The sequence below is a fragment of the Vicugna pacos genome, chromosome 35 (assembly GCF_048564905.1).
Source record: "Vicugna pacos chromosome 35, VicPac4, whole genome shotgun sequence".
Classification (NCBI taxonomy): Eukaryota; Metazoa; Chordata; class Mammalia; order Artiodactyla; family Camelidae; genus Vicugna; species Vicugna pacos.
This window is the reverse complement of record NC_133021.1, coordinates 19,648,682-19,792,860: the sequence shown is the minus strand read 5'-3', so window position 1 is coordinate 19,792,860 and position 144,179 is coordinate 19,648,682. Positions and strand designations below refer to the sequence as shown.

General features: G+C 37.8%; 1 protein-coding gene, 1 long non-coding RNA gene and 4 pseudogenes across 9 annotated transcripts; 4 read left to right on the top strand and 2 right to left on the bottom strand.

Moving 5' to 3' along the window:
• Nucleotides 1–2,345: 2,345 nt before the first annotated feature.
• LOC102527275 (josephin-1 pseudogene) lies at nucleotides 2,346–2,930 on the top strand (annotated as a pseudogene).
• An 8,118-nt stretch (nucleotides 2,931–11,048) lies between these two features.
• LOC140691384 (uncharacterized) lies at nucleotides 11,049–11,501 on the bottom strand. The gene is made up of 2 exons (XR_012067018.1): nucleotides 11,403–11,501; nucleotides 11,049–11,176 (listed from the first exon to the last, which is right to left on the bottom strand). It is a non-coding gene; the product is annotated as an uncharacterized lncRNA (long non-coding RNA).
• A 32,258-nt stretch (nucleotides 11,502–43,759) lies between these two features.
• On the top strand, nucleotides 43,760–126,310 carry MINDY3 (MINDY lysine 48 deubiquitinase 3). 7 transcript variants are annotated; one of them, XM_072954936.1, is made up of 15 exons: nucleotides 43,760–44,074; nucleotides 54,938–55,017; nucleotides 57,624–57,684; nucleotides 59,323–59,496; nucleotides 62,784–62,835; nucleotides 63,939–64,053; nucleotides 66,584–66,657; nucleotides 67,537–67,616; nucleotides 81,520–81,590; nucleotides 86,667–86,747; nucleotides 105,386–105,458; nucleotides 115,418–115,490; nucleotides 118,087–118,174; nucleotides 122,207–122,278; nucleotides 125,339–126,310. In XM_072954936.1, exons 1-15 carry the CDS (start codon nucleotides 43,981–43,983, stop codon nucleotides 125,486–125,488), a joined length of 1,338 nt encoding a protein of 445 aa, XP_072811037.1. In that variant the 5' UTR covers nucleotides 43,760–43,980; the 3' UTR covers nucleotides 125,489–126,310. The 7 variants fall into 7 exon arrangements, 6 of the variants coding, with proteins under 6 accessions (XP_072811037.1, XP_072811042.1, XP_072811040.1 ...); XM_072954938.1 differs by lacking the exon at nucleotides 43,760–44,074 and adding an exon at nucleotides 44,246–44,451; XM_072954937.1 differs by lacking the exon at nucleotides 43,760–44,074 and adding an exon at nucleotides 46,931–46,952.
• Nucleotides 75,035–77,309, top strand: LOC102526763 (guanine nucleotide-binding protein G(i) subunit alpha-2 pseudogene; annotated as a pseudogene). Its single transcript, XR_001460332.3, has one exon. The product of XR_001460332.3 is annotated as a guanine nucleotide-binding protein G(i) subunit alpha-2 pseudogene (transcript).
• On the bottom strand, nucleotides 100,243–103,194 carry LOC102531346 (ribonuclease P protein subunit p20-like; annotated as a pseudogene).
• A 4,119-nt stretch (nucleotides 126,311–130,429) lies between the features above and the next one.
• Nucleotides 130,430–136,950, top strand: LOC102531836 (endonuclease G, mitochondrial pseudogene; annotated as a pseudogene).
• Nucleotides 136,951–144,179: the final 7,229 nt, after the last annotated feature.

The window sequence follows — 144,179 nt, the reverse complement described above, 5'->3', positions numbered from 1 at the left end:
CCATCCAACTTATTCATTGATGTCAGTATAATTTTGATCAAAAGTGGGTAGGTTAAAAACACCACACACCTATGTAAAATATGCAAATGTATAAAGGCAAAATTAAGCAATAAACATATCAAGATAAAATAGAGTGTGCTCCAGAAATACAAAAAGACTTCAATATAATTTACTATATTAATATAATCACCTAAATGGATACCTCAAGTTTTTGAGATAATTCATCATCCATTCAGAATAGAAATAAATTTGCTTGACTTGATAAAGAGTATGAGAAGCCAAGAGTGAACTCCATGTTTCCAGTATAAAAACAGCACATGTCTTCTAGCTTTACTGTAAGGGCTGCCTGAGATCTTGCATAGGAGGCACTTATAACATTGCTTGATACATCACTTCCTTATCTTTTACATTTAAAATTATTAAAACCATTCTTAGATCAGGAGTCATAGCAAAACAATCCATCAACCAGATTCGGCCCATGGAGCCATCATTTACCAAGCTCTATTATACAACTACATAATCAGCAAAAAAATGTCCTTCAAAATTAAGAGGAAAAAGTGAAAATATATTCCAAAAAGCACAAATATTTGGGAAGTAAACAATAATTTCTAAATAACACATGGGTCACAAAACAAACTGTAAAAAAATTAGAAAATAATTCAAATCGAATGATAATCAACCCAGTAAAGGTTTTGAGATTCAATATGTTAGAAAAGAAGAAATATTTTAAATCAGTTATCTCAACTTCTATATTCTAGGGGGGAAAAGGAGCAAAATAGCAATAAAAATAATGATTAACTTCTCATCATGAAGAATAGAAGCAAGGAGACAATGGATTAGTATAATCAAAAAGCTAAAAGAAAGAAAACTATCAATCTAAAACAGAAATCAGCAAATAAAGCAGAAGTCAGGAAATACTTTAGGATTTGCAGGACAAGAGATAAAATTGAGCAGCTGTCTTCACCGAAAGGCTAAGATGAAAAGAAGAGCAAATTAAACATAAGAAAGAAGACGTAAGTGTAGGAATAAAGATCAACTGAGCAAGAAATAGACTAATAATAGAGAAAATCGACAAAGTGAAAATAAAGTTCTTTGAGAAGATTAATAAAATTAATAAACCTCCAGCATGTTTGATTAAGGAAAAAAGAGAAAGCATAAATTACCAACATCAGAAATTAAAAGGGAAAACATACCACAAATTATATAAATATTTAAAGGAATTTACAGATAAAGGGAAAAAAAACAGGAATGTTATTGGTTATGTTTTCTCAAATAACCTCAAAACTGACATGGAATAATGCCTTCCAAAATATGATGTATCAAAACTGACACAGAAGAATTCTAAAAATTAAACAGTCTATATCTGCGAAAAAAAGTTTATGTCATCATAAACTTTCTCAGACACAAAAAAAACCTCTAGCCCATGATGTCTTCAATGCTGAATTCTTTCATACATTTGAGGAAGAAATAATAAGAAGTCCTACATAGGAATTTTTCAGGAAATAGGAGAGGCAAAAAGCTCAGCTCATTTCACAAAGCCAGCATAATTTTAAAGACGCAAAAGAAAAATTAACAGAAACATTCAGAAAATGTAACTACAAATATCCCTTATAATCAAAGATACAAAAATCAACAAGATATATCAAACCAGCAGTATATCAAAAAGTAATGTATCATAGCTAACTGGATCAAACACAGTAATGTATATACTTTAAGAAGTACACCATGACTAAGTGAATTTCCCTTTCCCCAGGAAAGCAAGTTTGGTTTAACATTAAAAAAAAATCAATCAATGTAATTCAACATATTAACAAAATAGAAAGGAAAAATGTCAAATGATTATTTCAATAGATACAGTAAATTTGCATTTTATCCACCACCTAGGCCTTGTCTCCTGGGTCAGTGGCGTTGTGGTTCAAAAGAAATGGAAGAAAAAGAGCGATGTGACCGATTTCGTTCGGTCCTCCTGCTTTGAGGCCTGGTTGACATTTGCAGAGAGAAAAATACAGCAAGAAATTCATGGGGGGTTTTTTTGGAGGGGGTGGAAGAGGAGGGTGAAAAGGAAAACAAGGTCTTAGATTGTATACAATTTTTTAAAACTTCCGCACTTTGACAGTGGTGGCGAAATACACTAATCCAAAAGTTATCTTTCCATCGAGAAGAGAGAAAAGGGGGGATTATTTTTCCTTTTGATTCCAACCTTTTCTTCCCGTGACAAAGCATAAATCATGGACACCAGAAAATAATGTGGACCTCAGGAATTCTGAAAAGACTGAGAAGCATACATTCCTCTTCAGGAGGGAAGGGTGGGGTGTTTTTAGCCCTCTGGAATCTAAAACGAAAACATGAGTTGCGTGTCATGGAAAGGAGACAAGGCCAAATCTGAATCAGTGGAGCTGCCCCAGGCAGCACCCCCACATACCTACCATGAGAAACAGCACAGGGAGCTTTGTGCCCCACATGCCCTCAATAAGTCTTCCAGGACAACAATGACTTCATCCAGGATACGCTGCAAGAGTTTCTCCAGAGGTTGTCTCCAAACACCATGGTGACCCCCCACAAGAAGAGCATGCTGGGAAATGGGAACTACAATGTGAACGTCATTATGGCAGCACTTCAGACCAAAGGCTATGAAGCTGTTTGGTGGGGCAAGCGCAGGGATGTGGGTGCCGTTGCTCTCAGTAACGTTATGGGCTTCATCGTGAATCTGCCCTCCAGCCTGTGCTGGGGTCCACTGAAGCTGCCACTCAAAAGGCAGCACTGGATCTGTGTTCGAGAGGTGGGAGGGGCCTACTACACCTTGACCCCAAACTGAAGATGCCAGAATGGATTGGAGGCGAAAACATCATTTGCGAGGAAAGAACTGCGAACTCCTACTGGTGGTACCAGAAAAGGTGGAGGCCCATTAGAGTTGGAGGGCTGACGTGTAAGGCAGTTCTGCCCAACCTTCCCTCCTCACCTCCACCCTCTAAATCCTCTGTGACGTGCTGTGGCCTATACAGTGGCTCTGCCCTTGCCACTTCCCCAAACATCTCATCGGGGTTTTCCCCTCAGATTTGGCAGTGCAATAGGACAGACGTGTGGACTGTTTGTTATAAGAACCAGCCAGCGATCCTCATTTCTGGGAAAGGAAAGTAGGAGCTCTGCGTGCTCAGGGCAAGCTATGGAAGACCCTTGCCGTATTTAAGGGAGAAGAAAGAAAGGTGGGTCCTAGCTTATTTTCCCCATTTCTGTGAGGACTTGACAGAGGCTCTGCTGGAGTTTACTGCTGCTCTGACTCCTCTGGAGATGCTGCCTCCACTTCCCCTTTCCTGGCAACCAGTGGGTCTGTAGACACAGTACATGCAAAGCCCGTGTGGCTGGCCTGAAGGACCCAGAGCAAAAAGGCCTCTCAGGAAACCATCTCCAGAACCACAGCAGAAGTACAGCATGCTGTCTCCAACCCTTCCTGCCCCCCGACCCCATTTTTAAGGGTGGTTTATGGCCATCCTTGGAATTTTATAATGAAAAGTTCTCTAATATTCCACTCCAGGTGGTTAAAGCCTGCAGTTTTGTAGTGTGACAGGAGGTATCTAAAAGGTTGTGGCCAAAGCCAGGCTGGGGCAGGCACGGGCAGCCTGACTACCTCACTGGCTCCCTCCAGCATTGTCCCTGCCACTGCACCGCACTGGTTTAGGAGGCTCTGGGGGACAAGATAGGCAAAAGGGCAATATTCCCAGTTGACCCACTCTGGCAAAATCAGGGAAAATATGACTGCCTTTGACGTCAAATTCCACTAGTTTGAGATCGCTGAGCAAGGAAAGTATCATGAAGATAAGTCTTCAGAGATTGGGAGCAGCTAGAGTTGGCAGAAGTCCTAGGTATGGAGTCACTAGTGACAAGAAGCAGAGCCCTCAAGTTGGGTGGATATGTGCGTATGCTTAGGACTTGGGTTTGTCATCTCTGTAGTCTCCTTTACAGATCAACTGAGACTTGACCTGCTCCCGACCTCTTTAAATAGTTGTGGACCACTTTTCTCCCCATAACTTTGGAAAACAAAAGAGATGGGGAAGTAAGTGTCATACCACACTGCCTGTCACCAAAGTGGTTGTGGTTGCCTCAAGCCAGGTGGGCAGGCAGGGATGGCCTGTCCAGCCTTGAAGATCAAAGGTCTTGTCAGGTCTGAAAGCTGCCCCACTGGCCAGACTTCTCTCCAGCAGCAGAGCCAGCCTGGGGCTTGCATGTCAAACCTGAGCAAGCTTAACGGGATTAGGCTGAGGCTCTCTCCCCACTGTGACTGGAGTGCATGTTTACACCAGCACTTTTCTGCACATGTATCAATCCAACAAGGCCATTTTCATGCTGAGTAGCAGGCCACCAAGCGGCTACCGCATTACACCCTCTCAGCAACTGGACGCAGTCTCTTCTGCACCATTTTCTACACCAGACCTGCTTGGCACCACAGGGAGCTCTTTGCCCCTGCACAAGGACATTCCAACCACCACCAGCCAGAAGTTAAGGCCAACCTGGCTGATTGTCACAAGCAGGATCTTGGGTCCATTGGCACTGTCAGTGATGTAAGCCATTTCCTGGGAGGAGGAGGAAACTCCTCTCCACCAATCTGCTAGGGCCTGTGCAAATGGCACTTCAAAGGAGTCCCCATGCACTTGGAGTCCATGAGCCAATGGGATATGCAAAGATGCTTAAACATTTCAGGGCTGGTTTCTCTGTTCACATCCAATTCTGGTGCTTAGGAACAGGGACTCACGCTGATGCCCAAGGGCAAAAAGCCCCACTTCCTTCGAGGAAGAGGGGCAGGCCTGACCCTGATGCCCAGTAAGGGGCAACCCTAGGCTTTTCTGTGTTTCTTGCTTTTATTCCCCTTTTTTCACTGGTCTTGTGTTGAGTTTTGTTTACAAGGAAGGATTGTGATGTGGGGTTGCCCACTGCCCACACTCTGCTCTAGATGTATTTTGTTTAACCAAATATTAAAAATGTAAAATTCTGTACATGAAAAAAATATGAAATAAAACAAACTCAGTATGTGCAGGTGTATTGTACAGGAATATTGTAAATATACTTAATGCCACCATACACTTACAAATGGTTAAAATGACAAATATTGCATTCGGTATGTTTTACCACAATAACAAAAATACGTTAAACAGGAAATAGTCCTGAATTCATCCAACAGTGATACCAGTGGTCACAATGGAAAGTAATTTTGAAAGATAAGGGTACAGGAAACTTCACCTTTAACCTGTAAGTGCCACCGTTTACCTGTAAACATCCAATTTTCTCATTTGTAGAATTTTCTTTACCAGGAGAAAAGTACAAAAACAATTACAACTTAGTGAGCAACTCTTAATCTCCTCATCTTTCAAACTCCTCTCTTTATCTAGTAGTAGTAAAAATATCCCAACAGTAAAGAAGACTAAATCTGAGCAAAAATATTTCCCAACTTCCATCCTTTCTCATTCTCTTCCTTCCTTTCTTCCCATCCCCTTCACACCAGCTCACTTTACTGCGTCACAGTGTCTACAAAGGAATCTCTAATTAACTCATTATATAGTCATCTGAAAGTTGGAAAAATGCTTTTTGTACAATTTGGCCAGTGAGTTAGCTGGAGTTTTTGGGTTTGTTTTTTTTTTAGTGTTCCTTAATAGGAACACTTCAAGATAAATCCAAAGACCTGGGGGTGGGGGAGGGTATAGCTGAGTGGTAGAAAGCAAGTCGAGCATGCACAAGGTCCTGGGTTCAATCCCCAGGATTATTTATTTAATGGGTTCAATGCCCGGGACCTCCATTAAATAAACAAACAAATAAGCTTAATTACCCTCCTCCACTAAAAAGTAATAATATAAAATAAAAGGGACATAGATTTATTGGTCACTCAAGACCCCCTGCAATGTTGCCCTGACCCTGGAACTATCATTTTTCCAATGGTTAAGACTCCTTCAATGATAAAAACTTGCCTTGTAACATTTCTCTTTCCCTTTTCTTCTTTCCTTCCTCCACTCCTCCATTTTCTCTTCTCTTTCTCCTTCCTCCTCCTCTGTCTTCTTCCCTGTCTTCTTCCCTCCCTCCTGCTACTCCTCCTCCTTCTTCTTGGTTTTGAGGCCACTTCTCCACTAGAGGTAACACACTTATTCCAGTGGGAGTAGCCAAGAGGCTGAAAGGCTGAGAAACACTTTTGACCACCTAGTAGGACAAGGAGGAGGGAGACCGAGTATGGAATTGTCACATGGGGGAGGAGGGGCTTTCTTTAGGCTGAAACCCAAAGCCCTTGAAGTGGGGTGAACTAGAAGCTAATGTCCTCCCAGGAAATAGAATCCAGCTTCCAAGCATCACAGTCTGTGAAATTGGGCTGGGGTGATCCAGGATTGCTAGGGCTCATAAGGGACTGGCAAAAGCACACATAAGGCCCTCTCTGAAGGCTGATGAGGATAACATCACCCAAGAACTCAAGTTACTTCCATTAACATTTGTGCGATTGCAATATCTTGCATGAACTGAACAACTGCTAAGCACCAAAAGAGGCATGAACACATGAAGGAAAATGGGCAGAACTGTCGCACAATATAATCAGACCCAAGGGAGCTCCAGATATTAATGTTAGAAAACACGCATTTAAGTAATGAGTGAATCAATCAAACACATGGCAGTTCTGTTCATAAAAATCACCCTTTATAAACTGACTCAGGAAAAAGACCCTAAGAGAAATGAGAAGTGAGGCAAAAGTCCAGAGATGCTTTGCCTTCAAGTCCTGTTCCTTGGCACTAAAGATACCATCCTGACAGTGTCTTGGTGTGGGTCAGTCATGGGCGTAAAGGCTGCTAATAAGAATAGAGAAGGAAGGACTGGGATGTGGGGTTGCCCACTGCCCGCACTCTGCTCTAGGTGACGTGTCTAAGAGGGACCCCCATGTCTTGTGCTATTGTCTGGATACAATTCAGGATTATTGACCTCAGACTTCAAACCTTAAGAGATCTCCAGGACTTGAAGAATAAGACAGGACATTTTTTTTTAATTGAAATGTAGTTGATTCACAATGTTATGTTAGTTTCAGGTGTACAGTAAAGTGATTCAGTTATACACATATATACATACATTCTTTTTCAGATTCTTTTCCATTATAGGTTATAACAAGATATTGAATATAGCTCCCTGTGTGCTACAATAGGTCCTTGTTTATCTATTTTATACATAGTAGTGTATGTCCATTAATCCTAAACTCTTAATTTATCCTTCCCCCTTCCTCTCCTCTTTGGTATCCATAGTTTGTTTTCTATGTCTGTGAGTCTGTTTCTGTTTTGTAAATAAGTTCATTTGTATCATTTTTTAGATTCCACATATAAGTGATATGATATGATATTTAAGATAGGACATCCTTGACAATTTGGAGACATACAAGACTTACAAGACACTTTGGAGCTAGAACCATCCAGAAGATAGTAGCTGGGGCATCCCCCAACAATGGGACCCCACTGTAGCACCACCACGAGGTGACATGACAGCGTAAGAGCACAGCCTGCTTGACTCTGAACTTCCTGATACCTGGAAATAAGTCTTTCTTATGATGTATTTCCCAGTATTTGTCACAGGCCCAATATTGAGAGGAGACTCAATAAATGTTTGTTGCATAAATACATAGTCACAAAGATGTTAAGAATGAGAAGAGGCACTCATTCACATATTTTATGTTAATCACACTGCACTGTATTGAGATTAAGTAACCTGCACAGTAATTCAAGTCAGTGAATAAAATGGTATTCAATTCAAATCAATCATTAATAATAATTGCTAATACTTGCATAATAGTATGTAGTATACAATAAGCACTATTCCAGGAATTTTATACATATTAACTTTTAAGGCCCATTATGATGCTATTTAGCAGGAATTTATGATCCTCATTTTACAAATAAGAAAATTGAAGCACAGAAAGGCTAAGTAATTTTTCTGGGTTCACATGACTAGGAAAGGGATTGACCTAGGATTCAAACACAGGTGGCCAGTCCCCAGAGCCCAAGCTATTAACCACCACCTCTAATTACATGGAAAAATGTTAAGAATTTGATCCTAGATCTCCTCTTTCTAGATGAGTTCCGTTATACTATGCTGCCCCCTTTCTAAAATGCAATCAGATCAATTGACTCAGAACTCGTTCCCTTTGCAAAGGCTCCTCTTAAATATTAACTTGTATTCATAACTATTTAGTTAAAAGATTAAACATTGTATTTGCTTTTTAAAAACCTATAGAAATAGTGATGTGCTGAATCAAAAATACATTCTTACCTAGTTGAGATTGCTTTTAGGTGAGAACTAGTCAGTTCCATCCTATCCAACTGTGACAAAACCAACCAAACTGACAATCCCTTCTTACTGTATGAGGTTTTATTTAACATGTGGTTAACTTCCAAAGGGCTTCAGACTTTTCCAACTTTAAATAGAATGCTTTTTGTAATTATGGGACATACTGTTTGCGATGACATACAAATTTGAGTCTACCAGTTTTGCAAATGGCCTAGTGCCTTTAGACCACTGGTTTCAGTCCAAAGTCCACTGCCTAAATTGAGTGCTTTTCCTGTTTGAGGACCATTGGCATATTTGTCAGAATACTATACTGTGTTTTCTCTTCTATGCTTACGTAACTTTAAAGACATTTATTTGCTATGTCAGCATGCTAACTTCAGAGAAGTATCACATATATGCTTTATACCTGTGATTTGTTGAAATCAGCATGTATAAAATGCTCTGTTCTCAAAGTTAGACATCAATATTCTTTTTAGCCAGGTATGTGGAAATTGTTACAGACTTAAGTCCAATACAGAGCACAAAAAGAATTGTCACAGAACTAAAGCATTGCTCACATTTAAACTGAAGGAGGTAGACTAAGATAGTACAGTATTTGAAAGAATTTTTATGTTGCATGCAATACACAGTGAACCCAGTTGGAGAAATCTCTGCATTATTAAGACCAAGGCAGGAGGAAAGCATTTTAGTGTTTTGAGAAGTGTATTCCCTTATGGGATAAAATATCCCATTAGTGCAAATGTGGCCCTGAACTCTATATGAAGGCAGACTTGAGGTCAAAAGCAATGCAATCTCCTGTACTCAATTCACCCAATTCCGGCTGATATTGTACAATGGGAGGTTTTCATGGGCTCATCATTTCTTGTCACCCAGTGCAGTCCCTGAAGCTCAGGATTATTTTAATTGCACTTAAATAAAAACAGATACAAAGCAAGCACTGTATAGTGGGCATTTGTTGATTTTATGGCTTTCTTTAAACAGTGTGGTTATTCCACAGAGCAAGTATCTTCATTATAATAAGCAGGATTACCACAACTTTTGTCTTCCATTCACCCTCCAAATCCACTCTCCATCCTTCTCCAAAGATGCCATGAGAGGTCAGCCTGTAAGTACCACAGCACTGTGGTTTCTTGCTTCCTGGCTGGCTGTTGGAGATCAAAACAACAGAGGAGAGTGCAGCTGGGTTGCCTCAGGAAGGCCATGTCCCTAAAGAAAAGGTCACAGTTTTCCTCAAAGCACATAATTTTCTCCTTCCAACTTCCAATACTCCTATCTCCACTCTTCCCTTTGGTCCTAGGGGTGGCCACACCCCTGCTATATTAGCCCCAAAGTACTGCACTATCTCTTAGAATTTCTCTACATGCTGACCACCCCCTTTCTACAATCCCTTTACAAAGCATCCTCCTCTGCCCCATGAATTATCCCAATTTGAATGTGTCATCAGGTTTTCATTGGGGCCCTATTTTATAAAATTAACAACATAAGAAAAAATATTTCATGTACTACTATAGCATTTAGAAGTTGTGTTTAAATTCTTCTGTAATTCAGAAATGTATAACCTCCCTTTTGCTTATAAAATAGTTTTAAACATTTTTAACTAAGACAAAGATCTTACTAAATCCTTCCTTTATCCTTCACTGGACAGTATACATGACTTTATATAAACCTCTGACTTAAAGGACTATCCTTCATTCTTTATTGAACATCTATTATATACCAGGCACTCTGCTAATCTGTAGAGACACAAAAATTGGTAAGAAGCAGTCCCTGACTCTAAGGAGCTCAGATGTGTAAACAAATAATTACAACACAGTGTGGCAAATATGATGATGAGTAAGAGAGCCTAACAAAAACTCAGCATAGGAATACAAGTAACGTTTTCTGCAGGAAGAGGGATTTTTTTTTTTTAATATGAAAGAAATTGAACTACTTTATGGCCTGGAAGAAAGGAGCAACATTCTTGGAGAAGATGTTAGAGTATTAAATTAAGAGTAAGAAAACAATTAAGAAGTCCTAAGTTAATTACACATCTTTTTTTTTTTAAGAAATACTTAAGCAAAAGATACCTTTTGTTTACTTGGATGATGCAGAGTAGAGTATTTTAAATTATTAAAATCAGTTCAAGTGTTGCAATCCAGAAGGACTGTATCTCAGCCTGAGGATTTATTATCACTCAGCCATCTGCAACCAATAGTCCCTACAGAATTGTTCCCAAGTTTATTCTCCAAAGTTAAATCTATGATAGAAAAAAAAAAAACTGGCACCCTTTCGGTAGGTGAACATCTGGATTCATTTTGAACAGGTAAGAACCAGATACCTGATACCTTAAAATTTTAATAACCATAAGAAATAAAGCAGAAATATATTACTCTATTGGAATACAGTAAGAAAGTTAATTAAATATATCGGAAGAAGGCTGAAAGTGGATGGAATACCAAAAGTTCTACAAAATTGCCAAATACAATTTGGAAGATTCATTTGTAAAACAGCAGGGTGTCAGAAAAAAAAATTGTTCACTTTAGAATTCATTGTCCCCAATTTTGTTTAAGTTGAAAGATTAGTAATTTTAAAGTTTTTGTGAAAATATATTTCAAATTTGAACATCTGTAAGAGACAGTATGCATAAGACATGCTTGGTGAGGGATGGAGTGGAGCTTATTCTCAGAGAAAACTATAATTATAGGAAAATCTTCGATTATAGCCTCCCTCCAACCAAGGATCTAGGAGTGTAAGAGCTGTCAGAAGCATCAGGCTGAATCTACTTCCAGCTTTATTTCTTTTCCACAGGCTCTTTGTGCTTCCTTCCAGTCCACTGAAGGGGGCAGTACAGATGGACATGTAGTTCCTAATCTTGAAATCTCCAATCTTTCTCAGTTGTCACCTGGAAACAGGATGAAGGAAATGTCTCTGTCCAGGCCACAAGAGTGGAAGCAAAGCAGGTCTCTAGGCTCCTCCCTCCCCAGTGCACTAGAGACTGAATGTTGCCCCACAAAAGTCATAAGTTGAAACCTAATCCCCAGTGTGATGGCATTTGGAGGTGGGGCCTGTGGGAGGTGATTAGGTCATAAAGGTGGAACCCACAAAGAGATACCAGAGAGCCCCCTCACCTCGTTCACCATTTGAGGATCCAGTGAGAAGATCCTGTCGCTGATGAAGAAGAGGGACCCCACCAGACACAGAATCTGCAGGATCCCTGATCTCAGGCTCACAGCCTCCAAAGCAAAGAAATAAATGTCTGTTGTTTATAAGACATCCAGTTGATGGTATCTTATTATAGCAGCTTCAACTTGTACAGACTGTTATGAACCCCATGAGGTCATCCACACAAGAGGACTGAGGGTTAAAATGTAGGGTGGGGATGGGAGTAGATCAACAGTGAGCAGTACCTTTTTAATTGTAGCTAATAGGTGAAGAATTGTATCATATTGTTACTACAAATTGTATTTCTTTATTACTAATGAGATTAAAATTATTTCACCTTTGTGTCATTTGTGTGTGTGTGCGAGTGTGTGTGCATGTGAATCAGTTGTCTTAGACTAGTACACTTTTAAATTGGCTACAACAGTATAATTTCATCTTTCCACATACTCATGTGATCCCACACTGAGTAGAACGGAACTTATAAGGTTGCCCAACATAACTTTCAACCATTTGAAGGACACTTTAAAAACTGTAAAGTATTTACATTTTGATAGAGAAAAATTATAAATGTTTGCTCTATCTTTTCTAGGTTAGTGAGTCAAAAGGTAAAAACAAATCATAGAAAACTACCCTAGGTTTGGTTTAAGGTAACCGGTCCTGTAGGTAATTAGTACACACAGTTTGTCTATTCAAACAGGAAAGTACCTATCCAACACTTTTCCTGTCCTTTTCAAAGGCAAAGTATAGGGATAAACTCATTGTTCTAAACAATGAATAGTATGGATACCATCTTTGTATAACTTACATCTTGATTCCACAAAATGCATCTTTTAAAATAATGCATTCTTTTCCTTGTAAGGGATCCATAATCACTCTGCAAGAGAATTTTCTTAACGACATAATGTCTCTTAATAACTCGAAGAGTTATTTTAAGACACTTAAAGATCTTTCAAATGTTTCCTCCAATTTTTATTTTTAAATCCTTAAGTTTCTAATTAGCACAAAGTTCTCTCTTACAACTATTTTCTTTTTTAGAATGAGTAAAAAAAATCACTGTCAACACATTAGTGCAAGACTGATGTAGGTTAATTTCAAAACCATTTTTGGGCTCAAAGATAGTAATCCTTTATATTATAATAATTTAACCCCGCATTACATTTTGACTGTTTCAGTTGTTGAACAGCCACTCTGAGTTGACACTGTGTTCTATGGTTATGAATATGAATCAGAAAAAAATCTTTGCAATCTAAGTACTTATGTTTGGGGTTGTGAGATGCCATGATATACAAGTTGAGAGGTGGGAGATCAGAGAAGGATTCATTAAAAGATTGTTTCTGAATTAGATCTCAAGCAAGCAAGTCAAATTAGGCAAACGATAACCTTTTGTTCCAGAAAAAGGAAAAAGCCTGCATGAATGCGGGTGGGAAAGAAAGGGCCAAAAGTATCCTGGTAAAGTAGTCCATTTCCATTGGCAAGGGAGCTCGTACTGGGAGGCAAGGCAAAAACAGTACCATAAACTATGTGTGTACAAGACCCGAGTTATAAATTATGACGGAAATACCACATTTCATTTCCAGGATATTATTTATCAAGTCTGGGATATAAGATTTCAATAATATACTATAGGTTGGTGGAGTTTTTTCTGCCTGGAGAAAAAGACTGCTATTTATATCAAGAGTTACAGCTCTCTCTGCTGGTTGAAAGTAGAACTATTCTCGGCTGATTGCAGAAATAAGTGTAATACTGAGAACAAAGACTGGACGTTTCATTAACTATCTAGTAACACTGGCAATATCTCATAGTATCTTCTTTTAAGCTGAACAGATGCTTTCCTTTTTGTTCTATATACCACAATTCAGAAACTTGTTAGTGAGAGAAAAGACTCAAAAAGTTGGGGATTCATTTATAGCCATTAATTAGAAAATGTTAAATTGTTTAAATGAAGCTCATCAAAGGTCTCTCTTACCACCTTGTCTTTACTGCCTAATCCTACTGAAAGTCAGAGCAAACACTAAATCTGTTATTAAATAGGTTTTCTAACTACTAGAAGAGAGTTATGCACAAATGACTCACTCTGTGAGCTTTTAAAAATACTGTTTTTACCCCAGATCTACTAAAACACCAGTGCCAGAAACAGGGCTTGCCAACCTGCACTTTTAACACGTGCCCCCAAGGGATTCTTCTCAGACCAGTTGGGGAAACACTTCTCTGATGCAAATCTTCTTTAATAAACTAAAACTCTTCAGCTACTAACTTGTTGCGGAACAGCTGACTCCTGATTATCCTCAATTAATTAGCACCACCTGCTTAACAAAAGCGAATGGCTCCCTATTGTCTATTAGATCAACTCTAAAACCTCTCTCTGGCAGGAATTCAGGCTCTCCACCAGCTGGTCTTGTCTCATTTGCTCACATCCTTATCCAAAGCCCCAGTGCCAGCTGGGCTTCTCTTTCATTGATTCCCCACTCTGCCACGCATCTCCCCGCAGAACAATTACCCCTGCAGGAAAATGTAACTTCTCCACTTCTCTTGATGTCTACCTCAGTCTCAACATCTCCTGTACTAATTTTTATGGCCTATCATGGTCTTAACTCTCTGAATCCTAAATGTTCTTCATGTTTTAGAATTGCTCCTAAATGCTGTAGAGTATTTACTGTTTTCGTAACAATTTACGGGCCAGTGCATGTGTGCGCACCCCCTAGCAGGCCAACAATTTGGCAGCCTTCTAGTTCATATCAATTCAATATTAGTTCAGCCATTTCATAAAGGAGCGGCTGACGTGGTACAGGGAAGAACACAAGAGGACCACAGAGCTCAGCCACTGTCCTACTTGTCCCAAAACTTCCCTACCCCACTCCCCAAAACACAAACCTCGCTTATGGCATGTCCTCTACAGATTTCACCACTGTCCTCATCAACAAAAAGCTACTAAAAATACTTATTCCAACCACAAATAATGCATATTCTTAAAAAAAAAAAACCTTTGTAATATGATCTTCCCGGTCCTAATTTTCTTTTGATGCTGAGCACACCCTAAAGATGTGGAAGTATAGTATTGGAGGCCAGCCTACCTCAGCGCTATGTGTATTAGAAGGAGGTCTTGGCTACCTATGTGAAATGTCCAGATATTTTATTTTAACTTTATGTGTCCACCACGGGACCTGCCATGCTTCAGTGTACTCTAAATCTCTATAATAAATACTAGAAGGGTTTACCACAATCATGAGCGACCATCATCTGTTGCCTACTATCTCTAGTTCCATGAGATTAAAGAGACTATAAATTCAGCATTTTGATAATATTATGTTAATGTTTTCAGGCCGCTAGAGTACTATACATATATATACATGGCTTCAAGAAAAGCATGCCTTACTTAACATGAAGTCACTTCACCAAGTCCAAACCTTAATGCTTTCATTCCTAGCCATACAACTGACTAGTTACCTGGAAAATACCAATACTAAAGCATTACAAATGCTATATAAAAATTAGCAAATATTCTTTTGGATACATCAAAGACAAAACATTTTTGCATAACCTCCATATACCCATCACCCAGCCCAGCAACCATCAACCCACAGCCAACCCATGACCGCATCCAAACTCCCATCCACTTTCCTCCATCCAGTATGACTTGAAAGCAAATCCTTTATATCATTCATATGCATTTATGTATGAATCTCTAAAAGGAATGACTTTTTTTAAAAAAATGCAATATTGTATCTAAAGCATTCCTTAATATTATTAAATATCCAGTGTTCAAATTTCCAATTGTCTAATTGCCATAAGTGGAAGTTTTTTTTAAAGCATTAAAAGCATTTAGGATCCATTTCTTAAAAATAAGAGAAGACATTATCCAAAAAAATTTTTAATGTCTAAATGCCAGGCATATATGACACAGAACCAAACAGAACTTCAGTAATTAGAGAATAAATATACTCACTACAACAGAAACCCCCTGAATATCCAGACTTGAGGCTACTGTGTTGACTTCTTTGACATAAAATATTTGTCTGCAATTATGTCTCTGATGTCATGAGCTAGAACATCAAGGTATTCTGACTATGTGTATCGTGTCCACGACTGAATTTCAGCCAGAAGCCCACCCAGTGCATGAAATGTGGAGTGTACCCAACACTAATTTGTTATTTTATTTGAAATGACCGCACTGTCTTGCACTAAGCATTCTTGCCTCGTTAACAAGCATCAGTCTGATGTGGAGATGCCTATTTTCCATTAAATAAATAAATAAACCAAAACCGAGTAGAACATTTGTTTCCAGTTTGTCTGGTGACGTTGCTCACGGGCTGTACTAGTCCTGTTGCTGCAAAGCAAATTACGAAAAACATACTGGGTTTTGTCAACACCCATTTGTTATCTCCCCTTGGGCGGGTTAGAAGTCTGGGATGACGTGACGGGGTTCTCTGCTTAGAGTCTCACAAGGCTGAAATCAAGATGTCAGGAGACAGGTCCATTATCTGAAGGGTTTAGAAGAATCCACTTCCAAATTCATCCAGGTTGTTGGCAGAATCCAATTCCTTTGCAGTTGTAGGACTGAGAGTCCCATTTCCTTGTTCACCATCATCTGGGAAACACGGTTAGCTCCTGGAGGTCACCAGCATTCTTCAAAACTAGCAATGATGCATCAGATGTCCTCAAGCTTGGAATCTCTCATTTCCTTTTTCCCACCAGCCAGGTAAAACTCTGCTTCTAAAAAGCATGTGAGATTAGATAATGCCTCCCCAGATCATCTCCCTTTTGCCATACAACATAATATAATTATGGGAGTGGTATCTCAGAAGTGGGGGAATTACACAAAAGTGAGGGCCTTTGGGATCATTATTAGAATCTGCCTATCACATATGTCAAGTGTATGACTTAGTAGCTATGCTTTATTTTTTTAAAAAAAAGGATTGAGCATGAATTTATTAATTCAACAAACATTTGTGACACTGCAACAATATACTGGGTACCGTTGTTACAAAAATGATCATGGCCCCTTCCCTCAAGGAGATTAACTTCTGAATAAATCTGTACTGTGATGAGTGCAGTAACAGAGACTCCAAAAGGGGCGGTGGTGGCAAAAAGGAGGAAGAGGTGGATCTGAATAGTGATGTAGGATCGAGGTGGGGAGAACAAGATAAGATCTATGCAAAATACGAGATCCCAGAGGGCTTTGCATGTCATGCTTAGGGATTTTTACTTTATTCGGTAGTTGAAAAGCAGTCATTGGTAGTTATTAAGCAACAGAATAATGTGAGATTCCTCCCCCAATATTTGACACTCAGCTTATGAAATTATCACTAGCAATAAATAGTATAATACCAGCTACATCATATGCAAACTGACTCACTATTATCATTGCTGCACTTGGGATAAGTGAATTCTAATGACCTAGTGGCCAAAAATGTTAGGGCAATTTTCAAAGGAGCCTAATTTATAACCAGATTGGTGCCTAAACATGGAGAAAATCAGACTCAGCCTGGCATCTCCTCCATCAGTGTTCTGTGACAAATGTCTAGTTTGCCATAATCCACTGCGTCATACTTCCAAAACTCCATGACTTTCCCTCCCACCCTCTGCCAGGCTTTCAACTACTTACAAAAAAGTTTTCTTTTATAGACTGGAATTAAAGCTTTGCACACATTAAAAAAAACTGCACATTTTATACCTGCTGTTGCTTCCTGAGAAAAGGTTACAGGAACCTCAAGTAAATTTTAATGAGTTAGATTCTTAGGTCTCAGAAGTGATTTATGTGGGGGAGCATTTGAGAGTTTGTAGTAAGTGCATGGTTGACATGAATTACCAAGTACGTGTACGTCTCGTCACAATATCGTCCTTTTATTTTAAAGAGTAACCAAGTTACAGGAACAGAATAATTTTTAAATGTCACTGTTGAATCTCTGATAACAATAATGAACTAAATATTTAGAAATCAAATTTCTGCTTCCTCAAATTGACTCATCATTAAATTTCTTCTAGCTGGTGACATACATTGTTCAAAAAAATAGAAGTGGGGAAGGGACTATTTCCTGATTACAATGAGGAGAAGAAAATTAAGCAACTCCCTTCCCATTATCTTCTGTACTTGCACATCTCTCCTTGTCTCCCTCATGTTACCAGACGTGTGTATGACTCATGAGATTCTATTTGAAGTTTCAGCTCAACTATTCGTTCCCCAGGATGGAGTTTTCTGTCAATATCCATGGCAGAGAAAGAAAGGAACCTGAGCACTCAAGCTTCCTGACTTACAAGAAGACAGGTGGATATTTTTAAGTAGGAAAGATCAAAAATCAAAGTATTAGTAAAAATTCAAAGAAGCATAATGTTATCTTTCTTGTAGATATTATTTCAGAAATTCAGATAGCTAGAAGGTAATAAGAAATACTAGGGTTTCTAAAAATTAATTTCTGAAATCTGAATTCCTCAAAACCATTTTATTTTATTCAACCAAAAACTATTTTCTGAGCACTTATGTGCCAGTATTATACTAGGCATGGGAAATACAACAGAGAATGAGCCACTTTGTCAGATTCTACTTTAGAAGAGAGTGTTAGGAGTCCTTTCCAACCTTCAAATACCAAATTACCATGTGAAGGTTTTTTTGCATTTTTAAATTTTTCTTCATTTTGTTTCAGTTTTATTGAGATATAACTGACATACCGTATTGTGAGAGTATAAGGTGTATAATGTGTTGATCTGATACACTTACATATTGCAAAATGTTTACCACCATAGCATTAGTTAATACCTTTATTGTATCACATAAGTGTTGTTTCTTCTTTTGTGGTGAGAACACTTAAGATTTACTGTCTTAACATTCACACATATAATACAGTGCTATTAACTATAACCACCAGGCTGTACTTTAGACCCCCAGAATTTATTCATCTTCTAGCTCGAGGTTTGTATCCTTTCACGAGCATCTCCCATTTCTCCCACCCCCAACCCATGGTAACCACCATTCTACTCTCTCTGTGATTTCAGCTTTTTTAGATTTCACATATAAGTGAGATCGTACAGTATTTGTCTTTCTAACATATTTCATTCAACATAATACCCTCAAGTTTCATCCATGTAGTAGAAAAAGGCAAGATTTCCTTCTTTATCATGGCAAAATATTTTTCCATTGTGTAAGTATGTATACCACATCTTCTTTCTCCATTCATCTGTTGGATGGATCATCATCTTGGCTCTTGTGAATAAAATGATATTCCCAACCACATGCTGTATCTTCCTCCTCTGAGGACTCAGATTTATTTTTCCCTTCCTTAGAGCTCTTAACCCATTCTTCTTTGTACTCAAATTGTTTATGCAATTGTCCTTTCAATCACCAACACAGTTCACTATACTCTTCTATGTCCCAACATATCTTTGTATGAGCTGTAAATCTCCTGAACCAAGGACTCCATTTTTCTTACTTCTGCAGTCCTCCGCACAAAGTTTCTGGAGTCTTGGAAAATCAGCAAATAATAATTTTCAAGAATAAAATTCAGTTCATTTAATCAACCAACAAAGTCCAAATTCAGAAAGTTTAGCGCAAACTAGAACACTAGCTTTTCGCTGGAGGCCCGCTGACTGACAAATAATTTTTCCTCTTGCTGCCAAGAGCTATGGAAGGTGAATTATCAGTGATTTTCCTGGAGTTAGCTACCTAATCTCACACTTTACATGTGATATAGACATATTGAAAATAACGATATAATTCTCATTCTGAACGAATTCTACTATTCCCACACCCATTCCTTGAAATCATAGAATCTTTGTTGCATCAGCAAATGTTTTAAGAATGTATCCTCTTAACTTAATTCCCCTAATATGAATCATTATTCCAGTATCATATTACTTCAATTACTTTAGCATTTTAAAATCAGGAAATGTGATTCCTCCAGCTCTGTTCTTCTTTCTCAAGATTGCTTTGGTTATTCAGTGTCTTTTGTGGTTCCATGTCAATTTTAGAATTTTTTTCTGTTTCTGTAAAAAATGCCATTGAGATTTTGATAGGGATTGCATTGAATCTGTAGATCTCTCTAGGTAATATGGACATTTTGATGATATTAAGTGTTCCAATCCATACCATGGGATGTCTTTCCATTTATTTGCCTGTCATAGAAAGCAAACACTGCATGATTCCACTGATATGGAGTATCTAAAATAGTCAAACTCAGTAACAAAGAGTAGAATTGTGGTTGCCAGGGTCTGAGGGGAGAGGAAAATGAAGAGGTGCTATTTCATGGATATAAAGTCCCAGTTATACAAGATGAATAGCTTCTATGGATCTGCTGTTCAACACTGTGCCTATAGATAACAATAGCATGTTGTGCACTTCAAAATCTGTTGAGAGTAGATCTCATGTTATATTCTTACTACATTTTTTGTAAAAAGGAAGCAAGATTGACTTGAACGACTTACATAGGAAAGGGCATTGAAAGAATAAAATAGATCTGGAATATGGAGGGAAAAGAGAGAAGAAGATGGTTGTGAGAGGCGGTTTAGGTAATCTGGAACAAGGAAGGATAAAGTTTTTAGTATCAGATGTGGCATACATGTATGTGTTGGGGGAAGGGAAATTTTTAAAAATGTGTGCTACGTATGCCACTATAAACATTAAAATGTATTTTCAAATTTTTGGAGAATTTTATACTTTCATTTATTTGAATGAAAACCAATAGGCGATTCAGTTTTATATGAATAATGTGTTTACATAATTCTTGACACCTGTGGGATTTCTGCCCAGCCATAATCATTCCCCTCTTTTTCCAGGCCTATGGAGGATTAGAACCTGTTCACATTCCCATGACACAAAGAACAGTATATATTACAAGCTCTCCCAGGAGGTCTGTGTCTCCTATTTTCTGTTATAATATAGTCTGGGGTGGGGAGGGTGTAGCTCAGCGGTAGAGTGCATGCTTAATATGCACGGGGTCCTGAGTTTGATCCCCAGCACCTCTGTTAAATAAAACGTAATAAATAAATAAACCTAATTACCTCCCCCACAAAACAAAACAAACAAACCAAAACAAAATATAGCCTGAAAAATAGCATCCCACAGAACATCACATTGACCCACTGTATTGAATGATATCAGGCAAACATTCCAGGTAGCAAGAGATGGCTGGCATGCTGGAGACTTCGTAAGACACGTATACTCCAGAAAGTGAGGTATAAACCCTGCACATCTCAGGGACCTGCCACATCAGCAAAATATTTAGGGGTTCAGTGGCCTGGAGCCTGCCGGAATAGCACATCCACAATAAAGTATGATTTATTACATCTTGTAATTCTCACCAAGAAGAAGGAAGCACAAAGCCTAGTAGGCATCTTTGGAGCCTAGAAACAGCATATTCTGCAGCTGGTATATTTTTCAACCTACATACTGGGAGACAAAAGGCTTGGTGTAAGACAGGGCTCTATAAAAGATCCAGGCTTAGCGCCAACACCTCTGTAGCATGGGCTTGGAATCCCATTGGACCCTGCAGTACAAAAAAAAATCAATATTAGTAAAAAGTTGCCGAGTGGTTTTTGAGACAAGCCCCAATGAGAGAATCACAATGCAGAGCCGCACAGTTTTAGAGAAAGGCCATTCCATCTTCAAATACTGGGACCTGGTAAAGATACTGTGTCTGACAAAAGGTTATGAGAGATCATATGTCCACAACTGCAAATCTTCAGGAGTTGCTTTTAGGTGGAAAAAGTCCCAATGTGAGTCATACCCAGTAACAATCCAATACAATAGCAGTGGTATGTCTGGAGTCAAACCAGCATAAGACAAGAAGCATGAGCAAGCTCCATGAGCAGACAGCCCAGACCTCCATCTCATCACCACTGTGGTACTAGTATCTGTCTCTTAGCTCACACTGAGGGATGGATTCCTTATGACCAGGTAACAGGGGAGGAAAACCTCAAGCTTGATTCACGGATTGTCATCCAGGAATATGGGTGCAAGTTGAAAATGGATGACTCCTCTCAATATAATTCCACTCAAATATTGCCTTGGAAAACAGTGGAGAGGAAAACATCCTCCTGGGGGCAGAGCTTTAGGAAATGTATCTGTTTGTTCATTTTATGTACAGAGATTAGTGACTTGGGGTTAGAATATATACAGATAGACTCATGAGCAGTGCAAATAACTTGATTGACTGTTCAGGGACCTGGAAAAGGAAGATTGGAAGATTGGATACAAGGAGGTCTGGCATAGAGGCATGAGGATGGTAGGCAAAAATAGACATGAAGTGTGAAGACATTCATTTTAATGTCCATCAGAGAACATCCACCATGGATGAGGCACTAAACAATCAAGTAGAAAAAATTACTCAACCAGATGGCATCAGCCAACTCTGACATCAGCTATCCCACTGCTGGCACAGTGGACACATGGCCATAGTACCAGGGATGGAGGATATTCATGGAGTAGACATGGACTCCACTTACAAAACATAATCTAGCTTCTGTTGCTACCAAATGTCTGACCTTCTAGCAAGAAACTAACTTTGAGCCCCTGATATGGCACCATCTCTTGACCACTTCCTGCCATGATGATCGCAATATATTCCTTCAACCCTGGAAAGGACTAGAATCTATTCTGGTAGAAACAGGCACAGCCAGCACCAAGGGCTTATGAATTCTTGATCTACCAGCACACGATCCCATGTAACATGTCAAACCACTGGTCCCACCTTACAGCAAAATAGATATGATAGTAAGTTCATGACTACAGGATCCACTCAACATATATTGCATCTTTCAGAAGCTACTGTCCTGATAAAGCCTTGGAATGACTTATTAAAGGCACAACTGAATTGCCAGATCAGAGGTAACAGTTTACAAAGACAGGGTGCCATTTAAAAGGATACAGCATAAATATTAAATCAAAGACCTTTGTAGAGTCCTATGACCCCAACTGGAAGAATTCATGGGTTGAGTGACCAAGGTGAGGATGCTGGAGTGGCCCCATTTACCATCATTCTCAGTAGAAGATTCATTTAGAGAATTTGTGTTCCCATCCTTGCAAATTTAAATTCTGCAGGTGTAGTGATCCTGATTCTCAAAGAGGGACAAGTTACCCCCAAATTACAGTCCTATTAATATCTGAGCCGAGAATGATATTTGGCACTTTGGTCTTCTTGTGTCAAGAGACCATCAAGAAAGAAGAGAAATCACTATCCTGACAAGGGTAATTGAGCCTCACTTGAGAATATAGGGCTGTTTTTACATCATGGGGGCTGGAAAGAATATATTTCATGCCCAGGCGATTCATCTGGCCACTTGGTACTCCCATCCTAAATTTTGATGATACACAAAAAGTGTAGCACGGCTAACCTGAGATGGGCATGATGACCAGAGGGAGTTAGAGCCCTCGAGGATAAGAGCCTGAGTCATGCCACTAGGTAAGACCCTGATACCAACAGAGGGATTAGCTGAGGGTAAGGAAAATCTGCAATGCAGAGTGGAGGATGGAGAGGACGAGTGTCAGTTTGCAGTTTGGAGGCCAGATACTGGAGTGGCATGACTTTTCAGGCACCTCTACTTCGTTTAATGTAAGTCGTTAGTTTTTCCAAGCATCATACTAGTAGCATGTGAGAATTATCTTCCAAATAAGCTGCCAGAGCGTTAAATGTTGTTTGACAAGATCCCTTATTTAGCTCTGTCTCCCTTCCCATGTGATCTAACACCCTCAAGACCTAACGCCATGTTCATATTCTGATTCCCACCCTTACGTGTTGTCCGGGTTCTGCAGCTTCTTTGCTGAATGAATCCCTCTCTTTCCCTAAGCAAGCCCCAAAATTCCTCAGTTGGGTTATATAAAAGCCATCATGAAGAGGCACCCACTGGCCAAACTGGAGGCATTGTGAGCATCCAAATAATGATATTAACAGAACATATTGAATAAAGTAATTCTATGATGTAAATAAATACGAAAATAAATAAAAGACTGCATAGCAAACAATAAAAAATTCATTCACTCATTCATGAGAAATGGGATATTTACACAGTTCCCCACTACAAAATACTCATTAATGACAAAAAGGAAAATAGCAACTCGACAGTATAGAAGCCTGGAAGTCACTACTTTGATGAATCTGTTGACCAAAGTGAACATCGTTAGTAATGGGATAAACTGAAATCACATGCCACCTGACAGGATGCAATGAAAAGAACGCAACACCGCTACCAAAGACGTGTGATCTGAATCTCACCATGAAGAGATATGAAACAAACTCAAATTAGTGGTATTGTACAATATAACTGTCCTGTAATTCCGAAAGTCTCATGGCCATTGTTATCGACTGAATTGCATCCACTCAAAATCCATGTGAATTTTGGGTGGAAGCCCTAACCTGTAGTGTGACTGTATTTGGAGACAGGCTTTTAAGGAGGTAAATAAGGCTAACTGATATCTTAAGGATGGGACCCTAATCTCACAGGTCTGGTGCCCTGGTAAGAAGAGGTATTTCCCTCACTTTGTCTCTTCATGTGTGTGCACAGAGGAACGGCCACGAGAGGACACAACAAGAAGTTAGCCATCCACAAGTCAGGGAGAGGGGTCTCACCAGAAGCCAACTCTGACATCACCCTGATCCTGGACCTCTAGGCTCCAGAGCTCTGAGAAAATACATTTATTTTGTTTAAGCTACCCAGTCGGTGGTATTTTGTATGGCAGCCCCAGGAGACCAAGACAGCATGAAAGCCAGGAAGATTAAAAAACTGGCATTGCCTTTCTAATATGTATACATGAATCTTCAGCAAAATAATTTTTTAATTATATCTGCTATATTATTTGCCTCAAGTGTCTTCTTTATAAATTTTGTAAGGAACATGTGGTTAACTCCTCAAAATCCAGTTTCATCCTTCCACCATTATGCAGCAGCAAAATGGCTGAGTAAATTAGCCTGAGCTCCAGGAATGGTTTCTGGGTAGTAAAATGCAATCATTGCAATCACATCACTCTTTTTATGGACTGGTTTCTAACTTTCAGCTTAAACTACTCACAGCTTGGCAATCCCCTGGCACCAGAGTTGTATTTATTAACTAAATTGGCCAAAGTAAGGAAAACACTTGATCAAAGGTTGAGGGAATATCTCTTAATTCCACTGTACATGAATGAGGAAGTAGCCGTCATCCCAAAACTCCAAGTGGGACCAGCCTTAAAATGAAGCATATACTGTGTATACTAGAGCAGAGGAGTTGTAGGAACATAGGTCCTTGACGACGTTGTTGAACCACTGAATTAACCAATTAACATTTATCCTAGTTTCCTAGTGATGTGAACTATTTTCACTAACGGTCTAAGTCTCTTTGAATTTTCTATAGCATACAGATGAAAGCATTTTAATTGATGCAGTAACCAATTAATTATTTTTCAGCAATTACATAATGAATACCTACAATGACCCAGACACTCTACTACACACAGTGAACAAAGCAGAAAAAAGTCTTCCCCTAATAGAGCTTATTCTTTGTTTTGTTTCTCCATCCTCTGTCTACCTTATCTATTATTACTTTATGTGTTGCTTTAATCTTTCACATGCATTCTGGAAGATTTCACAAGTCTGTCCACTTCAGTGCCAAACTGATTTTCTACACAACTAATTATGTTCTTTATTGGCTCCATTACAGATCTTCCTTTATCTTCTAGGCTTTTACTTTCTCACAATCTTCTCCCCATGTGTATCCATTTTGTAACATCCATTTCTATTTCTTCCTTACCTATCAACAATGTATCTCATATTTTCCATCCTTAGTTTTTCCAGATGAAGAGAATTTCATCTTTATGCTACTAAGGATGTAGACAATGTCCTGAAATTTACTTTCTAAAGCATTTTCCACTGGAAGCATATTGTCATCCTTGTAACTTCAACGGTTTTCTATGATTTTTAACAACAAAAAAATTAAATTCTTAATTTCTTTCAATTTTTTAAGTTATATAAACTTCAATTGTTACATATAATACATGTTATACATAATATATAATCACTTTGCATACATTTCTGTGTAAAACAATTATAAGCAACAAATTTTTCAATGAATAAAAGCATACTTTCTACTATTAAGGAAAACAAAGTCTCAAAGAAAATAAGCCCACCCTTGTTTAAAAAATCATTATTCACTTTCCTGATATAAAGAAAAAAGGGCAAATGTAAAAACTTATGATTTCTCAGAGAATAGATTAGGACCTACAATAAAATTTTGAAAGAACATAATGACAGATGGGAACTGAATATTAACAGAGTATGTCTGAGATATGCTGTCATTCTCTTTTGTGCCTGGAAAAATTATATTCCCCACTCCTCACTTACCACCAGAAGAAGTGCCAGATCTGAAAACCAAAGAGATCGTCCCCGATCATTTTAAACCCTAATAAAGACAGAATCACAATATGGTAGGATAATTCATGGAGAGGATCAGCTACATATCATCTATTATCACAATTCAATACATGTAACATTTGTACTATTATTCTATTCTATGCTCTGCCTTTGTCCTCTAAACTTCTTCACTTACTATACTACAGAGCAACTATAGTTGTTAAAATGTAATCATTTCACTCCCCATAGTGTAATAAAAAAGAACATATAAGTTAGAGGGATCTGGCCTACTCTGGGTCCCAATACTTATTTTAGTATAACTTTCGAAAATTTGTCTTAATTATGAAATAAGGAGTGTTACAGAGTTGTATATTAAGAATCAATAGAAGTAAATCTGAAAATAAATTTGAAGATATGACTTTGAACCATAGAAATACACTAATAAGTGAGTATTACATATTAAAATTTACAGTGAAGGAGAATTACTTTAAGAACTTATCTTGCTTTATTAATAAAATAAGATGAAATGTGTCCAGCATATTGATAATTGCATCATTTCACAAAGAGTCCCTAACTTGGATTTCTGCTCCCAAATAAATTGTACTTTGTCCATGCTGAACTGAATTTTCCATCTGCTGACCTGCTCATCTAATTGATACAAATGATTTTAAATACGTTTGTTTCATTCCTTGATATTTGTGTTGTCTACATTTTTAGTATTGGTAAAGAACTGTATCATTTTCCATTACTTGCTCTCAGATCATTTCATATCAAAAAGGCAGGACTAATTAGCTTAGAAGAGCTAGCTGTCCCTGAAACCACTGAGCAGAATCAGAAGAAGCCTCAGAGAAATTTCCCTGTCAGTGAGTTCCAACTTCTTATTACTATCTTTTGTGATCATGCTGTGACTTTGACAACCATCCTTGAGAAAACAGCTTTGCCAGTTTACATAAAGAACCAAAAGCAGAACTAGGAAATGGAAGAAGCCCGGTGTGATCTGCTTTTCATTCTCTTTATACCAGTGAATGAGCAGTCACCCATTCCATTCCAAGCTGACCCTGTGTGACTTGCTGCAACATGAAGGGATCTCCACAGTGCTGTTATTTCTGGGAGCACTTAACTACAAAGAGCTCTCTTGACAGAGCTATGAAAAATTATAAAATTATTTGTGGCCTTGTCATATATGACCTTTATTATGTTGAGATATGCCCCTTCTATGCTAATGTGTTAAGAATTTTTATCATAAATGAATGTTGAATTTTCTCATATGCTTTTCCTCCATCTATTGATGTGATCAGATGATTCTCTTTTTATTCTATTAATGTGATGGATCACATTGATTGATTTGTATATGTCAAACCATCCTTGCACCCCAGGGATAAATCTCACTTGCTCATAGTGAATGATTCTTCTAATGTGCTTCAGAATTCTGTTGGCTAGTATTTTAATGAGCATTCTTGCATCTGTATTCATCAGGGATATTGGCCTCTAGTTTTTTTTATAAAAGGAGAACTTGTGATAATCTATAATTATAATGCATACATAGGTCCTACATATATCAGAATACATAGCTAACTATTACATTTGGTTAATTGCTCTGTAAACAAAATAGCACACATATGTTCTGTAATTTCTCTAAGTATGTTACATATTAGAAGAATCCAGTCAAGTTTATTCCACAACATAATTTTAACAATATAAAAAAACTTTTTAAGAAATCATAAAATAAGGGAAATATACACAAAATGTTATGATAACTCACAGAGAAAAAAATGTGACAATGAGTGTGTATATGTCCATGAATGACAGAAAAATTGTGCTGAACACTGGAATTTGACACAACATTGTAAAATGATTATAAATCAATAAAAAATGTTAAAAAAAAAAAAAAGAAACCATAAAATAGAAAGTTTCTTAGGGTATAATAGCAATGACAGAATTCTCTAGAAAAGGGAAGATGCTACTACGTGCAACTATTCTAAAATGCTTTGTTTTGTTTTCCACAAAATTCAAACTATAATACAATGGCACCATCTGTTGATGAAATAGCAGAATTGAAATCCTAAAATTACAAACAACATTATATCCAATATTTCTTGGAATTATAAATCAAGGTATAAAACATACAGGATTTATCACTGATTAGATGACATCTATAAGTGAGATGGTTAAGTGGTAACTGATTTGCTTACATAAATTGCTTCTTTGACTCGGGCATTCCATGGAATGGCACAGTATTTTCTTCAAGGGCTAATCATTGTTTGAACAAAAGAAGACCCAAAAGAAGAACAATACGCCAGTGAGTTGGATAGTCCCCAAGTGTCCTGGAGGAAGGTGTATGTGTGTTGGGGGTTGGGATTTGCTTTCAAAATTCTTGAGTTTTAAGGCATCAAATAGAAAGAGGATAACTTGAACTTGTGTGATGTCACTAGTTGAAACGGAGACTTTCAAATGGCTATCCCTTTAGTGAAAGTGTAGAATAAAAAGAAAATATGCCCACCACTCAAAACAAACAAACAAACAAACAAACAAAATGACAAGGAAGCTTGATTGTCTTGACACAGGATCTAGATGGATCGATAAAAAGTCAGATTTGAGAATTTGTGATGATGGGTTTTCCTCACCCAGGCTGAAGTTCTTATTTCTGCTATCTCTGTGGTCCAGGAATGTTTCAGCTCAAAAAGCAACATAAAATTGGTCTATGGTTGCACAATACCCCAAATTCAAAATCTCCTTGACGGACAAATACTCAATCTAGATAATACAGCCATACAAGATTCCCACAAATAAAACTTAACTGAAAATAAGTCCATAATCCAAAATCACATAACTAACAAGGAAATAATTCATCATGAGACAGAAAAGAAATTATTACAAAAGTTCTGGAAAATTGGCAAAACAATCAAAGATTTGGGTTTGTATAAATATAAATAAAATAACAGATTTAAAATTCAATGTTACCTAAAAGCACAAAAGATAGAGGTTAAGCAGAGAATTAATAAACAGAGGACTTTATTTCACATATCATATATAATACTGTAGCAAAAGATAAAGAAATGGAAAACATGAAAGTCAAGTAGAGACACAGAAGACAGAATGACTAAACTCAACTAACGTCTGTTCAGTTTTCCAGAGACAGATAATAACTGAAAAGACTGAGAGAAAATATTAAAAATTAAATGGCTGAAATATTTCCCAAATAGCTGAAAGATACGAATTTCCAATTTGCAAATGTACAACACATACCAACTAGGACAAACAGAAATAAGCCATACCTAATAACACAATAAAACAGCAGAAAACCAAAGATAAAGATGTGTTCTCAAATGCACAGACAGGACAGATTTCCTAAAAGTAAGTGATAATTAGATAAACTAACGACTTTTCAAAAGTAACAATAAACAATAAACAACCATTTACATGGCACTTACTACGAGCCAGCACTGTTTAGGCCCTTACAAAAGTTAACCTATTTAACTGACAAAATTTAAGCCTCATAATCTCATAATGTAGGTACAATTTTAAATTTTTATTTCTCTGATAAGAATATTGAGGAACATTGAGGTAAAGCAATATTCTCAAAGGCACATGGCAAAGAACTTAAACTTGCATTACATACTTAATTAAGTTATCCCTTAAGGATAAGACATTTTTACAAACAAATATTTAGTAGACTCAAAAAGCTTCTTATTAGAAGAATTAAAAATATATATACTTTTGGAAGTAAGAAGTTAAATCTAAAAAGAAGGAATGGTAAACAAAGAAAGTGGTAACCATTTAAGTAAATCTCAACAAAGCTTAAGTATAAAAAAAAAATAAAATTTAGAAATTACCTAAACAAGGAAAAACTAAACTTTGGACACTACCATTATTTATTCTAATTCAGTTCATTACTTACAGATAAAGGGATGATTTTCTAGATATATAACAATTCCAAATGTGTAGACACCTAATATGTAATATAGAAATGTGTAAAGCAATGCTTGGCACAAGACACATATCAACAAATTCATCTTAACTATGAGATATTTAGCATTTTCCTCTCTAAATCACTGGTGAACTAGATTTATTTTTAGTTTTTAACTTTGTGGATGAATAAAACAATGAATTAACCTTCTTATTTACTAGTAATACATGGAACCTTGTACCAAAAAATTAGAGTAAATATTCTTCTCAATCACGCACAAAACTTTTTAAAAAATTGACTATGACCTAAGCCTAAATGCAAGTCTCACCAAATATCAAAGTTCAGGATCACAAAATGTTTCTGTTGAACAAAATATAATTAAACTAGAAATTAATGATATATTCCTCTAAGAAATATTTGAAGACTTAAAATTTATTTGTGCATAACTAATGAGTGAAGGAAGAAAAACTCATGGGAATCATAAAATATTTGAACTGAGTGATAATTACAAAAATATCGTCTAGCAAAACTTGTGTAGTTCGCAGATAGTGATTTTGTAGCACTAAATGCTACATTAAAAAGCATTAAAAAGGATTGAAAAATAATGAACTAACCATTCATTCAACTCAAGAAGTTAGGGAAAAGAACAACAAATAACCAGAACATGATCATTTTGTGGCTCTGAATCAATGAACTGACTCCTACAAAGATTTTCAATGGATGATAAACCATTAGATAAAAAGTTGACAGAAAACGGAATTGACACAAAGGTAAAATAAATTCCACAGATTATCTGCTGGTGACACTTTCCATCGGTGATCAATGTTAACGCTATTCATCATTAGACACCCAGGCCTTTGATGTGATGCAATGAGAAACACAGAGCATTGTTCTTAAAGTTTTCTTGCAAAGAAGTGTTTTGGCATCTAATTAATTTATTCAAAATTAATCAAATACAATTTTTACACCTAGACTTCCAATTTAGAGGAAATGCCAAAATGGACAGTAAGGAACAAGTCAAACAATCCCCACAAGGAAATAATTATGCTCACTAAAAAAAAAATTAGATGTTCTAAAGGAAAATTGATCCTGTCTCTTCAAAAAATTAATATCATAAAAAAAAAGAGAGGGGGAGGAATGTTCTACATTAAAATATTCTTTAGAGAAATGCCATATATTGTCACTGATTGGATCATGGTCTGTAGAAACTAGTTTTAAAAAGCATTGTCTCAACTAACTGGAAACATCTAGATAATATGAAATAATATCATTTTAGGGAACTATTATTTATTCTGTTAGATGTGATAATGCTATTTGTGGTTATGTAGAAAAGTCTTTTAATTTTAGAGACACATTCTAAAATAATTACAGGTATCTTGTTATGTTAACTGTAATTTATATTTAAAAATTTATCAAAAATAGATGAAACAAGTTATTTAATTGTTAAATCTAGGAGGGAAGCATTTATAATTTTCTTCTTTTTTTGTATGTTTAAATTATTTTATAATAATATTTCAAAGATAAAAACCAAAGGAAATAGAAGCAGTCTTATGGCTCTACTATTGTGTGCTTTAGAAGATGCTAACAGACCTCTGCCTGTGTTTGCCCCAGTCTCACCTAAGGATGCTTCCTAATGTTGCAAAATGTATGGCACCAAACGACTCAGGAGCAGAAGTCATTCATCCTTCAGCAAGTGTGACATTCTGCCTAAACAGAAGTCCTGCTAGCGATCTTGACACTAATTGAACCAGGAAGTTGATGGTCATGCACCTCTTCCTCCTCTGGTTTTAAATACAGCATTCCAACATCAACTTTGAGTCAAGCAAACCTGGACAGCTCCTACTGAAGATAACCGAGAAAGCCAGGGAGACAGTCTGGGATAAAATTAAAAGCAATTTCAACTCATGAAAGCAATTTTCCTACCCAGTGTTATCAGTGCTGACTTAGTTTAAAAATGGCAGAATGTTCTTTTCCGTCTGTCCCGTTCCATCCAGTTTCTGAATTTTACCCCAAAGAAATTGCCATTCCTCTTCCAGAATACAGAAGAATTGGATACTAGATTAGCAAAACTTAAGCAGCTCAATTCCATGTTCATTTATTAGAGTCTCATCCTACTCAAAGGGGATTCAATAAATGTTGTGGGGAATCATAAACAGGCAAGCTCTACAAGAAAGCATAAGTAACAGTGAGAGAGGAATACCTTGAGCACTAAAGGCAAACTGTGCTATGGAAATTCAGGGAAAAGTTGCTATCTAAAGACGAAAACATGAGGGAAGCTATGAGTAATGGTAGTTTTGTTTCCACCTTATTAATCCTTTCATTTCTTTCTCTTGCTAGGATCTGACTAGGATCTCCTTTTTCTGTTGAATAGACATGATGGTTGTGGGCATCCATAAGTTGTTGCCAATCTAAAAGGGAAAATTTCCTAGTTTCTCCATTAAGTATGATGTCGCCAAAGCCTTTTTAAATTCTTGGTGCCTGTAATTGATGCTATTAGTCTCCACCCAGGTTCTTCCCATTGAACCAGTCAGTGTAGCCATCCCTCAGCTACTGGAAATTATTGACAAAGTTTACAGCTGCCCCTTTCTACAAAGAATGACCTTTAACCAAACTGGAGCCACTGGGCAGCCCATGTCTAATCAATGATAGACATAGACTTACAAAAACTGACCACTTTGTTAATAGCAATGAGGCATTGAAGAAAATGGCAAGTTCATAGTCATTAACCAGCAATCTAAGACACAGTGTAAGAGTCAAAAAGTCTCCCAGGCAGCATTTAAAAAAAACAAACAAACACTCATTTCCTGCAGTGAGGGAACAAACAAATCTGAAGGCCAGATACAGAATTTGTGAGAGTACTGGAACTTCAGAGAAGGCCAAATTCTCCTTCCCTGGGCCAGGGCCCTGATAATGAAGAAGTGGGATTTGGAGATTTGGGATGGGGGTACCTAACCTCAGTTTCTCAATACATGTGCCTGTCTGCAGACAGCTTTGGTGTCCTCACATAATGGCAGCTGGCTTCCCACAAAGTGAAAGCTCTAAGAGATTACATGGATATGCAATACTTTTCATAACTGAGTTTTGAAAACCACATACCATTAATTCCACAATATTGTGTTGGTCACAGATTTCAACTCCATTCAGTGTGGATGGGGACTACTCAATGCCAGGGGTCACTGGTTGCCGTCTTGGAGGCTGGCTCCCACAGACCACCCTTTGGCCTCAAATAATCCAAGTCTTTCCTACCTGTAACATCTATTTATTCCCTGCCTACAGGCCTTGAGCATCTCATATTATTACAGCATCAGTTTGAACTCCATAAACCTTATCATCTAAATTAAGTACAAGTGTGTATGAGCTTCCTTGAGTGTAGTTTCTGAAGACTTGTGAACTGAGACAAGCTGTCTGGTCCACACACCCATCACAATAGTAAGGGAGGGATAGAATAATCACAATAATCTCATCCAAAACTGGTAAAAGAGGAGGTATACAGGAGCTTTGGGCCCCTAGCATTTCTGAAACCTAGAAGGACACATGGGACATATGTTGATAGTTTCTTGATTAGGACTTGAGTCCCAGGGATGATTCACCGTAGTTCTGGGTCTGCCCTCTGAGCTCTGGACTCTTTTAGTCATCCTTCCTTTTATTATGACAAGTATTGCTAGGACTTCCAAGATTATGTTGAATAGGAGTGCTGATGGTGGGCAGCCTTGTCTTGTCCCAGATTTCAGTGGGAAGCTTTTGAGTTTTTCACCACTGAGTACTATGCTGGCTGTAGGTTTGTCATATATAGCTTTTATTATGTTGAGGTATGTTCCCTCTATCCTCTGGTGAGAGGTTTTTATCATAAATGTGTGTTGAATTTTATCAAATGCTTTTTCTGCATCTGTTGAGATGATCATGTGGTTTTTGTCCTTTCTCTTGTTGGTATAATGTATTACATTGATTGATTTGTGTGCATTGAAACATCCTTGTGTCCCTGGGATGAACCCCACTTGATCATGGTGTATAATCTTTTTTATGTGCTGTTGGATTCTGTTTGCTAACATTTTGTTGAGGATTTTTGCATTTATGTTCATTAGTGATATTGGTCTGTAATTTTCTGTTTTGGTAGTGTCTTTGTCTGGTTTTGGTATCAGGGTGATGGTGGCTTCATAGAATGAGTTTGGGGGTATTTCCTCCTTTTCAGTCTCCTGGAAGAGTTTGAGAAGGACTGGTATGAGTTCTTCTTTGTATGTTTGGTAGAATTCCCCAGTGAAGCCATCCAGTCCTAAACTTTTATTTGTAGGGAGGTTTTTTATTGCTAATTTGATTTCATTTCTAGTGATCGGTTTCTTCAAGTGGTCAGTTTCTTCTTGATTCAGTCTTGGTGGACTGTGTGTTTCCAGAAATTTGTCCATTTCTTCTAGGTTATACATTTTGTTTGCATATAGTTGTTCATAGTATTCTCATATGATGTTCAGTATTTCAGTGGTATTTGTTGTTATTTCTCCATTTTCCTTTCTTACTTTGTTTACACGTGCTCTCTCTTTTCTCTGCTTCGTGAGATAAGTGCCTATCAGCAGATGAATGAATAAAGAAGATGTGGTGTATATACAATGGCATACTACTCAGCCACAAAGAAAGAATAAAATTCTGCCCTTTGTAGCAACATGGATGGACCTGGAGAATATTATGCTTAGTGAAATAAGTCAGAGTAAGACAAATACTGTATGGTACCACTTATACGTGGAATCTAAAAAACACTACAGATAAACACATAAAGCAAAACAGAAACAGACCCACAGATGTAGAAAACAAACTAGTGGTTACCAATGGTGGGGAGGGGCAAGATAGAGGTGGAGGATTAAGAGACACAAACTACTACATACAAAAATTAATAAGCAACAAGGATATATTGCACAGCACAGGGAATTATAGCCATTATTTTGTAGTAACTTTAAATGGAGAAAAATCTATAAAAATACTGAGTCACTATGTCATACACCTGAAACTAATATAATATATTGTAAATCAACTAAAATTCAATAAAAAATGGAAATTAAAAAAAAAGTGTCTCATGTTTACAGCTGGGTAGTTTTCTCAGCTTTCTTCCTATATAAATCTAAGAATTCAAACTCCAATTTTTGTTTTTATTGTCTCTGATCCTTGCAGTCCTAATTGGTGCTGTTTCCACAAATACAACTATTTTTAAAACTTTGTGGGTCTCCTGTGATCTTATCAGAGTTTAATATATTAGAACATAGCCACACCATGGGTGTCTGTGGATAAGTATTTTTCTAATTGGACTTCCCAACGAAGCTGCTGAAGTATAATACACTTTAGACTTTTAGAAGCCCTTCTGTTTAAAGTAGAAGTTCTATGAGACATATTCTTTAATCCTTTAGAGGGTGTTTTGCCTGATTGATTTCTCTCAGGATTTTACAGTCATAGTCTTCTTTTCACCTTTAGACCATTTCTTTCCTGACCTTTCCTTGTATTTAATATTTGCCTGGAAGCCATTTCTTAACTTTTACATCATTTGTCCTATGGAAAGCCCAGGAATTCTCCAAACCAGAAAATCTTGGATCTTATATGCTTAGCAATTATTTCTGGAGCATCTCTCTCTCCTCTTTCATTTTACTCCAGGCGACAAGCAGCAGCCAGCTGGCACATTCAACACTGTGCCTGGAAATTTTCTCAGCTAGCTCACCACATCACTCAGGGAAATGTCTACTTTCCACATTACTGCAGGAGACAGCATCCCACCCAGGGATCCCTTTCTGTGTAGTTTCCAGTATTTTTCTCACTTTCCTTTTCTCACTTTCCCTTCTCACTTTCTTTTTTTTCATTTTCCTCACTGTTCGTCTCCTTGGAACCATCAGGATTCCAATAAGAGTCTCTTTGCTGCCATTTAGGCTCTCACTAACATTCCTTTGACAGGCCTACTTTTTACACATTGCTTAGTCTGAAGGCAATTCCTACATTTTTTAGATTTTTGTTAGAGTAGCACCACACTCCTGGTACCAAAATCTATAAGAATTATCTATCACTACATAACTTCACCTTCAAACTTAGTGATTAGAATACAAATAATCATGTATTACCTCTTTGATTTTCAGGCAAGAATTTGGGTGCAGCTTGGCTGGGCAGTTCTGGCTGAGGGTTTCTCTTGAGGTTCAGTCAGATGTCAGCTGGGACTCCAGTGATCTGGAGGCAGGAATTGGACTGAGGCATCCACTCCAGGATGGATTGCTCACATGGCTACAAGTCAATGCTGGCAGTTGGAGGAAGGTTTCATTTCTTCTCTAGGGGGCCTCTCCACTGGACTACCACCCTGCTCAGGGCATATTAGCTGACTTCTCCCTGAGGGAGTGATCCTAAAGAACCAAAGCAGAAACTGAAATACCTTTTATGACTTAACTTCAGAAATCACACATTGTTGCCTCTGCAGTATCTTACTGGTCACACAGCTTAGCCCTATTCATGGTTGGAAGGGATCACATAGGGTCATGGGCAGGCATCTTTGAGGCTGGCCACCACAGACACACTTCACATTCATCAGACTTTCCATACTTAGATTTTTATTTACTGAATAAGACTAGGAAGTAGGAACAGTCAAGTGGAAGCATCTGAGACAGCCCCCTCCAGCTGAGACAAAACGTCAAATATAATATTACATCCTAGGGGAAATGTCAAAGAGTAGTTCCACACTAAAAGACATAAAGGATGCTGGGGTAATGATTCCCAGCATACTCCTGATTTAATTCACCAGTCTGGTCCTTCCTTCCCCAAGCTGGATGGGTAAAGGTAGATGTCAGGAGATTACTGCAAACTTAGCTAACGTGCAGCCCTCGCTGCAGCTCTGTGCAGGCGGTGGCATCTTCGCTGCAGCTGACTAATATAACTTTGGGTATGTGGAATATGGCTATGACGTCATACATGTGTCTCTTCAATGCTCATCTGGAAGTAGGATCAGAGATAGTGCACATTCACATAGGATGGATGTCTGGCCCCCAAAACTGTATTCATTTTGCTGCTCTCTGTTGCTACACAGCCTCAAGAGATTGGGACTATTCCACAGAAGAAATGCCACAGACGATCACATGGGTACAGTATGTTGACAATGTATGATCTATCGCCACATAACAAAGGACGCCCAAACATAGTGACTTAAAGTAACAATTTTATTATCTCACATAGTTTCTCTTGGTCAGGAATTTGGGAGCAACTTGGCTCAGAAGTTTTAGCTCAAGGTCCCTGATGAGTTTATAGTCAAGGTGTTGGTCAGGACGGCAGTCCTCCGATGTCTTGACTGGTGGTAGAGGCCCTACTTTCACATAGGTTCGCACACATGACTGGTGAGCAGGTGCTGGCTCTAGAGAGAACACCTCAGTTCCTCATTACGTGGATCCTCTCTTTAGGGCTACTTAGGTATCTTCATAACAGAGCAGCTGGCAACCCCTAAGACAGCAAGGAAGATGCTTTCATGGCCTTCCCTTGGGAATGATAGCTCTACAGATTGTGAAAGGAAATACACAAATGCAGGAGACACAGGAGGAGAGAATCATTGGTGACATTCCTGCAGGCTGACTACTACACATGACATCATGTTAACCAGACCCGGTAAGTAAGAAGTGGCAAGTCCTCAGGATGTCTAAAGAGGATAAGAGATCAACTCCACAAAGATTCAGGGACCTACCAAATCAGGGATATTTTAAGGGGTTCCATTGCCTGGGTGATTCAGGACATCCCTTCAAAATAAAGGACAAGTTATTGTACCTTGTACCGCCTGCCACTAAGAAAGTAGAACAATGCTAAGTAGCCTGCTTTATGCTTCAGAGGCAGTACGTTCCATACTTGAGCACAATGTTCAATTTCATACATCATGTAAGACAGACGTTTTGAGTGGAGCCTAGAGCAAGAAGATTACTTGTTGCAAGGTCAGGCTATAGTAAAAGCAACCCTGCCCCTTCCTCCATCTAATCTTACAGACCTTGTAGTTCCCAAGATACCTGTGGGAAAGAAAAAAGCTGGGTGAGCCCCTAACAAGCCCCAGTGGGAAAACTGCAGCGCAGAACAAAGGCCACTTCCTCACTTGTCCCCAGCCTCAGAGTTCTCCTTGTAGCTTTGCCAACTGTCAATGTGTCTTCATACTTGCTATTTCCTCTGCCTGAAATGCTCTTTCATCACATATCTTGGCTCACTGTTCCGTGTCTCTGCTTACATACCACTCTATCGTGAGTCAAGGGTGAACTCCATTTAATACTGCAATCCCCCATTCCTCACCCAGCACTCTATCTTTCTTTCCCTGCTTTATTTTTCTCTAGAGGATTTAATGTAACAAACTATATACTTCATGTATCTGGTTTTTTTTGTATGTGATTCACAGTAGAATGTAAATTCGATCAGGGTAAGGTTATTTGTCAAATGTTTTAAGCTGCTGGATCCCCAATATGTATAGAACAGTTTCAGCACAGAACCGACACTCGATAAGTATTTATTGGATGAATGACTCCAAATTTTCATTGCCTAATGAACATCTTCATCTCAACACTTCCAAGACACTGATCATTCATTATCTCTCATCCCCTGTAGTAGGCAGAAGAATGCACTCCTCCAAAGGTGTCCATGTCCTAATCCCTGCAGTCTGTGAATACAACCTGTGTAGATTAGGGAACTGGGCTGCAGACAAAACTAAGATTGATAATTAGCTGACCTTAAGATAAGGAAATTATCCCACAGTAGCTGGATGGGCTCAATGGAATCACAAGAATCCTTTGAAGTGGAAGAGGAACAAGAGGAGGAGCTCAGAGTGATGTGATGTTAGAAGGACTCAACCGGGCTTTGCTAGCTCTAAAGATGGACGAATGCAGTGACAAACCATGCAATGCAGGCAGCCTCTGGAAGGTGGAGGAAGCAAGGAAATGAACCCTTTCCCAAACCTGCAGAAAGGAGAACAGTCCTGCTAATGCCTTGACTTTAGTCTGGTGAGAACCACATCAGACTTCTGACCTGCAGAACTAAGATAATGCGTGTGTGTTGTTTAAGCTACTGGATTTTGTGGTAAATTGTTACAACGGCAGAGGAAAACTAACACATCTCCTCCTTATTCTCTTCAGATCTTCCTTGGCTCCCATACCCTTTTTGTTACCAGGAACACAGTTTTATTTAGGGGTCATAGCTTCCTTTAAGGAGCAAGTTAGTCCCCTCCCTCAACTCCCATTTTCACATAGTGACTTCAGTAAACATCAGCCTTCAGAAGTCAAATTCCTACTCATCTTTTCCTATTTCCACACCTGGAACCAAACAAGCCCATAGCTTTAATCCCCTTTTGTGTTTCTGTTGTGTTCCTGGTCAACAGAAATGCTAATCTTGCATTCAAGCATGCTTACATTTTATTAATTTTTAAATATCACTTTCTTTTCTTACTAAGTCACCAGGTTTTACCCATTCTGCTTCTAAAATGTCCACAGAATTTGCCCATCAGTGAAATCACTGCTGCAAGTTTAGTTCAAGCGCTAGGCATCTCTTCATGGATGACTGCAGTAACGTCTGAACTGGTTTGGATATTTCCAGACTGTCTCATCTTAAATCATTGGCCTCACTGCATTCTTCCTGTGATTGTTATAAATTAGAAAGATGATGTTATCACTCCCCTGTTCAAAAATCTTACCTAGCTCCTGTTATATTCGGAGTAATGTTTGTAGTGTTAAGAACCAAGTAGCAGTAAGGCCATAGACTCTGGAATCAAATTGTCTCCATTCTGAACCTTGTGTCAGCAGAGATTCTGGGTCAGAAAAACCTAGGTTTGCGTATTAATTTTTCCATTTAATGCCTGACTCAGGGTAAAGTCCTCACCCGTCTAGGAGATCACTGTAGTTCACAGAGTCGTGAGAGTTCTATACTGTAGTACACCTAGGGAGCTTAGTACTGGCAGTATGTGATCAATCATTATTAGCTTCTATAATTACGTAAGCCCAGTATTCAACGTTCTTAAGATTTGCGCTCTCAGTGTTATTCTAGTCAGGCTGCCCTAGCAAACTACCAGAGATTGGGAGGTCCAAACACTGGAAATTAATTTTCTTGCAGTTCCGGAAGCTGCAAGTACAAGATCAAGGTGCCATTAGGGTTGGTTAATGGTAAAGCCTTCCTTCTTGGCTCATAGAACGCCAACTTCTCCCTGTGTCCCCACATGACATTTTATCTGTGTACAGGGAGAGGGAGAGGGGGAGAGAGAGAGAGAGATCTGGTGTCTCTTCCTCTTCTTATTAGGATGCCATTTCTATTGGAGTAGGGCCCCATTTTTATGGCCTCATTTAATCCAAATTACCTTTTAAAGGCACTATCTCCAAATACAGTCACATTGGAGTTCAGGCTTCCATGTATGGATTCAGAAGAGACACAATGCAGTCTACTGCACCTTCCTTAATTTGTCATTCTTTACTCCCCTCTCCCTAGTGACACAAATGGTAGGCTCTCTCACAATACGCACAACCTAAACACACACCTTCCCTTTCTTCTCTAATCAAAATTTGATCCCGTTCAGACTTCTCTGATGTTTCCTTCAGCTCAAATGCAGCAATAACTCATCTTCCACCTTTGCTCCTACAGTTATTTGTTCAAATCATTAATATTGCTAACATAAGAACAGTATTTTTCAATTTGCATATTTCTTTGACATACAATGTTCTCTGTTAAACCCCATAATCATTGCATGATGTGGTTATTATTAATAAGCTTGTTTTGTGTATGCGGAAGCTGAAGCTTAAAGAGGTTGCTTGTTTATCATACTGAAATTGAGAACATTAGAAAAGTGCTTGTTTATAGATAATGGTACCATTCACTGATTATGAACCCCATTGAAAAGGGGGCAGGTTTATGGGAAAAGATGTTTGATTTGGTACATATTGAGCTTGAAGTGCCTGTAACACACTCGAGTGTGTGAATATTATATACTCATTTAATATAGTTATTCTTGGATTAATATGCAAGTTTGGCTTTGACTTTATTTCATAATGTTAGCACAAGTAAGTGATAAGTGGCAAATTACTAACCTCTTTTATTAGTGAAGAATACTACTAAATTATTTGTTTACTCTTTATACTTGCTCAACATTTTCTTCTGACTCCTTCCATATATTTTAACTGCTAAACAGCCAATTTTTAAAATCATAGAATTAGGCAGGATCTGAAGTCGATGGATATTAGGGGATTATCTAAATTTAGTCCTCTCAGTTTACAGATGAAGAAAGCACAGTAGAGCAAGTTAAACGACTCATTCAAGGTCACAGTGCCCAAGTAAAAAAAAACATTCAGATTTTCTAATTCCAATCAAGTCTATTCCATTATACCAGTGATTCTGCAAACAGTATTCTGCAAAACATAAACTGTGTGAGAAGTTCAGTGAGTTAAATGATTCAAGTGTGACTTCCAACCCTGAATATAATCCTGTCTCTTTTAAAATTTTATTTAACTCAGCATTTAATGACAGAACCCCTTTTCCACCATGTATTAAAGCTTGTAGGAAATGCTTTGGGAAATGATACAGTATGCCATACATGAGTATGACAATGGTGGATTTAAAAGATATCTGGTATGCTTGGTAGGAAAATCATCCTGCTGTGATGAAGTTAGAATGATGCAAAAGAAAGAGTTCCATTTATCTGACAGATTTATACTGTTATTGGAAGGCACAGGGCATATAAATGAAATAGTTTTATTAATAAATGAGTAGGCACATTGTCTTAGCCATGTGCCTAGACCATATTAATCTTATTGTAAGGATGGGTTTTTGAGGATTGATTTCTCCTAAATAAGAGGTGATGCAAATACACTTACCTAGGAGTTGAGGACTAGAATTGTTGGAGAATTGTTCTTTTCATGGTATGCTAGTAATCTGGTAATGAGGCTCTTGTGCTTTTAGTTGACAGAGATATTCGGGGAAAGACAAGAAAATAAGCAGAGTTAGAGTTTGATAATGAATAATTAATTCTGCTTTTGTGAAGTAGTAAGGATGGCTAAAGAGAATTATTATGGAAATCTAAGCCCGGTTTTATTGAAGTGCCATGACGTGAATTTGAAAGAAATACTACAGGAACAGAAGTTTCTGATATTTTAAGACTCTCTTTTAGGACTAAAGAGAATTTATACAAGCTATGTGCATATTAATGCGATACATCAATTTATTCAGAACCATAGATGGTCTTAAGAAAAAAAATAATACTATGCTAAAATACGCAGCAAGATAAATACTTCAAAGAAAATTCACATAATTTTCAAGTCATTATAATAAAAGAGAAAGGCTTTATTGTCCTGTACCAGATACATATGCAACAAACTTGACTGTTTTCAATTCTTCTATATAATTAATGAATACGAAAAATTTAAATGAATATTAATTTGTATTTCTACTGTAGCTTAAGCAAGTTCACAACTTAAATGTTGTAAGTAATGAATAATTAAGCAACATAAATAATTTAACGTTAATTAAATATTCCTTGTTAAAAATACGTCCTGCTAATTAAAGAAGCTTAAAACATTGCAAATAAAGAATATAGCCTAAAGGCCGAAAGGACATACATATCAATGTCTACCCACAATTCTGCCAGCTTCACTGTAGCTAGAAAGTAATAAAAATCACAGATCAAGACATATTTCGTTTTTAAAAATACACTTTGAAGGTATGGCTTTTTCTTTCTATCTATAGACAGTTAATCAAATCTGTAACTACTACCTATATATTAATAGAAAGAAAACAAATGTGGCAAATACCTCTGAACTGAGTTCTGCCACTTACAGGATCCATGAACATTGACCCTTCTATGTCTTTCAGGAAGTAAAATAATTATGCAAATTGTAAATCACCATGCAAATATTAGGTATTTAGTTGGACCACTCAATAGTATTTTCCCTGGTCCCTCACTTACTGAAAGATAATGAAATCTTAAGTTCCAGTAAAGGCAAGTTACATTCTATCAACTAATACTTATTGAGATCCAGCAATATATATTTAAGGCTCCCTATTACATACTATGAATAAAACATGTCGTTGGCATCCATAGATGTATATTCCATGAGAAGAGTAAATAATCCTTTGCAAATACAAATGACAATAATTGTCATAAGCAAGTTGCAGATAAGGTACTAAGAAATTTCAGAGGCTAAAATTTTTCTTTTAGATTGTAATGACTGGAAAAAGCTTTATCACAAAGTGGCATTTATACCATGGGTATAATGAAGAATGAGTAAGTACTGGTTTGAAAAAAATAGGATAAAGAATATACCAAAGGGAATGACAATTTGGAGGAAGGCTATAATTACGGTTCGGGCACTTTGAACAATTCCTTTTAACTGCAGCAAAGGTTGCTTAAGTTAGAAATGAAGTATAAATTTGCAAACCATCTTATTTGCTGCCTAAAAGAAATCATCAGATTTCACCTTTTCGTTTTAAATTCAAAGGTCAGCCAGAATAAGTTCTTTTCTTTTCAGTGAATATAGAAGTTTTCACCCATTGCTTGTCAGCGATTAAAACTTGGTCTTTATTCCAGGTGTTGCCCATACACCCTATAGTCTCAAAAACTGTAGATGAAACGGCTCTACCATTTACAAACAGGCCGCTTTGAATCCGTTTTCCTATAAACAGCTCTGTAATTCTGCGTTACAGCTGGTGGAGACGTTTCTAACGCACAGTATGCCACATTCCTCGGTGATGTTAATCGTTGACTCGATTTTACATGATTGATCACGAGGCTCACAGCCTCCAATTTATCGGCAGCTCTCAACACAGACAGGGATGTTTCCTCACCGAGACTCAACCGTCGCCTTAAAGCTGTCCTTCAGCGTAACTAATACGACTAATTTTAAGGTATAGGCTAGGCCACGTTCTGGGCCCCCGGAGCCTCCAGCTAAGCCCAGAGCAGTGCGGAGAGGACGCAGGTATTCCAGGATGGGAGCGATGCTCCCGCCAACACCAACGCCGCCGCCGCTCCGAAGGGGCGAGGACTGGGCTCGGAAAGGCGGGGGGCGGCCCCAGCCGTCCGCGGCAGTTCCCGCCCCCCGGTTCCGCTGTCGGGGAGGCGGCTCCGCGCCCTCCGGCTGTGGGGGCGGCGGCGTAAGAGGAGCCGGAAGTGGCCGCAGTCCTTCCGGTAGGGGAAACTGCTCGCCGCCGCTCCGACCCGGCTTGACAGGCGCGGTCCCTGCAAGTAGGTCTCCTTCCTTTGGCCTTCCGCCCGTCCGCCCTCGCAGCTCGTCGGCCGCTGCCGCCCCGCCACGCCTGTCTCCGAGCCCGCCCTTCCCCCATGTGCCGGGGCAGGAGTCCTGAAAGCCGAGACCCGCTCGCCGGTACCCCATCATGTCCGAACTGACCAGAGAGCTGATGGAGCTGGTGTGGGGCACCAAAAGCAGCCCCGGTCTCTCCGACACCATCTTCTGCCGCTGGACGCAAGGTACCCTGGCAGGACTGCCCTTTCCTGCCGCCGCTTCCTTTGGCCCCGCGGGAAGGCGGCCCGTGACGCCGCGGGCGCGGACCCCCTCGCGCGCCCGGCACTCGGCCCCAGCCCCCTAGCTCAGCGCTGAAACCGGACTTCCTAGAAACGCCCTGCCGGCCTTGGGGGAGAGGCTGAGTGCCGAAGGGCTGCAGCTGTCCGCTGGAGAGCGGGAGCGCCTGTGCCGCTCCCTCCCTGGGCTGCCTCTCGGCGGGAGAGGCGAGGGGCGGCTGGCGGGCTGCAGGGTGTGACACCGCAGGTGTGCCCTGCGCCGCGGTGTCAGCTTCTCAAGAAGTGCTCTGGCCGCCGGAATCTTTATCCCCTAACAAGGCTTCGTGGTATGGGCGTTTGGTCTAATTTTGGAGCGAGCAAAGTCCACACGGAAGTGGCCGTGGCTAATTCCAGAAAGCGATTTTGTTGTGTTTTAATTAGCTGGTTAGGCGTGGTGGTTGGTTAGGCGTGGTGCTCGATGCATAAATCAGATGTTGCTGCTGCAAAGTGTTCTCTTGACCCAAAGTGTCCCCGGTTTTGAGGTGGTTTGCTGTCTGTTACAGTTAAAGGGAATATGGATCATAGAACTTTCTGTGCCGATCTAATTACCCAGACAGGATTTTGAGTTATATAAGAAGTTTTATTAATAATACGAATAATGAAGTGAAAAATACCATTTATGGAATCCCAGCGCCTCCTAGGCTCTGCCCTGGGCACTTTATGCTACTAGTCAACTCAAACTTAAGTTTTAATATTAAAACACAATAGACACATTACTTAAAATTAGTAACAAAAATTCAGGGTTTAAGTAATCCCTTCCTCCTTCTCAGATACTTCTCTTTTAAGAGCTGGTAAAATCAGAATCGTAATATATTACAGTTAGGTTATTTAGTCCATTACTCTTGTTTTGAGGATGAGCGAAATGAGTTCCGAAGGCTAAACAACCAGCCCAAAGTTGCACAGATTGATAAAAGTGGGAGTGAATTCCAGCTCTCCCACCTCCTAATACAGCTCTGTTTTTGTTATTTTCCTTTGTGTTTCTACATGTCTATGACATGTAATTAGTTTTGTTCTTTTTTCACATTTAATTATGTCGCTTAACTAATATTTTCTGAAATCTTGGACATCCACATTTGCATGTTTTATTTTAAAACTTGCTTGCCAGTTTGTCTCACTTATCCTAATAGTGAACAGCCCAAAAGTACACTAGACTGTGAGTGTTGAGATAAGTTTTACTTCCTGTTAATTAACTAATAATACAATACAGAATCAGGTGATATTCAGCTTCATTTATGTTAATACTGTGATGCAGATTCAAGAATTCAGAGAGGCAGTTCTAATAATGGTTAACAGCAGACTTTGGAATGGGCATACCTGAGTTCTAGGTTCATATTTTTTAACTTACTTAAGCCTCAGTTTCCATCTCTGTAAAGTGCAGATACTAGTAGTGCCAGTTTTATGGGGTTGTTGTGAGGGTTAAAGGCAAGTAAATACATCTAGGCACTTAGCACAATATCTGACATATAGTAGACACTTAGAAAATGGTAGCTTAATTTAAAATGTTTTATTTTAGACGAAGCCAGAGATCACTCTCTGGCCGTGCCCTGACAGTACAAGAAATTACTGTATCTTTGATGGCTAATCACTAAAGTAGAACTTCATAATGACATTAGAATGCTCTGCCACCTTTTATTTGTACAGAAGTTCCTTAACAAGATATGTTCAGTCAATACCATTTCAAAATAAAGGATTACTTATTGAGTCATTTCTGTTTTGCTCTTCAGAGTGTAGTTGTATGGTGGCTGTGTAATTCCTCAAGGTGTTACATTGATGACGATTTTAAGGCAACCAAATAGTATTAAGTTCCCATCTCTGAATCAGAGGGATGTTGTTACCGGTTTTGCTGTTAACTTTGTATTCATTTATTCGTTCTTAGAGGCAGAAAACACTGCTGAAGATTGCCGTGCAGTGACCTGGGATTGTGGGAACAGGCACAAGCTACTGCTTTTCTGCGCTTGCCTTACCGCAGTCCTAATGTGACATCAGCTTTGGCTTTATTTCATCATCTATAGCTGTGCTTTGAATTGACATCTGTAATCTCATTGCTCTTTTGGAAGCAAGGTGTAGGTGGATTGTGTTTGGGGTAAATATTTATAGAATTATGTCCAGGAATATGCTATTTATGAAACTTTATTGATTGGTCATGTTAAATTCCTTCGATATATTAAACCACTGTAGGAGTTGTTTTTTTGTTTCCCCCTGTGTTAACTGATTTGACAGTTTTAGATAATTCTCTTCTGCAAATACTTTTTCTTTGAAAAAGAAAGGAAAGTTTTGGTTTGGGCTGGTTTTTGTTGTTGTTTAGTTTAGTTTAGTTTTCTGGCTCATTTTTATTTTAAAGGCAATAAGTCACATAATTTAAAGATTTGAAATTGTTTTGTTTTTTAACTTGGAGATTTAACTCCCTACTCCGGCCTGCTTCCCTGCTGCTCAGTTGCCTATAATACTTTCTAAAGTGTGTATTTGAACCCCCTTATTTTTAAGCACAATTTATCCTTCCTTCCCTTCTTCCCACAGTGTTCCAGGCTTAGACTTGGTAAGATGCGAGGGAAGACAAATAATAAACACAGTATAAATTAAGTGTATATAATAGAAGGTAAAGAAATAAGGAGTTATAGGGTGAAGAAACACGGACAGGCCTCGTTTTAAGATGAGATTTGAGCAAACACTTGAAGTAACCAAGTTAGTCATGCAGATACGTGAAGAGTGTTCCAGGCAGAGAAGATGGCCGTTATGAAAGACTTAATACAGAATCTGTCTGGCTTTTTGTTCAAGGAACATGAAGGAGGTTAGTTTGGCTAGAGAGGGAATGAGGGAAGGGGGACAGTAATAAAGATGATGAAAGAAATAATGTGACCCAAATCATATAAAATTTTATAGGCCATTGTAAGGACTTTGGTTTTTTATTCTGAATAAGATGAGAGGTCACTGGAAGGTTTGGAGCAAAGGAGAGACACAACATGACAAATTTGTAAAGGGCTGATCTGACTGCAGTGTTTGAGGGTAAACTGTAGTGAACTAACTGAGAGATAACAAGACCAGATGAGAGAGAACTGCAGTCATTCAAGGGGTAAAAAGTAAGTGGTTAGACCAGGATAGTAGTAGTTGAGATGGTGGGAAGTGGCCACATTGACCTCATCCCAGCAGAACCAAAATAAGAGCCATCTAGGTTTAACTGAAGTGAGTATTAATCTTCAGATAAGTGAAAACATTTTGACTTATTGAGAATTTGTTTTCTTTTCAGTATTGATTGTCTAGCCAGTGTTTGGCAAACATTTCCTGCAAAGGGCCAGTGCCTTCATTGTCTCCTCTTGATACGAATCTCTGCCATTGCAGCAAAAGCAGCCCTGGATAATATGGGTGTGGCTGTGTTCCGAAACTGCGTTTATAAAACAGGCCAACTCCTGATCTAAATTATTAACTTTTTTTTTAAATCTAATTTTTAAAAATTTTCTTTTCCTTTTTTAGGAGCGGGGACGTAATTAGGTTTATTCATTTATATTTAGAGGAGGTACTGGGGATTGAATCCAGGACCTCATGCATGCTAAGCATGCACTGTACCGCTTGAGCTGTACCCTCCCCACTAAACTATAAACTCTTAAGAAATCATTTTATCCTTTTTTCTCTCCCCTTCCTTCAAGCTTTAAGTTACTTCATTGCTTCACCAAAGATTAGCCAGAAGAGGAACCCAATTTTGCTGTTTATAGAAGCAGTTCATTGTGCTTTGGGGTGGAGGTGGGGAGGGAGCTGTAATTGACTGAAATTAGAGTTTGAGGCTTTTAGTATAGGGCAATTTTTGTTATGTAATATATAAAAAAATGAGATTCCAAATAGCTTTGGAAAAGTGAGGGATCAGTTAAATTATAGAAAAGTATAAAATGTATTAAGGAGTTAAAACATTTGGGTAAAGGTCTAAAAGTATGATGTTTATTATAATGTGATTTATTTTTAACATTTTGCCAAAGGAGTAAAACGGTACACCAGTATCATTGATTTGTCTTCCAAAGTGAAGATAAGTTAATACTGTGGATCATAGCACCTCAAAGATTTTTGTTGTTGTTGAAAGGCTTTTATTTCAAATACAGATGATTTTCCTTTCTCCAACCTACCTAAATCATAATTCACCTAAAACCCAATTTTTTTAAACTCACAATTTGTAAGCTTATGTGACAAATTTAATTTTTTGGTACTTTCAGTATGTAATGAATTTTTTCAGTTCAGAGTATCTATCATAATACCTCACATCTGTATCATGCCTCACAGTTTTTGAAAATCTTACTTAATCCTTGCAACAACCCCAAGAGATAGCAAAGGATGAGTGTATTTATCCCCCCTTTTATAGATGAGGAAACTAAGGCTCAGTCCAGAGTCTACTCCACTAATACTATTTAACTTACAATGACGAGGTCTTTCTACGGCCTTTTGTTTATGGGCAGCTTGAACAGTAGGGGCAGTCATTGTCAGACTGATTCGAATCATGTAAGTCAGTCACCTGAAAATAAAAAGACTGGAAAATTGCAAAGAGGTTCATAGTTCAGTTATGAGCTTTAAAACTGAGAAAGACGTCTATGTCTTTAGTGCTGTGGAATGTGATACAAAATTGTATATTTAGGATCAGATGCTTTAGATAGCTAATTTCAGATCTAATCAGAAAAAAACCCACAGCCATTTTCTGGTAATTCCTCTTAAAACTAGGAAATAATAAAAAAAAAAAAAAATGAGAACACATGGCAAGAAAATTAACTCTGTGTCCTAAAAAATTTGAACTCAAGTGAAACCATATTATAGAAGATGGCTACTTAGCTTCGTCTTGTTTTAGGATGGAATAGTTTATTTCCATTTCTCTGACTTTACTTCATTTTAAGCTCTAATAGTCTTTGTTCACTATCAGTTAACACACTCAAACATGCATAGTGTAATGAAACAGAATTTGGCATAAAGCTGATGTGTTTAGAATTCTCTCCATGGGGTTTTTATCTCTAAAGTACAAAAGCAGCTCGCCATAATGCATTTCAAACTATAAGCCCCACCCGTGGGTCTGGAAAATTGAATTACATTAGTTATTTTAAGGAAGGCAATAATCCATTATTGATATATATTTATCACACACCCTGAAAGTTTGACAGAGCCTTATTTCTCCTCTGCACTTAGACCCAACACCAGCAACCGTTTTCTTCTTCCCAACAGGGAAAGAGATAGACAGAGTAGAGGACCCTTGGCTTCACCTCTTATTTCTAGGTTGGACCTCAGGTTTGGTTGTCTTGGTGTGATAACCAGTGCCCTGGGTTCTCATTTGTCCTTATTAAGTTCACTCCATCCACCATACCTGTTTCTTATCCTACGTTTAGCCTCTCTATTCTGTTTCTCCCAAGCTGTTGTGTATTGCTGGAGAAAATTGTGGTGGGCATCAGTACAAATGTAGTTGTTAAACCTTAGCTGAGTCCTCAGTGTTTCACTTAGTCCTTTATCCTGTCTGCTTTTCTGATGTTTTTCAGCATTAACATTCTCTCAGTTCTCTCCCCTCCTCATTCCTCTCACTCTCAATCAGTAATGTCTGTTCACTTCCTGTTTGCCAATATTTTTAACTTGGAAGCCTGCTAAGATTTCGTTCTCAGGTTTTTTAAACTCAGGGCCCCATTACTCTCTTAAAAATTATTAAGGACTTCAATATGAAAAATTTTTTAAAAATAATGAGACCTGTGGTGTTTTACATGTTTCTAAGTCCCTTTAACGTCTAGCTCGTTAGAAGACAGCTGGATTGTCACACTTGCTTCTCCACTCAGTCTGTTGTAATACGTTGTTTTGATTGAAGTGTATGCAGAAAATCCAGCTTCACAAAGCTATGGGGGATGGTGGGAAAGATATACTTAAATTTGTCAGGGAACATCTTTCTGAGGAGTTAATACCTAAACTAGGTGGTAAGAATGAGAAGGGTTCAGCTACATGAAGAGAGAAGGGAAAAGAGCATTTCATGCTGAGTGAACAGCAGGTATCAAGGCCCCAGTTAAAAAGACCTTGAGATGTTCTAAGGGCCTAAAATCATCATAGGTGATGAAGGTAAGAATGAACTGAGGGAAGGTGCGATTGATAAATCATACAGTGTCTTTTAGGGCATGAAAAGGGGGTGGAGTTTTATTGTAACTGCAGTGAGAAGCCACTGAAATGTTTTAAGCAGGCTGTGACAACTGATTTCCATTTCTAAAATATTTCTCTGATAACTCTGGTGAATTGATGAGGGTGGAGGTGAAATGTGGGTGGAATGGGGGGATCTGGTTGGAAATTCTTAATAATTTTCTAAGTCAAAGATGATGGTTGTTTGAGCCGGAATGTGGACTAGCATTGGGACAGAGATGGACAGATACAAGATAACGTTTTGGGGCTTTGAACCAAGAGGACCTTACCTTAAGGTGAAGACTGTAATATAAGTTGGAATTTTTCAAAGAAAGAATTAGCATGTGTTTCAAGGGAAGGGGACAATGACATGTTCATAACCTAAGAAACCAGAGAGGAAGTGGATATCTGAGAAAGTGAAAGAAGTTCAGCATGCCTGAAGTCTAAAGATGGAGTGTGGCCAAGGATGAGGTAGGAGATACAGGCAGAAGCTGGACCATACAGGACCTTGTTAAGAAATTTAAATTCTCTCTATATCTGGAGTTCTAATCTGGGCTCTATTGGGGAATTACCTGATTATAACCCATAAAAGAAGCCTTGGGAGCTGATGAGTTACTCAGAACATGTAGAATGAAAAAAAGATTCTAAAGCCAAGACATGAGGAACCTTAAGCATTTAGGAGTTGATCAACAACACTGAAAATAAAACGGAAAAGGGAAAGTTGGAACAAGATGGACGACTAAAGCCAAGGGCCAAAAGTTTTTCAGATGTCAGTGGTCTTTCTTTCAGATGATTCTCTGGGGGATTAAATAAGAAAAGACTTGAGAAATAGCCTGTCTGGTCATTGATGAATTTGATGATAATAAATTTGGAGCAGTCACAGGTTGAAAACCAGGTTATTGTGGGTTGAGTAAATTGGGAGGTAAGGAAATTGAGACAGTGCATATAGACAACTAGGTAGGCTTTGAGAGAGGTGTTTGGAGGTTTGGGTGGAATTTTTTTTTTAATGATCAAATGACTTTTTAAATTAAGACTTTACTTTTTAGAACAATTTTAGGTTCACAGCAAAATTGTGGGCAAGGTACAGATACTTCCTTTATACTTTCTGCTCCCACAGCATGCACAGCATCCCCCATTGTCAATACCTCCCACCAGAATGGTACATTTGTTACAACTTACGAACCTACATTGACCCATGATTATCACCCAAAGTCTATAGTTTTCCTTCTTGATATGGTATATCCTATGAATCTTAACATATAATGGAGCATATCCATCATTATAATATGATACAGTATTTTCACTGCCTAAAAATCCTCTGTGCTTTGTTTATTCATTTCTTCCCCTCCCCCTGCCCCCGGCAGACACTGATCTTTTTACTGTCTGCATAGTATTGCCTTTTCCAGAATGTCATATAGTTGGAATCATACAGAATATAGCCTTTTCAGATCGGTTTCTTTCTTTTTTTTTTTAACTTTTTTTTTTATTGAGTTATAGTCATTTTACAATGTTGTGTCAAATTCCAATATAGAGCACAATTTTTCAGTTATACATGAACATATATATATTCATTGTCACATTTTTTTTCACTGTGAGCTACCACAAGATCTTGTATATATGTCCCTGTGCTATACAGTATAATCTTGTTTATCTATTCTGCATATGCCTGTCAGTACGTACAAATTTTGAACTCCCAGTCTGTCCCTTCCCACCTCTCTCCCCCTTAGCAACCACAAGTTTGTATTATATGTGAGTCTGTTTCTGTTTTGTATTTATGTTTTGTTTGTTTGTTTTTTAGATTCCACATATGAGCGATTTCATATGGTATTTTTCTTTCTCTTTCTGGCTTACTTCACTTAGAATGACATTCTCCAGGAGCATCCATGTTGCTGCAAATGGCGTTATGTTGTCGGTTTTATGGCTGAATAGTATTCCATTGTATAAATATACCACATCTTCTTTATCCAGTCATCTGTTGATGGACATTTATGCTGTTTCCATGTCTTGGCTATTGTAAATAGTGCTGCTATGAACATTGGGGTGCAGGTTTCATTTTGAAGTAGGGTTCCTTCTGGATATATGCCCAGGAGTGGCATGACTGGGTCACATGGTAAGTGTATTTCTAGTCTTTTGAGGAATCTCCATACTGTTTTCCTCAGTGGCTGCACCAAACTGCATTCCCAACAGCAGTGTAGCAGGGTTCCCTTTTCTCCACAGCCTCTCCAGCATTTATTTGTTATTTGTGGACTTTTGAACAATGACCATTCTGACTGGTGTGAGGTGATACCTCATTGTAGTTTTGATTTGCATTTCTCTGATAATTAGTGCTATTGAGCATTTTTTCATGTGCATTTGTATTTCTTCCTTGGAGAATTGCTTGTTTAGGTCTTCTGCCTATTTTTGTATTGAGTTGTTTGTTTGTTTCTTATTAAGTCGTATGAGCTGCTTATATATCCTGGAGATCAAGCCTTTGTCAGTTTCATCGTTTGCAAAAATTTTCTCCCATTCTGTAGGTTGTCATTTTGTTTTACTTATGGTTTCCTTTGCTGTGCAGAAGCTTGCAAGTTTAATTAGGCCCCATTTGTTTATTCTTGCTCTTATTTCTATTGCTTGGGTAGACTGCCCTAGGAGAACATTTTTGAGACGTATGTGAGAGAATGTTTTGCCTGTATTTCTTCTAGGAGGTTTCTTGTATCTTGTCTTATGTTTAAGTCTCTGATCCATTTGAGTTTATTTTTGTGTATGGTGTAAGGGGGTGTTCTAGCTTCATTGATTTACATGCTGCTGTCCAGAAGATTGGTTTCTTTTCCTTCACAATATGCAGTTAAGGTTCCTCCATGTCTTTTCACGGTTTGCAGGGTAATTTTTAAATGCTGAATAATACTCCATTTTCTACATGTACTGTGTACTTACCCATTCACCTACTAAAGGATGTCTTGGCTGCTTCCAAGTTTTGGCAATTATGAATAAAGTTGCAGTAAACAATGTGTGCAGGTTTTCATGTGTGGATGTAGGTTTTCAACCCTTTTGGGTAAATACCAAGACCTCTTGGTAGAACCTTAAGAATTTTTGCTTGTTTGTTTTTAAATATGTGAGACACATGTTTAAATACCGTTTGAGAGGTTGGAAGGTAAAGAGAGAGGTGGAGGATGGAATGGGATCCTCCATACTATTCCTTATCTCCCCTGCTATCACCTAGTGTCTCAAGCTGGAAACCTCAGAGTCAGCTCTAATTTCTTTTGTACCAAAACTTTGACCCACTTGCACATACTCATCAAATCTTATCTTTTATTTCAGAAATACGGGTATGGTGTTTGAGTATAGTGTCTCCTCTCACAATAATGTTGCTTTTATTAGTTTTGCACATCTCAATAGGTCTCTTGAAAAAAAAAGAGGAAAAAATTGATTACTACTTTAATTACTTTAATTAGTACTTAAATTAGTAGTAATATTACCACTTTAATTAGTGCTTGTGATGGTGTGGCCCTTCCAGAGTCAACATCCTGTCAACTTTCCCTCCTCCTGTTTGCCATCCCACGCATCCCTCCCCCATACTGCCCTTCAGGTGCATTAAATTTCCCTCTGATCATAAACTTGTCCTGCTCTTACCAAACCTTTTTCCTCTAATAAAGGTGGTTTTCTTTACCTGAAAGTCTTTCTCCTACCCTTGCCTCTCTGGTAAACTTCTATTCTTGAATAGAAGCCTCAAAGTAACCTGTTATGACTTGACTCAGGCAAAGTCATTCCTTTCTGTATCCACAATACTTTCTTCATAATTCTGTTGTAACACTCATTTATTCCTTTATTTTAGTAATTATTTGTTCGTATGTCTGTCTTCACCTGGACTCTTGGCTTCTCCCAACCAGGGACTTTGTCACTCATGACATTTGTATATCCTAGATGCTTGATATAGTACTTTATGTTCATTAAATGTTTGTTGGATGAATGAATTATAACCGTTAGTGAAATTTGACATATTCCTCGCATGTTGAGATTGGAAGTGATCATTTTAAAGCTAAGTACACTGAGGCCTAGGGAGGTGGAATGATTGCCTGAAGGCTTACAGGTACTGACTCCCCTCTCCTGACTTCCGGCTCCAAGCCCCCTGCTGTATGCTGGTGCCTGGGGAAGCCTGCACCAGCTGCTCTCAGTCCGTGCTAGTTGGGTAATGTTTAAATTAAAATAGAGACAACATGAGCACATCCACTATGCATGATCCTTTTCAGTTTTTAGCTTATAGAATATGATTCAAAGATTGAAACTAAAAAAGATACTGTTTGAGAAGGGTCCTAAAAATTCTGTTTAAATTCAACAGATAGTCTGTCTAGTCTTCTTCCTTCAAATTAAATTATTTAAAAATCAGATTTAGTGTCCCTTTACTAAAACCACACTTCATCTCTCTAGTCCACTTAGAGGGGTCCCTGGGTGCAGAAGTGTGTGTGTGTGTGTGTGTACGTGCATTTGGCAGGGAGCCGAGGTTCCATGTCTTTTTTCAAAGGGTTCCTTGATCCCCCCCCCAAAAGATGAGAACCACTGTACTCACCTGACTTGATATTTTGCTGTTGTGATAAGCGAGCTTTCTCAAAGCAAAGTACATTAAAGATTCTTTTAGCTACTACTTGAATTACGTTTTTAATCTTTGCTACTTGCTTTCATTTTTAGGCTTTGTGTTTAGTGAATCAGAGGGATCTGCATTAGAACAGTTTGAAGGTGGCCCCTGTGCTGTTATTGCACCTGTTCAGGTAACACAGATTACTTTACCAACTCCTTAGAGGGACGTGTTCAAACGTTTCAGACTTTACTTTTTGTTTTCTATTATTTGTGCTGTATATAATGATGAGGCATGATGAGTTACCTCTTAACTTTTGTTCATGTAAATTGCTTTAAATATCCAAAATTAAAAATGAATTCAGAGCATGAGTAGGTTGCAAAGCAATAGCCTTTTGGCTGTCTTTATTTTCAGGAAAACAAAGTAAGTGTTCCTTTCTTTCAGAAAATTTGGAATTAATGACCATGGCATCTTATACAGTGATCCTGTTGAGTAATAACATTTTATGCCACAGATAGTTACATCATAGCAGTGGTACTATTTACATTAGTTCTGTCTATAAAAACAATTTTCTTACAAAGTTGAAGATGAGTTAATATTTTCATGGCCTAAAATTTTATACATTTTTAATATAAGTTGACAGTATGTACTGTTTTAGGCTCTAGCTTTGGTATTTAAAATAAAATTAGTAGCAACTGATTTCGAACAGAATTCCTGAAATTAAAAAAAAGATTTTTTTCTTTGCACAAAAGGTAGGGTTAATCTCAATATGTGTATCTGATTTTGAATCTTGATGTATATAGGCTGATTTGGTTTATACCATTACATTATTAAAATGGAGAATTAAATTTTCAGTTTACTGTAATATTTACAATGTCTAAACAGCAGTGTCACCTCAGAATTGTTATCAAAGAAGCTTGAATTTATTGTTTGTTTTAATCAGCACATTTTGAAAATACATATTTAATGCCAGTATTTATTATTCATTGGGCATAAAGAATGCATTGCTGAACTGTTAGCTGCAAAGTAAATTCATCTCAAATATGATGCTCCATACACTTACACTATTAAATCTAAAATGTATTCTCTGAAGGAGAGAAAAAATTCCCTTTATGGTTGATTCTAAGGTATATCTGTTATAGGTCATTATTTTATTTCTTTAGACAGTAAAGTTGATTTTTTTTTTAATTAGAATTATTTTAAAAATTTGAGTGAGCTTTGCCTACTAATTATGGAGTACAAAGAGTAAAATTTATACATTAGTGTTTCAGAGCTGGTATGTTGAGTACCAGGAAAGTTTTGGTTGCATAATAATAATGCAGATTCTTTGATGCAATAATTGTACTTCTGTGAATCCTTCCTAAATAAGTAATCATTACTATGGAGAAGGTTGTATTCAGAAGAAAAATTTTTTTTAGTGCAAGTCTGAATATATTTTATATTTATAGTAGTTAAAAAAACTTACAAGCAACCTAATGTACAATGCAGTTTAAACACAGAATAATATTTAAATTTTAATAGCTTGATAGACATTTAGAGATTAAGAGTTATGCATTGTGTGGGAAAACAAAATGTGGAAAAGTCACGTACCCATTATTCATGCTTCTCACTTAAAATTGTAAGCAGATACGAAAGAAAGACTGGAAGGAAGTGTATCACAATGCTAAAGATTGTGTAGTGGTGAAGAATGAGTGTCCCACCTCACCTGTCCAAAATTTTATAATATTATGTTACTCATTTTGATGGTTTTTGTTATTTGGGGGAAAAGCAGCAGCACCTCATTGTAGTTATTGTAGGTTTTATTTCTATGAGAATATCAGAACATCACTTAATTTTTTGCTCAAGTACTTTGAAATAATTACTTATTGGGTGCCAGGTACTGTGCCAAGTGTATTAATAGCTTATCTCATGTAATCCTTACTGCAGCCTTTTAAAGTTTGTGCTATTATTAATTTTAGTTAGTAAAGTAAGGAACCAGGATTCAAATCTAGGTGTGTCCGGCTGAAAGCAGTCCTCTTATCTGTGCACAGCTGTTTTCAGATACATCTGAGTAATAACCACCAGGAACCTCTTTTTCTTGAATCAGCCCCTGGAGGTTCATGTATAATAGGTGGAACATCAGAACCTTCCTTTTAAATAAACAAGTCAGGTGACCAGGATGCTGATAGCCTTTGAACTACACTTTGTGAAGGAAACATTCTACACTCAATTTCTGTCTGTCAAATCACCAATGTAACATAGTTGGCTCACATAAGGAAAGGTTAGAAATCAGTGTTTTTTTTCCTTTGGAATCTTAAAGCTTTTTGAGTTAAGCCTGGAAGTTAGGAGCTCCTCATAATAAAGTGATGACCCACATAGTGGTATTCTTGTATCACAAATCAGAGCTAATAGAGAAGAACCACTTTTGTATTTAGGTTTCTTTCCCCCGAAGGAATCAAAGAGAAATGTAGACTTTTTCCTGGTTGACAGAGCCTTCCCTCTGTGAATGGAGTAATAAATCTCTTTATTTTTTCAGTTATGTGGCTATTATTTTGAATCAAGTCTCTATTTGCCACAAAATACATGTTATAAAAGAAGAAGAATTGTGTGGATCTAGAGTCAAGGTAATAGTAGTGTATTCAGAATAAATAATTATGCTCAGTTACTGTGAAGGGAACCATTGGAAATTTTTATAGCGTTATTCAAAAGATCAGAAAGAAGGTACACGTTAGTTTTTTTTTCCATTTTAAAATAAAAGAATAATATAAGGTATGTTTATAATAATTGCATTCTAATAATTATTACTTTAATTGTATAAAGGCATTTCTTTTGAAGAAGCTCCTGTTTTCTTCTGAGAAGTCTTCCTGGAGGGATTGCCCAGGTATGACAGTATCTTTTATAAACTTTCACTCCATCTTCTGTTTTATAAATGATCATTGCAGGATTCATTGGCAGTAATTTAGGTGAAATTATCTATCTTTGAAAAGTAAACTTATTAGTGAGTTATTTTTCCCTGAGGTTTATTTGTTAAATGTTTCAGGCAGTGTCACAGACAGCAACTCCAAATTTTAAAAATGTGTGTTTCCAAATTTGGTTTTCCGAAGTAAGAATTTTAACACGGGATATTATAACTAAGCGAAAAATCATTTGGTGCATTTCCCTGAACTGTTAAATAATAACATGCCATGAGGAGTAGTCATTTATGTTTGTTTTGCCTTATTTAGCTTTGAGCAGAAACTCAGAATTATCTTTGTATTTCTGCATCTTTCAGTATTATGTCTTACACAATTCAAACAGTACTGCAAGTAATTCTGAATTCAATCACAAATGAAGCTGTCATGGCTTCTGAAATATGATTAAGTCAGAGAGCTGTATGTGCTACCTGATAATAACAAGCATTTGCATTCTGCGTGACAGTTTACAAAGATATTTCCTTCACTTACACAATTTTATGTGAACTTAATAACTGCTGGAGGAAGGTAGAATATATTATAATTGCAGTCTTTATATAAGGGCAGAGCAGCTTCCATTCCAGAGCATGCACATAGAATGTACTAGTGATTTTGAAGAGTTAAAGCGTCACTGTCAGGTATTTTTAATTAATTAATAGCTGAAATGCAAAATAGATTTTGGTAGAGAAGAAACTAATCAAATGATACTATTAGCATTTTATTAATAAAATTTATAATATTTCTGCACAGAAATGTATTCACATTGATAAAAAATTTATATAGTGTTGTTATAACTGCTGGGATGGCTATAAAGTGAATGGCACAGTTCCTATCTTTAAAGAACTTTTAATCTATTAGGGGAGAGAGAAACCTCCCTATAGCATAAAATTTTACAAAGCGTTGTTTGAAAGTTCAGAAAGTGGTACTACTTCTGGAGATTAATATTGCTTGAAAGAGGGAGGGTGGCTTAGGTTCAGGAAGAAACTGAACATTTGTGCTATTGTCTATAAATGTCTAGTGCTCAAATCTGCAGCACAGTGTCAGTGGTTTCTGTATTATGCAACATAACCACAGTGGCCTCTGCTAATATAATGGGATGTGTGGTTTTATATGTGCTGACAGTGTGTTATCTCATTATCCTTACCCACTGTGGGACAGGGAGATCAAAGACATCAGACGAATTCAGAACTGGGGAAAAACAGAGGTCTCAACAGGCCTTTACAGTAGGCCTGGTTCTAAAATGAAGGCAACCTCATGGCTTAAATATTCCATTTGCAGCCTAAGAAAGGGGCAGTCAGTATCAGATGATTCCACGTAGCGTATTCTTTCTTCTGGTGTTTAATTCTGCATTTTCCAGGATTCTTTTACACGTTAATGGAAATATTTAGTAGTCATGACATTGTAACCCTCAAACACATTGTTTTTCTACACTATAATTTAAGATGAGTTATTCATGAATTTTCCCCCAATAAAAATGTTTGATTTTCCTCATTAAATTAACATATTCTTAATATTGTTATTTATGACAGGTTTCCCCCTCTTATAACTTATACTTTGGTTATTTTTAGACGAAGAGCGGAAGGAACTCCTTTGTCATACCTTATGTGATATTTTAGAAAGTGCTTGTTGTGACAACTCTGGATCCTACTGCTTGGTTTTGTGGTTAAGAGGAAAGACATCTGAGGAAACTGCTGGCATTTCTGGGAGCCCTGCAGAGTCTAGTTGCCAAGTGGAACATTCTTGTAAGATATACTTTCATTTCCTGAAGTAATTTCTTGTACATTTGTTCTCATAAAACTATTAGAAACTGTTAAGAAAAAAAATTTTAATTTTTATAATGTCTCTTTTTTAGCCTAAGCTTAATTCATGAGTCTTAGTAGTATTTTTCGTTTCTCCTTTATTTTAATTACCAGAGAATATTATATTTATTTATTTTTTCTTTCATTTTTGGAAAACAAAAATGTGTCTCTTAAACTTAAAAAAAGTTCTAATTAACTTCTGCTTGATGACAATCTCTTTTGAGCTTTGGAACTCTTGTTTAGAAAGCTTAAAGAACATATTTCTGTATTCTTTAATTTCAGCTACCTTAGTGTTTTCTTTGGTATTGGGAAAAAAAAGAAATTTTTTCTTTTTAATTTTAGAAAATTCCTTAAATATCTCTAATTGCTTCCTTAAAGCAAAGATGGGGACATTTTTCTTCATTATATGTTGTTTCTTTTCCTCCTGAACTTTTTGGACAGTGTTACTGTCTATCAATTATTTTAAGGTAGTTTTAATTATGCGTTTTAATTTTGCCTTCATTTAAGTTTTTCCATACTTTGAATATTTCACTTGAAGATAAATTAAATAACAGCTATTCTTATTCACAAAAATTATATATTCTGTGGTCTTTGGTATTTGAAATTCTGAAGTAATTGACCTAAAAACTACCAGAATGAACTAGTAAAATGGAGACTTCTGGTGGTACAGAACCTAGATAGAGTTGCTTTTCTGGTTTCCTTTTCAGGAATTATCTTGCTAGTAGGTGGCTTTTGATAACTGGTCGTTCCAAATGCTTATATCGAATAAGTGACTTATTGTATTCTACCTGTAGTGCATTCCATTAACTATCATCTCTGCAGAAATTGTTTATAGAGAGATTAAACACTGAAGTTCTAGGAAGTAAATTTCAGTTGCTTGTGATACCCGTCTTACTGTCCATATAGGATTGTCTGTGAGGCACCTTGTCCCCTTAAGCTGAAATGTCTCTATGATGTCAGTGTCTTCTCTCTCTTACCTTTGCAGTTACAATGGCAGATTCTACTAGTAGTACATGTGCAAGGAATAATTTTTAAAATTTAAGTAGTTAAATGACATTTACTTTTCAAACCTTTTATACATAGCCTTTCAAAGAGAATTTAATATATTTTAGAGTTGATAATGACAGTTGAAGAAAACAAGTGAAAAATATTCACAAAGTTGATAGTCAAAAATGTCATTAAAATTGTTTTTAAAACATTTTCCAGGTTTTACTGGGATGCATATAAGCCTGTTTAGTAGTTTTATTTAGGGTGTTAAAATTTTAATAGGAACAGTTGAACTAGTTAGAAGTTATTTTAAAGAATATGTACTTAAAACCAGTGTACATATTAATATGTAAGAAAATAGAAAGATCTTTCCTGTAACTTTTTTTATTAGTATCTTAGTATACTGTGTGCTCCCTGTGGGATATGCTGTACACTTCTGTGGTGACAGGTTACACTGCTCTAGGTTAAATGGCCTCATGTGTTAACTTTGGTACTTCAGTAACTGATTTAGGTGGGCATATTATATTTAATTCCTCTTCAAAACACATATTTTAGTCATATTCCAATTTACTTTCCCTCATTTTAAAAATAGGCATGAAATAAAACTTTTAAATTTGTTTTTAATATTGTATAAATTTGAAAAGCTTTGGTAACTAAAAAGTTGCGAAGTTTCCTTACATGTTGACAGATGAAATGAACTTATCTTAAATTTTTTATTCCATATAACAATCTATTTTACCTGTTCTTTCCTTTATTCCCAGCTATGTTCTTTTTCTTGTGTTTTATATTTTTCCACCATCTTGCCTGCTAAGCTTTTTATTTTGCTTGCCTCTTTTCTCTAAATTACTATCTTTATGTCAGCTTTCATGGTGAATACCCAGTAAAAATTATTTAGTTAATCAGGCACTGCAGGGCAGTTAGTACAATTTGGAAAAGGTTAGGTAGAATTTTTATTTTATTCTGAAATTTTTAATGTGAAGTGTTTTTCCCCTTGTCAGTATTACATTCTGTACAAACATTAATTTCATTGGCTTGTGTGGTGTGTTTAGTTTTGGCTTTTGGTAACGCACACATGTTTGCAGTAGTGAATACTCAGGTTCAATTTCAGTTTGTTTCCCACACAAATCAAAAGATTATTTAAATTAATCCATTTGGACTTCTACAGAATTTTAAAAGTAATTTGAAACTTTTGAAAATTAAAACTGGACTTTGGAAATCATTAGAATCATGTGACATTTTAAATTATAAATCAGAATTTTAATTTTTAATTCATACTGAGTCAGTTTCTTCAACTCTAGTGAGAATTAATATTTGAAAGTACGAAGATTTACTTTATAAAATATATATGAGATTGTTCATTGTGACAAATTAGAGTAGGCATTTTGATTCGTGTTATGATATCTTTAAAGAGTTCATCTTTGCGGAGCCAAGACTAGCTGGGTTCAAATCTTAGCTCTGCTGTTTGTTGCTTTATGCTCTTGAGAGAATTCTTCTCTGTGCCTCAGATTCCTCTTCTATAAAATGGGATAATAGAGTTGTTTGAGGATTAAATGAGGTTAAGGCCTGTAGAGTGTTTAGAAGGGGCCCTGGCACTTAGAAAAGTGCTAAATAGACATTACCTTTGATTTGAATGCTTTCTTTGATTTCCTTTGATTTTTAAAAAAATTTATAATTGAACCATATTAATAAACAATCTAAATAAGTTACTGAAAACTTCTCAACAGTTACACGAATAAATGAGGAAACAAACTTAAAGCTGTCGTTGAACCTGTGTACTTTCAAAGTGCTCTGCCTTTTTATACACATTGGTTTAATGATGAAGCATCAGGCCTAAAGATTTTATAATACAAAGCAAGAAGATTAGCTATGAGGATTTTACTTGGCTCTGTGAATTGAAAGATTATTTAAAAGTGCAGGACACATTACAGTTATGTGTCAATCACTATGATTGTCAATAATTTCTCATATATTATAAACTATCCTAGCACAACTGAATTGAAAAGAAATGTTTATTGTTTAATTACCCTTCTACATTCTCAGTGTTAAATCCATTTTAGTTATAATCGTGGTAACTAAGATGTTCAAATATAAATTTATGTTAAAGGTGAAAGTAAAGTGAGAATTTTAAGGGAGTAAGGAAAGAGGGAAACTTTTGATTGCTCGAAAGTATTTACAGCCTGCTGTGTGTATCTTGTGTCATTTATTTGCCATGTGTAGTGCTGAAAAGTGTCTTTTATGTATAGCTGCCTTGGCTGTCGAAGAGCTTGGCTTTGAGCGATTTCATGCATTAATTCAGTAAGTAACATTGGAACATTTAAAATACTTACCTTGTGGAAACATTGCCATTTTAAGTCTGTTCATACTGTGGAGAGGTACTCAGATTTATATGCTTGAGGATTAATTTGTTTTCAGATTTAAAGAAAAAAAATAATTTATAAATGTGTACTTTAAATAATCTGATTCTGATAAACAATTTCCTACTGTATAACACAGAGAACTATATTCAATACCTTGTAATAGCCTATAATGAAAAAGAATATGAAAAGGAATATATATAGATGTATACATGAATCACTGTGCTGAACACCAGAAATTAACACAACATTTTTAAATTGACTATATTTCAGTTTAAAAAAAGGAATATTCTGATTCCTAAATTAACTATTGAAATACACTTTTTATAACAAAAGCTTTTTCATTATTATAATAGAAAAATCAGTTTAGGTTAATGTTTCTTTGTTCCAAGTGAATATAAAGATTTCTAGTAGTATAAATATGCATAAATGTTTGCATTATTATTTATTGTTTGCCGAAATATACTTTCTGTAATTCTCATGAAAAGTGCCATATTTTTATTAGGGTATTTAAATTTTTTGTTACAAAATAAAAGGTAAAGATAGCTATGTTGATAGAATTATAGGTTGTTTTGATTTGAATCAAATTTGATTTGAAATACATTAATTTGTTTTCAAAGAAGTCACTAATGTACACCTTATCTTTGGTGTTCAAATATTTGTTAAATAATTTTCAGGCTTTCAAAAGTCAAGTTTTCTTGGTTGCTAACTATATCTTAGAAGAGGGCCACTTCATTCCTTAAATAACTAACTGTATGATCATTGAAGAAGTTACTGATGCCAGACAGTTCACCTAGGAGATGAAGACATTCCTTAGCAAGTAGACATTTGATTTTAATGGTATCTATTATATACAGTGACAGTTGTCAGCAATAGCTTTTGCTTTTAATGGCTCAATTTGTATTTAAAAATTTGAGACACTTACAGAAATCTCCTGTTTGTATGTATGCATTTTAATGTAATAGACAGTTAAAATTTTTTCCCATTTATGAATGTAGTCAGTGTCATCATGGTGTTAATACTTAATTCCTTTTTTCCCCCCAGAAAGAGATCATTCAGAAGTTTATCAGAATTGAAAGATGCTGTCTTGGACCAGTATTCAATGTGGGGAAACAAATTTGGAGTATTGCTTTTTCTATATTCTGTGTTACTGACAAAGGTTTGTTGAAGGAGATCCTTCTTTTGGTTTTTATTAGTTTGAGTTTAGTATTTTCCTGCTGTGAAGAGAAATTTTATTCTTGATTTTGTTTCTTTTCTCAAAATAAATACCCCTTATGTTGATAATGAAGAATCAACTTCTTTCCTTACCACTTGCTTGTTACTTAACCACTTTGCAACTTTCACCCCTGATCTTCTTGACTGCAGAGATTACCAATAATGTTCTAATTATGAAGTACAGTAAGTTCTTCTGAATTTTATTTTCTTTGATCTTAGCAGTGTCTGGCATTGGCCCCTTAAACACTTCTGGAAGCTCCTTCTAACCCCCACTCCCTTTCTTAACCTATCTGATAAATCACTGTACTGGTTCTCTCTCTATAATGCCTCATAATTACTTTTTTGTTTATAACATCATTTCCATCTTTACTTGTTATTTGCCTCTTTTATTCTCTCAGCTTACCTTTATGTGGTTAATTCCAACATTGTACGCTTCCAGTCCTACCCTTTTCCTCAAGTGCTAATCTCATATTTCTGCTAAGGCTCAGTTTTCCTGCTAGATTCACCATGTCTGATCAGACTTCGTTCACTTGACAAATGTTTATTGACCATTAACTCTAGGCTAGGGACTAGATTTACAATGTGAGATACAATTTTTAAAAATCATTCTTCTTCAGTGTCCTAAACAAACCAAAAAAATGGACACATTAGTAGTTACTTCTGTTATGGCAGTGTTTTTTTCACATTTGTTACATGCACAAAGCATGGTGGGAAAATAGGAGAAGGTGTGCCTAAGTTTATTTGGTGGAATCAAGGGTAGACCTTATATAGGAGCAGTCATTTGATGGATAAGGACACATTTTCCAGACAGAATAGCTGTGGGAAGATGTTCCAAGCCATGGGAGTAGCAAGTACAAAGGCATAATCAATTGGAGATATAACACACATTTGGGAAGCTATAATTTACTATTATTACTGCAGCATTATATATCAGAAAGGCAGCTGTGAAGATGAGACTGGGCACTTATGTAGAAAAGGCTCAGAATATGAAGATCCTTAATGCACTGTGCCCAGAATACTTTAGATTTCACGTGGCCAAAACAGGAACAAAACCAAAATTGTGAACAATGGAGTAACAAGATCTTTTTGTCGATAAAAAAGTTTTTTAATTGGGTTAAGAGTTGTGCTAGAGGGAGCTGGTGTGGGGAGTATGACTAGAGTCAGGAAAACTGGAAAAGTAGTTACTGAAATAAGTGAGCCTAAGCTAGAGCAATGACCATGGGAATAGAAGAGAAAAAGAACGTATTTAGAAACATGTTTTGAACTTAGAAAAAAAAATGTTTTAATTTAGAATATTTAAGACTAAGAACCAAAAGTGCTTGGTGTTTGGCTGGCCGTGGGGAATGGCAGTGATGGAGGTTTCTAGGATGACTGGTTTCTTACGAGTTCATCTTGACTGTTCATTATTCTCCCAGTTTTTTGTGCTCAGAACTTTTGATACCTCCTCTGACTATTGTCCTTTACAGCCAGTAAAACCATCAGGTCTTGTAGTTCTCCTTTGAGTTGGTTATTCATCTTTGAGATGATGTCTCCTCTCTCCCCAGTAATTATGTCACTTGTTCATATTATTCATTATGGCTTAATCATAGTCTGCTTTGTATAGGTGTTGACAGAGAAGGCCAGTGCAAGGTCTCACACTTGTTTGTATTCTCCTACAATATTTATGCAATCATTAATATTTTGATTATTGATTATCATCTCTTTAGTTCTTAGAAATAGCCATAATCAGAACCAATGGTTAAAGTTAGGTGAATAGCGCAACGAATGGCAGTTTATCTTTTGTGATTTTGGAATTGATGGAGTTAAAAATGCCTAGGTCTTCTTGTACTTATCCAGTATCTAGACCTTAAGGGATTTGGGTGCTCTTCTAGGGGATTGAAAATACCAGAAAATTGCCTTTCAAGGAAATAAGAATCTTCCTGCCCTCCTAGCTTACATTTTATTTTGTCGGTGCACATTTGAATTACCAATAAACCTTCTATTTTCTTATGTACCAAATATACCTTTTGGGTATTTAAATTTATATTCTTATCAGCTCTCATGTGTGTATGTATTTAGTTCCAGTAAATTCTTCTAATGGCCCAAGAAAATGCATTTGACGCCTTAGCAGATATAATAGGTTCAGATTTAATTTCACCTGAAGTTAAATGAGTATTAACTTTCAGATGAAATAATTTCCTCTTCCTTCCTCTTGAAACTTAAACATTCTGTCTCTCTACTCCTTTACCCAACATGCTGACATTGGATCTGTTACCTATGTTCTTACATACAGCCCATGGAAAAAAATAAAAGATTCTTAGAGGAACTACTCACATTATCTTAGTTGCACCTCCATTTCAAATCTGGGTAATTCTTTGGGAGAAAAGTTACTTAAATAATTGTGTTTTATTAATTCATAGTATAAACTGGTTAGTTTGAAAACTACCATAAATTTTAGTTCTCAAAATAAACCAATGAATTCTTGGTTTCTTTAGGGCATTGAAAACATAAAAAATGAAATTGAAGATTCAAGCGAACCTTTGATAGATCCTGTCTATGGACATGGCAGGTAGTTAAAATCTATTATTTCTTTATGTGGACTTTTGTTTTTAGGAATTTGGCTTAAGATAAAACACCACTGAGTCAGATAATTTTGTTTGTCAGTGTTGACAGCATGAAGTCTTATCAATTTGAGCAGTCTTGTGCTTTATGCTTTGCTTGCTTCAGGTATGAAGTGTTAATTTCCACTTTAGGTTTATGCATGCATTGTATTTATTGTAGCAAGTATTTTGTTTTAAGATCGCAGTGGGGGCATTTTAACAAATTCTGCTTGATATTCCATTTATGAAATTTTTTAATAGATGAAATGTACTCATTTTGACTTAAAAATAAGTATACCCTTACCTATTTGTAAATGCTTTCCTGCTTGGGAGAAAAATTTTTTTCTTTATTCTTCTCTGAGACTACCTCCCCTCTCAAGCTTTTTATAGTGAATTCTGCTAAAATTGATAAGACAGTGATCGATTATTAACATGAGTCCTTCCCTTTAGATGTTTCTGCCTCAGAGGTTAAAATTCACATATCTTCCATCAAACACCAAATAATAACAATTATATATGTATTTTTAAGATGATTATAGATATTAAGTAAAAGTATCAGTCTAAAATAAGTTATTGCTTTTTTTATCCTTTTAAATTTGATATTTTGGATAAAGTTGTTAAATTTATATGAATATTTGGAACAATGGATACCATTGTGGTGATAAAATAAGTGATACATTTAGCAAGGTGCTTGTTTGGTGAAGTGTGAAATGAGAACTCTAAGGTTTTTCTAGTTTTTAAACAACATAGTTTAATGTAAAAAATCATCACTTTATGCCTTATAGGAATCATTTGATTTGAAAATGAGTATATTCATATTTTAATTGCTTTCTAATTTTTATTAATAGCCAAAGTTTAATTAACCTCCTACTGACGGGACATGCTGTTTCTAACGTCTGGGACGGTGACAGAGAGTGCTCGGGAATGAGTAAGTACATTCTTGGTTGGGTTTATCTCCTTTATAATTAATATTTCACTAGGATGCAGTTGTTATTCATCTGTTTAATGGCTCTGCAGTACTTAGGGGTTAAGATAAATGCTTTATCATAGAAGACTCCCTCACTCTTTATAATAGAAGACGATTCCCTCCCAGTTTTCAAGGGGCTGTAATGTGAGGAGCATAGACTTTGGAGGCAGACAAACTTGGGTCAAGTTACCTAACTTCTCAAGCCTTTAGTGTTTCCTAGTTTCCTATAAAATTAGGATTATAGGACTAACTTCTTTAGAAAAAGTAATAGATAGACCTCTTAATATATGTAATATACGTATTATCCAGTGGTATCTGTAAGTCTGGAGCACTATTGCATTTTGCTTAAAATTGAGGAGAATTACAAGTGTTGTGATTTGAAATATTTGCTTAAAAAATCTAGTGGGTTTTCCCTGGATTACTTTTCATGTTTATAATTTCCTTTAAAATGCTGGGCAAATGTCATATTGTCTGAGGATTTTAAACCATCATCAACTCCGTTTTTGGTCTCAGTTATTTCTTTCCTACAGCTTCATATGTTACCACGGATGTTGAAGTGAAATACCTTTGGCCAATTCATCTAGTTAAGGAGAGCTGATACATAGCTCCGGAAAAAAATTCCCTTTAACTTATTATTAGTGGATCAGTCTCAATTCATTTATTCACTCATTCAGCCTATATTGAATAACTACCAGGTACCTCCTCTTAAAGTATGTAGTGTAGGACAGGAAGTACCGTGGCTCCTACTGTTCACGGGGAAATTTATATTTTCTTATATAATTAGATAAAACTGTCACCAGATGACAAGCAAATATTGTGATTGAGGAAATAATAGTTACTGCTTTTTGCTCCCATTTAAATGAGTGGATCTTGTTCTTAAATTTGAAGTTTTCTCAAGTTTTAGAAATACGTATAGTTAATTAACAAAAGCATGAAAGGATACAAGATAAAGGGGAAAAAATCGTGATAGAATTTCAAAATTTAAAAGCACCTTAATACAATCCAACCCTGCATTTTACTGTTTAAGAAATTTAAGAGCTACCCTGCCTAACTACATTAGAAATAAATGCAAAATTATTCACTGAGTGATGAGGTTAGAATGAGAACCTAGTTTAGGTGATTTCTGATAAAGGTCAAAATATAAACAGTAAAATTCATGGACCAAAACACCCCTCAGGTTATCTTGCTCTTTTAAATTGGAGGTACCGGGGATTGAACCCAGGACCTCATGCATGCTAAGCATGCACTCTGCTACTGAGCTGTACTCACCTCGAGCCATCCCTGGTCTTGAGTCCTCATTCTGATTGATAGCTGAAAGTGTTTAACTCTGCCAGTTAAAAGTATGTCAGTCTCTCGGCTCTCCTCGGCTTTTCCCCATCCAGCCTCCCATAGGCTCTTTGTTGTGTTGTGCACTTCATTTATAGGATAGTAGTCAGTTATCCAAGCTTAGGCTTTTGACATGCGCAGATTCATCCTTTTCTGTTTCTTAAGAAATCAGCTTGCAAAGCTATTGCCTTGCCGGGGGTCTTTTTAAGTATAGTTTAAATATCAAAACTAAGTAGTGACTTTGAAATAATTGTCTTGGAAAAGAAAACAGGCAGGATACATTCCTTGCATTTTTCCTTAATCGTTAGGAATGTTGACTGAAGTTTGAATCTGTTTTCAGTCACCAAAGTTAAAAATTATACATCCATTCCGCATTTATTGGATATTTTTTTCTGTCTGATAACATGAGAGGAGGTTGTGATATGTGTAATATACAAAGGAAAAATATAATTAAAGAGTTACTAGTTTTACAAATCTTCAGGCAAGCCACTTTACTTCTCTTGGCTTCAGTTTCCTTATTTATGAAATATGGGGGTAATGCCTTCCTCAAAGGGATGTTGGATTGTAAGGGTTAAGATCAAATTTCTAAAATGTCTCAACTGGCCGATGGTAAGAACTTGGCTTTCCCTCAGAAGAGGGAGACAAGAACATGCATACAAATAACTACAATACAAACTGCAGTGAAGTATTTTGAAATAAATAAAGTATTATAGAAGTTCAGGGGATGGAGAAAACCTTTCCCACTGTGCTTGCCTTGGGGTAAGTGGATAGCCGTTAAGTAGGAGTTAGCATTTTAATTGGCCAGATAGGATGAGTGAGGGGGGAGGAATACAGGTTGTGTCTAGGGATGGGAGAAAGATCAGTCTCATTAGAGCCATATGTCTTAATCCCTGCTCTACATTAGCACTTATGGAATTTAAAAGTAAGTTAATGCTCAGGCCCCAGCTGAGAATAAATAAACAAATTAGAATTTCTAGGTAGTGGGGCCTGGATGTGGTAATTTTAAAATTACCCCTAGGTGAACATCTTTGCCATCATTACTTCAAACTCTTTCTCAGATAAATTGCCTATCTCCTCATCTCTTATTTCTTCTTCTGGGATTTTATCTTGTGTCTTCGCCTGGGAGATACTCCTCTGCCTCCTCATAGTGTCTGTCTTTCTATTTGTGTTTTTTAGGTAGGTTATGTTTATCGACCTTGGAGAAGTGGCCCTCTGTGGGAAACGTCCTATGTGTCCCAGCAGGACCCTCCTCTCTTGTCACCCAAGAGCCAGGGTCCATCTGGTCCCAATGTAGAGTCTGGCCTGTGTTTGTGGATTCCTTCCACAGGCTTTGGAATTGTTGTTTCTTATTTCTGGTATGTGCCCTGGTGGATGAGGTTGGACTAGAGGCTTATGTAGGTTTCCTGGCAGGAGAAGTCAGTGCCTGCCCACTGCCTGGGGAAACTTGGTCCTGGACCTCTGGTCAGTAGGGCTGTGTCTAAAGGCATCTGTGGCTCAGGAAGTCTGCTGATGGGTGGGGCTGTATTCCCACCCTGTCTGTTGTTTGGTCTGAGGCTTCCCTACAAGCTGTTGGGTGGAGCTGGGTCTTGGTGCCAATGATACAGTCAAGATGTCAGCCTCCAGGAAAGCTCATGTAGATGAACACTCCCGGAAAGTCCACCCCAGCTTTTTTGTCCCCTGGGTGAATTGCAGCCATCCTCTACATCCTCAGGAGACCTTCCAAAACCAGCAATCAGGCCTGGCCCAAGTTCCTAAGAAATCATTGTCTCAGCCCTTGGACCTGGCACACACGAAATTCTATGTATGCTTCCCAAGAGAGATAAAGCTCATTTGGAAATAGCAGAGCTGTGCTTTGATGAACCACAGTGGTCTGGTTCTGTACAACCAGAATACTTACTTAGTCATCATGACATACTGCCTCTTACACTCCACTTAAAGAGTCTTGAGTGTGGTAATAATAAGTGAGATGATGTGAAAGAAGTTTTTATTATTAAATTTCACAGTAGCCCTGAGAGGTAGTTCATTTACCTCTTTTATAGAGAGAAGCTGAGATTCAGAATTTAATCCAAAGATTCTTGTCTGTGATAGAGTTAGTGAATGAGCCATGTTGTATCTCTCATTCACTGAGAATGAAGGCTAAGAATAGGTAATGAAATTAGCACTTAGCAAGGTCTTTCCTTTAAAAGAGCAACTGAGATAGAAGCTGTATCATAGGGGGTAAATATTTTAATTAATGTAGGCAAGGAAATGTAGGAAAGAATTGAAAGAGAGGAGTTCATTGCCTGGTCATAATAAGGCCAAGGGATGGTACACATAGGTTTTATTTTAAGGAACAGAAGTCACCTGAATCATTAGGGAACCACTTTTAATAGAAGAGACAATAAAAGGAGTCAAGAACAAGAATGACCTTGCAAAGATGCACCATTCTTTTAAAACTAGGCGGGGGGGGAAAGGTGTTGAAAAAAGAAAAAGTCATTTTTCAGATGTGAAAGACTTAAATTGGGAGAACTCTTGGGATTTTGAAGTTGCTGAAAATAAAGGGACACAGATAAAGTTAGAGGCATATAAAGGATAGAAAGGGTTTGAATCAACTGCTTTAAGAAGGAATATAAAAATGAATTATGAGAGAAATTTTTAAATATGCAATCAGAATGAAGAGCTGAGATGAGGTTACATAGAATTATTTACAGTGGATCCAACCAGCAAAACTTACAGTCTGGTCTTTTTCTAGTGATAGTCATCAGTCTGGCAGTGGGAAAGAAAATGGGTATTGTGTGTTATGCAGGAAAGGCCAAGAAGGTTCAGTGAAAGATAAATGGGACAGTTTTCTCTTCTTTATATAAAGGACAGCAGTGCTTAATCTGTTATATATGTAATAAACATATTTTTCCCCAGTTTGTCTTTTGCTCTTAGTTTATTTTTGATGAACATTTAGATGGTTACCATTTTCGGACATTTAGATGGTTACCATTACAACCAATTCTACAGTGAACATTTTTTGTATATGTCTTTCTGTTCATAGTCAAGTTTTCCTGTAGGATAGATTCCTGAAAGTTAGCATGTGTGTTAAAAATGTAGGCTTCTGGTCTTTTTTTTTTTTTTAATAATAGCTTTTTTTTTTTTTGAGATATAATTCACATACCCTATGAATCTCCCATTTAAAATGTCCAAGTCAGTGGTTTTTAGTATATTCTTAAGAGTTGTGAAGCCATCACCACATCAATTTTAGGTAAGTTTTTTACCTCCAAGAGAACCCGTGTACCCACTAGTAGTCAGTCCCTTTCAGCCGTTAGCAACCATTAAGCTGCTTTCTGCCTCTATAGGTTTGCCCATTCTGGACATTTCTTATAAATAAAATCATGTAATATCTGATCTTCTGTACCGGCTTATTTCACTTAGCATAATGGTTCATCCATGTTTTAGCATGTACCCACATTTCACTCCATTTTACTGAACAATATTTGATTGTGTGGTTTATACCACATTTTCCTTATTCATTTGTCAGTTGATGGACATTTGGCTTGTTTCCACTTGGCCGTAATGAGTCATGTGGTTAGGAACATTTATGTGCAAATTTTTGTGAGGGTATATTTTTGTTTTTCTTTAGTATCTTCCTAGGAGTAAAAATCCTGGGTCATATGATAACTCTGTATTTATTTAACCTTCTGAGAAGCACCTGTTAAACTTTGACAAATAATGCCAAATTACTTTCTGAAATTTGCTTTACCAACTAGAAAGATATAAACTCACACTTCCAACATGTAAGAGAGTACCTGTTTTTCTGCATCCTGACCAACAGTCAGAACCATCCATCTTTAATATTTTGTCAGTCTGTTTATTGACAATTAATAGCCTAATTTAATTCACATTTTTCTGATTCCTGGTGAGCCTGCACTTAATCATTTTTCATACATTTGTCAACTTTTAACATTTTTTCTGGGAATTGTCTCTTTCTCTCTTTCGGCATTTTCAGCAGAGAGGTTATTTTCCTTTATTTACAGTTTCTAGGAGTGCTTTATAAATTTTTAGTTCTTTGTATGTTAAATCTGTGTTGTAAGTATTTTCTCTCAGCCTTTTCTATCTCCATTAACTTTGCCACTGGTATCTTTTACATACCAGAGCTTTTCATTTTTACAAAATTAATCCTCTGATCTTTTCTTTTATGACTTCTGTTTTGTTTTTAAATTTTTTTCTTGTATTTGTTTTATGTTTCTCTTGCCCCAGGGTTAAAACTAATATTCTCTAGTATTTTCTTCAGATGCTTTTGTAGGCTTTATTTTTTTTTATGTTTAGCTCTTTAACCCATCTGGGTTAATTTATTTATGAGTGGTGTGCGGTAGGGATCTACCTTTTTCCTTTTTTCCCAAAGAAGTACCTAATATCCTAATTCTAGTCAATTCTCCACCGATATGAAGCACATACTTCATCAAATGACACATTTTCCCACGCCTGAGTCATTTTTTGGAGTCTTCTTTTCCACTGATCTCTTTGTGAGTTCTTATGTCAAGACTATACTGTTACATAGTTACATAATATACTTCGATATTTATTAGCATGTTTCCTAACATTGTACATTTTCAGATTTATCATAGTCGTTTCCACACTCTCCGTTCCAATTGACCTTTATTTTCAGCTTTTAAGTTCTGTTTTTAAAAACATCTCTGAAGATTCTGATTGAAATTACAGTAATTACATTTGTGTATTATTTTAGAGAAGTGACATCTTTACAATATTAGGTCTTCCCATCTAGATTGTTTTTAATACTCCTAATTGAAAGTACATATTGTTAATCATATAGGTCATGTAATTTCTGAATTCATGTGCATTGCTCTACCCCAACTGTTAAACCTAGCTTTTGCTTCTGTAGTAGAATACAAATAAAACTGCAATAGAACTAGTCACCAAAATCATTCTTACCCACCCCATTGGTCCTTCCTAGTGAGTAGCATGGCATTTTAAAAACTAAATCAGATATTCTGTCACTTAAAATATTCTCTCACTTAAAATCATTTGATGGCTGGCTTCTGTATGCACTTAAAATAAAATCCGAACTTCTTAGCAGGGCTCTCAGATCCTTTTGTGATCTGGCCCCTGTTAACCTGCCAGGTGTCTTCATCCTTTACCATTGCCTATATTTTGAGCTGAGGTTTGCTTTGACTTTGTTTTCCTATAGTTCAGTCTTCCAGTGGCCTCCTTTCTGTCTTAAACAAGTCCTTCTCTATTTGTGTACCCTCTGTTTTTGTATGTATTGTACATATATTGCTTTTGTATGTTTATTTGATGATTATTTTTATTTTAATGTTTTCTTCTTTTCATGGGATTAAAATAGAGTCAGCTTTTATAAATCAGAAATCCACATTCTTCTTTGTTCTTTTTGATAGGAATCAGTATTGCAGTCTATCCAGGAGTAGTTAATTGAAAGTTGATAAACTCATGATACATAGACAATGAAAATCTAAACTCCACAAATGAAGAATTCATTTTGAAATTTTAGTATTTTTAAGTAATTGATATGAATTACGATTAAGTTGCTCAGTGCTGTACAAATATGGAAAGTATTTGGTTTATCAGCATAAATGTGAGGAAAGATCAGAAATGTTTATGTTCTCCGAATTTTATTACTTGTAAAAATACATTAAATTAGCTGGAACTAAGTTGTCAGATAAAATGCAGGACTCTTAGTTAACTTTTGAGTTTCAAATAAATAATCATTTCTAGTGTGTTTCATATAGTATTTGGAATATACTTATACTTAAAAGTTATGTTTTATATCTGAAATTTAAATTTAACTGGGCATCTTGTGTTTCTGTTTGCTACATCTGGCTAACCCAGCTATATGACAACTCTGTAGCATCCTGACTTCCTAGGAATGCAACAAACAACCACTAAGTGGGTTTTAAAAATAGATCCTCACTCGGTGGTGGGGGGAGGGTATAGCTCAGTAGTAGAGGACATGCTTAGCATGCACTTAAGTCCTAGGTTCAATCCCCAGCACCTCCATTTAAAAAAAAAAAAAACCCTAATTACCCCCCCCCAAAAGGCATAATCAATAAAGAAGAGAAAGGAAAGCCTTCTAATATTCAAAACACATGCAGGTTTCTAAATAGTAATAATATGAGACGCTTGGAACTGCCGACCCGAGAGCTACCCGTACAGGGCCGGCGGCGGGAGTGGAGTGGGTCGGCGGGGCCGAGCCGGGCTGGGGCCGTGTGGGAGCCGGGCAGCGGCCGGGCCGGCGGACGGCGGGACGGGCTGCACCGTGAGCGCCTAGGATAAGGCGGCGGCCGAGCACCCCAAGGTGATGGACAAGAACCTGCGGGAAGGCGGCGCGGGAGGTGAAGTTGCTGCTGCTGGGTGCTGGGGAGTCAGCGAAGAGCACCATTGTAAAGCGGATGAAGATCATCCATGAAGATGGCGATTCAGAGGAGGAATGCCGGTAGTACCGGGCAGTCGTCTACAGCAACACCATCCAGTCCATGATGGTCATCGTCAAAGCCACGGGCAATCTGCAGATTGACTTTGCTGACTCCTCCCAAGCGGATGACGCCAGGCAGCTGTCTGCACTGTCTTGCGTGGCTGAGGAGAAGGGCGTGCTCCCTGAGGACCTGTCCGGTGTCATCCGGAGGCTCTGGGCTGACTGTGGTGTGCAGGCCTGCTTTGGTACCAGTTCAATGACTGCTGCCTACTACCTGAATGACCTGGAGCGCACTGCACAAGGTGACTACATCCCCACGCGGCAGGATGTGCTGCGGACCCACGTGAAGACCACGGGCATCCTGGAGACACACTTCACCTTCAAAGACCTACACTTCAAGATGTTTGATGTGGGTGGTAAGCAGTCCGAGCGGAAGAAGTGGATTCGCCGCTTTAAGAGCCTCCGAGCCATCATCATCTGCGTAGCCTTGAGCGCCTATGACCTGGTGCTAGCTGAGGACGAGGAGATGAACCGCATGCACGAGAGCATGAAGCTGTTCGACAGTATCTGCAACAAGTGGTTCACGGACACGTCCATCATCCTCTTCCTCAACAAGAAGGACCTGTTCGAGGAGAAGATCACACACAGCCCCCTGACCGTCTGCCTTCCTGAGTATACGGGGGCCGACAAGTACGACGAGGCAGCCAGCTACATCCAGAGTAAGTTTGAGGACCTGCACAAGCGCAAGGACACCGAGGAGATCTACACGCACTTCACGTGAGCCACCGACACCAAGAACGTGCAGTTCGTGTTCGACGCTGTCACCGACGTCATCATCGAGAACAACCTGAAGGACTGCGGCCTCTTCTGAGGGGCAGCGGGGCCTGGCAGGACGGGCCACCACCGACTCTGCTCCCCCCCCCCAGCCCCTGAGGAAGATGGGGGCAAGAGGACCACGCTCCCCGCCTGTCCCCCTGGCCACTTTTCCTCCTCTTTCCACTCTATGTGCTTGGCTCCCCTGTCCCCTCCCTCGGCTCCAGAGACTGGGGGGAGGGGTTGCCACAGGCCTCCGTGTTTGAAGCCCGCCCTTGTCCCAGGTGCAGGGAAGGGCCATGGGTACCCTCTCCTGTCATCTCTTCTGGTTTTAACCATCATCTTGTTCTGTAATGGGGGAGGGGAGCACATACTGAGTTTCCCAAGGCCTGCGTTTGGAGGGGCACCCAGTTCTCCGGCCTGGGACCCCTAGCTTCACCCAACACCAGCCCCTGACCCAGCCCCAGTCCAGATGTTTACAGGGAGCCTCCCGCCTGACCCCCTACTCCAGGCCCCCCCCCAGCCACTCGGAGGCCCCAAAGGAAAAAGCTCAAGAAGCGTGAAATGCCACCATTCCTGGAGACCACAGTCTGCCTGCTAATTCTGATAGCTTTTTAAAAAACTGAAAGTCAAGAGAGAAAAAAACCCCTGCAAACCTAGAAAACTTTTTAGAGAAAAACTATTTAAAACTGTCCAGTCCTGACCAGCACCAACCCAACCCCTTTCCAGTGATTCTGTGCCTTGAGTGTGTCTGTGTGTTTACACCCATCCCTCTGCTGGTTGCCCCCTGTGTGGGCGGTGCCCTGCCCTCCACAGAATTGGGTTCCAAGGGCTGTTCCAGACAACTGCCAATGTCACTGAGGGCCTGCCCCCGCGGCCCTGGGCCCTGGCTCCATTAACCTAAATGTAGCTCCTTCGCGCTAACCTAGGAACTGCCGCTGCTTGCTGGCCCCTCATGCCCTCGCCCCAGGCCCGGGTCCTTCAGCGTTGAACACTTCCTTGCTTTTTTCACGTTTTATGAAATTGTTCACCTGGTTTGAAATAATAAAATGTAGAAAGAAAGAAGATAATAATATGAAAAAAAAAGTTCCTCACTTCAAAAACGGATTTCACAAGGTTCATGTCTCAGATTGTATGTACCTTTACCTCTAAGTGAGATAACCACATCTCTCTCTGTATTTTTTCTTTAATTTTAGATATTCTAACATTTGTGTAAAAAAGTTTTTTTCTTTAATTTTTTTAAACTATAGATTCTATACCTTACTGACTCAAGGGCCCTATATAATTTCATCCTAGCTTATTTTTTCAGCCATCATGAACCTATGCTGGAACAAAATTATGCTGCTTGCTTTCATTTCTTTGTTCATGCTACTCCTTGTGCCTGAAGACCTAGATCCTTCCCATCTGTATTTGTCCAGTCCCTCAACTCCCACCTCGTAGGCTCTCCCTTCCTGATTCTCACAGCTAAGGGAGACCAGCTTGCCCTCTGAGCATTTTGCCTTTGTAACGCTTACCACATTCTACTTTTATCATCTACTGGTTTGTTTCTCTTTTTTCTGGGTGGGGGGGTAAGTTTTTTTTAATTGTGGTAAGACCATTTAACATGAAATCTACCCTTATGATTAGTTTTTAAGTATGGTATTAACTATTAAAATGAAGTTTTACAGCAGATTTCTAGAACTTACTCATCTTACATAACTGAAACTTTTTATCTATTGAATAGCAGCCCCCTATTTCCTCCTCCTCCCAGCTCCTGGTAACCAACATTCTACTCTCTGCTTCTATGAGTTTGATGATTTTCAGATACCTCATGTGAGTGGAGTCATGCAGCTTTTCTCATTCTGTGACTGGCATATTTCACTTAGCATAAAGTCAGCAAGGTTCATACCTGTGCCACAGATCATACGACTTTTTTGTTTTTTAAACCTGAATAATACTCCATTGTATAGATGTACCATAATTTATCCATTCATTAGTTGCTAGACATTTAGGTTGTTTCAATTTCTTAGCTGTTGTGAACAGTGCTGCAATGATCCTTGGAGTGGAGATACCTCTTTGAGATCCTGATTTCATTCTTTTGGATTAAATACCCAAAAGTGAAACTGCTGGATCATATGGTGGTTCTATTTTTAGTTTTTTGAGGAACCACCAATCATGGTGGATTTCCATTTTCCATTCCCACCAACAATTTACAAGGATTCAAATTCTACACATCCTGGCCAACGCTTATCTTTTGTGTTTTTGATAATGGTTATCCTAACAGGTGTGAATGATACCTTGTAGTTTCAGTTTACCTCTTTGATTATCAGTGATGTTCAGCATCTTTTCATACACTGTTGCTATTCGTATGTGTTCTTTAAAGAAATGTCTAAGTCTCTAGCCCATATTTTTTTCTTTTGGGGTTTGGCTTTGTTTTGCAGGTTATTTGACTTTTTGCAGCTGAGTTATAGGAGTTCCTTATGCATTTTTGGTATTAACCCCGCATCAGATATGCAGAGAGGCTGTTTGCTTATTTGTCTTCATATTCCTGGTGATATTTGTATCTCTGCACTATGTTTAGCATGGTGCTTTTCAACACTTGGTACTCAAGGTATGTTTGTTAAATAAATGTAAGCAAGTTACCTCGTTTCCAAGGCAGCATCAAGTTTGAAAGGCCACAGAATTTCTGTAGACACCCTGAATGAAGTGAGAAGTGATAGTTGGGGGTGGAGGAGCAGGGTATAAAAAAGCAAACTTGAATATAAAACACTGCATTTAGAGACAGTCTCACTGACTGCACAGAGTTGCTAGGCACTGATCATGATTAGTCTTAAATGCTAGCCTAAGAAAACAAAGATATACAGAAAATTCTAAAATACGACATAATCATTAGAACTTTCTGCAAATGTGAATAGATATCTTTGAGACTTACTGAGAAAAGTCTTGTGTAACTAAATTCTGTAAATTTTAATATGTGAGAATAATATATTCTCACTATAATTACAACTTTGTACAATAGTAACTATTCTTAATGATGCACTTTAGCTGTCTAATGAAGATAAAAATAAATATTTATCCTATTTAAGATAATAAGAGTAATACATTTTTAAAATGTTACCATCTAAACAACATGCCTAAACGTGATTACTGACCTAGTCTGAATAATTTATTATCTAAGAATTATGAACAGCTAATTTGCTATATTTGGTAACATGATATTATTATAAATATACATTTGTTTAAAATTCTAAGGAAATAAATGATGTAGTATTAAGTCGTAACACTAGGTGGTGGTAACTGATTTTAGAAATTGAAGTGTGAAAATGTTTCCTAACATGTATTCTTTGAACTTGAAGACATTTAGTACTGCTTCTGTTTCAGAAGGAAGAGGATGGAAAAATTTGAAAGGCTATTTGGGCTGCTCACCCTCACTCCTTTTTCCTTTGAACAATGTTATCCGGTGATTCTCCAAGTTTTTTGATCTCATGCCCTTTATACGCTTAAAAAAAAATTATTGAGGATCCAAAAAAACTTTCACTTACTTGGTTTATAGGAAAATAATGATCACTGCCATTTTGTCAAAGATTAAGACTGAGAAATTTTTAAAGATGTATTAATTCATTTTAAAATAACAATAATACAACCATTACTTTGAATATAAATATTTTAATAAAAAAATAAGTATTTTCCAAAATGATAAAAAAAATTTAGTAAGAAGAGTGACATTGTTTTAAAATTTTGCAAATGCTTTTAATGTCTAGTTTATTAGTAGACAGCTGGATTCTCAGATCTGTTTATAGGTTCAGTCTGTTGGGAATAACGTATCATTTAGCCTCTGGAAAACTCCACTCTACACTCAAGAGAGTCAAGAGTAAAGGCAATTACTGCCTTCTTATGAAAATCATTTTGATTTCATGTAGTCTCCAAAAAAATCATGTGGATCCCTAAAAATCCTCAACTACATTTGAGAACTACTGCTCTGCCTCCTCTGTGCCTGTTAGTTAAAAAACATAAACTGTATGTATACATGTCTTCTATTAATTTTGAATTTACAATTAGAAAGCCTTAAGCAACCAGTTCTTGGTTTATACTATCTGGATGTTGTACTTAAGGATACATAGTAAAATATTTACAACAAAAACTACTAAGTTACATCAGTTGACAAGAAAAACATAATATCCTACTAGAAAAAAGGACAATACATGACCAGATGGCAAAAAGACGCCAAGTTTTATGTAGGCATTGCGTTTAAAGTGGACCTAATTTTTAACCTGAAGAAAATGCTTTTTAGAAATACATATGGACCCAAGTTACTTTTATAGTGATACTTAATGTACATGAGCTGAAAGCTGTACTCTTTTCATAAAGATTTTTATTACCATCACAGTTACATCTTATGAAATAACCTGTCTTTTTATTTTCTGTGCTTTTTCTATTCTTTCTTACTCATTTCCATGATGTCAGCTCTCTCATCTGTATGCTGACGACTCCCAAAGCTTTACATCCAACCCTGACCCCTCCCTGAGCCTTACTTCTAGTTGTGTATCCATCCTTAGCTAGAAGTCCTAAAGTTACCTCAGTTGTAGCTTATCTAAAACCATGTTCTCTCTCCATACCACTTCAGAAGCTACTTCTTAATTCTTTCTCTTAGTTAATCAGTATTTATCAGGTTCCCCAGGCCAGAAACCTTAAAAGGAAGCTTTGGCAAATTCTTCACCACTTAAATACATTGATTTTTCATACTTTGTTGCCATTTCCTCTACCTTGAATTTTCCTCTTATCCTCTTCTTGGCTTGGAAAGTCCCTACTACATATGCTTCAAGATTCAACTCAGACATTTAGGTACGCCTTCCCTATCACAGTGAGCAGATGCTCTAACACAACTGTAAGATAATGTGTGTGCCTGTAAACAGCACAAGTATTTTCATCTATGTCCTTTGATAAGCTCTTAGCCTTTGTAAAGCAGATAGCATGTTCTCTTCATCACCATTTCCCCAGTCTTAAGCATGCTGCTTGTGTTTATTTATAGGAGAGAGGGATGGTATCCAATGTCCGTCAAAACGTAACATTGAATGTGAAGTTTTACAAGTGCATTTTAATATATATCTGAGTTATCACATACCCACTGCCTGATCGAATGGTATTTTATAATGAGTAGTTCTGTGATGATAACTTGATGTGAACTCTTAACAGTAAATATATGCTAGGTTTTAAAGTGTAGTTTCCTGTAAAAGAAAAGGTTTCGGTGTAGAATATATATGTACATACATATATTTACACTGAAGTGCTTTTCCAATTTATATACTAATGCAAAACGCTATTTTGTTATAGAGCTTCTTGGTATTCATGAACAAGCAGCTGTGGGATTCTTAACACTAATGGAAGCTTTAAGATACTGTAAGGTAAGTTCATTTTCAAGGTGCTGTGCGTGGGTTTTATTCACATACCTACTGTTGTGGGTAGCATTTTTCTCCCATGACAACACATTTTAGCTTACTACTGTTGCCATGTCCTCTCAGCTACTTTCTGATCTCCCTTCCTGAGCTGACAGGCTTATCAAAGGCAGCATTAAGCTGGGTGATCATCTGAGTTTCCGATTTTTGAAGCTCTTTCCATTTTGAGGGTAAGGGGCAGAACCCAGTGTGAAGTAATTTATAAAAACAGAGATATCTACGGCTGCGGCTGAATATTCTTTTACCTCAGGTAAAAGAACGTCCTGTTTGTTCCTCACTAGCAGTGTGCTTCACTGGAACAACTGGTAATACTTTATCAGGCAAAGAGAAAGATTTGTTAGATGCCTGAAATTCTTTCTTTTGTCTATTTCATCTGAAAAATGATTTCACAGCAAAAAAAGAGAAGCATTTCACAGCATTAAACCCTTTAATACATGTGCTAGGGTTAGCAACTGCCGTGAGACTCTTCATTTTTTGATATATGTCTCTGCTTTCCTGGACAATTTAAAATACCTATTGGATATTCCAAATAGTTTTAAATGGAATTTAAATCACTAATGGCTTGCATTTAATAAGATGCTCAGATTTTGAAGAAAGAAAGTTCTCGTGTTCTTTTCTATTCTAGAATGGTGCTTCCATAGCAGTGGTTTCTGGTGGTGGTGATTATTTTTAGTAGCATTAACAGTATTTTCCTTCCTTCCATCCTTCCCTTTCCTCCCCTCCCCTCCCCTCCCTTTCCTTCCCTCCCCTTTCCTCCCCTCCTCTTTCCTCCCCTTTCTTTCCTTCCTCTTTCCTCCCCTTCCTTCCTTTCCTTTCTTGTTTACCAGACAGCATTCCTTTTTCAAGACAACACTTAGACAGGGGTAATACACAAGTGATAAACAAGTTTCTCCTGTCCTCATTCATTAGTAGTGATCACACTGTCAACAGTAGGAACTTTTATATTTTCAGTGACTTTAATTACACAAGCTAAAGCTATTCCAAGGCAGTCTAGTGACCAGAGAATCAAGTTGTGTCCCTTCCTCTCCAGCACACCCAACACAAACATTCACGTATCCTCAAAGTGTGTGTGTGTCTGTGTGTGTGTGTGCACACATAAAAAATGTAACTATATAGAGACAATGGATGTGTTAATTAGCTTTTTAGAGTGAATGCATACATCCAAACATCAAGTTGTACATCTTAAGTATGTACAATTTTTATATGTCAGAGATTTTCCAGTGAAGCTATTTTCTAAAAAGTGTGTATGGTATGTGTTTTGCAGGAGGATAGGGTGTGAAGGTGATAGATTTTGAAATCTTCACCCTTTGGCCTTAAGGCCCTGATGGTCTGGATTCTGTCTGTCCTTCAGAATTGCACTGATCTCTCTCTATTGCTGTGGTCCAGCCACGCTGGCCTCCTGTCAGTTTTTCATACACGCCAAGCCCTTCCCTGCCTGATGACTCTTCGGCTTGCTTTCATTTCTGCCTGGAATCCTCCAGCTCTTTAATGGATGTCATACTCTCTCCTTCAGGTCCTACTTCAGACGGTGCCTCAAAGACCCTTTCCTTGCCCTTTACCTCCGTGACCCTTTTTCACATTATTTCATAGGAATACTCACTTTGTAATGATCCTTTTTGTTTACTTACCTTTTTTAAATCTTGAATTTATTTTTCCATTGTTGTCCATAATGAAGTATAAGCTCTTTGAAGGCAGGCACATTGTCTTTCTCAGTACATATTAGGTACTCAGGAAATATTTGTTGAATGAATGAATGCATGGATAATTTCACCAGAATTACAAGCTTTTCTAAAATAGGTGCTTTTGCTTTTCTTTAACTGTTAGATAGAACAGAGGAGTGTCTGTTTCTCCCCAAGATCTTAGTAGAAAGTCGTTAGCTGCTGCATATTCTTCTGTTACTATAGTATTATTACTCTGGTGTTACTGTAGTTTTACTGCTCCAGTGTTCTAGCAGGAACTGTGATGTTTTCTAAGATTAAAAGATAGTTTTTAATGACGGGATTCAGCACACTGACACTCAGATAGGTGAAAGGCAGAACTCTTTGTTACTTACACTTCCAAACAAAAGAAAGCTACCAAATCGGGCCAAAGAGGAAATGACACCTGGGGGCAGGGCAGCAGCAGGCTGCAGCCCTAGGAAGTTGAGGTGGGAATTGGGATGGCAGCTAGGTTTCATGGGCCCTTTGTGGACTGACTGGCTTGAATAGTTTCAGTGGGCTCTGGGGCGTGGGAGTTGTCCCTCGTTGTCTGGTACCTTGCTCCAGGGCCACGCACAGTGGCTGGAGTATGGGGGACCCATCAGGGGGGTGGTTGGGGTTTTGACTTATCTGTCTTTTCGAAGGGAATTGACCAGCCCCTAGTCAGGCCCCAAAACGCAGTTAAGATAGTGATTTAAAAAAAACAAAAAACAAAAACCTACCTATTACACTGTGGTGCTCATCTGTATATAACTGTAGATATCCTTCTGAAATATGTATAAACATTTACTCTTTACCAAACATTTAGAGAAGTGGCATTAAGGAAGTAGTAGTGTTTGTATTAGTTTTGTGAATCTGAACATTTCCCTGTTTTTTTGATAGTGTAGCAAATTGCCCTTTAGAAATGAAATTAACATTCTGATTATCATTTTGGCCACATGTGTTCATTAACGCCCATGACACAGTCTCTCTCACGGGCTCTCTAGCTAGCTCTCTCCTTCCTCTCTTACCCTGTGTGCGTGTGTGTGTGTGTGTGTGGACACTTGCATGTGAGGTAAAAGGCAACTGTGAGTGCTTTTGGCTGTGCACTTTAAAAAAAATAAATATACTACTTAGATATCATATAATTCACCATTTTAAAGTGTGTCGTTCATGAGCTTTTAGTATATTCACAAGGCTGTGCAGTCATCACCAGTAGCCAATTTTAGTATGTTTTCCTCACCCTGTAAAGTTCCTGTGAACCCTTCAGCTGTCACTTCCTCACTCCCCCACAGCCCTTTCTGTCTCTGTAGTTTTGTCTATTCTGGACATTTCATCTAAATGGAATCCTATTTAGGATTGTCTGTTTCCTTTCACTTAACCTAATGTTCTCAATGTCCAGTCATATTTTAAATGTATTAGTATTTCATTCCTTTTTATGACCAAATAACATTCTATTGTGTGACACATCAGTTTGTGTCAGTTTTGTTTATCTCTTTATCAGTTGATAAACATTTGGGTTTCTGATGTTTGTCTGTTACGAATAATACTGCTATGAACATTAATATGTAAGTTTTTTTGTGAACATGTTTTTATTTCTCTTGAGTGTTTACCCAGGAATGAACTTACTGGGTCATATAGTAACTATATGCTTAACATTTTGCAGAACTGTCAAACTGTTTTCCCAAGTGGTTGCACCATTTATGCCTTCTTGATCTATTTATTTTTATTATTATAAAACACTTCATGAGCTCAGCATTTACCCTTTGATCCTAAAGTATATAATCTTATCCTTATTTTTTACTTCTACCTTAATTAAATACACACACATACATACACACTGACACACACACACACACTTCTTCTAAAAGAGTAATTAAACATCTAAACTTTTCAGCACAGGAGACATGATGTAATGGAAAGCTGCCACACTAGTAGGAGTCGGGAAACCTGAGTTTAATTCCAGCTCTATACTAGTTAGCTGTTTGAATCCAGACCAAGCACTGATCCTGTGTATTTCTCAGTTTCCGTATGTAGAATTGGAGGTCTTGCACTGAACACCTCTAAAACCGCTCTAGTCTGAACCTGTGATCAGAGCTTTTCCTTTTTCTTTGTCCTTTTGCTGTGACTCTTCTCTGTTGTCCTTAAGCCATTTGTCCTCCTCGACTGGTTCACTGTTGCCATTAGCACATCCGGCTCACCCCTCCCATCATGGGTTTTACTATCCACAAATACAAAAGAGCCTGTTTCCCACTGCCCTCCTGATGATGTGAATAAATTCCAAACGGTGGTCAGAAATGGGGCCTCCCAGCAGGGCTTTCGGCTGCTTAGGGAATAGTTAGCCCTGACTGCTGCGAGTAGCCGCTTAGAATTTCCCAATTCTAGGGAGCCTGTGTGAGAAAAGAAAATTCTGCAGATTTTATCGGTAAGTTTAGTTGTTTTTCAGTCCAAATCTTTGTCCACCTAAGATTGTGGTGAACATGATTGGATTTCACAAGTCTTATTTGTTGTTGTTGAATTTTAAGCTTCCTTTTTCCTCTGTCACACACACAAAAATGATACTCTTAAATTTGGGGTACTGTCATTTTTACAGATTAAATATATAACCTTGAAGACAGGCTATAAAGTATAACTTTTTGTACATTTTAAAGACACTTAATATTGTAAAACTTTGAATTTACCTTCTACCATGAAGAATCAAATGACAGACTTCTTTTATATTCTTAAATGTTTGGGAGGATGTATTTTGCTATAGAGAAATTATTATATTGCTCCATGGTCTTTGCAGATAGGGTGTTCTTTATCTTTAGTAAGAGAAAATGTCACACAAATATGAAGAGAAGCATGAGTAAGAATAGACAGGGTGTTCTTAAGGATTTTTCCTGTTACTTATTTATTCATAAGTCTACTTACTTGTTAATTTTAATTATTTTCCTGATAAAGTAATCATCATCAAGTTTATAGTGTCAAAGTTTGAGATACCAAGCTAGAATTCTAGAAGTGTTCATTCTACCTAGGATCTTTAATAAAATCTGAGAATAACTCTTAGGGCTAAACTAATTCCTTTTAACTGTGTAACCTTTGATGATGATGATGATGATGATGATGATGATGATGATGATGATGATGATGAAAGTGTCCAATGTAAGCTTATTAGCCCTGATAGCCTTTATAACACTCATTTGGACAGTCAGCATTTGACCTTAATGGGGAAGGCATTCTGGCACAGTCCATTATTCCATTTAAATATGAATAAGACACTAGTTATGCTTCAGATATTCATTGGCAGATATATAACAGACAATATAAAGTTTTCATTTGTTTATTTATTTTGTTACATTTGTTCTAGGTTGGTTCTTACTTGAAATCTCCAAAATTCCCTATTTGGATTGTTGGCAGTGAAACTCACCTCACCGTATTTTTTGCCAAGGTATGCTTATAGCAGGATTTTTTTCTTTTAAGTATGACATTAGACAGATAAATAATATAAGTCCATATTTAGTTTGAATCTTTGTGCAGACTTCAGTGTATTTCCTCTGACAAATGGATTGTTTCAAAATCTAAAAAATTAATTCTGAAGAACATAACTGTTGTATTGCTCTGGTTTGGGGACCATTTTAGTAAAATCTGTCATGATTTAGTTATAATTTCTTTATCTTTTCCAACTTAAGAACTTTAGCTTTTGATTTTTTTTCAGGAATCTCTTGTGTTATGGTGAAAATAATTGAATTTAAAAGTTTTGGGTTGCTCTTTTGTAGAGAAAATCTTACTTATGTGACAAAATAATTTTAGTTATAACATTCTAGGAAAATATTTTTAAAGCTGTTGATAGTTTAGTGATATAGAAGTCAGTTGCTCTTTTAAGATGGAATATTTCCTATAGTTTTAATATATATATAGTTACCATATTGAAATAGGTTAAATGCATTTGAATATGTTTATTTTAAAATTCTTAAACTCTAAGTCCCAGCCTTTATAGTAATTCTTTCTCTTCGAGTGGCTAAGAGCATTGAAGCCAGACAGCCTTTATTAGAATCCCAGCCTTGCCACTTCCTAACATCCCTCAGCCTCTTTTCCCATGTCTTTAAAATAGTTTTAATAATAGCACTTTGCTCTAAGAATTGTCGTCAAGCTTTAATATGAAGCATTTAGCAGTACCTAGTACAAGTTGAATGCCCAGTAAATCTTAGCAGTTGTCATCATCATCATCATTGCCTTTTTCATTTTCCTACATTTATTATATATTTTTGGTATGCCTACACGGAGTAAAAGGAGAAAATATATGTAATTATATTTTTGAGGTTTCTTAATTCTCTTGCACTTTCCTGCTTACTCAGCATGATTTTTCAGCTTGTATTTGTTAATGTTAAGTTTGTATCTGTAAGAAGTATGAATTATATAAATTGTACCAAAGGCTGAACTGACAGTGCTGTTTTTTGGATCTATTATTTATTGCTGTATTTACTTTTATTGTGCTGGCAAATATCCAGCTAGTGGATATAGTGAAAGATACATACATACCCGTTCCTTAAACAGAAAAAGCTGTAAAATACAACTCTACAGGTACAGACCTTTCTGATTTGTTACATTTCATCTGACAGCTTTGCTGTTAATTTCCCTCCTGAAGTAGAGAGGAAGAAGTTAAAAGCAAAATGTAAACCAAAGAAACTAAACAACTAATTCCTGAGTGATGATTTCATCATTTGACTAATTTTTGTGTCAAGTGTTACAAATTTCCAGAAAAGGAAATCAGTTCCATTTCACATACAGAAATGTATTTTCAATCCAGTTATTAATCATTTTTATCACCAATCTTATTCTTTAGCAGTAGGAAAACTAACAAATGCTCTGAAGCTATGTAAGCATCAAATATAAAAGGTAATAAGGTGAAAATATTTTAAATCTTAAACTTTATGATTGATACTTGATTAATGAATTTGTTGTCAAAACAGCAGAAGAGATTTCACAGGAGGTTAACACAAAGAACAGTGTCAGTTGACCTATGTAAACACATACGCTTTGTGTTCAAGCCTTGAAATGTTAGGGATGTTGAAAGAGTCATGGGAGTGAATGAGACCCACCTTTCTGTGAAACAGGCACTTCTTACTTGCCTGTCCTGGTCTTCTGTGTTGATCCCATAGCCCTTGGCCCATCAGGCTGTTGCATTTACCACACAGTGCACAGTTGCTCCTTCCCATGCCTTTTTCTGCATGGCAGTGGTCAGCAGTGAGCCTTGTCTGGGGCAGGGACTCTCTCATTCATCTCCTTTTCCATAGACCTCAGCCACGGGCAGTGAAATGTTGAATTGGAGCTATGAGGTACATAGAAAAACAAAAACCCCTGCCACACCAGTTGTAAGCCTGACAAAACAACTCAGGGTACACGATGGAAGTCAGTCAGGGTTTTTAAATCTGTCTTCATTTATTTGCACCCCTGAACTACTACTAATCCTGATAGGAAGGTGCACGCACACGTAAAGTGATCACAGAGACGTTTGTGCTAGGATATTAGGTTTTTTTTAACTATTATATATAATAACAATCATATGTTTCAAGTATCTTCTCTCTCTTTAAGAGCTCTTAAATTTTATCCTCATTATTATTATTCTGTTACTTACTGTTTGCATTTTCCAGATCTAGCATATAGAATGACATAGTGTACGGGTTCGTTAGTTTAATGAATAAAGCCTTTACACAAATTTTCCATAGTTGGTTTCCAGTGACATTTATAGCTTCTAAAGATATTTTTTCATGACTCATTCTGAAGCATCTTAAAAGCCTGGGTACTTCCTTTTCAGTGAAGTTTAGAGCAACTGAATTTGGATTGTTTGAACATGTTATCTTTAAAAAGAGTTGCAGGTAAATAATTTTTTGTTTGAAATAAAGTATTATAAAACTGGAAGAACGCAAGTGGTAAATGACTTTGATAATACCTGATAACATTTATTGGGTCCAACTTTAAATTTTTTTCAAGTGAAGTATTTATGTAGTCTTCACGGTATGGAAAATACTGTATACATTTTGCTGTTCTTCACATTATGATAGGATCTATTATTTGGTCATTCTTTCTTGAATATTTATATATTAGAGCAAGTAATTTTGGCTGTGGGTTTGTTTTTATTATTATTTTTGATTTTTGGTTTATTTGATTTTGGTGGGTTTGTTCACTTTCTGTTCCTGGCCCGAAATAAACAACAGTTTTTTGGGGTTTTTTTCCAACCCTCCCAGGTGCTTAATGTAAATGTTGATACCTTTTTCTATGAAACTGGTGTGTTTGTTTGTCCGTGTATATATTTAATGTGCTGACTTCTTTGAGCTGATTATGATAAAGTAAAAACGCATGTTTTAAGGTCACTATTTTCAAGGTAGTCCATAATTCGGCATTGTTAGATGCCTTTAAAAAGCAGTAGACCTATTCATGTGTCTTACACACTGGAGGTGATAGTAGTGGCAGCTCCCTTCCTTTAATTTTATACCATTTGTCAAATATTTACAGGGTATATAATATGTGCCTGGTGTTATGCCGAGCTCTGTGAAAACAGTGGTGAGCAAAAAGAGATTAGGCACCTGGTTTTATGGAGATTTGCATTCTAATGAGGGAGGCATTAATTAAAGAATCACACTTAGAAAATTACAGCTGTGATGCGTGCTAACAAAGCGTAGGTCTGGAAAGCTATAAGAAAGATTAGGAACATTTCCATGAAGAACTGATGTCAAAAATGAGCACTGAGGCATCAGTAAGATTAAACAAACAGGAAAAGGAGGAAAAAAGAGCATTCCCTACATAGGAAATAGTTGGACGAAGTAAACAGCGGTGGAACAAAGAGCTGTGTGTGAACAAATGAAAGAGAAGAGCAGTCCAGAGAACTGGGGGCGGGGACAGGAGGTCGGAGGAGGCTGCAAAGGTAGGCAGCCCACATGACTCTCTTCCAAGAATACTGACAGCCACTAGACTTTAAAAGTCCGTGGTGGGAGCAGCTTGGGAGAAGACAGGAAGGAAGGGAACAAGACTGAAATGGCATTTTGAAAAAATTCACTCTGGGTAATTGGGAAAAACAGACACACTGAAGGATAACCTGGGGAGGGGGTAAACAAGACGTGTAATTTTCCTGGTAAGCAAAGAATGTAGTTTGGTCCAGGGTAATGATGGTAGAGACGGATAGAAGTACAGTCGACCCTTGAGCAACACGGGTTGGAACTGAACGGGTCCACTTATACACAAATTTTTTTCAGTAGTAAATACTACATAATCCTGGGTTGGCTGGATCTCTGGTTGCTTGAATGTTTGGATACAGAACCACAGATAAGGAGGAACCATAGATACATATGGCTGACTCTAAAGTGACATGCAGACTTTCAGCTATACTGAGGGTCAGCGCCCCCATCCCCTGCATTGTTCAAGGGTCAGTGGTGTATAAACTCAAGGGATTTATTCCTGAGTTAAACTGACAGGGCTTGGTGAGAGACCGGCTTGGGTAGGTGAGGGGTGAGAAGTCTAAGGAGGCATATGTTTTTAACATACGATCAGATCTTAGAGACTCGGAAAGAACCCAGCGGCTTTGCTCTTGCTGAATGTACCCCCTGATGATTAAAGCAATTTCTTTTTCTTTGGGCAAATTGACCAGGTCAAAAGGAGGGATTAAGATACTGCATGCAGTTTGGGATACCTCAGTGGAACCCTGCCAAATAACCCCACTGGGAGGTTTATTTATAAGTCCTTCCCACATAGGCAGTGCGTTTTAGTTTCTCAAATATTAGCAGACCACCAAGGATCAGACATCTGATGAATGCTTACATGAAGACCAGAAATCAGAGCAAATAGGGGAAAAGGCACTCAAAAAAATAGAGACAGTGTAGGGATAAAAAGAAAACGTCAAAAAAACCCCAAAAACCATAAAAGAAATTATATCCACAATACTATGGAGGCTGTGAGAACGTTTTGATCAACAAAAGAGAAACTGAAAACTTACTATAAGAATTGAAAGACGCACTGGAAAATTCTCTTTCCTAGATCATTGCAATAGCTCCCTAACTAACGACCATGCTGTTGCCCCTGGTGGACCTGTAGTGTCTTCTCAATTCAGCAGCTCAAATGAGCCCATTAAAATGTAAGTCACTTCATGCCACTGTCCTGCTGAAAACCCTGTCAAATATCGGTATAAAGGATTCCTGCACTCCTTCAGGTCAGCGTTCAAGGGTCGTCTCCTCAATGAAGCCTTCCCTGGTCGTTGTTTTTTAGGAAAGAAACCCTTTTCATTAACATTCTCCCACTCACTCTCAAAACTAGATATTTTTTAATTAAGGTGAAATTCACAGAACAAAATAAGTCATTTTCAAGTGAACAATTGAGTAGCATTTAGTACATTCACAGTGTTGTGTAACCACCACCTGTGTCTAGTTCCAAAACACATTCATCATCCCAAAGTAAAACTCCATATCCATTCAGCAGTTACTCCCCATTGCTCGTCTCTGGAACCCCAGCAACCACAGATGTGTTTTCAATCTCTATGACTTTACCTGTACTGGATATTTCCTATAAATGGAATCATACAATGTGTGACCTTTCTTGTCTGGATTCTTTCCCTGAGGATAATGTTTCTGAGGTTTGTCCTCACTGTGGCATGTATCAGTGCTCCATTCCCTTTTCTGGCTAAATGGTATCCCATTGTGCACATGTGACACCGTGTATCCACTCCTCGGTGGGCATCTGGCTTGTGTCTACCTCGTGGCTGTTGTGAACAGTGCTGCTGTGAACATTCCTACACAAGCACTTCTGTGAGTCCATTGTCAGTTCTCTGGGAATTTGGGTATATACCTAGAACTGGAATTGCTGGTGCATACGGCAATTTTATGTTTAACTTTTGGGGGCACTGCCAAGCTGTTTCCATAGCAACCCCATCATTTTCCATTCCCACCAGCAACAAAGAAGGGCTGTCAGATTTCCACATCTTTACCAGCACTTGTTATTGTCCCTTTTTATTATTATTATTTTAATTTTTATGATTATAACCATCCTAGTAGGTAGTAAGTGGTCATTGTGGTTTTGATTTATGTTTCCCTAATGACTAATAATGTTGATCATCTTTTTATGTGCTTTTGGCCATTTGTATTTAGAGGATTATCTGTTCAGAACCTTTGCCTGTTTTTGAATTGGGTTCTCTTTTTATTGAATCAGAAGGTTTCTGGTTCCTAGGCACATACGGTGTATTTTACTCAATTTGTTTTATATCTTATCTGTCTCATTAGTAAGCTCTGTGGCAGCAGGATTTTTGTCTGTTTTGTCTCCCACTGTTTCCTAACACCTAGAACCGTGCCAGGCACGGTGTTCATGCTCTGTACATTTTTGTTGAACAAATGAACAAATAAATTGGCAGAAAACACTGAAGATTTATTTCACATTGTGATCTAATCATATTGGTACTTGATAAAGGGGGAAAAGAGGGCTTAAGGGTGCTAAGCTGTCTCTGATCATAAGAATTCAGTAGATCCCTAAGCTTATAAGTCAAGAAATAATGGTTAATGCATGCAATATCCTACATGGAGACAAAAACAGAAGAACCTGCTTTTACTCTTCTGGCTGATCAACTTAAATACACATACATACACAAATTATTTCTCCAGATTAGTGAATAAAAACAATTTTGATGAGTATTTATAAATAAGCATTGTCACACTATGTACTCTATCATATTTAAGATTTGTGTTTATGGTTTGAAGATGGACAACAAAATTGTTCCTATTTAGTGAAATAACTTCTTAACTGTATTTTGGTTTTTCCTTTTGAGATGAACAGTTTACTTTTAGGACTCTAAGTAATTACATTTTTTTAAAGAGGTTAGTTTGTGATTTTAAATTTGAGTACCAACCTGTTTAATTTTAATAAAATCATCTGATATTTGAGATGTTCAGTGGCCCAGGAATTATTTTTATTTCATTAGAATCTTCTTCCCAACCCATGGGGAATCATTTAACACATTTTGTAGGATTGGAAAAGATTTTCCACAGTTCAATTTTATTTGAAAATCAGTGGTGAAAATAAATTTAATAGTTAACCTTTATGAACAGGTTATGAAACTTCAGATTGATCATTTATAACCATCTTTTTTAAACCATCTTTTTATTGAGGTATAGTCAGTTTAAAATGTGACAGTTTCTGGTGTACAACATAATGTTTCAGTCACACATTTACATACATATGTGCCTTTTCGTATTCTTTTTCATTACAGATACAACCATTATAGATATAACTTCTTTATCTAACCCTCAAGTTTCTCAAATTTAACTCTCCGCCATGTTTTATAAAATAATCTTACTTTTCTATCCAACATAGACAGGGTCATCTTTATCTTAACTTAACATCTGTGTCTGTGAAACAATAAAAATTATATTGTGCTCTGATATATCTTAGAGAATGTGGTTGAAAAAAATGTATAAAGCTCTCCTATATAAATTGGAGTTTTATACTTAATATTGAGGGGGGAAAGCACAGAATCTCACTGCAGGGACCTTTTAGAACTTACTGTCCTCAAGTAGCAGGGTCCCATGGAATCCTGTAATAAGAGGACGTAGGTGAGGTTAAATGCACTACGTAAATGGACTTCTTCAAAGAAAGAAACATAATTTCTATTAAACGGGGTGGAGAATTTTCCACGCTGGCCATCTGAGCTATGGCAGAGTAAAACCTTTGGATCTGTACAGAGAGGGAGGGGACCCTTTGGGCATGGGCAGTGTTCCCAGACATCTTTCCGTGGTACTTTTGATGAGATTAGTTGAAAACTTGCAAACCTACTGCACAAGTAGAAGACATGATTTTGAATTGTAGATGCTTAATGAATTTTAGAACCTATATTTAAACTTACTTATCTGTTTTGAATTGCTTCCTTAAGTTTTTGAAAAAGAAAAAATATCTACTATTAAAACAAGTCCGTGTAACATTTGTTTTACAATAGGTTAAATCTTTTCTTCTTTTGGGAGCCAGGCCTTTTCATACTGAAACATAAGAATATACTTTAAATGCCCAAATATTACCTGATAGAATATTTGGACATTTGTCCTGTTACCTTTTTCTACTCTATCATGTTTCCCTTTGCCTCTTTGACTTCCTTTTTTATATTTGGGTTCTAAGATTAAATTATTTGGCTCACTTTGATCATTTCTTGCTTGAGTTGGAACTACTTATGACATTAATTTTCAATGTGAATTCAAGATGAGGGCTTTAAATTTTTAAAATATGATACTTTAATATTTTTAGAATTCTATGTATAAAACTGAGAGAAAAAATAAATTTGTAGTTTTTGTTCTTTACTGTGCATTTGAATCTCTGGGCTGACAACTGCTGATCCAACATAAAAATAGTTGGAACCTACATGTAACATCTAGTTTCATCTTCAGATCAGTGACTGATTTCCTTGGTAATCCATTTCAAACTTTCTTTTGAAGTTGGGAAGATGGTTTTACATTCCTCTTTGTTCTCCTTTATGGTCATAAAAGGACTCTTTCTATGAGTGTCGCCTTTGACCTTTCCTCCGATAAAACAGTTTTCTTTTTACGTAAGAACACATGAAAACGCATTTCTGTTTAAAGGTAAAATATATAGAGAAACTGAATTTAGTGTGAAGGAGAAACAAAACATTTAACTGTTTCTGCAGTTAAGCTGACCGTTCTTGTTACGGAAATGACAGGCCAGCCAAGAAACAAGCACCACTCGGAGGGTTGGAGTACTCAGATTTATTACGCCAGCGGGCTTAGAGGGGCTTCTGCTCCGAAGCTCTGAGCACCTCCAAGACGTGCGCGTGAGGTTTTATAGGGTTAACTACAAGCTTGGGGTATTTGGCCAATAGGCATGGAACAGCTTTAGCAACATCATTATCACAAAAGTAGAGGCAGGGAGGCAGGAAACCAACATTTCAAGGCCAGATATGTCTCTTTGAAAATCCAGCTGGCTAGCAAAAAATACATGAACAGGGAATCAGCAAACCAACAATAATTAACTCAGATTTACAAGTTAGCCCAGCAGAACTCATCAGTAATCCAACACTTGTTACACTTAGATTTGTGAGTTAGCTTGTTAGCCCAGCTGGGCTTTTCCTTCACATTCTTACAGTGGTATCTGTTACTGGGAATCTAGATAGAATTCTTTCTACAGAGCAAGCTCCTTTTGTGTACTACTCTTTGGTGTAACATTAGCAAGACTACTGCAGTTACATATTAGAGCCCTTTTTCTAGGGTGTTTAAAATTTGAACAGTTCTACTTTACCATTAATACATTTCTCTCCATGTAATAAACACAATCTTAAGGAAAAGAAGTAAAATAATTATAGATTATATTTGTTATAAAGAAAATCTACCTCTATCTATGTATCTTTAATTACTGGGTGAAAATCTTGGGATTTGGCATATAATTAAGTTCACAGGTGGGCATTTTGTAATAGGGTTTTCCTATGTATTAATGCAGTTTAGTCACCCCATCCATTTATTCTAAGTAAATACTAGAGTTTATGCATATGTTTAAATTTCATGCCTTATCTGCTACAGAAGGGAAGTGAATTTAAGAGGTAAAGCATTAATTTTTATAGTTTAAATCATAACTTGTAAAGTTTCTGTATTGGTTTTTATGAATATTTTTCTCTTTAGTTATTTTGATCATGTCAGTGATGTCACCCAGCTTACTGAAACTAGCCCCTCTTCCTATTTGAATTTGTTTCTTACAACTTTGTTACAGTAGAACCCAAATAATTGTCCAAACAAGATAAAATATTGCTGACAGAAAGGCCTAAAGGTGTTCTGAGTCAAGTCTATCAGTTTCAGAATCAGCAACCTCTTCAGCTGTCTAGAATTGATGAAAATAATTGTAACAAGTAAGAGTTGGTAACAGAAAAGGTCTTATAGAGTATCTGTAATGTATGATAGTAAATGTCAACAGTTTATGGTCTTGTTTGTTCATTCTCCTGTGCTTCTGCTTTTGTTTGCCCAGAATGTGATCATAATCCTACTAAGCGTTCATGGTCCAGCCTCGACATGTCTTGTGTTGTGACTGCTGCTCCTCTTACTCCCTTGTTGCTCCTGTCATTTCTTCCAACTTCCTATCTTCTTATATCTGTGATAATACCTGATTTATCTGTTTTCCCTCAGTGCCTGGTAGAGTAAACACCAGGTGCACTGTGCTAAGTATGCATGAAATGCAAAGGTTAACGATACACTGTAGTAGTTTACTGTTTACTTTTTCTGAGTATTTCCTCTGAGTTCAGGCACTGTGCTAATTTTCATCTACATTTTATAGAGTGGGGCCAGTGAAAAACATCTGGCTAAAACAAGGATTCAGATTCAAATCTGACTCCGGAGCTGTTAACTATTTCTATCCCTTAGGAAAACAAACAAACAAAAAAACCAAATTATTATACTAGGACAAAATAGAGACTAAAAGAGGGGAGAGGTGGGTGCAGAGAAAATGATACATGAATTAAAGGTCATGATAAATATGTTATAGACTTGCATGAAATGAAGGCTGCATTCTAAGGGTGGGAAAAGTTTAAGCAAAAAGACAAGATGTGGGATGTGAAACTTCATGCTATATTTGGAGAATAATAATTGGTTCAGTAGGGCTGAACCATATTCATACTAGGAGATTAAGATGGAAGCAGAAGTTGGGATCAGAGGCAATACACCTGGCATAATCGTTTCTTCTCATACTATCTTCACTATACACTGTTTGCATGCTTATCTCAGTATAAAACACTAAACGTGAATACCCAAGGCGTGACTGTAAAGGTATTCGTGGAAGTAGAACAGCCTCCTTAAAGAGCAGTAAGAACTTCTCTTAAAGCTGTAGTAAAACTTTAAAGTATTAGAAACTGAGCGCTGTGACTGTTTTTCATAAACCGTGCTTAAAATAGCAGAAAGGGAGGCAGGATTGCGGTGGGTGGGGGGGTGTCGGGTCAGGGATGTCCTCACTTCGCATTTATACTAATCCAAGCCTACCAAGCTTCATGACTAGTATTGTGCGGACAAATACCAGTCATCTTTCCAGGCATTCATTTTCATCTGAAAAACATGAAGTCTGTATATATGGAGGTTCCCCCTGGTGCAGCTCATAGTTTTAAAATCAGTGGCAGTGGGTAGCATGAAGGAAGAGCAGAGCGGGAAAAGTCGGTCAGGGGTGAAGAGGAAGAGCAAATATCCCTGTGACACAGCAAAATAAAACCCCAGCCAGAAAGATTAGGTTTTAATTCCTTTCGCTAGCTTCCTGACGTCACAACCCTAAAATTTGAGCCATCTGTACAGTCATATTAAAGAAGAGGGCAATGGGAGCAGTCCACCTAGGCAGGAGGGACGTTTGCCCTCTGAAATTGCTTAGAACTACCCACATATGATGATGATGATAAAGTAGAACTAGACCAAGTCAGTTTTATTGTCCTTAAACTCTGCAAACACCCTCTTTTTGCCTGTGCTGGGGCATGCAGTTCCCACCATACCCCTTCTCGAAACACACACCCCGAAGCTTCTTTCTCTTAATTCACATGTTGGCTGCACGTGTCCTCTATGTGCCTTCCTCATTCTGTGATGACTGAGGAGCAGCCTCCATCAGGAGTGGGCAGTTCTCCTGGTGGGGGAAAAAGAGGAAGATAATTGGCAAAACCACTGATGACACATAAAGCTTCTTTTAGGAGCTAGCAGAATGTCACTTCTGCTTATGTTTCTCTGGCCAAAAAAGTGACCTGGCCAAACCTGATGTCAGTGAGGCTAAGAGGCAGACTCCTCCCACAGAGAGATCCTGCAGGTTCTGTAGCAACAAACAGTGATAATACTCTTAAAGGGAAACACATGGAATTGAGAACAGTACTACCATCTGCTGCCATAGGTTACTGTAGGTCCGGGGGATTTAAGAGTTTAAATTAATGGAAAGGATATAAAGAGTCCACCTAGAAATAAGGAATTTTTTGACTATCAGACTGATATTTGCCCAGGTGCTGATATAATAACTTTTACCATTTAAAAACGTCAGATAATCATTTTTTTCTTGAATTTTGTAAGTGTTCATGTGCGTAAAGAGCAGTGGCTTATTGTTAGCTGTGTTCTTAATAAAATACAGTAGTTAGACGACAAAGAGCCTTTCTTGGCCCAGTTCTTCATAATAAGAGAACCCAGAAAGTGATTGTAGATGGATAGGAGAGTTAGTACACAGCGGATGCCTGGGGAATGAATTCTCTGGCCGAAATCAGTGGAGAAAGGCTGGGAGGATCGTGGAAATGAATTGTGCAGTTATGGCAATAGGAAGAGAAAAGAAGTCCAGGGGTTAATACTAATCATTGTAGTGATTACAGCAAATTGTATCCTTCAGAGACTTTTCCTCCTACTGCCTTACTTCACTTACTCATTTAGAGTGCTGTTTCTATGCATAAAAAACCTCAGTGGACTTCGCTATATGTTTCCTACCCTGTCTTCTCTGCTGACACAGCACAAATCAGCACACAGCAGTGGGTTCTTGTGGAGGTAGCTAGGACTTCCTGCGCATAGTTTGGGAAATCATGGAAGAGTAAGAAAAAATGACCAGTGACCTACCTACTTTCAATTGATGGCATTAACTGAATTCTGTTTCTAACATTGGCAATGAAGAACATCAGACGCTCAAGAGCATTTGATAATTGATTTAAAATCTGTTTCATAGTGGTTCCCACATTATTTTCATACGTATAGTTAGTGAATGAAGAGGCAATATAAAACATAGAACAAAGTGACTTTAAAGGGAAATTCTACTTAAAGCTTACAGGGAAATTATATCCCAGTTTTTTGTTTTGTTTTGGAAGGACTCTTAATAGCACTTTAAAATGTTATCTGCAAGTTAAAATGTAATTTAGATATGCATGATTATTCTTGAAGCTCAAAGGTTCTTTGATTACTTGTGACAGCAGATTGCTCTTGATAATAATGAAGGGTATAAGAAATAAGCTTTAAAGACCTTTTCAGTAATGAATTGCATACTTATATCTAGTTAAGGAACTGAGCACAGGCCTTCCTTGTATTTCAGTAGGTGTTTAGAAGCATAGCTAATGTTACAACATTTTAAAAGGTTATGGTGAGCAGACAGCTAGGTGAGAAAGAGGTACTTGTTTCGTGACTACTGGATATTAGATAGTCCCATTGTAGCAGTTGTTTTGTTTTGTTTTGTTTTGTTTTGTTTTGTTTTCCTTCTCTTCTGTAGCACTTTGCCAGTTAAAGCTAGGTGAGGCTAGATAATTTTGAAAGCTGTATTGTTCAGCAATCCCTGTTCACCAGTAAATTGGCTGAGAAAGGGGTTGTTTGCTCTAACGTTCCTCTGATAAAAAGCATCTGATTATATATGACTAATGTAGAGAACTACTTTTAGAGTAAATGTAATTTTGATGATCAATCTGAGTTTTTAAACATAGCTAATTAAAATAATATTTAAGTATTTGACTTAATGTTTAGAATCTCTTGCTAGTGGGGGGACCTAAAAGTGTTTCTGGTATAATACACATTGAACTTTTCTCCTAAGTGCTACTTACTAGGGATGAAGAAAAGAAAATGCTTACAAGTATCCTAGAATTATATCATTAGAATCTCTTTATTTATATCTCAATATTTTTTTGAGGGTAGGGGATTACTGTATGTTTAAATTTTACTTTAGAAGGTGTTTTGGGGAGGGGTTGGTTTTTTGGGGTTTTTTTTACAACTGGATGCTTTTTATTGCATAGGACAATGGTTGCAGGCCACAAAGATTCGGGAAGACCCACTGCTTGGGCCCCACAAAAGGCAGTATTCACCCTCTCAGTTAGGAGTCTTCTCGGGTTGGCGGGGATAGGCTTTTTCCCGCATGGCTCTGGTGGGAAGTCCACGACAGTACTCAGTTCAAGAAGAGGCGCGTCCGAGCCTAGCTGTAGAGGGGTGAGTGGATAAGGTGGGCCAGGCTCATTTCAGGTACCTGGGTGTGACCCTGAAGACGCGGGTGTGGATGGCCGAGTTGCTGCGAATGCGAGTCAGCGGCTCTCGCGTATCGGTCTCTGGTTCCAGCTCATCAGCAGGCTCCACGGTAGAAGTACTGGCGGCCACCTGCAAGGGCCCGAAGCTGCCAGCCTGCAGCTGGAGGGCAGTGCTGATGGCGCGGTTGATGGCCAGGCCCAGGCCGTGAATGTAGGTCTCAGTGCGCGCGTTCTGACCCCGCGCCCCTCCGTCCAGCAGCAGCTGGCAGCGGGCCAGCTGGGCCTTAAAGTCAGTCTCCGTGTTGACGTAAATGTCATCGGGCCTCCGGGGCCGACGGTGGGGAAGCCGCGTCCGCAGGGTGTTACTCCACCGGGTCCAGCTCAGTCTCCACGGCCCCGCGGGGCTCTCGGTTTTCGGCCGTGTTCTGTGCTTCTCTCCGGCCCGCAGTTTCCGCCCCGCTCCCGCGCCCGCGCCCGGCCGCTTCAGCGCAGCGCCGACCGGCCTGCAATGGAGGCTGCTGCCCGCGGGCCCCAAGGAGGGAAGAGAAAAAAGGCGCGCGCCGCAGCCCTAGCGGCACCTGGCTCCTGAAAGGGTTGCCGAGCGCCTAGAAGGTTTTTTTTTTTTTAAAGATAATTTTAATGATATTCTTGGGAATAAGCACAAAGGGACATATTTCTCTCTCTCTCATTAGATTGTGACCTTAAATGTATAGCCTAAGTTCTTATCTGATAGGCTTGATAGTATTCAAAACATTGAGTGGTGGATAGTTATATAGGAAGAATAAATATGTAATCTAAAAGCTATTCCATATTAAGTGTTGGAAATGGAAAATCAGTGTAGAATCCTCTTCATGTTATTGTTCACACTTACACAGTTTTTACATGAGAGTTCTAATTTACTCTTTCCTTTCTAATTAAATCATTTCCTTTATGTGCAATGGCAAAAAATTGGCAGTTACATCTCACTAAAGTATGTTGTCTTGAGATTGTAATTACAGGATTCTTTCTCAATTAATGGAATTCTATACTGACTGTTCAAACTTGCTATGCAAATATGAAATCTGTTTAATATTAACATATTGCCAGACTGGATACCTAGATCATTCTACTCCAGATCTTTAAACTGGGAACCTTGTTCAGAAGTGTTTAAGTTAAACTAATTGGTAAAAATGAGTGTTGGAATTTGTACTTTTAAATCAAATTAGAAAGTTAAATGGAATTCAGCATGAAATTGTATAATGGTAATAGAAGGTGGTTTTGTAACTTTTCCTCTTTTTATCTATAAACATTTAAACATATAAATTTAAACAAACTTTACAAGATCTTTTTCAGTAATAATCTAAAAAGCATTGTAAACACTCAAAATAAGCCAAGCCGATAATCAGTCTAGAAGATTGTACTGGTTTTGATTTGTAGATGAAAACTTTTGAATGTTTTCATTGGAACTCACTGTAGTTTTTTTTTTTTAAACCTTCTTTTCTTTTTTTCCCCTCTAGTATAAACACATCTTAAAATAAGTGATATGATTATGAACAGTTAATTTCTACGGAGTTTAACTAATTAGCTATTAAGTATATCACTGAGAGCCAAGGAGCAAAACAAGATTGTTTTCCTAATCATCCAAGACCCAACTGGCTTCATTACTAATGACAGTTACAGTTGATGGCTTTTTTATGTGGAACCTGAGCACTACCACTCGGTTGTATTTTGGGAGGAAAAGAGAAATTTCTGGTTAGGTAGTTTACATCTGGGTTTTTTTGTTGTTTCCTCACATACAGGGTTTTGACATAACTTGTTTCACACTTTTAAACTTCAAGCTATAAATTCTCTAAATTCCTTTTTGGAACTACTCTATTTTGACGTCTTTGAAGTTATCTGCTTTACCTGTTTCCATATCTTACTGGGTGGTTTCTCCAGCCCTGATCTCCTTTCTCTTGGCCTGTGAGAAGCCTACGATTGGCAAACACTGGGTGTTGACAGTGATAACCATGTGCTCTACGTGGGTGTTTAACCATCACCTTCAAACTGAATGTTGAAAATCAAATCATTCTTCCAACAGAGCTGATTTCCCTGCCTAATTACTCCTTTTCTTTCACAGTTCTCAGTCCAGTTCAACTCTTTCGGTTCCCCCTTGTCCCCTGCTAATTCGCATCTTTCTACCTTTCATGGTTCTGTTCCTCCTAGCTAGAATTTCCTACCTTTTTTTCTCTTTCAGATGAGAGCCAACATATCTTCTTTGTAAAACCTATTCAGGTGATTAAGACATCACTATATCCCCAGATATGTCAAAAGAAGGCATATTTGCTAAGTGTTAGAGCATTTGGGGAAAAAAATAAAATGTATCCTCTGAATCGTGGATCGGCAAACTATGACCCACAGGCCAAATCAACCCCGCCACCTATGTTGTAAAATATTTATTGGAACACAGCCATGTGCATTTGTTTATGTATTGTATTATCTTGCTACTTTATGATCAGCAAAGCCTAAGAGATTTACTTTCTGGCCCATTACAGAAAAAAAAATTTGCCACCCTTTGCTCTAAATTAACACCTGTTAAACCAGAGTACACCAAAGATTTTTGCCCAAGCTTCACTTGATCTTTCTATATCAGGCCAGGCCAATTCAAACAAGAATTAACTACACATTTTCTAGAGCCTAAATTTTTTTATATGTTTATAACCAGAGGCATAATAACAGATAAGCAGTGAACATTTCATTAATTTCATTAATTTCTTTTAAGCATGGTGTATTTTTTATTTGTAGTACTTGGAACTTAGAGATGAGGCATCAGGTATTTCATGTTTAAATTCTTTCTGTGCTCCTGTGTTTTCTGAAATCTTTAATGCCAGAGAATTTGATGCAAACATTTTTCTATAACTAAAACTGGAATCTTCTTTCTTACCTCCACTTTATAAACAATGGTAGTTTCCCAAAACTTCATTTTGTAGAAAATTAAAGTAATGCTTCAGTTTTATTCTCTTCCACCTCTTCCTCCAAGAGTCTGGTTTTTTTTTTTTTTTTTTGACTAAGAAAATGATATTCCCTTTCCATCTATTTAGATCATAGTTTTAATTAGTATTTAGAAAATTTGAAGTCATGTTTTAGAACTCATTTCAAACTTCCTCATCACTTACTAGTAACAAAGATTGAAATGCAACAGATAGTGAGTGGAAGGAATGTATCTTCATCTTGGGCCCTCATATGCTCCCCTTGCATAAAATCTCATCTGCAGCTGTACACTGTCTCCTCAGCCAGAATTTCAGTGACGGTGCTCATTCACAAATACCAGTAGCCATTCTAAGGGGAGGAATTGAAGGAAAAAAGAAAAAGTAGGGTTAGAAATAGTTAAGGGGGCTAAAGCTTATTCTGGAATACATGTAGAAATATTTCCAGTTAAGGTTTGGGAGTGGTAAAAGAAGGTAAGGAGTAATAATGAAGATAGCCCCAATGTTAATAATTGCTCCCTAAATCTGAGCGCCTACACTGCAATCCTAGCTTTGATATAATGTTAATTACAGAGCAAAGGCTTTACTGATGATACATTAGAGAAAGGAAAGCATTAAGAAATCTCATTCAAAATAAGTTAAATGAACAAATTAAACCCAAGAATCTGGCAGTAGCTTCCAAAATCACAAATGCTTTCTTCCTTTGGCCCAGCGATCCTACTCTGGAACTCTGTCCTACAGATACAACTGTTCATGTATGAAATTACACGTTCAAGTTTATTTGGTGCAGCATTGTTTGTAATAGCAAAAGATTAGACACAATCCAAGTATTCAGCAGTAAAGGACTAGATCATAAAATCAGAAAGGCATTGAGAAAGTTCAACCGGATGAAAACATGTCCCTTGTCATGTGTATAATAATCTACAAAATAATATGAAAAAGCAGGAAATACAGCCCCGGAAAGTTGCTACCAGGGGATGGTAAATGGGAAGTAGTTGTGCCTTACTAATTTTTACTGTTACAAAATACCAGATTTTTAAAATTATTTTAATACTTAGTTTAATACATTAAAAACATTTAGAGGCTTGTATATATTGCCTTGTTTTGATTCCCATTCCCATTTGATTTTTACTCCCATGTAAACTGAAGATACTATTATGGTGTTCAGGTACCTACTCTCATGTTTGAGTAAGAATTACACTGACTCCTAGAGTTCATTCCTTCACCTTTGAGCTAAGGATGGGATGATTAGGACAAAAGTTAATTAGTACATTTCTTTTTTTTAAAAAAAAGTGTTTCCACAGAGAAATAGCAATTTAAATTGTATTTAACATTTATACTCTACAACTTCTTAAAAAGGATTCAAGAATGATAAAAATTGGAAATTTGTTCTGTGATGAAGTTTGTCTCAGTGAACACTGTTACAGGCAGATGCTTGGACCAGATTTATGAAAAGAGGAAAACAATTACAGTGTAGATTCTAGATTCATGTCAGTCAAGTAATAGAATTTCATAATAGATAAAGTATGTGGGATACAGGTTTGTGAAGGATCCAAATAACACTGAATTTTGTGTTTATTTTTGATTAATTGTAATAATACTGCTTACCTTTTAAAGAAATTAGTCATGATAGAGAATTAGTTTTATGGGAAAAAGAACTCTGCCTTTTGGATATTTAAGAAAAGTTAAAATTCTGAACATGCAAGAGCTAGATTGTTGATCTGTGCATAAGTATTGAAATAAAATGCTTCCTAAATAACTTTCAAATGCATTCCTATGTAATTATTTGCTGTCATATCTCTTGATTTGAGTTTTAAATATTTGAAAATGAGTATATTTTCAGTTATATTTCTTTTTACTTGGACAATAATATAAAGCAAAACTATCAGTCATTAATTGTAGATTCCACCTAATAGTATTACCAATATAATATTAGACTTTTCAAGCTTTATATAAAACTTTATTTCATTCTTACAACAATTCTCTGTGGTTGTAGTATTCCCATTTTTCAGATGTGAAATGAAGGCCCGGAGAGTTTGACTTATCTAGCTATACGCTTATGATATAAATAGAACACATAGTCTTCTGACTCCAAATGTCATCATTTCTTCACCCTAGCCTAATTTGTTTATTTTTAGTGTCATGTGTATTATAGCTCATTGATAGCACGCTTTTTTATCTTTTCAGGATATGGCTTTAGTTGCCCCTGAGGCTCCTTCAGAACAAGCCAGAAGAGTTTTTCAAACTTACGATCCAGAAGGTAAAAGATTTTATTATTTTATTAACTCTGTGTTTTATATCTTTATGTATTCGAAATATATTGATACTTTCCTGAGTTTTATTTTAAAGAGTTATTGGATTAGTGAATGAACGGTAGCTCACATTTCTTGAAAACTTTAAATGGGAAAGGGTGAAAATGGGAACAAACTAACAGAATACTTCATTGATCATCAGAGTCTCACGTGGTATAAGGTTTTCATGTTTCTTAGGGTACGAATGTTATGGTTACTTGAATCTTGACCTCTGATGATGTTAAACAAGGAAAAAAACTACCTCTGAATAAGCTCTTTGAAAGTTAAGTCATTTATTTATTCAAATGAATAAATGTTCCAGAATATTTTTTAATTGAGATATAATTTATATATAACATTATTTTTGTAAGGTTAAGGGATACAACGTGTTGCTCTGACATATTTATATATTACAGAATGATTACTACATTAGCATTAGGTGACACCTCTATCACGTCACGTAATTATTTCTTTTTTGTGGAGAAAATGGTTAAGATCTAGTCTCTTTAACAATTTCGAAGTTTATAATACAGTGTTGTTGACTGTAATCACCATGTTGTGCATTAGTTCTCCAGAACTTAACTACTGTTTGCAAGTCTGTACCCTTAAACATCTCCCCAGTTAACATACCTCAAGCCCCCAATAACCACCACTGTTACTCTGTTTTTACAAATTCATCTTTTCTAGATTTCACATGTGCTGTTGTGCAGTATTTGTCCTTCTGTGTCTGCCTTATTTCACTTAGCGTAATGCCCTCAAGGTTTATCCATGTCGTCATAAACGGTAGGATTTCCTTCTTTCTCATGGCTAAATGATACCCCATTGTAGGTGTGTACACGTCACACACACACACACACACACACACACCCCTCATCACCTATATTTATCCAGTGATGAGTACTTAAGTTGTTTCCATATCTTGGCTGTTGTGAACAATATTGTAGTGATTGTAGTTGTGCCAATACCTCTTTGCTACTGATTTCAGTACCTCCAGATACATAATCAGGAATGGAATTGCTGGATCATATGGTAGTTCTGTTTCTAATTGTTTGAGGAATCTCTATACTGTTTAATAGGTGTATCATTTTATATTTTCACCAACGGTGAATAAGGTTTCCCCTTTTTTTCCATAGACTCAACCAACATTTAATCTCTTGTCTTTTTGATAAAAGTCATCCTAACAGATAGGAGGTAATATCTCACTGTGGTTTTGATTTGCATTTTCCTGATGATTAGTGATATTGAACATCTTTTCATATACCTGTTGGCTATTTGTATGTCTTCTTTAGAAAAATGTCTATTCAGGTCCATTGCTAACTTTTTAATTGGATTATTTGTGGTTTTGCTATTGAGGCCTATGGGTTCTTTATGTATTTTGTGTATTAACCCCTTATCAGATAAATAGGTTGCAAACATTTTCTCCCTCTGTGTAGGTTGCCTTTTCAGTTCATTGATTGTTTCCTTTGCTGTGCAGAAGCTCTTTAGTTTAATGTAGTCCTGCTTGTTTTATTTTAGTTTTTGTTGCCTGTGCTTTTGCTGTCTTATCCAAGAAATCATTGCCAAGACCAATGGCAAGGATCTTCTCCCCTACAATTTCTTGTAGGAGTTTTATAGTTTCAGGTCTTAGATTTAAGTCTTTGATCCATTTCGGGGTTTTTTTTTTTTGTGAGTACTGTAAGGTAGGGGTCCAGTTTCATTCTTCTGCATGTGGATATCCGTTTTCTCTAGTACTATTTAATGAAGAGACTATCCTTTCCCTATTGTGTATTCATGGCATTCTTACAAAAAAAATAGTTGACCATGGGTTTATGTCTGCGCTCAATATTTTGTTACACTGGTCTGTGTGCCTATTTTTATGCCAGTACCATATTCTTCTAATTATTGTAACTTTACAGTGTAGCTTGAAATCAGGTAATGTGATACCTCTGGCTTTGTTCTTCCTTGTCAAAATTGCTTTGGCTATGCGTTATTTTTCATGGTTTCAGACAAATTTTAGAATAGTTTTTTCTATTTCTGTGAAAAATGTCATTGGAATATTGATAGAGATTGCATTGACTGTGTAGATCACTTTGGGTAGTATGGACATTTTAACACTATGAATTCTTACAATCCCTGAGAACAGAATATCTTTCTATTTATTTGTATTTTTTCAGTCTCTTTCATCAGTGTCTTATTGTTTTCAGTTTCTTATATTCCCTTGGTTAAACATACTCCTAAGTATTTCATTGTTTTCAGTGCTATTGTAAATGAGGTTGCTTTTTAAATTTTTCTTTCAAATAATTCTTATTGGTGTAGAGAAATGGAACTGATAACAGTATATTGACTGTGTATCCTTCAAAATTACTGAAATCATTTATTCTGGCAGTTTTTTAGTGGTATCTTAAAGGTTTATATGTACAATCAAGTTATCTTTATAATTCTTGGTGTATTATTGTTCATAGCAGTTTCTTCTGACTGTGTTTCTCTGGTATCAGTTGTAATATATCCTTTTTAATCTCTAATTTTATTTGTCTAATTTGTTTATCTTGTCAGAAAGCCACTCTTGATTTTGTTGTCCTTTTCTGTATTCCTATCCTCTATCTCATTTCTCTTTTCTGATCTTTGTTATTTCCTTCCTTTGTAAACCTTGAGCTTACTTTGTCTTCTTTTTTCAGTTCCATGAGGTGGTTTACTTGAGCTCTTTCCTGTTTCTTAATGTAGGCACTTACCACTATACCCTTCCCTCTAAAAACTGCTTTTGCAGCATCCCTTAAGTTTTAATACATTGTGCTTTCATTTTTATTTGTTTCAAGATATTTCTTGATTCTCCTTTTGATTTCTTTGACCCACTGATTATTCAGGAGCTTGTTGTTTAAACCCAATATATTTGTGTGTTTTCCAGGTTTCTTCCTATCACTAATTTCTAGTTTCCGATCTTTCTGGTAGGGAAAAATAGTCGGTATGATTGTACTTCTTTTAAATTTACTAATGTTCATGTATAACTGGAATATTGTGCTCTACACTGGAATTTGACACAACATTGTAAAATGACTATAACTTAATTTAAAAAGTTTATATATAAAAAATTTAAATAAATTTCCTAAGATATTTTCTGTCCTATCATGTGATCTGTCTTGGAGAGTGTTTCATGTGCACTTGAGAAGAAATGTGTATCCTGCTGCTGTTACACAGAGTGTTCTGTGTGTGTCTATTTGGTACATGTGTTCTAAAGTGTAATTCACACCCGCTATTCCTTCTTCATTTTCTGTCTGTGTAATCTTACTGTTTTTGAAAGTGGGGTATTGAAATCCCCTACTTTATTCCACTGCTGTCTGTTCTCCTTTTAGATCTGTTATTAATAATCATTTATTTAGGGGCTGCATATATGGTATGTGTATACTTACAATCATTAAATCCTCCTGATATCTTGATCCTTTGATCATTGTATAGTGACCTAGTTTGTCTCCTGTTATTTTTTATTAGAAAATACTTTGTGTGACATAAGGATGGCTACCCCAGTTCTCTTGTTCCCTGTTGGTGTGAAATACCTTTTTCAATCCCATCACTTTCAGCCTGTCAGTATCCTTTAAGTATGAGCCTTTAGGCAACATATAGTTGGGTTTTGTTTTATTCATTCAGCCACTTTATGTCTTTTGATTGAAGGAGTAAAACTATTTACGTTTAGAGTAAACGTTGATAAGTAAGGACTTACTGTTACCGTTTTGTTGATTACTTTCTGATTGTTTATATAGTTCTGTAGTTTTTTCTTCCTCTGTTGCTTTCTTTGTGACCTGAATTTTTATAATACTAGGCTTTGATTCTTTTCTCTTTATTGTGTATCTATTATAGGTTTTTGCTCTTTGGATATTGTGAAGCTTTCATAATACATCTTAGTCTTATAACCATCCATTTTAAGCTAACAACAACTTAACTTCAGTTACATAAAAAAGTTCAATGCATTTACCTGCCTTATAGTTTTGATATCCCAATATACATCTCCCTATATTGTGTACCCATTAACATATTATTGTAGATATAGTTATTTTTAACCTTTTGTCTTTTGCTAGAGTTCAAAGTGATTTACACACCACCACTACAGGATTGTTTTTGTTTTTTTAAGGTATAACTGATGTTTAACATTATATTAGTTTCATGTGCACAACATAATGATATTTGTATGTATGGCAGAATGATCACCACAGTAAGCCTAGTTGGCATTAACCACCATACATAGTTACATGTTTTTTGAGTGTGATGAGAATTTTTAAGATTTATTCTGTTAGTGACTTTCAAATAATCAGTACAGTTTTATTAACTATAATCAACATGCTGTACATTCCATCCCCATGACTTATTTTATAATTGAAAGTTTGTACCTCTGACACCTTTTACCCATTTCACCTACCTCCCCACCCCTTACCTCTAGCAACCACCAGTCTGTTCTCTATCTATGAGCTCAGTTTTGTTTTGATTCCACATATAAGTGAGATCAGGCGGCATTTGTCTTCCTCTGTCTGATTTACTTCACTTAGAATAATACCGTCAAGTTCCATCCATGTTGAGGCAAAGAGCAAGATTTCCTTCCCTTTTAATGGCTGAATAATACTCCATTTAGTAATATATACCAAATTTTCTTTATCCATTCATCCATTGATGGACATTTAGGTTGTTTCCATATCTTGGCTATTGTAAACAGGGTTGCAGTGAACATGGAGGTGCGTATTCCTTTCCAGGTGTGTGTTTTTGGGTTTTTTTGTTTGTTGTTTTTTCCCTTCAGATAAATACCCAAAAAGTGAAATTATGGATGATATGGTAGTTCTGTTTCTGATTTTCTGAGGTACCTTCATACTGTTCTCCACAGTGGCTGTACCAATTTACATTCCCACCAGCAGTTCACAAGGGTTTCCTTTTCTCCCTGTCATCGCCAGTACTTGCTATTTCTTATCTTTCTAATAATAGCCACTGTAATAAGTGTGAGGTGATGCCTTGTTGTGGTTTTGATTTGCATTTCCATTTAGCAGAGGCTGCTGTGGGGACGAGTACCCTTTGTCACCCTCTTCAGAATATTTGTAGAAAAACTGACCTGCAAGGAAGCTAAAGAAAAGAGAATTAAAATTCTGGTATCCCTGAGTATTTGTGTATCTGACTCACTCTCCCCACCTCACCCTTGCTCCTGCTCCTGGGTTCTACCCATGTGTCTGACAGGTAGACCTGTACCTAAACCTGTTGCCTAGACCCATACATTGTTAGCACCATGCTTTAGGCATATTATGAATTGAAAGTATTTGCAGGCTAATCACCATTTATTGCATTGCTTCTGTGAGACTGCCTTTTCAAGGTTGTAAATAGTCGATTTGTTAATGGTCTTTTGGAACATAAAGCTGATTTATTACTTGAGACCTGTCTAAAAAAAAAAATAATGGTATTGTCTGGCCTTTGCATGAAACATTATAATTTATAAATCAGTTTACCTCCATGGTCTCATTAAAACCTTACCATAAACCTAGGAGATAGACAAGGAACTACCATCAAGATTTTATTCCTAAGAAAACCAATCCTATGACAGTTTAAGTCACTTCTTCAGAGCTACATACCTAGTTGTAAGAACTGAGACCACATTCTAGCTGTTCTTCCAGGAAATCAAGCAATCTTTCCCCTTCTCTCTACTACATATGTCTGTTTAGAAGGCTGAAGTGATAAAGAGGTATTTTTTAACCTCTTTGTCTTCTTTGAATTATTTTTAATTTATTAGAATAAGGATATGATATTGACTATCATTCTCATTGAGCAATTGGAGTAATCTCCATTTTAGAGTCTTTAGGATCTTGGGAGCTCAATAATTATTTTGATGCCAAGTACACATATAAAACAAGTTCAAAATACATTTTTAGCTGTTAGTTTCTCTTTTGTAATACTTCTAAAATCTTCATTTCAGCAGGACCTGGACATACCACCTCTAATTACTTGGTTCACTTTAATAAGTAATTCCAAATTCAGAAATGAAAATAAACCCTAGTATGTGTGCTTATATCCTAAAGAGAATCAGATGTTGGAGCCATATAAAGTGTTACATATGGTCTTTAGAAAGTCCATGTTTTGTTTCCTGGGGACTTGGTGTGGGGGTTGGGAGTTGTTTTTGTGTATGTGTGTTTTGTTTCATTTTGTCTTTTACATTTTTTTGTTGAGGGGGTGGGGATTGTTTGGGTCTTTGGTTTGTATTCAGTTACATGTTGTACAGGAATTTTTAAAAATAACCATAAAAGAGTAGGGATGGAGATCAACTGATCAATGTGATCAAAGATACTGGACAAGAGAGGAGTTTTGGAGTACCTCCAGGTGTCAGCATTCCAGTGGATATCAGAGAACCCGGATTTAAATCCCACCTCTGTTACTCATTAGCTTTGTGATGTTGGGCAAGTTGCTAATCTCAGTTTTCTCAGCTGTAAAATGGACTTTATATCTACTTTACATCATTATTCAAGTACTCAATAAATTGACTATATTGTTTTGTTTTAAAAAGAAGAAAAATCCAAAACTGTGGAGCATAGAGCTTATTCAGGAATCTCCAAAGAACTGAATTCTATATAGATGGTAATTGAATTTTTTTGCATTACATATAATGGGGTTTGTTTTGTTTTCTTCCTTCTTATTCTCTTTCTTCACCCCACCCTGTGTAGAATTCATCAACCATTTGGGCAAGGGATATATAATCTTTGATTTAAAAAGAGCCCTTTTTTTTTGTTTTTTTGTCTTGTTTTGTTTTGTTTTGAGGTTGCTACAATATATTGACAGCGTATTTTGTCTGAATGATTTCAGTGTGGTACTTTTTTTTAATCTTTAAGAATAATTTTACTTGTAGATTAGTATACACCAATCCTTAGACATGATCTAGAAATTGCCTTTTGTTTGTCATTTAAAATGACATTTTCTTCTCTCTACCCTTGCTTCCTCCCTTCTGTCACTGCCATCCACCTTGCTCTACCATTGTTAACATTGTGTCTTTCATGCTGCCCCAGCCATTGTTTTTCAACATTCTGCATGGTGTTTTGTTTGGTTTGCAACTTTTCCATCACATAATTAAAGTGGTTCTGTAGGACAGGCCATACATTAACTGCTCATTTCTCTCTGAACTTCCTATGTACAGTTCACAAAGCTGGTTTTGGTTGAACCCTGGGGCCTGAATGAGCAGTTTGTGTACCTTGAAATTAGCATTCACTTGTATCATTAAGTGTAGCGAATGTTACTGAGTGGCTACTTGTGTGAAGCATTGTGCTGGGCCCCAGGGTTATGGAATCCCCTGCCATCCAGGAGCCCCCATCTGCAGGGAGCCAGATGGCAAACTGGCAGAGACTGAGGACAGTGCAACTACAAAAATGCCTTAATTGCCAATGAGCAGAAGTCACATTTTTCATTAAGAGTTACATTAAATTGTACGTATATGTTATTAAAGCACTAATAATAATTAGTTAGGTACAGCATGACACAGCATTTAGTAAAAATAATTTAACTCTTACTTGACTAAAACCAACAGCATTAAATTCTCCTTAACTAGATCTCATTTTTCTCTTCTATTCCTAAGAAACATGACTCCTCACCTACAGGGGTTTGTAAACGTTATGGTCTCCATCTCCTCACAAACTTTAAAAAATAATAATAATTAAAACAACCAACCAAAAACCTCCTTTTAAATTTTTAAACGAACAGCTTCTTTCCTCCTTTTCAAATGTCTTAAAACATAGTTTAACTGAATTTGAACATGTACACAGTAGGTGCTTACACCATCATAACTGCCTCTTTTCCTCCCCACTTCATTTTCCCTGTTCTTCTGAGTTTAAGCTTGTAGAGGCTGTTTTATATCCATATGGTTAAATTACCAGTGCATCTTAGTGCTGCTTTTTCTTTCAGTGCTTCTCAGGTCTACTTGAGCAGTGCACAAACTGTAAGCTCAGATTTCTTCTCCTGTTGGTATTAAGGTCTCCTTATCATTGTGTCTCTGTTTCCATTTTCTCTAAGGAACCAATTGAGTTTCATCTGCTTAGACTTAAGATTTCTGTTCTTTTTCTAAAGAATTTGTCTTGATAGGTATGATTATTGAAGAATAAAGTAACTTCAAAATAAATATTTTAAAAAGATGAGCGATTCCAAATCTCCTCTTCTAATCTTGGGTGTATTAAAAAGTCTTTGAGGTATTGAAAAAAATTTTTATGCTGCAATCTCCAATTATAAAATACTGTCTACAAAAAGCAGAGTCATTGGCTTGGTGTCATCATTGTTGTACTCCAGAATGTCTCTGTTTACAAGTTATAAGTCTCATCGGTCCCTTAAAAATGTGTTGGGATGTTTAAGCTTGAGGTTAATCATGTTTAAGGAGGTCATTTTGTTGTTTTCCTAGTTGTTTGTGTCTTTGTACAGCCAGTTAGCTCTTTCTGAGGATGGGAGCTGGGTCTTGGGTTACAGTAAGAAGAGACAGGGCTGCCTGCCATTCAGTGCTCCTGAAGAGTGTTGTAATACACACTGCTTCTGTCAAGTGGACACACATGATAGCCTGTAAATACAGAAACTCTCCAGATAACTGTTCCTGTCTGCTAGTGACGGATAAAGCCTGTTTTACATTTGAAGATGCTACGCTTTTAGCTGTGACCTGACTCTAGGCAAAATGAGTAATTTTTTCCTACCTTTCAAACTCATTAGAGTTAGGCTTACCAAGGTTGAATATTTTCACAGGTACCTTCAAACAAGTTCTTCATTCTCTATATCTTCAAGTATTGGTAAATTGACAATTTATTCTAAACCTTCACTTTATAAAATTATATTTAGGCTAATTTTTAGTTAGCCTTTTAGTCAAAGCTAGTCTGTCTTCACATGGTAAGCAAGTGCTTGTGAGGTTTAAGAAAAGACTTTTTAAAAATCGTATCTTCTTTATTTCCTCTCTGGTAGAGACAGAGTATATACTGTGTGTGAAAAGAGCAACTACACTTTACACTGTAGTCTGATGATAAAAGCAAGACTTTTGGACATCTTGTTCTCCAGGACAAGATTTTTTTTTTTTAATCCTAATCCTTGAAAAGGATATTGTGTTGGAAGTTCATTTAAAGCTGAGACAGTCTTCAGGAATGAATTAATGGTAGAGGAACACAGGCATTGTACATGTAAGGAAATATACAACTTGCTTGTTTAAAAGTACTGTGAGTTCCAGCTGCCCTACAAGCTTTTTTTGTGTGTCATGTTCTATTGCATCATTTGAGTTGGAGCCATTTAGCAATGCTGTTTTTTTGAGCCCAAGAAAAAGAATATTTTCCATAAACTAGTCTTTCATCAGCATTTGATTCTACTCTTGTATTCCAACTTTGAATCTTCTTCCCCTGTTAAATCTGTGGCTTTTACTTAAATTAAGTCTGTTGATTTTAAGTCAAGGGATATCTTTTCTTGATCTTACATTGTTGGAGAGCTAAATAACAGGGGGTCATGAACATTCTTGCAGAAAGTTAAATAACTTTGTAACAAAAGGAATGTGTTGGTAAAGGATTATTTTAATTGGATTTCTTAAAGGGAATTTAAAGGTTTGCATTGTTTACTGAAAAAATATACCTATTTGATAAATAATTGTTATAAATATAAGTAGAAAGAAACCTTTATCATTTAAACTTGTAAGCCTTGTTTAAGAAGGAATTTGTCTTTAAGGTTTTCTTGGAGTTCTCAGGTAGAAGTCATATGGTTAATTTTTGTATTAGAAACTAACCTTTGAAAATAAGTCTTTGCCTGTGTGCCCAAGAAAGCTCATAGAAAAGAGTGCCTAATAATAATAAACATTGTGCCCAAAATAAACGTTAAATGCTGTTACTTAACTCTGTGTCCCTCTTAAGTGAGTTTTCACTGAAGTCTAATCAGCAATAATAGCATTTCTTAAAGTAAACTTAATCCAGATTGTTATCTCTTTTTTTTTTCCCAGATAATGGATTTATACCTGATTCACTTCTAGAAGATGTGATGAAAGCGTTGGACCTTGTTTCAGATCCTGAATAGTAAGCTACCTAGGAATTGTTAGTTAACCGACTGATTCTGTTGAATGTGTGACATTATCTGCACATTACCGCCTCTTTTTTTAAAATCTAAACTGTATAAATGAAGCGTAGCACTTCATATGAAGCAAAGATTTCGGAAGCAAGCAATCAGACTAATCAATATTGTGGTACAGACTTGACCTACTTAAAATGAGCTTCCTTTCCCACTCTGCACTGAAGTCCTGCTTTAAAAAAGGGTGCTAAGAATATAAGTGCCTTTTTCTATATTAAATGTTTTTTCTCACTGTGAAACCTGTATTTTGAAATTCTGTGCATGTCTGTATAGTACCTTTAGTGAAAGTAGTGACAGTTTTGCAGAATGTCTCTACCATTAGGCTTCCTGCTTAAGTAACCAGCAGGCCTCTGACTTTCAGTCTTAAGTAAAAACATTGAATATTTTAAATACCCGAATCCGTTGGCCCCACTATATTTCAGAATATAGTTTTCAGTTTTGCCTAACATTAATATCCTGTCATTGTCTCTATTCTGTTATATTCTGTACATTATTACATCTACAACTTCTTCCATAAATTTGGGATCTTCATTATCCATGGGAAAATATCTCTCGGGTTAAGTGGATACGTCATATTAATACATATGAAAATTAAAAATCACCTATGAGCTACACTAACTTTTCCTTTTTCTGCCTGGTTTAATTATTTTTTTTTCTTCTGAAAGTGTATCTCACAATAAACAAACGTTAGCTTACAAACATTTAAGAAAAGGATTCAGCAGAAGCAACATAAAACACATTGGTATGCATAGTTCTTAAAATTTGATGCTATCCTGTTTTTAAATAGTTTGTATTTTCTTTGAAAGTATAAAATACATATAAACATTTGCAAACTAATTGAATTAATGTGCCTCGCTCTCACTACACGGTGCTGTGATGTTATTCTTTCTTAGTAGACATAGTTGTTGATTCCAACTTAAAGAGGAGAAATTCAGAGACAGTTGAACTGTTCCAATAAATGGTGTAACTGTAACTACCATATTTCCTCTCAGCTGATTTCCAAGTGGAGACCATCTTGTTTACCTTTGATAAACAGAGTTGAACTTAGGTAATTTTGATTACTAATAATTCTTAAGATAGGAAGGAGGAAAAAGGAAAAGTTAGGTTTATTTGGTTTTTTCCCCAGATTCTTAGATGGTTATACATCATCTACTTAATTGTCCTTGTTCCATCAGAATTCATAACATACCTTGAATTACAATTACAACTGAGCTAGTAAATTGTTTTTCTAGAAGTAGCTGAAAGATTGGACTGAGTTATTCATGTGGTCGTTTGATCTAATCACATGTATAACAACCAGGCCATAGTAAGGATAAATAAATATATTAAATATAATAATATAATCTTGCTTTCATTTGTTTCATGCCGTAACCTCCTGTCATTACTCAGACCCATTAAAATGTCATATCCTCTGCATGTTGTGCAGTTGACCCTTGAACAGCTCAAGGGCTGGGTCACCGACCTCTGTGCAGACCAAGATCTGCATATAACTTTTGACTCCCCAAAACTTAACTACTAGTAGCCTATTGTTGACCAGAAGCCTACCGATTAATACATATTTTGTATGTTATATACATTATATATTCTGTTCTTAAAGTAAGATAAAGAAAACAAAATGTTGCTAGAAAAATCATAAGAGAAAATATATTTATGGTACATACATGTATTTGTTGGGAAAAAAAAATCCATGTATAGGTGGACACTGCGGTTCAGACAGCCCCATTCTTCAAGGGTCAACTGTCTAATAAGGTCTATTTAACCTGACATTTATACTTTGGGAGATAACACAGAGAATCAGAATTTTCTGAAAAGACCATTTTTATTTTTGAAACTCTTCCAACCGCAGCCCACTTTCTGCCTTCTCTAAGTCACACGTAACACCTTTCAGCAGCCTTGGCTACGCCTCATGCACGGCAAGGGCTGTGCAAAGCACAGCTCACTTCAGCCTGCACCCGAGACAAGACAGTCCACACCACTTACTGAAATTCACTGTACTTTAGCTCTTTTACAATATCTTACCTCTTCAGTTTGCACTAAGAATTTTAAGCCTCCACCCCATTTGGTTCTTGAAAGCTAGCTTTTTAGGAGATGTTTTTGATTATCTGGTGTACCACTGCCCTTGACACTGCTTTTCTCCTTGGACTTAAAGTAAACTTTCTTTTTTTTTAAGTTAAATGCCTCATTTGATAGTCAAATTCAGGCATACTATGAAGCAAAGAAAACTTGCCTTTGGGAGTTTATAAGCCTGCGTTTGTAAGCCTGGGTTTTTAAGTTACTTTACCTAATAAGGAACAATATTCCAAAGTTGTCATCATAATTTAAATTCTAAATAGTAACACATTACTCTGGTTTAAAAATAACCAAGTTTTGGCAAATTAGATGTCATTCCTGTGTATTTGTCATTAAGGGTCTAAAAAGAACAGCTCTTAGGATATTTTGCAGTCAAATGTGGTGCGGTACTAGTGATTTAATCATGAAAGGACAAAAGTAAGCTGCTTTTTTTTTCCCTTTGGTATCTACCGTTTCTTTTTTCTACCCCTCTAGCATAAATCTCATGAAGAATAAATTAGATCCAGAAGGATTAGGAATCATATTATTGGGTCCATTTCTTCAAGAATTTTTTCCTGATCAGGTAATATAGCTGAATAAATATATTTATTGTTTTGTTCTGTTGAGATGATCGTATTATAATTGTTTCAGCATTTTTTTCTACTAGTGTTTTAAAATGTTCAACCATGCAGATACAAGAATAAGAAAGCACTATTATTATGTAAATACTTTCCTGGGCAGAGAGGATGCAGGGTATGTGTGTTCCAATACAGTAATGCAAAACTTTGGGGGACTGGGGTGGTGGAAGAAAATAAACACACCATTATAGATACATTGATACTGTTTTTCTGAAAGAAGGATAAATTTCAGAAGTATGTGGAGTAGAAGGAGAAGGATTCCCTTTATCCACTCCCACCCGTTTTCCTTCTCTTGCATGACTGCCATGAATAGGTTGGTGTGTATCTTTAGAAATTTCTAAACACAAGGCAAGAAGGTAAAGGAGCCTGTGAGTAATGTGAACTCCTGTGAGAGCTCCTAAGTGCCAGGAGAACTCTACTTGAGTAAAAGGGAAACCTTCGGGTGGAGCTGTGCTGTTTCATGTTGGGGCGTGTCTGCCACTGGCTGTGACAGGAGCTCAGTGAAAAGAATCTTTGCCGGTCGGTGTCTGTACTCTTGAGTTATGTCTGCGTCACTGACAAGCTAATTCTGCAGCCTCCATCGGTCATTTCTTCCCATCTAAGTGAAGGGTTTTACCACTCAGCCAAATCATTTAGCCAGTTATATTGTGACCATTTCATCAGATACCAACATGGTTTAAAAGTTCGTTGTTTTAATAGAAATGCCAGTTTATATTCTACCGTTTATAAAAGTAGAAAAAGTGTAACAAAATGATGGAGGGACCATATTAAGATAAAATATTAAATTACAAGATATAATTACCAGTTTAAATCGGAGACATTCAATCTTGGTAATTAAAAAAGAAAAAGAAATCCTTGTTTTCTAAACCTGTGTCTATCTGTTGTGGTTATTGTGAGTAAAGACAGTGAGGAAAATTCAAAAAGTAAGGAGAGCACAATATAGCTGTTAACTGTCTTCAATTTTTATTAAATGCTTCAGGAAAAAGCTTTTCTTTCTCCTCACATTGTTAGGAAGACTCCATTGGATTGTAAGGCCCTCATACTCCAACTACTAGGGTTTTTGGAAAGTTCTTTTTGGAATCTAGTACTGTGTTTTAGATATCTTAGTACATGTAATTAATTTAGTGATGTAAGCTTTTGGGGGCTATTTTGAAAAGTTCTTGGGAAACGTAAACAAAGTGAGATAATTACCAACTCTTTTGGAAATACATATCTGTATCTATATCTTACATTTAGTTAATTATATGATGTTGCTTATAATTATTCTATGAACTTATTAGCCAAGAAATTAATTTTTTCATTGTAATATTCCTTGAGGTAATTAAAGGGAATTCTAATCCCCTTCACAGATAACAGACTCTTCTTAGTTGGTTATTCTGTTTATTCTCTCCAAGTTCATCTCTTACTGTTTGTTTTTTTCCTCCCATTCTTCTAAACAGACTCTGCATCTGAGCTTGCTCTTGGTTCCCTTTAGAGCAGTGGGTTCTCCAAATGTGGTCTCCAAGAACTTATTAGAAATGCAAATTCTCAGGTGCCTCCCCAGCCCTAGTTCATAGGGAGTAGAGCCCACAGTCTGTACATACCAGCCCCCCAGGGGCATCGGATGGTACCAAAGTTTGAGGCCCGCTGCTTCAGAGGAAGACCTGTCACATTCCCATCTGTTCATGTCCAGTGCGAGCTCAGAGCTCCCTGTGTCACAGATCTTTTCCAATCACAGCCCACAGCACCAATGTCCTCTTTCTCCATAGTCGAACGTGAACTGACTTTATGACTCGTTTTGGCCATTGTTCATGTACTGTTGTGTACCTGACAGGTCAGTATAGTGGCAGTAAACGTTTAATCAGCCAGTAATCAATGAGGTAAAGTTGCAAAAATGCGGTCAGGACAGCCAGGAAAGTATTTACCTACTTTAGTAATCTTTACAAACGCTTAATGTAGGTGCTATGCGGCAGCATTTCTTTGCCATGAGGTAGATGCAGATTCGGGGGGAAACAGAAGTGGGAATACTGATAAAGTATTTCAAGGCAATTTGCTTATAATAAGAATAGCAGGAGCAGCTACCATTTATTAAGCATGTTCAGTGCACCAGGCACTACGGGCCTTACCAGTTAGGTATTATTTTTCCCCCATTTTGCCGATGAGGAAACCGGGGATTAGAGAATTTAGGACGACAGTCATTCAGCTAGCACATGGCTGAACCAGGATCCAGTGTAGGTTACCTAACCACCACGTTACACTGCCTTTGGTTGATATTTATTTTGTACCAGCTGTTAGTGACTAGTACTGGAGATATAAATTGATTACAGTAAAATATTTATTTTGTAAGTTAAAGTACATTAACCCTGAAAATCAATAGCCAGAGTATTTATCTCAGTTACTAATTGCACTGACTTCTGTATACAATTAAAGTGACTTGATTTTTCTGTTCTTTTGTGAAGCGTTTTGGGTGGGATACAAAAAATTGTAAGAGAGCTTAGATTTTAGCTGGGAATACAAGTCATGAGAAGTTAAAAACAGTTAAAGATGTTAAACAGTCTTTCAGAATAACAACTGAAGAGATAATACAAAGTAGTATATGATTCACAAATTAATTATTGAGACGTAGTTACAAAGTTTCCAAAGTAATAAAGAACCCAACTAGTGTGTTTAAGAACTTTACAAAGTAAGATTTGAACCAGAGCTCGAAAAAGGAGTTTTAAAAAATCACAAACGTGCAAAGAGCCAACAGCAAAAGGTCTTTTCATGAAGAGATGAGTAATACACTTGTATCTATCAGAGACTTCAGACGGTTAAGCGGTTAGAGCTAAGACTGGAAAGGTGTGTTAGGTCTTGTGTTTTAGGATTCTTGGCTGCAAATCCCAGCCTGAACTGACTTCCTTGAGAGGGAAAAGATGGGAATTGGAAGGAGTAAGCTCAGAGCAGCTGAAGGGTGAAGTGCGGCTCCCTGAAGGTGGCACTGGGAGCCTCCGGGACGGGGGCTGTCTCTCCACCTGCGCCCTCACCCAATCCCTTCTCTCTATAAATTAGCTACTTCTCTCGGCCCCTCTTACTCTGGGAAGCTGATGCCACAGTTGCCAGCAGCTCTTTTCTCTTAGTTCCAGTTGGAAAAAATTCCAGATGGGGATGCTGGCCCAACTTTTGTCATAATCGAGTATGACCAGGAAGACCCTTCAGGGGGATGGGCACATGGAGACTCAGCCACAGGGCCTGAGGGGAGTCGCTGGCGGCCAGGCACCTGCAGTGGGGGACCTGACTGCTAATGGCCTTGAATACAAGTTCACGAGAGGTGAATGTGAACTTTAGCTAACTGAGAACCAAAGTTAGAACAGTGGGACTGACATGACCAGTTTCTCTGGAAGTTAGTATAATAGTGATTTATTCCATTTCCTTCCTCTCTTGAAAGTTACTTAATTCTCTAAGCACTAAAAGCACAGGTGTCTGTTCCAGTGCTCTTTTCACTGTTAAAGTTGACAAGATTTGAAAGATATTTTGGGGGATGGAAACCCCTAATTCTGTAGTGTGGACCAAAGTGGAAGTATTTGTGCATGTATGTTTGTAATCTGAGTGACGGTGGCATTACTGCTCTTCTGTATTTATTGAGGGGAACACGTTATTTACAACAGAAAAAATGCAGAGATACATTATAGGGAATATTTCTGTATTTTAGAATCTTGTCCTTTTTAAAAAAAATTACATTAATGGATGCACATATTTAGAAATGTAAATTCTACTTTAGAAGAGCTTATAATTAAAAAAAAAAATCACCACTTCCCCAGTTTCTGCTCTCATTTCCAGAAACAACTATTTCAGCTTTCAGGTTTTATGGTAGTTAACCAAATAAGTGTAAGTTTCTTGCTCCATCAAATGATTCCTTTAAGGATACGGATTTAAGAAACTTCCATTTTATTTTCAGTCACTAATTAGAAATTGCCTGATATAAAGATTTAAAAATTTTAATTGTACTTTATTTATAATAGGGTTCCAGTGGTCCAGAGTCTTTCACTGTCTACCACTACAATGGATTGAAGCAATCAAATTACAACGAAAAGGTATGAAACTCACATGTTAATTTGTCTTCACCTGAGTTGGTAGAATAATATGTAACAATGTTAGATGCCCAGAAAATTGCTACCTAAGGAACGAGTCTCTTTACCATCACAGCATATTTTAGAACTGGACTTAGTGGGGTCTTTATTGGAATTTTGGAGCCGCAGTTTCACTGTGACAGATAACTATCTATACACGTGTTGTTACCCTTGAGTGTGTAGCTGTTACTAAATCAAGGTTAGTCCCCTGAAAGTTACTGATCCATTTAAATGGAGAAGGGGGTAAAGAGTGAGATTCTTTATTTAGAAAAATATTTTTAAAGGACTTAAATTAATACCATAATGGATAGTGAGCATTTACTTGGAATTGTCTTAAGCACTTTTTTGATCTGAAGTTTCACACCACCGCAAGAAGTAAGTATTGCCTCTATACCCCCATCTTACAGTGGGGGAAACTGAGGCACAGAGAGAGAAGCAGCTTGCCAGCGTCAGGCAGCCAGGAAATGGCAGAGCTGGGTCTGAACCCAAGGTCGTCTCCCTCCGAGCCTGCGGCTCACCCACTGTGCTTTGCTGCATTCCCTCCTGAGTCACTGACAAAGGCACCTCAGTGTTTCACTTCCAGGTGGACTCACCCGGTTTAAGTCAAAAGTTTGGCCTCACCAGTTCACCAGCTTTGATTAGTGAGCTTTGTCTACACATAAGATCTGCCTACTATGTTTGCATTTATTCCAGTGCCAGTCAAGTAGATATAGCTAATGTTAGAAGGAATAAGGCCTAATATGCCTTTTTAATGTGAAATACCCATGCTGGTTTTATAAGTATCTAAATTGAGGATGGCTCCAGAAAATAGATCATAATGTACATTAGATACATAATTTTAGAGAGAACCTGAGCCTGCAACTAAAATTGACTTCTATATTCATAACATGAATTAGAACTTTTATTAAATTAGGTACAAAGATCTTTTCATAGGAAAGTAATTTATTGATATTTATAGCAAAAAATGTAAATAATAAGAAAACTCATATGCTCCATCCTAATATGTGTAAATGAGTGCTTCATCTAGACTTTGAAGTTTTACATAGCTTTGTAATAGAAAGTCCTTTATAGTCACTAATTAGTTACTTGCCTACACAATCCCTGCAAGGTAGGTGAGCCACATATTATCCGTATTTTACAGATGTGAGGCATCTGAGACAGGGAGAGTAGGTGACTCACCCAGGGTCACACAGCAGGACACTGGCAGAGCAGGGATTGGAGCGGAGTTCCTGGTTCCCAGTCCTGTCTTTGGTCTGCTTGACCACGTTGCCTGTGTATAGTAAGTCTTCAAATCATGCCCGTGACAAGCGTCTGACATACTAACAAAAAAGATCAGAAGCCAAAGATGAACTATTGACGTGACAGTAGTGTGCAAGAACGATAAACCAAAGCATGGATGCCATTGAGGTGCAGAAGTCTGACGTTATAAAGCTGCTCAGGAGCTAGGAGCACGGTAGACTGCACAGTAAGGGACTATTAAAAATATCTGAGGAAACGGACAAAACGCAAGAGCTGGCCTTGTGGGAGGGACCGTGGTCCACCAAGCAGCACGGCTGAAGCCAGAGGTAGGAGGGTCAATGGCCTTCCACCCAAGCTGGTCTGTTCTGACACCATGGACAAATGACGTTCTTTGTGCAAAAGAGGTCCTGTCTTACTTGAATTGTGATAACTTGAGTTATGTTCTTCGTGGACAGTTTCTCAGAGAAGTTTTGCGTTGGAAAGTTGAAAAGCATGACTTGTAGTTTTAAAAGTAAATTGATTCCATCAAAACTAGAAAGTAATGTATTAAGCAAAATAAAGAGGCAAAAAAATGAAGTATTTCACAGTAAATTATGTCTTTAGAGTTTCGTAAAAAAGGAGTAGTTTATGAAAGCATATTACCTCACCTAGTAATAGAAAATATTCTATTCCTATATTTAGTATGTTTTTAAGGAGACTCCAAATTACAGCTAATGAAGTTTCTTCTTTTGGCTCCTTGATCAAATACTTTATAGCTTTTATCTTAGAAAAACATAATTACAATCATGTGTATCAACCACTGAGTGTGTAAAAATCATTATACATCCTTTGGATGAAGGCAGTCTGTATCTCTTCTTTTTAAATTACTCAATTAGAATTTCTCTTGATACAAAAGGAAATTACTGCTTGACTGCTTTAATGTACACAGTGAGCACTTATCATGACTTGGGATTTTAGTTTGTATGTTACTTCATAGATAACTTCTAAAAGTTTTTTATTATAAATTAAAGAAATCAAAATAAACCTTTTTTCTGGTTATCTAACTGCCAGTGTATCTTTTAAATGATCATTGCTGCTGCATATAAATTTACCCAGATGGTTTTATCTGTCAGCCTTTTTCTACTCTTTTATTTTTGTTTCTGTCCTTATATCCTTTAATTCTTTTTCTGTATGATTTTTCCTGCAGAGCAGAGTACATTCTAATACAATAATAGAAAATTTTGTTGACAAACATCCAATTTGCTTCCAGCTCTGAATTTCAACACCCAAGTTGAAAGTAGAAAATAAAGTCGTTCCCAGGATATATATATCTGTTTCTGTTACCACTTTTTTATCTCATGAGGCAGCATGACTGGCTGAGTGCCTCAATATTAGAGCAGTAGGAACTATATAAATGTTATATAAATAAAACTTAAAATTTATTCCAAGTGGTATGTATTATTTGGAGAATGATTTTTCTTTTATCAGAAACAGTATCTTCTATGGGATTCACATACTAAGTTTTTGTTTGTTTGCTTTTTTAATCATGATCTTAAAATCTAAAAATCAGCTGGTCAGCTAGTAGTTAAAACTGTTTCACCGTCCTGTTTCCAGGTTTATTGTCACACTAATCAGTAAGCAGATAATCTTGCTTATAATTTCTATCAAAATAAAATTAGATCTAAAGCTCCATGTATGTAAAATGACACACAGTGCCTTCTTTGGCAGCCTGTGAATGTTCTGTATCCTACCTAAGGCCGTGCTGAGAATACTGACTGACCTTGGTGGCTTTATTTTGTTCAACAGGTAATGTATGTGGAAGGAACTGCAGTTATTATGGGTTTTGAAGATTCCATGCTACAGACAGATGACACGCCTATTAAACGCTGTCTCCAAACCAAATGGCCATACATCGAATTACTCTGGACCACAGACCGCTCTCCTTCACTAAACTGATCTGCCTGAGTATTTATAAGGAAGATTTTAATAGCAGATGTTGAAAGAGGGATGTAAGACTGGCGATTGGCTCAATTAAGTTATACACTGGTATCACTGACTAACTGTAAATAACAATTAAAAAAACACATTTTCAGTGTTTAAGATATGTTTAAATTATTTGTTTTAAAGCTTTATGTCAAAGGTTACCCTATTTAAATTCTATGTGAAATTTACTAGCAAAACTAAGCTGTAATCAATGTTCATCACTGTTGCAGTCAAATAATTTTGTCATTTATCAAGTTACAAACATTATATTACTATAGCATTTTTATATTGAGTATCAAAGTTACTATTTATAAACTACTTTGGGGTTTTGTTTCATTCAGGCACAGTCTATTGTTTAAATGATTCTGGCATGCAATATTAGCCTCCACGCTGAAATGCAGATTTTTTCTTGGTTATTTCTTTTCTAAAATCTGGTTTCCATTAGAAATATTGATAACAAATCATCAGCCTGGATCTTTGACAACTGGCCTAGCTCTGGCATGTTTATAAAAATTAGAAACAATAAGGGAACATTACCATTTATTCACAGATATTTAGAGGATGTATTTTAAAAAGTGATAGGAAAGAGAATCTGTTGGATAGTCTTAACACTGTTAACTTTTACTGTATTGCCAAATACACTTTTCCAAATTTGTCCCAACAGCCCTGTAAGCCAGCTTTCTTGTATATTTATAAATGTGATAAATGCATGAGAACATCTGTTATTACACCAGTATATTGCATTATTTATTATGATCCTAGTGGATGGCCTAAATAAACTTTTTTTTTCTTTAACGAACTGTGCCCTTTCATTTTACTTTCATGGCTCAAAATAAACAAATACTTTCAAGTGATTTTGCCCAGTTACCCTGAGAGAACCCAGTAAAAGCAAAGAACAAATGCCTACTGGACTCACACAACACCTGGAGAGGGAGACCACACCTTATAGTCACTTGGGACACTAATGTACTCAGATGGCCAGGAGCACCTGGGGGCAGCTGTTTCGATCAGAAGCCCCCATCCTGTTAATTTCTGAGAGAGATTTATTGTGTTCCAGTAGGATTGTTGTCAAGCAATTTGAAACGTGAAGATCCAGAAAATACTTTTCTTTCCTTCACTAGAGAAGCAGACAAGATATCCTGTTAAGAATTTCAGAACTGAACTTTACCTTCAACAGTATAGTTGAACATACATTTCCTCTATAATCTCTTGGAATTTTTTTCTATGTTTTATTTTTACATATATATTAACAATTATAATAAGTAGATTTCAGCATGGGAAAAAGGTAACACAAAATTTTATGTATAACTTTTCATAGCACTGTGTTCAGGAGTGTTACTAGCTCCTACAATTACAGCTGTAAAATGTCAGTATTTCTGGTTAATCTTGGCTTGCAAGTCCTACACCATCTGCACCACCACTACCCTTCTTAACTCATCTTACCCCACTCCCAACCCCATTTGTTCTCCCCTAACACAGCTGCTTCATTGCTTCCCTGGACAGTATCAAGAATGTCTCCACCTCAACCCCTTGGTACTTGTGATTCTTTCAACCCCGAGCCCACATCTCCCCAATCCAGCATCATCTCCCAAAGCCCGCATCTTCTCCCCAAGCCCATGTCATCTCACAAAGCCTACATCATTTCTGCAAGCCCCTGTCGTCTCCCCGAGCCCATGTCATCTCCCTGAGCTGGCATCATATCTGGAGGCCACTTCATCTGTGCAGGCCTGTGTCATCTCACAGAGCCCACATCATCTTCCTGAGCCCGCGTTCTCTCCCAGAGCCGGCATCATCTCCCCAAGCACACATCATCTCCACAAGAATGCATAATCTCCAAAGTCCACATTCTCTCTCCAAGCATACGTCATCTCCGAAAGCAAACGTCATCTCCCAAATCCTGCGATGTGTCCCTGAGTCCGCATTACCTCCCCGAGCCCAGTCACGTCCCTGAGCCCACATCTTGTCCGCAAGCCCATGTCGTCTTCCCAAGACTGCGTCATCTCCCCTGGTCTGAGACATCTGTCTGAGCCCACAACTCCCCGAGCCCTCTTTATCTTCCAGAGCCCACATCTTCTCAGGCCCACATTATGTGCCTGAGCCTGATTCATCTCCCCAAGCCCACATCTCCCCAAACCCGCATCATCTCCCCAATCGACATAATCTCCCCATCCCACATTTCTCCAAGCCCACATTATGTCCCCAAGGCCGCCACATGTCCCCAGGCACACATCATCTACCTGAGCCCACAGCATGTCCCCAAGCCCACATCTCCTCAAGCCAACATAATCTTCCCAAGCCTACGTCATCTCCCCAAGCCCGTGTCATGTCCCCAAACCAGCATCAAGTCCCAGAGCCCACATCATGTCAGCGAGCCCACGTCATGTCCACAAGCCTGAAAAATGTCTGCAAGCCTGCGTCATCTACCCGAGCCTGCGTCATGTCTCAGAGCACACGTCATGTCCATGAGCCCACAGTTGGCTCTTTTTCTAAAATATTTAGTATATTTATTTTGCCCATCCTTCCACTTTCAGCAGAGCGAGTCCCATCTTTTTGATAATTGTGTACTGCCCAGTGCACCCCCATTCTACTTTAGTGGGTGTTTTTTTCTCACTGCTGGCAGGGAAGTCAGTAATCTACAATTTTGATAGTTTTCCATGTTTAAGGTATTCCTCTGTCCTGATAACAGGAGCATCCAGAAACACAAATTATGATGCAGACATATAAATGTCCTTTTCATGGGAGAGACTTCTGACATCACTGAATGCTCTAGAAGCACAGTGATGGAGAGGGGTCCCCTGGCTCTGTATAGATCCTACCTGTAAAGCCCTCCTCTTGTCCCACAAGGAAAGTTATCCTTGTCATGGCCATTCCCACACACAGTGATGCTCAGTATTTGAACCAGCTAGAGGAGACTCAGCCACGTGACAAATATGCCAGCTTTTTCACCCCTAAAGTTCAATCTTCCCTAAAAGTGCTATCTTTTTTTTTTCCTCTCATCAGCACCGGCTTTGTGAGTTCTTTTTCCTACATAATAAAGCAGACCCCCAGGCAAATTCTGATATAGCCATTCAACTAAGTCTACATTCCTAGGAGTATATAACCAGCCTCTGTATCCTTGGCTTCTGCATCTGCAGATACAACTAATCTTGGATCAAAAATATAAAATTTCCAGAAAGTTCCAAAAAGCAAAACTTGAATTTCCCCCATGCTGGCAACTATTTACATAACATTTGCATCGTATCTGCAACTATTTACATAGTCTTTTATTGTATTAGGTATCATAAATAATCTAGAGGTGATTAAAAGCATAAGGAAGGATAGGTGTGTGCATTTGTGTGTTATGTGCAAATACTATGTAAAAGCGCTTTGTAACTTCCCCTTACCCAGTCCTTTCCACATATCCCCTTTGTCAAATCTCAACTTTACAATGCCAAACAGCACTGTACATTTTTAAGCTAATTTGCCAGCTATTTTCATCATTCAGATTTGACAGGCCCAAATTTAAAAATTTAATTTCTGTCTCTGATGACATATTTAAAAAGTCAAAATATGGGGAGACGGTGGCTTTTCCAGTGCTTAGAAAATACCACACAAAAGGAATGTCCTGATTCCCCCCACCCAGTCCACGTTTTTGTATTAATATCCTGTGCGTGAAGACCTGGAATTGCAGGTGAAGGCTTTCAAGTCTCTGTACTTATTTCCCAACGTGCTCTATTTGGTGATGTGTTTTTTTTTTTTCTAAACATTGAGCAATTGTCAGTCATCCCTATGTTTCACCAGCTCCCTGCTAATAAGTTATTTGCTGACATGCTGGTCTATTAAGTAATGGATGAAGAGAGTGCACAAGTTTGTGTTTTCAATTAGTCATGAAGAGCTTGAGAAAATTCCACAAAGGGTGGTGAGCAAAGGAAAACTTAATTAGTTCAAGTGAAACTGACTCAGCAATAATGCTCATTGGCTGACTCCAGGATCTGATTTTCTTGAGAACAGATTTCCATGGCTGTTTCATCTAGGCTGACTTTTTTCTTTTTTCTAAAATCATGTTCAACTTTATTCTTCTTTAAGTTTTTTAAAACATTTTCATTGTGGTATGATTCTTGCACAGTAAACTGCACATGTTTCAGATGTACACTTTGATGAATTTTGGCAGATGTATATATACCCCCGTGAAACCACCACCACAGTCAAGATAGCTAACATTTCCACCACTCCCCAAGAGGGGCAATGTTCAAATTCCCAATTTAGCCCTTCCCACCCCCTTTCACCCCTGGTAACCGTAAGTTTGTTCTCTATGTCTGTGAGTCTGTTTCTGTTTTGTAGATAAGTTCATTTGTGTCTTTTTTTTTTTCAGATTCCACATATGAGTGATATCATATGGTATTTTTCTTTCTCTTTCTGGCTTATTTCACTTAGAATGACTATCACCAGGTCAATCCATCTTGTTGCAAATGGCATTAATTTATTCTTTTTTACAGCTGAGTAGTATTCCATTGTAGATATACACCTCATCTTCTTTATCCAGTCATCTGTCAGAGGGCATTTGGGTTATTTCCATGTCTTGGCTATTGTAAATAGTGCTTCTATGAACATTGGGGTGCAAGTGTCTTTTTGAATTACATTTTTCTCCAGATATATGCATCTAAGCTCACTTTTGACTTTTAAATCACATTTGTGATTGTAGACTGTCCTAGGCCCCACCCTTCAGAGACAGAGCTGGTGTGGGTTTGGTGACAGAGAAGAACATCCAGGCAGGAAAATCAAGCCCGGCTCAACAGGGGCTGTTCTCATGGTCAACGCCAACAAGACTCCTAGGAGGAGGGAGAGAATGCCACTTGCAGCTAAGAAGATATAACAAGCTGATGGGAGCAGCTGAGAAGGCATAACAAGAGGATGGCAGAGCTGGTCCTAATCGGGATGTCAAAGTGCAGATCGGGCCTAGTTGGTGAAACAAAAAAAGAGGTCAGTGTGGGGCAGGTTGTGTCTATTTTGGATGCTGCCTGGGATGAAAGGTAATCTTCTACCCACACTGAAGTGACTTCAGGAGCCTTTAGTCAAGTGAGAATTATACTTTGTTTCAAAGGAAACTCTTCCCAATATCGCTGAAGCAGCACCTGCCTTGGCAAGTGAAAGTGTCTTAGGGCAGGTTGACAGGCGAAAACTTGAGGCTTAAGATATAAACTGTAACTAACATTTGCCTCAGCACCTTCCTGGGAAAGACACCTTGTCTGCGTTGGTTTTAAGTCCCCAAGACTAAATCCCACAATAGCTGCGTGGGTCTGCCCGGAGTCCCTTCTGTTGAAACACGGCTCTCAGAATAACAAGCTGCCCCTCTCCTCCTCCCCTTTTCCAGTAAGGAGTCAGCAGCGCTGAGGCCTTGGAGGGAAGAGGCGCAGAAGTCGTGGGCTGCGTGATGCAGTGGGGTCAGGAGACTGGTATCGTAGAGGGGGTGGAGCAAACAAGTCAATTCTGGCATTCGTGGAAGTCAGTTTTCTCACTATCAGACAAGGGATTTACAGAGACAGAAATCTGGAAAGCCATAAAGAAGTCAGGTGTTGAACTGGAATAGGAGTTACTGATGTCAACTCATGATCTTTAATACGTACACACACATGAGAAGAGACGTGGAAACAGACGTTGCTCTGTGTGTGTATGTGCATGAAAATATATGTACACAGACACGTATACACATTTTTGCTAGCTGATTCTCTAATTGTGGGGCAGGGAAAATATAAGATGGGCATCTTTTGGGGCCAGAGTGTAAAAAAGTACTCAAGATAGTTAAATACACATACACACAAAAACAGGATGGGGACATGTGAATGGGATATAGGAACCAAAGCCAAACTTAAAGAGCTCCCAGTGCCCAGAGAGACCTTCCCTGACCTGCCTCTCACTTCCTATTACCCTCTGTTTTCTTTATAGCATGTGTCACTGACACTACACTATATATTTATTCATTTATTCTTCTCCCTAAAATGGAAGCTTTATGAAAACAAGAACTTTGTCTTTTTCAGTCACTGCTGCATCCACAGCCCCTTAATAACTGCTGATATGCAGTTGGAGTACGTGGACACAGAAGAGCCCTTCGATAGCGTAATTTTAGAGGAACTCAAATCTAAAAGGAAACTTCAGTGGGGCAAGGATGGTTTTTTCCTTCTGTGAACCCCGAACCTAAATAAATGTCTCTGGCTGAGATGAATAATTGCCTAAATTGAAGAGAATCAGTGTGATTGGTCCTTAAAATGGATAATGGCTATTTTCCCCAGCTAATATCTGGCCTGAACTATAAGTGGAGTGGACCCGAAAAGATCTCTTAGTGCAGCCAGTCTAATCCTGTGTCACATTGTTGAATCCCTTTGAAGAAATGAACTTGAAATCCCTCTGATAATGCAGCCAGAACCCAGAGGAGAAGGAAAATGGGTGTGCCTGCCCTCTCCTCCCTCGTCTTTCACGTGGCAGAAAAATGCTCGTCCATCATAGTGTCCTTGGCCCCAGAACCCTCGGCAAGGCTCTCTTGGAAGCCATAGCTGTCATGACTCTAGGTGACATTAATTTGTTGTTGTTGCTTAGAAGAGTCAGTCTTGGGCAAAATTATCAGAAACCAGGAAAGCACAAATTATTACTTTACTGCCTAACACAAATAATATAGATCTCAGACTTCCATGTAGGTAAACCTAAAATCCAGAAATTGGTCCTTATTACTTTACCCCCATAGTAGTGGAGAAAGAATGATCCTCATTTTGGCAAACATGAGATCCAAGCTTTTTTGGTGGGGGGGTGGGAATGATTCTCTTAAAAAGAAAGATTAAACTTGAACTTTCAAATCCCTCTCCTTGGATATTTCAGATCAAAGTTGTGAATGTGACTTATATTTAAGCTTATTTAAATACATACATATTTATTGAGTGTCTGCTATGGAAAATAGATTCCCTGGTAGGAATAGGTTATTAAGAGAGGGAAGAAAGCAAATAGATCCCCGATGGTAACTGTATTCAGAGATGACATTTGATAACATCATAAACACTTAAAAATGGCGATTGCTTAAGGGACTGATATAAACCCATCTTTTGGATGTGATTAATCCAAAATTCCTAATAACTAAGCCAGGTCTATTCTAAAGTTTAGTTTTGAAATTTCTTTGGGAAAAAAATGTGTCAGTAAGCAAATTTGCAACATAAAAGGCAAATGTAACAATATTTTTAACCTAGAGAGTAAAAGAATAATTTTTAAGGACTCCAGTGACATTCAGTAAGTAGAAACAAAAATGTCAGTTAACAACAACTCTCAACTATCCCTTAAAGCTGGTAGAGGAGGATCTACATTTTGGCAAGATACTTAGCGGTTTATTCAAGATAACATGCAACTTGCGAAAATCAAATGTTTTGGATTTTTCAAAAATGTATTATTCGGATTTTTCCACTAATGTACCTGGTCTCTCCTTCCTGTGACTTTGGATAGATGAGTTGTTATCTGTGAAAAAGAAATTTTTTAACATTGAGTCTTTGAGAGACCAAATAACTAAGAACTTTCTGCAATAGGAAATTTCAGTTAGATAGCCGAGAGAATTCAACAGTGCAAAATGAAATCCTGTTCTGCCATCTAGAGGACACACACTAGTGGCATAGAAAATGTTTTATCTTTAATGGCCCTTGAAGCTTAAAATAAAAAGATTTTCTGTCTAAAAAACAGGCAGGGGTAAGGGAGTAGGTGTGCATTTTGCTCTATGGCATTATGTCAGATTGGAGCACAGAGAAGAAAGTAACTTACTTTGTTTAGTTGTTGAAAATAACTTACTTTTAAAAGCACTTAAACAAAAAACAAAACACTATGGATGAGATAGGCACCGAACTGAGGTCTTACACTTCACCAGATCTGCTTGGCCCCATCTGGCCTCCAGGGCTGTGGCCACGTACAGTTGCAGAGCACCAGCACCCACCACGTCCCCTAAGAACACTTTCCTTGCCATAGGAGGGCAACAGCACAGCCTCTGTTCCGCCGGCAGGTGGGTAACAAGAATTATTTGGGGCACTTTGGGGTTTGATCACACCAGACTCAATCAGCCAATCTTTCACATATTTCTCATAATATTCTAACTTGACTGTCTCCAAGTGACTCATCCCAGAAGTCCACATCAATTCCTCCTATTGCCGGTACTCAGAGAACTTCCTAACTGAAAGGACAGTAAAGATAATCTACTTCAGTTTCTTCATTTTGCAGTAGAAGAAGCTGAGGTCGACAGATTCCATACTGTTTAAGATCACTAGTGGAATTTTCACTGTAACCTATATTGCCTACTCTTAAAGCCAATTTTTTTTCCACTTTATGTATCCATTCATTTAACAAATACTTAGTGTTTGCATACTATGGGCTAAGCATTGTGATAGGTACTGAGGGGGAAATGCCACATCAAAAAAAGAAAAAAGAAATTCCCTGTTCTCTAGAAGCTAACAGTCTGCTGGGGGTGAAAGTCATATAAAATTATAAAAGTACAAGGGACTAAAAAAATTTTAGTGGGAGCACAAAAAAGGAACAAAAAAGATTCGGTTTTGAAAGGAACCACTGTTTTTGTTTAGTTTTGCTTTTTGCTTGGTTTTTAAGCAGAGGAATTCAGAGTCTCTATTTAGCTCAGTCAGGCTATATAGCTGATTTCCCCCCAGAATGTGAAATCCTTCTTCAAGGCTCCTCTGAGCACAGGGTCTCTGTTCTGAAGCCAGACTCTCTTTGCTAGACCAGGGACTCCATTACGCCTGTGCCTCCCCTAACCGTCCCTTTCGGGCAAAGCACAGCTGCAGGGTTCCTTCACTCCTCCTTTAGTCTGCTGACAGGAGAGAAATGAAGCCAAAGCTAAAGTTCCTAGAGCCTTTTCCATTGATAGTTATCAGCTTTAGAACGACATATATCTGTCTTGAATCCCGGCTCTGCAACTTAATAACTTTGTGAGTTTGGGCAGGTCACTTTCCTTCTCTGAGTCAGTTTCCTTACAACAGAATAGGAATAAATAGATTTATCTTCATAAAATTGTTGTAGAAAAAAATGAGTTCATGTAATAGAGTGGTTAGCAAAGGGTCTGCTTGTGGAAGGCTCAAAATAAGAGATGTCATTGTTAACTTATGACAATTAGTTATCTGAGCCTCTCAACAGATTCTTAAATACTGTGGCTTGCATCTCACCTCTCTACCAATTCTGCAGTAACTGACTGGCTGTATTTGTTTTCTCATCTCCTGTTGGCTCAGCAACTGGCGCCCAGTGCCAGAAATGGTCTCATTTCCTAGTTAGGAAGAATCTGATCAGCTGTAATTTGAATGGAATGTGAAAGTAATTCAGAACAGAATCAAGCAATGTAGATTAGATGATGCCTATCAAGTTAAGATGTACCTGACTGTGAGTTATACCATGCAGTCTACCGAAATAAGGTGATTAATTTGATTAAATGATAAAATAATCAACCCCATTTGGAGGGCACAGATTAGAATCAATATATATGGAAGATTAAGGAAATTAAACCCATAGTATAATGCTTTTGTGTTCGGTTTAAGATAAAGCTATGCCTATTTAGAATGTAGAGTATGTGTAATACTAAGGTTTGTCATATTAGAGACTCTAACATAATAATTTACGATTCTAACTTAAAATGTATAGATGGATGATTGTAGAATTGTTGGATGTAAGTAAGTTGTAAGAAAATTGGCTGAGTGAATATTTAATAAAAGGAGGATCTATTACATTAAATACATATTAGATTTACTAGATTTCCTAAAATTATCTAAATACGTGGGAAGGCTTAGGTGAGATTTGAAGTATTATATTTAAATTTTTAAAAATATTTTATTTATTTATTATTGTATTACTAAATTATTTCTTATTTTGGGGGGCGGTAATTAGGTTTATTTACTTTTGGAGGAGGTGCTGGGGATTGAACCCAGGACCTCGTGCATGCTTAGCATGTGCTCTGCCACTTGAGCTACACCCTCCCCCCTATAATATTTAAATTTTAAATACATTTGTAAATGATTTAAGACAATTTAATTAACTATGCTTAATAATGGACCAAACAATAATCTCCTTGAAAATAACTGTTTTTAAAAAAAATTTTTAAATTTTTAATGAAGGGAGGTAATTAGATTTATTTATTTAGAGGTACTGGGATTGAACCCAGGACCTCATGCATGCTAGGCATGCACTCTACCACTGAGCTATACCCTCCCCCTGAAAGTAGCTATTAATGGGTAAGTAATTTAGTCCATTTTAACAGTTACTTAGAAGATGAACTTAGGATTCGTAAGTTGACCTTAAAAAGGGGTCAAGGTACAAACTTACATTTGTAAGATAAGTAAGGGACGCGGGAGGTCGCGGCGTTCTTTCCGCACAGCGAGTTGCCCTCTGTCCACGCTTGGGCCGCAACCCCCGACCGTGCAGGCGCTGCGGGCCGGCTTGACCCTGGCGGGGGCGCGGGGCTGGGCGCAGCCGCCCAGGGCTGGCGGGCGCCCGGGAGGCGCCGGGGCTGCTGAGCCGGCTGCCCGCGCTGCCCGGGGCAGCGGCGGCTGAGCTTCCAGCCGCGCCCGGGGCCCTGCGGGCTGCAGCCCCGGCGAGCTGGCCGAGTGCGGGCAGCCCGGCCTGCCGCAGATCAAGAGCCGCGAGTCGCTCCTGCTGCGTTACGACCCGCGCACCCGCCGCGCGCTCCGGGTGCTCGAGCAGCTGCGGCCCGAGCGGCTCCGCAGCGACGGCGACCGCCGCTCCTGCGACTTCCGTGGGGACAATCGGTGCACGCGTGCCACCGCGAACGCCAACTAACTACCGCGGCAGCGGCTTCGATCGCGGCCACCTGGCCGCCACCGCCAACCACCGCTGGAGCCAGAGGCCATGGACACCTTCCACCTGAGCAACGTCGCGCCCCGGGTGCCCCACCTCAACCCGAATGCCTGGACCAACCTGGAAAAGTACAGCCGCAGCCTGACCCGCACCTACCAAAATGTCCATGTCTGCTCGGGCCGCTCTTCTGCCCAGGACGGAGGCTGACGGGGAGTCCCCTGTGAAGTACCAGGTGATCGGCAAGAACCTCGTGGCGGTGCCCACCCACTTCTTCAAGGCGCTGATCCTGGAGGCAGCAGGCGGGCAGATCGAACTCCGCTCCTATGTGATGCCCAACGCGCCTGTGTGAGGCAGTCCCGCTGGAGAGTTTCCTGGTGCCCATCGAGAGCACTGCGTGGGCCTCGGGGCTGCTCTTTGTGCCGAATATCGCACGGACCGCCAGCCTTAAGGCCATCACTGCGGGGCCCCAAGTAAGGGGTAGCCCCGGCCGGACTGTGGGGTTGTCGGGGCTGGGTCAAATTAAAGGTGTTTGTATTTGGAGACAAGTCTTGGCTGCATCAGTCGCAGGTGACCCCTGGGAACCTCTGGCTTCACCGCTGCTCCTTTGCCTTCTTGGGCCCAAATGAACCTTCAGCTGGGCCCGGCACCTGCCTGGGTGAGGCCAGGCTGCAAGGTAGCCAGGGAGATGAGGATGGCTTCCTGGAAGAGAAGCACAGCACAGGCTGGGCCCTGGGAGGCTGGTGCGTGCCTGGCCACCCAGGACCCAGCCCCTTGGGGAAGCTGCCTTGGCAGGGCCTGAAGAGGTTGAAGACAGGCCCAGCTTCCTCCTACAGACCTGTCACTGGCCAGCTGTGAGCCCTGCCAGGGAAGGGCCCTGCCTCTTTGCTTCTCAGTCTCCTCCTCCGGTAAATGGGGATGGTCATCAGATCTGCCTCCCAGCTGGCAGCACCTAGCCCTTGCAGGGATCTTGGACACAGGGAGACTGAGGCCGTCCACCTATTCAGTCACTACCCTTTGAGACCAGCGGAAGCCTTCCCCCAGCAAAGTGCCCACAGGCACAGCGTTCTGTGCTGCCCTCAGAAGTGGAGGCCCAGGCTGAAGGCTCTCAGAGGTGGCTACATCCTGTCCCCCAGAGGGTCAGAGATGCTAGTGAGGCCAGCAGGGGGGAGGGGGAGCTGCCCTGCCCACCACAATCACACAGCGGGAAGGGAACACTGAGCGTACAGCTAAGGAAACGGGCCCAGAGCAGGGGTGGGCGCGGTCGTCCTGGGTCATCCAGCCTGGGAGCAGTTGGACGGGCACCAGCACCCAGGATTCTTGACTCGCAGCTTGCTCTTAACTCGTCCCTGCTGCAATTCTGCCACGGTGGGAGGCCGAGGGGGTGAGGAGACCGCTCTAGAGAACGCAGGCTCAGGGCACCCCTGGGCAGGGTAGGGGACAGGGAGAGAGTTGCAACCTGCCTTGGACAGACCCCGAGGCTCCATCCCCTGGCTGCTGGCTGAACCTCGGGAACTAGCCTGGGGTGGGAGGCGGGTGGGCTCACCTCTGTGTGGATGGTGCGGCTGCCCTGGCTGGGGCAGGTGTTGATGCACAGGTCAAAGAGGACACTGGGTTCAGCCACCTCCAGGTTGGGGTAAGCATCCATCCCAGCTTCCAGCCCCTGGAGGCCCCCAAACATGACGAGAGCATGCCTGGCACCCACAGGACTGGAGAATCACTGACTGTAATCAAGGCCCACTGAATGCGGCCCCCAGAGCTCTCAGCAACCCCTCATACACAGTAGGGGCCCAGTGTGTACAGCTTTGCCCCCACCAGTCCCTCCCCTGCTCCATTCCTCCTCCCCTGGCTATATCCACCTGAGGTTGGGAACCTGGGCGGAGGCCACATCTGAGCCTCGCTCTGATGTCCCGATGGTCAGGTCATAGCCATCCTGGAAGGGAGCCTCAGCAAACACAGCACCTGGGGGGAGGCCAGCTCACTGGGGGGCCCTGTTTCCCACAAGCCACAGCTGCTTGGCTGTGTGTGTACCGGGAGGGTGGTGGTAGAGGTGAGGGAGGGAGGTGAGGGAACCACGCTAAGCCCTTCACTGGGAAGTCAGGGAGTGAGCAGGCAGGGCAAAGAAGTGTTATCAAGTAGTGTTATCACACAGCAACAGTCTGGGCTGTAAAAATGTTAACTCAAATTATACCCCATCTAGCATTTTTCCTAAACTTATTAAAAGTCTGAGTTTATATCAGATATAAACTAAGCTACAAGAATGTATTGCACAACATGGGGAATATAGCCAATATTTTATAATAACTATAAATGGAGTATAACCTTTAAAAATTATGAATTACTATATTATATACCTATAACATCAACTATACTGCAATTTAAAAAATATGATATTATAAAATAAATGCATTTAAGATAAATAAGTACTGTGTGTGTGTGTGTTTGTATCTGTATGAGATAATGAGTGTTAACTAAATTTTTGTGAAAATTGTTTCACAATATCTATGTCACTGTGTTGTACACTTTAAACATACAGTGCTGTGTGTCATTTGTATCTCACAAAAAAAACTGAAGGAAAAAATTGATTAAATTTAAAGATGTAGGGAACAATTACATTTTCAAATTTATGACACTCAGTTAATGTAATACCTGAATAGTTTTTTTTCTGTGGGTAAGAGCCACAAAATTCACTGCTTCATCCAATTGAAAGCCTCTAGTTCATGGATTTCAGATCATTTGGGGAAAGTAAATGGGGTCCTGTTTTAGTTTCCTCCTGTTGATATAACTGATCACCACAGAGTAAGTGGTTTAAAACAACAAATACTCATTCCAGGACTGTCATCTAAAATCAAGGTGCCAGCAGGACTGCATTCCTTCTGGAGACTTCAGAGGACAATGTTTCCTTGCCTTCCGCAGAGGTTCCCGCATCCCTGGGCTCCTAGCCCCATCCTCATCTCACTCCAACATTTTGCTTTTGTCCTCACCCCGCCTCCTCTTGATCCTGATCCTCCTGTGCTTCCCCTCTGATAAGGGCCCTTGCGATTACATGTAGGTTTACCTGAATCACCCAGGATAATCTCCCCATCTCAACATCCTCTTACCACGTAAGGTAGTGTTGTCACAGGTTCTGGGGAATGAATCAGTACTTGACGTGAGCTAGAGGAGTGTCCAGAATCAAAACAGTCTATCATGCTGGTACTTGGCCACTTTCTCAATCAATAGTTATTTGGGAGAGTGTAGGGTAGTCACCAAGCCACTGACTAATGTTGTCTAGTTTGGTTTCCCGGCATCTATTGGTTGCAGGAGATTCTCTAGGTAATCAGCCTAGTTTGAACCATCCTGGGTTTTGAGATGGTAATTCTGGGTTCCAGAGGTGCCAAAAAAGACCTGTCTCTGGTTGGTTGGTTGGTTCCCTCCTTGTAACTAACCCCCTTTGTATTCCATACTTTGTTAGGCCAGGGTTTTAATAAAATGAAATTTTTTTTTCTTTTTTAAGAAATTAATCTAAAACTTAGAAATAAGACAAAAAGATTACCAAACCCTTTCAAAGTCATACTAGGACACTGTCCACCATGTCCACTGAAAGTTCATCTGATTTTCTAGAGGAAGATGTAACTGACTTCCTGTCAGTTAGGGCCCAGCCTCTACGAAGTTAGATGGTAACATGCAGAAAATGTGTTTGTAAACAGTTTTTCAGAGGTACACTCCTTTGAATCAGCTTTTGTAGCCTTCTGGGTCCTTAATTATTGACTTAAATAAATCTTCAACAAGTGATCACTATGTGACTACATAAGTTGTTTTTAACTTTTAAAAAATTATACTTTGACATCAGGTTTCTCTGTTAAGGAAAAGCAAACAATTCCCATCTTATGAAGCATGCTCCAAGCAAGCTTGGGTTAATGATTAGAAAACTTCATGGATATTAACAGAACTATACAAAAATTACATGTGGAGCCTATATAGGGATCTGTTGAGTAAATTTAACCATGTGATTAGCCAAACCCCACTTACTGATACTCCTATATTTGGCCATCTATAAGTTAAGAAGTAGTGTTAAAAATAGGCAGAATACTAAAAAGACATTCTTGAGAGAATGAAAAAGCAGATAACGTATCTGATAAATGACATATACAGGATAAATAACTCTTGAACTTAATCATAAGAAAATCTAATAAAAAATGAGGAAAACATCTGAACACGTTGCTGAGATATAAGGATGGCAAATAAGCACTTGAAAGGATGTTCATCATCATTTGTCATTACAGAAATGCAAATTAAACTCATGATGAAACACCGATTAGAATGTCTAAAATCAAAGAGTGACCAGGCCAATTGTTGGCAAGAATGTGGAGCAACTGGGACCCTTATACACCAATACTGGGAATGACAGTATACACAATCATGTTGGAAAAGTTCGCATTTCCTGAAAAGTTCGATGTACACTTGCCATATACCCCAGTCATTCCATCACCAATTTTCCTAGTTTACCTAAGAAAAATGAAAGTAAATGTTTGTATAAAAACTTACACATTAACAGTCCAGCAGCTCCATTTGTAGTAGCTAGAAACTGGAAACTACCCAAAGGTATGCTAGCAGGGAGCACCTAAACAAACTGATAGATCTATACAAAGGAATGCCACTCAGCAACAGAAAGGAATGAACCACTGATACAATGAAACGAATAAATCTCAAAATAGCTGTGCTGATTGTATACAACTCTATGCAAGTAAAATCCAGCCACAGAAAGCAACTCAGTGGACATCGGGAGGTCGATAGTGGAACTGAAGGCAGGAATTACAAAGGACACTAGGAAAATTAGATTGATGGATTGTTTCATAGGTGTATACACAACGAGGCTTTTCAATTTGTACACTTTAAATGTGTACAGTTTAATTATGTGTTAGCTATAACTACATGAAGCTGTCAAAAAAAATAGGCAGGATGAAATCTTATTTGGGTATGAAGATTTCTCAGAAGAAATTGGAATGTTCAGCCACTGAAGTCCTTTAGCATAGCAGAACTCTTATATTGAGAAACTTGAATTTCCTAACCCTCTATACAAAACTTGAACTTTGTACCTATGTGTAATTTTTCAACGTGTATCTCTTTCATCGCATTCTTAAAGAGATTTTGGGGAAAAAGGAGTTTAAAATCACTACCTCAGAGGAATCTAACGAATATAATGAAAACTGCTTATCCCACACAAGTCAGATTACATCTCAGCTTTCTAAGTAAGAGCACAACTTAACTACAATGTGTAGATTATCCCAACTATCTCTCAGTGGAGTACATACTGCAGTGTGTTCTTTTCCAACACCACTAAACAATTCTCCAGTTCTCAGCAGACGCTGACGGAGTGTCCTACAACTTAACTCAACTTTGATACTTTTTACTTGGATACAGCATCAGATCCCACAGGTTAAAGGCTCAGTCCCACAGATGCTCAGCATCCCCTTCCTCCCTTCACAGGCCAGTCCAGAGTTCAGACTGTTACCTGTGCTTCCAACTGGATATAGATTGAAGGTTCCCACAATTCCCTCCTTGTGTTCGATTCATTTGCTAGGGTGTCTTACAGAGCACAGAGAAACACTAACTTACATCTTCCAGTTTATTGTAAAGGATGCAGAACAGCAGGTGAGAGGTAACACAGGGCAAGGTCCAGAAGGGCCCCCATGGAAACGGGGTGCACCACCTTCCCAGCACATGGATACATTCGCCAACCCAGAAGCTCATCAAATGTTGTTCAAGGGTGTCCAGAGCTTAAACAATGGTACCCTGCCCCACTTTCCCTTCCCAGAGGTTAGTGGGTGGGGCCGAAAGCTCCAACCCTCCAATCACTTGGTCTTTCAGGTCACCAGCCTCATCCTGAGGCTGCCTAGGGGCCCCACCCTGTTACCTCATTAGCATAAGGTCAAAAGGGGTGCCTTATGAATAATACAAGACAATCCTATCATTCAGGAAATTCCAAGGGCTTAAGGACCAGGGGACAAAGGCCGTATATATTCCATTGTAACATACACACCTAAAAGAATAGCGTTCCTGCCATTCAGGCTTCTCCCCCTCTGGCAGGTGTACCTTCTGCTAGGCCACAGGTATTTGGACCAGAAAGAGTAACCGATCCAATGTGGGCAAATGAACAGTCACCTGGGGAACATGGAATTGTGGCTCAAAGCCTATGATAACCTGACTTCTCCCTTGTACAAAGGAGCTAGTCAACTTGGACACTATCTGCCATGGGACTAGGGAACAGAAAATAACAATCTAGTAGAAGACTGAGAAAGAAGAGATAAGTAGGAGAAAGATGAGGTCCTCGTTTCTTCTCAGCGTTCCTGGGTCTCACTCCCAGACTGTTCCAGAAATCCAGTGGTGTCCCCTACCTTGGACTCCATGAATGCCCACCACCTCACTCAATAATAAAATTCCTCTCTGTTAGCTTAGAGGTTTTTATCACTTGCAACAAGACTGTTAAAACAAATTTTATCTTAAAAAAAAAAAACAAACCACTAGGCTCACATCATATTGGAAAAGTAATTATTTATTATGACAAAAATAAAACTGTTGACTGAAAACAAATGAATGTTACACAGTATTGCACCATGATTGCAAATGAGACAAAACCTGTCTAAAAAATGAACATTCCAGAGCAAACAGCATCCTTTCACTTGGGTAAGTAGGCATGCGAGCAACTCATTACAGCACAATTGCAGAAATAAAAAATCATGAGTACCAGCAACGTAACTTTAACATATAGAAGCATTTCATGACAGTAATAAAGCTATTAAAAATTTAAATCATGTCTTTTCAACAACCCCACCATTAGAAGAACACGCTTTGAACCGTTTTCAAGAAGCAATGATGTGAATGCATTAAGTAATTTGTTTGCTCTTAGGGTTTTATTAATGCTTTATATATTGGACCAGTAGCACACATCTCAGTTGCTTGAGTGGGATTAAGAAGCGCAGTTCATGGTACGAAAGAAATTTTTTTTTCCTCTGTACAATACTGGGGCCCCCCAGAGAGATCCAATTCATAATTCTGGCTTTAATACCATCTTCATTTGACCAAGCTCATTAGCTAAGATACTGTTACAGCATTTGCAGAAAGCCTGTAGCTTGATGAATCCATCAGATTAACAACAGTTTGTATTTAAACCGTAAGAAATGAACATACATATAAATACAGACACTTTAATGTAGTTTTACATTCTGAGGAGAGAAATATATTATACAGGGCCTGCTGTTTCTCCTTTAATGCTCTAAAGCACCAATTTATGTTACGATGGTGATGTGTGATTATAATCATTATATTCTGATTAGAACAAGCGCCAAGAGCAAAGCTGTAACTGCTTTTAGTTTTAGTTTTTTAAACCATGCTCTGTACAATAGATGAACAGGGTAAGGTTTATAACTATTACATAATTGGAAAAAAGTCATAACCATCATTTTAGTTCACACTTTTAATAAGATAGCAGCTAAACGTTTTTAAAATCAAAAATGAAGTTTTCATAACTACACTGAACAGTTTACTCCAAGAGAACCAAACAGGGACTGCAGAGTCCCTGAATTTCCTGAAGGAAAATGCAAGAAGATTAAAATGATTACAGTTGCTTATGAATAGGGCCAAAATATGCAAACAAATTGTACATAACCAGCGTCAACTGATAGTCATTTGATATCTTACCAGCACTGATGGCAATAGATTCACAGTATAAATCAATCAATCAAATTTTAGGGCTGTTCCTTTCCCTTATTTGATTTTAATTCAATTAATTGTTGACTGAGCACTTGCCCTTGTGCTAATGAAGACAGTACGTGGATCAGCTGCACCACATTAGCCCTGCTGGTGGTAAACGAGTAAA

Bases quoted from the DNA above. Each gene is read 5' to 3' on its own strand.
- MINDY3 (XM_072954936.1), top strand. From the start codon at position 43,981: ATGTCCGAACTGACCAGAGAGCTGATGGAGCTGGTGTGGGGCACCAAA. The intron at 55,018-57,623 runs GTAACACAGATT...AATTGTATAAAG, and splicing joins CTGTTATTGCACCTGTTCAG to GCATTTCTTTTGAAGAAGCT. The intron at 122,279-125,338 runs GTATGAAACTCA...TTTGTTCAACAG, and splicing joins AATCAAATTACAACGAAAAG to GTAATGTATGTGGAAGGAAC.